The sequence below is a fragment of the Ylistrum balloti genome, unplaced genomic scaffold (assembly GCF_031769215.1).
Source record: "Ylistrum balloti isolate Yb309-2 unplaced genomic scaffold, AGI_CSIRO_Ybal_v1 Utg370948, whole genome shotgun sequence".
NCBI classification, from domain to species: domain Eukaryota; kingdom Metazoa; phylum Mollusca; class Bivalvia; order Pectinida; family Pectinidae; genus Ylistrum; species Ylistrum balloti.
This window is the reverse complement of record NW_026782534.1, coordinates 47,501-161,086: the sequence shown is the minus strand read 5'-3', so window position 1 is coordinate 161,086 and position 113,586 is coordinate 47,501. Positions and strand designations below refer to the sequence as shown.

General features: G+C 36.5%; 5 protein-coding genes across 5 annotated transcripts; 2 read left to right on the top strand and 3 right to left on the bottom strand.

Moving 5' to 3' along the window:
* Positions 1-919: 919 nt before the first annotated feature.
* Positions 920-12,776, top strand: LOC132559683 (uncharacterized). The gene is made up of 10 exons (XM_060224302.1): positions 920-1,625; positions 1,718-1,846; positions 5,053-5,147; positions 5,251-5,318; positions 5,555-5,742; positions 6,044-6,194; positions 8,793-8,890; positions 9,072-9,604; positions 10,350-10,919; positions 11,363-12,776. Exons 1-10 carry the CDS (start codon positions 920-922, stop codon positions 11,738-11,740), a joined length of 2,916 nt encoding a protein of 971 aa, XP_060080285.1. The 3' UTR covers positions 11,741-12,776.
* A 2,263-nt stretch (positions 12,777-15,039) lies between these two features.
* LOC132559682 (E3 ubiquitin-protein ligase MARCHF6-like) lies at positions 15,040-36,687 on the bottom strand. Its single transcript, XM_060224301.1, has 25 exons — positions 36,657-36,687; positions 35,453-35,549; positions 34,913-34,986; positions 34,317-34,460; positions 32,714-32,786; positions 32,120-32,273; positions 30,497-30,692; positions 29,965-30,026; positions 29,569-29,601; positions 29,099-29,150; positions 28,645-28,703; positions 27,944-28,053; positions 27,508-27,622; positions 26,727-26,930; positions 25,450-25,500; positions 25,001-25,101; positions 24,575-24,758; positions 23,683-23,862; positions 23,281-23,350; positions 22,430-22,611; positions 20,848-20,982; positions 20,545-20,634; positions 19,672-19,804; positions 19,309-19,444; positions 15,040-18,630 (listed from the first exon to the last, which is right to left on the bottom strand). Exons 1-25 carry the CDS (start codon positions 36,685-36,687, stop codon positions 18,552-18,554), a joined length of 2,745 nt encoding a protein of 914 aa, XP_060080284.1. The 3' UTR covers positions 15,040-18,551.
* A 252-nt stretch (positions 36,688-36,939) lies between these two features.
* On the top strand, positions 36,940-42,661 carry LOC132559697 (WD repeat-containing protein 88-like). Its single transcript, XM_060224316.1, has 10 exons — positions 36,940-37,047; positions 38,547-38,743; positions 39,220-39,283; positions 39,639-39,777; positions 39,974-40,100; positions 40,407-40,520; positions 40,780-40,933; positions 41,270-41,338; positions 42,144-42,236; positions 42,530-42,661. The coding sequence occupies exons 1-10, from the start codon at positions 36,940-36,942 to the stop codon at positions 42,659-42,661; spliced, it is 1,197 nt and encodes a 398-aa protein (XP_060080299.1).
* A 5,622-nt stretch (positions 42,662-48,283) lies between these two features.
* Positions 48,284-57,306, bottom strand: LOC132559692 (uncharacterized). The gene is made up of 6 exons (XM_060224311.1): positions 57,159-57,306; positions 56,416-56,556; positions 55,312-55,972; positions 53,303-55,233; positions 49,340-49,423; positions 48,284-48,721 (listed from the first exon to the last, which is right to left on the bottom strand). The coding sequence occupies exons 1-6, from the start codon at positions 57,190-57,192 to the stop codon at positions 48,378-48,380; spliced, it is 3,195 nt and encodes a 1,064-aa protein (XP_060080294.1). The 5' UTR covers positions 57,193-57,306; the 3' UTR covers positions 48,284-48,377.
* An 8,402-nt stretch (positions 57,307-65,708) lies between these two features.
* On the bottom strand, positions 65,709-88,439 carry LOC132559691 (adenylate cyclase type 2-like). The gene is made up of 23 exons (XM_060224310.1): positions 88,320-88,439; positions 85,022-85,162; positions 84,182-84,538; positions 83,881-84,030; positions 83,079-83,215; positions 80,759-80,870; positions 78,382-78,668; positions 77,914-78,052; positions 77,603-77,752; positions 77,232-77,240; positions 74,321-74,376; positions 74,049-74,129; positions 72,004-72,168; positions 71,501-71,591; positions 70,442-70,576; positions 70,115-70,207; positions 69,634-69,788; positions 68,851-68,941; positions 67,838-67,996; positions 67,325-67,471; positions 66,913-67,129; positions 66,369-66,493; positions 65,709-65,855 (listed from the first exon to the last, which is right to left on the bottom strand). Exons 1-23 carry the CDS (start codon positions 88,437-88,439, stop codon positions 65,709-65,711), a joined length of 3,264 nt encoding a protein of 1,087 aa, XP_060080293.1.
* Between the last annotated feature and the right edge of the window lie 25,147 nt (positions 88,440-113,586).

Genomic DNA, 113,586 nt, shown 5'->3' with positions numbered 1-113,586 from the left:
GGCAGCCATCTTTAAAAACATAATTTGGTTAAATATTCCACACAATTTTATCATTTGAAAATTGTTACCACTACTACTGTTATATAGATCTTGATAATCAGTTGACCTCTTAACATCATTCTCCCCACTTAGTAAATGGGGGTAGTGTATAGTAATCACTTTTCCTACGTGTCCATCTGTTGTGCATGCATTTGTCCAACATCTTGGTTTCAGATATCAATGAATGTCTATCATCATTCTCCAACAACTGTAGCCTACACAGACAGTGTTCCGACCTGATTGGTGGGTATAAATGTGAGGATTGTAGGTATGGATACCAGGGCAAGCGCTGTGATGAACCAATCAATGAATGTCTATTGGGTGTATGCAAGAATGAAGCTTCGTGTTCAGATGGACCACTTCCTTTTGATTTTCGCTGTGATTGTAGACATGGCTTCACTGGTAAATAAGAACTTTCGTTATTTTTAAAGTTTAAGTTTTACTATAGGGGCAATGTTATGACAACATTTTGCAGCTAATGTTTTGCTTGATTATACTGTTAACTTGTCTGTTAAGGCCAGTCTCAACAAATGAGAAGAGATAAGTGACCTTTATATAAAGGTTCAACTATTGTAAATTGTATTACACAAGATACGGAATAAAAGTGGTCTTTATAGACAGGTATTTATTTTATTGAAGCAGCCCGATTCACCATGTCCAAAATAAACATATCATAATTAATTTATTTCGTTGATTGTTTCCTGGTTAATTAATTAATTAATTGGTCTGAAGCATTCTTGAGTGAAGAGAAATCAATTTTGCCAGATGATTGATACAGGCCCTATGTGCCTCTTGTTATTGAATTATATATTTATAAAAGATTTGTTTCTTTTAATGGTTAGTGTTTTAAGTTCCCATGTCATGACTTATCGGTTTATGAATGTGTACTATAGGGGCCAGCTGTGAGGTGGTGATCAACGTGTGTGACTCTAGTCCATGCCAGGCTAACAGTACCTGTGTCTTAGGATCAGACGGAGGTCACAGTTGTCTCTGTCCCCCTGGGGTCACCAACTGTGATTCCTCCCACCAGTCGTGTTACCTTGGCTACTGTCAGAACAACGGCCTCTGTAATTTAACAAAATCCAACCAGCTACAATGTATATGTCCTCTCGGCTTTCAAGGTGAGTTTTGTGAGGTCAAGGTCAACAACTGCCGTGATGATCCTTGTCAGAATGGTGGCATTTGTACAACCACAGGTGATGGTTATACATGCAAGTGTAAAAATATGTGGAAGGGAGATAACTGTGAGATTTCATTTATACCGAACTGTGACATGTTCCCCTGTCTGAACAATGGTACATGTGTTGTCTCCCCTGACCAGGAGTTGGGTTATTCATGCACGTGTGAGTCCTTACCTGGGGTGACATGGGGACCGAACTGTGAACACAATCCTTGTGAACTTGATCCTTGTCAGAACTCTGGAACCTGTATCCTCCTTACCGACATCAATTACCTCTGTCTGTGTCCAGTCAACATTTCCGGTCAGCTGTGTGAGGGTGATCCCAATCAACTGACCACTCATGAGACAGAGTTCTCTACAACAACTGTAGCTGTAAAATTTGAGGCAACAACACTCAAGTATACAGGTAAATTTCTACCGTTTAAGTTACATTAAAGAAATTATTGAAATGACATTTACACAATAGAAGTTATAACATTGAATAAATCTATATTACAGGGAAAGAGAAGCCATGTAAAACTGTGGTATGTGAGAATGGTGGCACATGTATTACCAGACAGGGACAGGATCACTGTATCTGTACCCTGGACTACACAGGGAGAGAGTGTACCAGGTACAGACAGAGAGGTAGGTCTAGTACTGGTCACTTAGCTGTACCCTACACAGAAAGAGATTGTACCAGGTACAGACAGAGAGGTAGGTCTAGTACTGGTCACTTAGCTGTACCCTACATAGAAAGAGATTGTACCAGGTACAGACAGAGAGGTAGGTCTAGTACTGGTCACTTAGCTGTACCCTACAAAGGGAGGGATTGTACCAGGTACAGACAGAGAGGTAGGTCTAGTACTAGTCAATGAGTCTGCACCCTACAAAGGGAGGGATTGTACCAGGTAGAGACAGAGAAGTAGGTCTGGTACTGGTCACTTAGCTGTACCCTACAAAGGGAGGGATTGTACCAGGTACAGACAGAGAGGTAGGTCTAGCACTGGTCACTTAGCTGTACCCTACAAAGGGAGGGATTGTACCAGGTACAGACAGAGAGGTAGGTCTAGTGCTGGTCACTTAGCTGTACCCTACAAAGGTAGGGATTGTACCAGGTACAGGCAGAGAGGTAGGTCTGGTACTGGTCACTGAATCTGTACTCTACAAAGGGAGAGATTGTACCAGGTACAGACAGAGAGGTAGGTATAGTACTGGTCACTTAGCTGTACCCTACAAAGGGAGGGATTGTACCAGGTACAGGCAGAGAGGTAGGTCTAGTACTGGTCACTTAGCTGTACCCTACGAAGGGAGGGATTGTACCAGTTAGAGACAGAGAGGTAGGTTTAGTAATGGTCACTTAGCTGTACCCTACACAGGGAGAGATTGTACCAGGTAGAGACAGAGAGGTAGGTCTAGTACTGGTCACTGAATCTGTTCCCTACAAAGGGAGAGATTACACCAGGTACAGACAGAGAAGTAGGTCTAGCGCTGGTCACTTAGCTGTACCCTACGAAGGGAGGGATTGTACCAGTTAGAGACAGAGAGGTAGGTTTAGTAATGGTCACTTAGCTGTACCCTCCCTACAAAGGGAGGGATTGTACCAGGTACAGACAGAGAGGTAGGTCTAGCGCTGGTCACTTAGCTGTACCCTACACAGGGAGAGATTGTACCAGGTACAGACAGAGAGGTAGGTTTAGTAATGGTCACTTAGCTGTACCCTACAAAGGGAGGGATTGTACAAGGTACAGACAGAGAGGTAGGTCTAGTACTGGTCACTTAGCTGTACCCTACAAAGGGAGGGATTTTACCAGTTAGAGACAGAGAGGTAGGTTTTGTAATGGTCACTTAGCTGTACCTTACTCAGTGAGAGATTGTACCAGGTAGAGACAGAGAGGTAGGTCTAGTACTGGTCACTGAATCTGTTCCCTACAAAGGGAGAGATTATACCAGGTACAGACAGAGAAGTAGGTCTAGCGCTGGTCACTTAGCTGTACCCTACAAAGGGAGGGATTGTACCAGGTACAGACAGAGAGGTAGGTCTAGTACTGGTCACTTAGCTGTACCTTACAAAGGGAGGGATTGTACCAGGTACAGACAGAGAGGTAGGTTTAGTACTGGTCACTTAGCTGTACCCTACAAAGGGAGGGATTGTACCAGGTACAGACAGAGATGTAGATCTAGTACTGGTCACTAAGCTGTACCCTACAAAGGAAGGGATTGTACCAGGTACAGACAGAGATGTAGATCTAGTACTGGTCACTAAGCTGTACCCTACAAAGGGAGGGATTGTACCAGGTACAGACAGAGAGGTAGGTTTAGTACTGGTCACTTAGCTGTACCCTACAAAGGGAGGGATTGTACCAGGTACAGACAGAGAGGTAGGTCTAGTACTGGTCACTTAGCTGTACCCTACAAAGGGAGGGATTGTACCAGGTACAGACAGAGATGTAGATCTAGTACTGGTCACTAAGCTGTACCCTACAAAGGGAGGGATTGTACCAGGTACAGACAGAGATGTAGATCTAGTACTGGTCACTAAGCTGTACCCTACACAGGGAGAGATTGTACCAGGTACAGACAGAGAGGTAGGTCTAGTACTGGTCACTAAGCTGTACCCTACACAGGGAGAGATTGTACCAGGTACAGATGGAGAGGTAGGTCTAGTACTGGTCACTAAGCTGTACCCTACACAGGGAGGGATTGTACCAGGTACAGACATGGTGTAATTGTGATCAATGTGATTATCATTGGTTGTTGACTAAAGTTAAATTTTTCTATACAACAATTTTGTAACAATTGAGTTGAGCATATGAATGGATTAATTTTTAATTTTTAATTTTTATAGTCATAACAATTTAATTACAAATCCTTCATTTTCCACACATTTTAAGATTTACTTGTCACAAGTATGTAAAACCTCTTTTTCTGCAAAAGTATGTCATCTTTAAGAGTTGACTTGTGTATTTCTTTAATAACAAAATGAAACGATCAAATACATGATTCTTTGAAAAACACACACGAGAAATACTTCTTTAATTTAAAACTCCAGAACAGATTTTTTCCTTGTATCAAATATTTTGTTTCTTCTCTAATAAGGATGCTTGAGTTCTCCAAGGAGTAAGGCTTTATCTTTTCTTGATCCTCTCAGAATATTTTGTGTTGAAACATCAATGATATCCTTATCATAGTTTGCTGACTTTTAAGCCAAAAATTCCACAAATCACTTTCTTAAGAAAATAATATTTGTGTACATTTTAATTGATAATGACAGACAAGTACAGAGAGACCAATAATTTAAAGTCCCAGGGATGGTGATATTATGTCTGTAGCATGCTGGGATACCAAGTTTGTTCAAATAAACGACCTTGATCTGCTGTCAAGGTCACAGGGACCAAATATGTTAAAATATTTGAACAACTTGTTCAAATAAACAACCTTGATCTGCTTTCAAGGTCATAGGGACCAAATATGTTAAAATATTTGAACAACTTCTTCATAATCATGAAAAGGCTTCAAGCACTTATATTCACCACTCTGGAATAAATGAACTTGATCCACTTTCAAGGTCACAGGGGTCAAATGTGTTGAAATCTTCAAACAACCTTTTTCCAGTAACCAAAGATCCCAGGGCACCGATATTCCTTCTTTCCAATGAGCAGTAGATCATTTCCTTACTAGAGGAATGGTCTTTCAAATTAGCTTTATGAATGATGTCTTCTGTAGTGAATGAGACAAGTGATTCACGCCCATAAGGGTTCCTGGTTTTTTTTTTTTTATTGAAATCCAATACCAAAAAAAATTGTAATAATAAATAATATTGTAATAATTATATATTGTATTTGCTGTTGCAGTAACTAAAAAGTACAAAGCCACCATCTTGGTAAAGAAACCATATCACACATTCTACAAACATGGCTGGCTCTTCAGGCACAACTTTACCAAAGAGGTGAGTTTTAAAAACACAAAGAGCAGGTGAATGGTTGTGACAAATCTATCCTTAAACGGAAAGCAAGGTTTGTACAATATCTGATACTAACATTATGTTACAGGTGAGTATGTTATACTCTGGGATGATGAATGCTGAAGACCATGTAAGGACTAACAACATTTACATCAGGTGAGGCAAATACTCAGGAAAATCGGTTTTTATGAATTTCAAATCTTTACAAAATTTTATTACAAATGTGATTTTTTTTAGGTTTCTGACTTCAGCATTTTTCAGAATTTAAGTATAATACAATATTTTTTAAAAACTGAATTCATAGCTTGAAACTTGAAATTGTAAACTTAAAGAAAGATTTTGTGTTGCAATCCATGTACATTTGTTTTCCTGGCTTCTACTGATTCTTACAGACCTGGTCGTAGGCCGCAGAGAATGATGGTGACCTTCACACTAGTGTATACAAAGTTTAAGGACAGTGAAGGGTCTGCCTTGACAATGGCCAGCCTCCGACAGGTTCTTGAGGACAGTCTACTTAGTGGTTACCTTGGTAGCCTTCCGGTGTCCCACAAGAAGTTCTCCTTCATGGCCCTGTCAGACGGTAGGATTCTTAATGGGCAACACTTTTACACTCTGTTTGATTAAATATTTGTAATAAATAGTGAGACAATTATCTTAAATAAGTAAAAAATTAACAATTAGGAAAAAATACTTGTGTTTGAAAAAATTTAAAAACTAATTCATAATTTGATATAACAGCTCATCTTTGCCAAATCATTGGTCTATTATTTCTGTTAACTGGATGTAATGATTTAAACATCAATAAAACAGAAACATAAGAAACATAAAAAATCAATGTCATAATTTTACTTAAAGTATTGTTGTTTACAAATGAATACCAGGAGAAAAACTTGGCAGAACAGGATCTCACCCTGGTAAGGATACAGTCACTTATTTAGTGGCTGGTATCATCTTTCTGCTGCTGAGTCTCTTTGTCCTGGCTGCCTTCGTTGTGGTCCGTTTGAGGAAGGTGGCATACAGTGAGACATCCAAGTAAGTGTTTGAGATGGTCGGTTTGAGGAGGGTGGCATACAGTGAGACATCCAAGTAAGTGTTTGAGATGGTCGGTTTGAGGAAGGTGGCATTCAGTGAGACGTCCAAGTAAGTGTTTGAGATGGTCCGTTCGATGAAGGTGGCATACAGAGAGACGTCCAAGTAAGTGTTTGAGATGGTCCGTTTGAGGAAGGTGGCATACAGCTGGACATCAAAGTAAGTGTTTCAGATGGTCCGTTTGATGAAGGTGGCATACAGTGAGACATCCAAGTAAGTGTTTGAGATGGTCGGTTTGAGGAAGGTGGCATACAGTGAGACGTCCAAGTAAGTGTTTGAGATGGTCCGTTTGAGGAAGGTGGCATACAGTGAGACATCCAAGTAAGTGTTTGAGATGGTCGGTTTGAGGAAGGTGGCATACAGTGAGACGTCCAAGTAAGTGTTTGAGATGGTCGGTTTGAGGAAGGTGGCATACAGTGAGATGTCCAAGTAAGTGTTTGAGATGGTCGGTTTGAGGAGGGTGGCATACAGTGAGACATCCAAGTAAGTGTTTGAGATGGTCGGTTTGAGGAAGGTGGCATACAGTGAGACATCCAAGTAAGTGTTTGAGATGGTCGGTTTGAGGAGGGTGGCATAGTGAGACATCCAAGTAAGTGTTTGAGATGGTCGGTTTGAGGAAGGTGGCATACAGTGAGATGTCCAAGTAAGTGTTTGAGATGGTCGGTTTGAGGAAGGTGGCATACAGTGAGACGGTTTGAGGAGGGTCCATTCAGTAAGTGTTTGAGATGGTCGGTTTGAGGAGGGTGGCATACAGTGAGACATCCAAGTAAGTGTTTGAGATGGTCGGTTTGAGGAAGGTGGCATACAGTGAGACATCAAAGTAAGTGTTTGAGATGGTCGGTTTGAGGAAGGTGGCATACAGTGAGACGTCCAAGTAAGTGTTTGAGATGGTCGGTTTGAGGAGGTTTGAGATGGTCGGTTTGAGGAAGGTGGCATAGTGAGACAAGTGAGACATCATCCAAGTAAGTGTTTGAGATGGTCGGTTTGAGGAAGGTGGCATTCAGTGAGACGTCCAAGTAAGTGTTTGAGATGGTCGGTTTGAGGAGGGTGGCATAGTGAGACATCCAAGTAAGTGTTTGAGATGGTCGGTTTGAGGAAGGTGGCATACAGTGAGACATCCAAGTAAGTGTTTGAGATGGTCGGTTTGAGGAAGGTGGCATACAGTGAGACGTCCAAGTAAGTGTTTGAGATGGTCGGTTTGAGGAAGGTGGCATACAGTGAGACATCCAAGTAAGTGTTTGAGATGGTCGGTTTGAGGAAGGTGGCATACAGTGAGACATCCAAGTAAGTGTTTGAGATGGTCGGTTTGAGGAGGGTGGCATACAGTGAGACATCCAAGTAAGTGTTTGAGATGGTCGGTTTGAGGAAGGTGGCATACAGTGAGACATCAAAGTAAGTGTTTGAGATGGTCGGTTTGAGGAAGGTGGCATACAGTGAGACGTCCAAGTAAGTGTTTGAGATGGTCGGTTTGAGGAAGGTGGCATACAGTGAGACGTCCAAGTAAGTGTTTGAGATGGTCCGTTGGATGAAGATGGCATACAGTGAGACGTCCAAGTAAGTGTTTGAGATGGTCGGTTTGAGGAAGGTGGCATTCACAAGTGAGATGGTCCATAGTAAGTGTTTGAGATGGTCCGTTTGATGAAGGTGGCATACAGCGAGATGTTCAAGTAAGTGTTTGAGATGGTCCGTTTGATGAAGGTGGCATACAGCGAGATATTCAAGTAAGTGTTTGAGATGGTCCGTTTGAGGAAGGTGACATACAGCTGGACATCAAAGTAAGTGTTTCAGATGGTCCGTTTGATGAAGGTGGCATACAGTGAGACATCCAAGTAAGTGTTTGAGATGGTCCGTTTGATGAAGGTGGCATACAGTGAGACGTCCAAGTAAGTGTTTGAGATGGTCGGTTTGAGGAAGGTGGCATTCAGTGAGACGTCCAAGTAAGTGTTTGAGATGGTCCGTTGGATGAAGATGGCATTCAGTGAGACGTCCAAGTAAGTGTTTGAGATGGTCGGTTTGAGGAAGGTGGCATACAGTGAGACATCCAAGTAAGTGTTTGAGATGGTCGGTTTGAGGAAGGTGGCATTCAGTGAGACGTCCAAGTAAGTGTTTGAGATGGTCGGTTTGAGGAAGGTGGCATTCAGTGAGACGTCCAAGTAAGTGTTTGAGATGGTCGGTTTGAGGAAGGTGGCATTCAGTGAGACGTCCAAGTAAGTGTTTGAGATGGTCCGTTTGATGAAGGTGGCATTCAGTGAGACGTCCAAGTAAGTGTTTGAGATGGTCCGTTTGATGAAGGTGGCATACAGCTGGACATCGAAGTAAGTATTTCTTTCACCTAGCCGTCCAGGGTTCCATTTTTGTGGAGGTCAGTTTGAGGAAAATGGTTGTAGTAGTTATTCTCAACTCTGGTTTGTTACATGTTGTAGGTAGATATATGTGCTTGTGATAGCTGTTTGAGTGGAAGAATTATAACTTCTTTTAAAAAACATTGTCTTGTTTTTTTTTGTAAAAAAATCATTGTACTGGAAAGTTTGTCTGTTGTAGATTGATGCAGAGGGTAAGGCTAAACAACAGAAATAACATGTCACTACAGCTCTTGTCCAATCCTATGTTTGAGGACCTGGCTGACCGCCATCCTTCAGGTAAACATCACAGAAAATTTAGTTATTCTTTCTGTCTTATACCTTTGAAAAAAGATTGTCCCGGAAAATTTATAGAAAAAAATCACTCAGTATTAACTTCTACATATTTCCGATTATCAGAACCATCAGTTTAAATACAATACAATATTTTCACACTGATAATGGTCCATCATACTTGTAGATAACATGTATGCAGAGCTAAGTGACTCAGCCATTGATCCCTACTGCGTGAGTACAAAGTCGGAGATACAGCGTGGCTCCTCCAACTACTCCTCTAAACGCAGTAACAAGGAGTGTAATCTGGAGTGGGAAGCTGCTAGGAAAACCTCCGAACTTTCTGACACTGCCAGTGACTGTGCCAAGAAAATAGGTACTCACTATGACTCAGTGTTTTCTGATGGAGACAGCTACATCAGCCCTATACACAACAAAAACCAATTTGAGTACGCAAATGTGAAGGAGAAAAACGAAAACAAAGAGTTACTTCCTCTGTCAGGAAAACATGACAAAGACTGCAGTCTGGTAAGTTTAGATTCCGAACATGACATGGAAAGTGGTGGCTTTGAACCTAGTAGTGAAAACATCGAGAGGAAGGACAGTACCCAACCGAAGGGAAATAACTCTGTAGAAACAGATACTGACTACCTACAGGCCAGTATACCTGGGACAGGATATCCTTCAACACCTTCATACACAAACACAGCTACAGACAAGGTAATGATAAAAATCTTTAAGGATCACTGTATCCTTGTTCTGTATTATGCTTCAATAAGTAATTAGGAAGTCAACACATGATCCTTGAGTATTCTTTCAAAAAATTGAGTATGTTGAAACTTGTGTAACCTGTTTTGTAGTTGTCAAATTCATAACCATTTCCATGTCACCTGTGGGTTCACAAAGTGTATGAAGTGCTTCCTCAATGAGAGTTATTGTTTTTGAATTGCTGTGTCAAGTGAAAGTTAAGGACACTGTAACAATAAATTTGCATCTTTCTGTTCTTTCCATTGTCTCCCTATAATGTGTTAGCCACAGCTTGGTTTTCATTCAGTATTAACTCATACTTATGCCCCCTTCATTTTTTGATACCAAAAATAGCAATAAAAGATAAGTATATTTGAGCTCATTTGTGACTGACACATTCATTATATTTCAATTTTTTTTTTAAATAGTCCGAAAAATACTTCTAAATGGTGAAGTATATTTTAGATAGTGATATACCTTAACATTCTTCTGAATTACTAGGTAATTAATCCTGGTAAAGTTAAACATTAAATGAATATTACACATGTCAAGTAATTAAGTTAAAATATTCTTCATTATGTACCCAGTATCATGTATCTTATCCTTCCAAATCATGGTTAATCAGCCACAGTGTTCAACTGATTCACAGCTAAATGATGTTTTACGAGATTTTAGTCCTATATAATGAAAGTCATGAATAATTCATGTTTATCAACAGATTGAAGAGAATGATGTCAAGTCTCCTAAATACAGCTATGCCAGTTTGCCTGTTGAAAGGACAGACAACTCATCCCTATCTACGACGTGTGAACAGAAAGTCTTTAACACTAGTACATCCTCTGATACTAAATCAGACAGTGTGAAATCTGATACAAACTTCAGCTTTTCATCCAGAGACAAACATACCTATCACAACTCAACAGAAACAGAGGAAGATGCTCCGCCCCTTGAGATTACGTATGACATTCCTCATTCACAACATCCTGAAATGTCTGCCACAAACAAGGATACTAAAACAGCCAAGTCAAAAAAACTTTCCAGATCAAATAAGGAGGATGAGAAAAGGCCAGCCAAGAAAAAGAATAATGCTTCGATCATGAGGACAGAGTCTGCCAGCCAGACTGACTACGTGGATATGTCAAATGGTCTCGTGCTGGACAAAATCATCCGTTGGCGACGCAAGAGATCAGGGGAAACAGCTGCTAAAAAAAAAGATGATGATGATGAAGATTACAACTACATCGAACCAAATGTCCCAGATATAAAGTTCAACAAGTCTGGCTGCAAGGTTATGACAATTTCAGAAAAATATGTTGTATAAGATCATCTTTCAATAATTGAGTGTTAGTAAGACAATGTGAATCAAACTTGAGGTCATTATGAAAGTAATTGGTTCCCTAACCTTTGACCTGTATATGGGACATAACTCAGCCTTTTTTTAGATAATATCACCTGTGTGAAATGAAGATAACAGAGGAAGAACTTAGTTATCTATTTATAGTAACAACTTTTGTAACTTGCTTCTATTTTTATTTTGATCCAGGAATGTTAACCCAGGTAAAGTAAAGTACACTTCAATCACAGGCCTAAATAACTTTTTATTTCCATTTTTGACTTCAATAACCTCTTATCATAAAACCAAGAAAATTTACCTTCTTAATCATGATTGAACCAAAACTAGCATCCAATTATTATCAGTCCTGATCATCAGCTACTCTTCTCATGTTACAGATCATCAGGAAAGACTCAGCTAGTCAGACAGATTACTTAGATATGACTGGTGGCAAGCTGCTGTCCCAGTTCAGGGACAGATCACCAAACATTCGGGAGTCTAATCGGGAGTCTTTCCGAAGAAAATCCATGCATGACTACTTGGAAGTCCTGCCAGGTGAATGTAATGAGGAAAAGAAAGATGGTCTCACGTCAACTCTTCCTCGACCAGTTAAAAGGTCTGCACTACTGGAGTCTGCTGCCACCTCTACACTGCCACGATCAGTCAAGAAAACAGTCTTAAAAGGCTCTGTTTCTGTCTCCTCACTTTTAAAAGTTGGAAGGAAAGATATGTCCAAGAGACAGTTGCCTCCTCTCCCCAAGCATGCAGAAGTATAAACAATGGTCTCCCGTTCCTTTGCATTCAGTAAGGTGTAAACTGTTCCCTTGCAGGGTATGGTGAAACGAGCTGTTCTTTGTATGCTAAGGTTTAGACAGGTGTTTCCCCATTCCACACAGGGTAAAGTTTAGACAGTTGTCTTCCCTTCTGAAGCAGGGCAAACAGAAACCAGTTATCTCCCTTACACATACATCACACCGTGCCATAGACATACATATATACATATCAATATAGATATATCTAATCTATATCATCCTAATGGATCATTTGACCTTTACACTAACCTATTGATACCCCTTCCCCATCAGTCCGTTGTCCTAATGGATCATTTGTCCTTTACACTAACCTATTGATACCCCTTCTCCATCAGTCCGTTGTCCTAATGGATCATTTGACCTTTACACTAACCTATTGATACCCCTTCCCCATCAGTCCGTTGTCCTAATGGATCATTTGTCCTTTACACTAACCTATTGATACCCCTTCCCCATCAGTCCGTTGTCCTAATGGATCATTTGACCTTTACACTAACCTATTGATACCCCTTCCCCATCAGTCCGTTGTCCTGATGGATCATTTGTCCTTTACACTAACCTATTGATACCCCTTCCCCATCAGTCCGTTGTCCTAATGGATCATTTGTCCTTTACACTAACCTATTGATACCCCTTCCCCATCAGTCCGTTGTCCTAATGGATCATTTGTCCTTTACACTAACCTATTGATACCCCTTCCCCATCAGTCCGTTGTCCTAATGGATCATTTGTCCTTTACACTAACCTATTGATACCCCTTCCCCATCAGTCCGTTGTCCTAATGGATCATTTGTCCTTTACACTAACCTATTGATACCCCTTCCCCATCAGTCCGTTGTCCTAATGGATCATTTGACCTTTACACTAACCTATTGATACCCCTTCCCCATCAGTCCGTTGTCCTGATGGATCATTTGTCCTTTACACTAACCTATTGATACCCCTTCCCCATCAGTCCGTTGTCCTGATGGGTCATTTGTCCTTTACACTAACCTATTGATACCCCTTCCCCATCAGTCCGTTGTCCTGATGGGTTATTTGTCCTATTACACTAACCTATTGATACCCCTTCCTGTTTGTCCTGATGGATCATTTGTCCTATACACTAACCTATGTTGATTCCCCTTCCCCATCAGTCCGTTGTCCTGATGGATCATTTGTCCTTTACACTAACCTATTGATACCCCTTACCCATCAGTCCGTTGTCCTAATGGATCATTTGTCCTTTACACTAACCTATTGATACCCCTTCCCCATCAGTCCGTTGTCCTGATGGGTCATTTGTCCTTTACACTAACCCATCAGTCCGTTGTCCTAATGGATCATTTGTCCTTTACACTAACCTATTGATACCCCTTCCTCATCAGGCTGTTGTCCTGATGGATCATTTGTCATATACACTTACCCTGTTGATACCCCTGTCAGCCTGTTGTCCTGATGGATTATTTGACCTATATACTGACCCTGTTGATACTCCTGTTGTCCTGATGGATTATTTGACCTATATACTGACCCTGTTGATACTCCTGTTGTCCTGATGGATTATTTGACCTATATACTGACCTTGTTGATATTCCTGTTGTCCTGATGGATCATTTGTCATATACACTTACCCTGTTGATACTCCTGTCAGCCTGTTGTCCCGATGGATTATTTGACCTATATACTGACCCTGTTGATACTCCTGTTGTCCTGATGGATTATTTGACCTATATACTGACCCTGTTGATACTCCTGTTGTCCTGATGGATTATTTGACCTATATACTGACCCTGTTGATATTCCTGTTGTCCTGATGGATTATTTGTCATATATACTGACCCTGTTGATACTCCTGTCAGCCTGTTGTCCTGATGGATCATTTGTCATATATACTGACCCTGTTGATACTCCTGTCAGCCTATTGTCCTGATGGATCATTTGTCATATACATTTCACTGTTGATACTCTTGTTGTCCTGATGGATCATTTGTCATATACCCTCGTACTATTGCTTCTATCGATCTTTTGTGCCATAAGATTGTTTGATGTAATTTGTGTTGTGTTATAATCTTCATTATAATTACATGTGTATCTTCTCATTTCATAATAAAAACTTGATTTAATCTGCCTTTTCATCCTGTTAATTGTGTTTTTAGAGGTTTATACACAACAATATAGGCTTTTGTTCATTTTGTATACTTTTTAGCACCTGATAATCAACGGACCCACTTTCAAGGTAACAACTTCCTCTCATTAACCAATACTGAGGTTGTTTATATTTGGTCTGTAGCCTGATGGGATGAAGAGCAACCCAGTTTGTTCAATAATTTACCTTGAGCCACTTTGAGAGTAACTGGAGTCAGATTTGTTGGAATAGAGCTTCTGTCAACAGATATGTCAAAATCTTTGTAAGCTGTAGAACAGGCGAAGAATTCTGGACAATTGGGCCTCTATCATAATGAGTTAATTATACTAAACAATACAAACTTTTAAAGTTTGTGTTAAATGATCTTCAGTATAGCTGTTCACAGATCCTGCAGAAGGCATGAATGTAAGTGAAAGCCACAATACAGAATCACATCTTAAAATCTATAAATAGTAACTGAATACTTCGATCATTTATGGGAACCCAGAAACAGTAAATGAATGTTTTGGTCCTTTATCAGAACCCGGAAACAGTAAATTAATGTTTTGGTCCTTTATCAGAACCCGGAAATAGTAAATGAATGTTTTGGTCCCTTATCAGAACCCGGAAACAGTAAATGAATGTTTTGGTCCTTTATCAGAACCCGGAAACAGTAAATTAATGTTTTGGTCCTTTATCAGAACCCGGAAATAGTAAATGAATGTTTTGGTCCCTTATCAGAACCCGGAAACAGTAAATGAATGTTTTGGTCCTTTATCAGAACCCGGAAACAGTAAATGAATGTTTTGGTCCTGTATCAGAACCCGGAAACAGTAAATGAATGTTTTGGTCCTTTATCAGAACCCGGAAACAGTAAATGAATGTTTTGGTCCTTTATCAGAACCCGGAAACAGTAAATGAATGTTTTGGTCCTGTATCAGAACCCGGAAACAGTAAATGAATGTTTTGGTCCTGTATCAGAACCCGGAAACAGTAAATGAATGTTTTGGTCCTGTATCAGAACCCGGAAACAGTAAATGAATGTTCTGGTCCTTTATAAGCATGATTAAAAGCAACAGACAACCATAATCAAAGGGTACCTGCCACATTGAGAAATTTGTACTAATTTACTAAAGAACAAACCACAAGACATGCATACCATTCCTCTGCATTTAATTTTAATTTATTTGCACATAATTAACATTCAATAAAACAATAAGATACTTTCACAAATGTTCATGAATCTGTCGCACACATCTTACACACCTCTCATTCAAGCACATGACACACCTACCTCTGAACACCAGTCACCATTTCACTAAATCATTGCTTCATTATCATAAGCTCTTTGATTCATATTTATCTGTTTATAATAGATACATTACTGAAAGTATCCTTAATATCAATCTTTGGGGTTCTGCTATATAAGTAAGCCGACACTCTTCATACTGTCAGCACTATAGGCCACACCCTGCATTTCAACCCAAACCACCTTCAGCCTTATTTCTTCCTTTCTTACTGTGCACACCCATCATAGGCCACACTTGTCATTTCAACCGAAACAACTCATAACCTTCTTTCAATACTTCGGGTGCAACATAAGCAACACACCTATCATATCAAACTTTGCCTTCCAAAGTCTTGTCACTAAATAACAAATGGATATACTGATTACTACAGCCAACACTATCTATAGCCTAGTCACTCCCAATTCAGCTCGACACTTTCATCACTAAAGGCCACGCCCATCAATACAAGTAATGACATCTCTAGCCTGGTCACTCCCATTTCTTCTAAACAGGCCCATCACCAAAGGCCATACCCATCAATACAAGTAATAACATCTCTAGCCAAGTCACTCCCTTTTCTTCTAAACATGCCCGTCACCGAAGGCCACGCCCATCAATACAAGTAATGACATCTCTAGCCTAGTCACTTCCCTTTCTTCTAAACATGCCCATCACCAAAGGCCGTGCCCATCAATGCAAGTAATGACATCTCTAGCCTAGTCACTTCCTTTTCTTCTAAACATGCCCATCACCAAAGGCCACGCCCATCAATACAAGTAGTGACATCTCTAGCCTGGTCACTCCCTTTTCTTCTAAACAGGCCCGTCACCGAAGGCCACGCCCATCAATGCAAGTAATGACATCTCTAGCCTAGTTACTCCCTTTTCTTTTAAACATGCCCATTTTAGACAGGCCTCTAAACCAATATCATCTCCTGAAGCAATTCCTATAGTGAATCTCTCTCACACAGTCTTCCCTCCCACACATGTACATCTACACATACCAAATGAAAGACAATTCTATTGACTTAAAAATCAAGTGCTTAATATTATCAATATTTTAGAGACACACTAACCTCTCTAAACTTCATCAAAATGAGTGAGTGATTGAAAAGATTCACAATACTGTTTATATGGCTGTTCATACTGAAACAGTTTAAAATTGTTTACAGATCTGGTTCAATGTTCAAAATATGAATTGGGTATTCGGAAGCTTACGATAAAGCTATTTTACTTCTTTAAAATAACAAATAAATTATTCTGTAATATGTAGGTATTATTTTAACAACACATCAAAATACAACAAAAACAAGATAACACTACCAAAGTTTGTGTCACAGCTCAGTGTCTGCAACAGATCAGCTATTCGTCACATGAGCACTTACAACTCCCTATCATAGCTAATGAGCACACACAATTGTGGACTCTCGAGCACCATTTATGCTTTAACATACCATATCACTGTAATTTCACCATGTATGCTGCAATATTATCATTTACACAGTACCCATAGCATATCACATTGACAACCACCAGTGGCTGCTACAAAACCTTACTCCATTGAAGTAAGATTCTTTTTAAGATGATTTTCTGAGCACAGATTTATACACAAGTAAATCTCACATATTGACTTGTTTTTAACAAATGACTTGTGCTGTGTGAACCCCTTACCCGTTTCCATTTGTAATTAATGCAAAAATATTTCCAAGAAGTTGGTGGTAGATCTAGCAGATATGGTACTGAATGAAATGGTTACAATAAAGACAACTGTACTAATTTCCCTTTAATCAACTCTAAGAAACAAAATTGTCTAAGCCAAACAGAAAGGTTAAAGGTCATCTCATATTTCCAGTCTATCCTTGAATAAATAAGTTCTGTTAATATTGAAAACTAATTGGGATGACCCCTATCAGGTTTTGGGAAAACTAGACAGGTTCTTTTCAAGAATTTACTTAAACACTGTGAAACAATCATCTCATATTAGTCAACTGCAAGCAAGGGAAGAGGAGATCCATTTCTAGTGAAAGAAAATGGAAATATTGCCAGTTTCACACATTAAACAAAAATTCACATAAAAAAAAAACATATCTTCAATTATTAATGCTCATAGTAACTCAAAAACAAATTGTTTTTTTACAATACAAAGAAATCAATCAGATTGTTTACACTAGAATAAAACAATAAAGTGTTTCTCCACCGATGTTAATATCTTGAATTACTCTTAAATGTTTCTTTTGATTGATACTTAGCCAATTCAATAATAAAACCAGAATGAAGATCAGACAGATGTAAATTAACCAAAGGTATGTGTTACAACAGAAGCCTTTCATACTGCATCCAGCTTAACGTTGGTGATAACCATAATCCCTGTGTACTGCATCTGACCTTGTGAAAGAGATAATCCAGTGTATTGGACATTATCCCTACTCTTGTGAGAGGTAACAAGAAAGGCCATATGTTCATGCTGTAAACAGTACAGCTATTATTATGTTATCAATTTTGATTGTTTATTTCTCCTTTGGTAATTTATATTTACTTTTTAAATTACAAAACATGATCACCATCCTCTGTAAGCACCACATTATCAGTCCCTTGTGTCCTCCAATCCTCCATCTCAATAACAGTCCCCTGTGTCCTCGATCCCTCCACCTCGTTATCACATGTCCCCTGTGTCCTCTATCCCTCCACCTCATTATCACCTGTCCTCTGTTTCCTCTATCTCTCTACCTTGTTATCACCAGCCCTGGTGTCTCCTATCTCTCTATGTTGTTATCACTGATCCTCTGTCTCCTATCGCTCCACCTCGTTATAAACAGCCCATGTGTCCCCTGTCTCTCCATCTCTTTATTGCCAGCTCATGTGTCCCTAGCTCTCTACCTTGATATCATGAATCTCCTTAGTATTATCAATATATCTACCATTTCATTCTGTGGTTGATAATGATAAAAGTATCAGTCTACCAGAAATGTCCCTGCATTTGGTGCTTCATTCTAAACCCTGCTGACTGATAGTGATCACATCAATTCACTGATGGGGTCACATTCAGTAACCACAATTATACCACACATTTAGTGGTAATTTCTCAATGTCCAGTAACCACAATTATACCACACATTTAGTGGTAATTTCTCAATGTCCAGTGACCACAATTATACCACACATTTAGTGGTAATTTCTCAATGCCCAGTGACCACAAATATACCACACATTTAATGGTTATTTCTCAATGTCCAGTGACCACAAATATACCACACATTTAATGGTTATTTCTCAATGCTTAGTGGCCACAACTAAACCACAAGTTCGGTGGTAACTTCTGTATGTCCAGTCACCACAATTACAAGCATATAACATTATCAGGAATCCTTTGAATTCGCAAGTCATGACATTTGGCGACGGATTTGAGAAAGAAATCTTGGTCTTGGTTCATAATTCACAAGTCTCTGTCCAACAAGATACCTGTAAAGTAATGTTAAATATTATATTATAAATAATATACATTTTAGTAAAGCAGAGTGTATGATTATGTAGCACATCCAAAAACAAAGCAAAACTTCATTACCTGACAACACCATTGTACATATAAATATGCAAAAAGCCTTAAAAGTGTATAATTACTGAACGGTCCGAAATGAGGCATAAACGAAGCACTTAATATTTTCAAAACAGTTGCCTCCCTTACACAAAAGTACCATATAAGTTGAAGTACAACAAACTTCAGTGATAAAAAGAATGTATTTCTTTTTAATTTAAAGAATACTATATGTTTGAACAGAGTATACTTTACTAGATGTATGCCAATATGGATTTTAATGCTTAAATGGTACTGGAGGAGCAATTTACGATGTACTTTTCTCACTCTTGTGAGAATACACAAGATACATTTCTGCATCTTGGTTTGTTACTTAATGCCTTTCCTTAGTACAAAATGTAATTGAAAACTAAAACTTACAAATAAAGGCAACACATATGGGGGAAAAAGGAGGTAATTATGTCAAGTGCCTGCTTTTAATTCCCATACACTAGATTTAAAACAGCAATGCTCAGGCACCACAACTACACTCTTATCAGGGTTATGAGGGTCAGCACCATGCATTTAATGTACATATAACTGATTATTTACTTGGAAGCACTTACTTGTCATTTTTGATGTGCTCATAGAGCCTTTTAAACTGACGAATTTGAAACATCCCAAATAGGACAAACACAATACAAGCTAAAAGGAGGGGGTATATTCTTCTCAGTACCAGGTTCTGGATCTGGAAATTAAAACCTGGAAACAAATGAGAATAGAATCACTTTCAATTTGCAGGCGGTAATAACAAATTACTCCATTTTATCAATCAATCTCCATGAAATCTTAATAACATTTGTATTACCTTCATATTTCGCTGAGAATGTTTATTCATATAATCAACAGGAAAATCAAGATTAACACATTTTTAGTTAATAACATCAATACACAAGATCAAAGAAAATATTCACAAATGTTATACTTACCTAAATAAGGAACAAAACTCTTGGCGACAACATATGGTAGAGATAAAGACATGCCTAGAATACCAATGACTGGAGCACATAGTTTAGTCAGGATAAATCGGAGGTTCATATTGCGAATTCCGTCATTGTAAACCTGGCAACCAACAAAACAAAAGTCTCCAGTTATCAAACCTGATAGACAACAAAGTGTTAGTTATCACAGTCTCCAGTTATCAAACCTGACAGACAACAAACAGTTAATTATCAAAGTATGGTTATCAAACCTGACAGACAACAAAGTGTTAGTTATCAAAGTCTTCAGTTATCAAACATGACAGACAACAAAGTGTTAGTTATCAAAGTCTCCAGTTATCAAACCTGACAGACAACAAACAGTTAATTATCAAAGTCTGGTTATCAAACCTGACAGACAACAAACAGTTAATTATCAAAGTCTGGTTATCAAACCTGACAGACAACAAATTAAAATAAATTAAGAGTTCAGAACAGTGTTTCTCAGTTTCCTATTATAATTATTTAATCAAAATTAGAAGGAAGTATGTGTATTTGTGTAATTTGCGATAAGATGGACACATACATGCAAATTTACTGTTTGAATTTAAGTTAAATATTGTAAACCAACTTTCTTTTAAAGCGTCTAATTTTCGTAGTTTATCATCAAAACAACTGCATTGTGATTCATATTAACTTTTATGAAACAAGCCATATGATAATGTAACTTTTACAAATTTGTTTCATTTATAAAATAAATAGCTCCCTAAGAAAGTTTGGCTTACAGTAACTTGTGGTCAACAAAGTAACGTATCAGTTCAATCAATGACCAGAGATCACTGGACACAATAAACAATGTCTGAAATCAACACTATTACATACCTGTTCTATGACTCGTTTGAGCCACCACTGGGGTCCCATCATGGTCACTGCACACACAATTTTGGCATGGAGCACTCCAAGAGCCCAATCCTTGTTAACATCAATAACATGGTGATTATTGTTTTGTAGTGAGAATAAAGTTTACCATGGAACAGACTCCTGATCAAGGTCATTTTTATATATTGTGGGTTTCAAGGTCACAAAAATCTAAACTAGCTAAAACAGAAAACTGAGGATTTAAGTGATGATGAAGATTAAAGATGAAACAATTGTCATATATTATTAATGATGCCAAATACTTACCTGCCAAGGAAAGAATATAGGTGTCTGTTCTAGAGGCACTCGTAATGGAGCCACTACCACCAGTTCAAACAGTAACCCCAGTAACAAGGGAACAACACCAATCAGTAATGCTGCTACAATGATACACTTCATCGCCTGTAAACAACAACACCAATCAGTAACGCTGCTACAATGATACACTTCATCGCCTGTAAACAACAACACCAATCAGTAACGCTGCTACAATGATACACTTCATCGCCTGTAAACAACAACACCAATCAGTAACGCTGCTACAATGATACACTTCATCGCCTGTAAACAACAACACCAATCAGTAACGCTGCTACAATGACACACTTCATCGCCTGTAAACAACAACACCAATCAGTAACGCTGCTACAATGACACACTTCATCGCCTGTAAACAACAACACCAATCAGTAACGCTGCTACAATGACACACTTCATCGCCTGTAAACAACAACACCAATCAGTAACGCTGCTACAATGATACACTTCATCGCCTGTAAACAACAACACCAATCAGTAACGCTGCTACTATGACACACTTCATCGCCTGTAAACAACAACACCAATCAGTAACGCTGCTACAATGACACACTTCATTGCCTGTAAACAACAACACCAATCAGTAACGCTGCTACAATGACACACTTCATCGCCTGTAAACAACAACACCAATCAGTAACGCTGCTACAATGACACACTTCATCGCCTGTAAACAACAACACCAATCAGTAACGCTGCTACAATGATACACTTCATCGCCTGTAAACAACAACACCAATCAGTAACGCTGCTACGATACACTTCATCGCCTGTAAACAACAACACCAATCAGTAACGCTGCTACAATGATACACTTCATCGCCTGTAAACAACAACACCAATCAGTAACGCTGCTACAATGATACACTTCATCGCCTGTAAACAACAACACCAATCAGTAACGCTGCTACAATGATACACTTCATTATCTGGTGTCATACATAGAAGATCTTACATGAGTGTCCATGTAATACAAACCTTATCTAACAAGTTCATTTATGTGATTTGTCACAAACCTAGAGGCATATCAAAATATTTTACAAGTTTAAAAAATCTAATACAGGACACAAGTATATTATTCTTTTTATTTTAAAAAATTTAATGTTACATGGACACAAGTATTTGATTCTATTCATTGTATCTCATGTTTCTTTTTGAAAAAAAAAGAAGGCTAAGACTCTTTAACTTATTTCCCTGTAAGATTAATTTTGATGTGGACGGCAAGTTTGGTACATTTTTCACTACTGATGCAATCAGGTGATGTTGTAAAGACAAGACTTATTTCTAAATCACCATAGCATTATTACACGTCTTACAGCATTCGTGACATGTCCTTATGACATGATATATGTAAATAGAGCACTGCAAGTTCAGAAGTGAATTACTGGACCATTATTCACATGTCGGCCTTAATTACATTTGTACTGAAGAAACGTGCAGCAGCATTTCACGATATCGGTAATTATAGACTGATAAAGGCAAATATTGGGGCTGTATTGCTTCCTTAGTTGTACGTGTCTGAGATACCTACCAACATTGCCCATTCTTTGATTTTGTTAAGGATAGCTACAGTGCCTTGTGGGATCCAGTTGTACAGTACAGTGCTAATCCTGAGGATCATCCAGCACACATACAGTCCACAGGCTGCTGTGTATAGCTCGTGGATCTTAGCATCACCCATCCACAATGACATCAGTTTACGACCAAAAAATACTGTCAACATAAAACATTCTACTTGTAGTGAAAATAGTGTATAATAATACCTTACTTCACCATGAATATCATTGTCATATTTCAATACTTCAGTTTATTCAGAGAACAAAACAAATGTATTGGCAGAAAACTACAATATTGTGTTCTGAGTTTACATTATTATAAAATTCTAACAAAGGTAAAAAAAAATTATCTATGTTTATGTTTAGAATATCAAAGTATGTAACAAAAGATTTTTCATTTTTTTGTTTTCTTACATTTTACAGTACATGTAAAAAATGTAATCAAATAAACCAAAGAAATACTTTGTGATTTAGTTAAGCATTGAACTACTTTCAGTTGGCATTCACAGGCATATGAATTCCTAAAGGATAAGGACATTTTCAGTTCAGCATGTTAGCTTCAAATTGATCAGTCTATATCCAAATGGCATTCATAATGTCCAGGAATGCCAATTAAGTTTCTAATTTTCATCTTGTTATCAGGGAAGGCAACTTCAATTTTACATCACTTACAACATTCTTTTGCCAATGGTAGTTCATGAGCTGGTAATACACAAATGTCTTTGGTAAGATTACATGGTAGTAATGCCATACAAAGGTAAATATGTAGACATCATATCTGTTGTTTCTAGTTAAGGTATGATCAGTTATCCCTCAGTCTACCTACCTGGCAAGACAAGTGACATTAGACTGGAGGCGAAAAGCGTTACACACATAAACAGCACCAGCAACATAATCTGTAAGGGAGGTGATCAGTGTCAGAGCACGGTAGCACACACTCAAGTAGTACAATGATGAACATTAATGGAGCAGAGATGGACTTTATAATAAACAGATATTTCCTTTTGAAATATCATTTGTGTGTAATCAGAAGAGGATGGCTGCAAATATGCACACAAAATATCACAAATTAAGAGATAAACTTCTCTGATCTTATGTATCTATCACACAATCAGTATTAAAATTAGTCAGAAACTTCGAAAGAATTCATCCTTTAAAAGACAGCAAATTTCACAATACAGATTAAATCATATCAACAACTCATACTCCTCTAACAAATTGTACCCACCCTTAAATAGAACAACTTTGGTCGTTTATAAGCCTGAAAGCCTGTCGGTCCTCCCCCTTGTAACATGGCTTGATGGGCTGCACCCAAACCTCCTCCAAGTCCTCCTCCCACTGCAGGTGCAGCGTTGTTATTTGCTGGGGGCACCAACGGTGCAGGAGGGTCCCCTTGAACAACATTATCCTGCAAATCATCATTGTTAAGATGTAAATTATCAGCAAACCGTTCTAAAGACAGAATGGGTAAGCAGAAATTACAGCTATTAGATAAGTACACATACTAGTGATAAAACACAGTGATATAACTATAGATTTGTATGATGATGTGTAATGCTTTCAGCGAAGATTTTCACAGAATCAAGAAATTTTCAAAATACATGAAGTCCAGCTTTTTTTTATTGCCCTGGGCCAACTGTCCATCAGAGAACACAATCATTTTTATATTTGATAATATGAAGCTATAAAGACACCATACAAACTAGAAAATATCTATAGCACATCCCTTCTCTTGTGCACATAAGAATCAATGCTTGAAAAATTTCTGTAACTAATTGTTATAATAATTTTAGAAATATAAATGATGAACTCATGCAAAGTGTTCGTTAAAATTTGATCTATTATATCCCTGAAGAAACAATGTTGTTGGAGTGGAAATGGATTGAAGACAGGACTGGATAGATAAGGGTAACATTTTGGGTGATGCCATGGACTGGATAGACATCCGTAACAGCCAAAGTGATGACATGGACTGGACAGATATGGGTAACAATCATACTGATGATGTGAATTGGAGACAGGGCTCGACAGACATGGATAACAATATGATGTCCCCAAATAAACTGTTGATGAGATGATAAAAACATCTTTTTAAGAATGAGTGTGATATTTGTACGTACCCCATCCTGTAAAGGTAGGTCCCCCAATAAGTAGGACCGCAGTCCCAACATAGAGGCCATGGCTAATGTCCATCCCCTCACCATACCCTTGAGCCACATACGGGTGTGGCCCTGTTCTAGTAAGGCTGGCAGGACCACCTGGAGTAGTAGTAGTTCTAGGGAGAGCTCACTGACCGGGGCATCACTGAAAGAAGAAAAGTTTATAGATAATGTCAGCAAGTGATAGATATTTAATACACATACTTGTCATAATTACAGGAAAATTATACTTTTTTGGTAAGCAAGCTTGTCTTCAATATGCCTTCAAAGACTGAGTTTTTCCTTCTTTTTTCTTAAACAAAATTGTCTTCATTCATGTATAAACAGCTACTTATAGTACAATAACAAAAGAGCAAGTGTAATTTATCATGATTGATGTTGACGCACCTAGACAGCATGACATGGTAAGGCAGGAAACCTGTAAGAGCCTTCTTTATCACTCGCACTGGCAGCCACAGCATCAGTAGCACTGTGCTTCCAAAGATTATCTAATAAAATATATCCAAAACTTTAATATTGTGATCAGTTCAATGCATACAATTGTAAAAGAAGTCATATTTTTTCCATGCATTCACCAAGACTGAACTATGGACCTCTTACTTAAAACAACTCTCCAATGAATGAACTAAACTGAAATTTTGCCAAGACAACTTGGTAAGAAGGAGAAAGAATTTTACCAGAGTTAAACTATCATAGTTTCAATTAAATGAATAAATATTTAGATTTAATAAAACATATTTTTATGAGTAAACAGCTGTAACTATAGAAATATTGGGTAATTATTCATATCATAAACAGATCTTTGATATTTGAATATATTGTGCTGGTATACCTACCACAGATGCTACGAAGCGGCGTCCATGTCTGTACACTGGCAGATGGATCATCTATATCAGATAAAAGATTTAACATAAACAGAAAAACTAATACAAACATACTGTAATATAACGAAAAATCACTTGAATGAGAGGCCCAAGGTGCCTGCATTTCTCACCTGGTATTCCATGTTCATCAAAAATACAATCAATGTTCATCTTCATACATAAACATGTGCACCAATGGGATTCAAAGTGGACAGTCCAATCAATTTCAACCAATTTCCACAACAAAATTCAGCTTCTAACACTCAGCTCTAAACAGTGGATTTATGATCTTGATTACAGGTAAATATCACTTCTTTTATCAAACTTTGGAAGTTTTTCACCAAGAAACACGTTTCAACCAGATGCTCTGCCTCTCAGACTTTTAGTTTACCAGGAAAAACCTTTTACAGGTTTTGACATTATTTGACCCCTTTGACCTTTAATAAGGTTCAAGGTCCTTTCTTTGTGCAAAATTTGTCAGGTTTCATCCAAGAGACTTACCTGCCAAATAACATACTTTTAGGACTTTTTTTTAATCAGAAGAAATTATTTAATTTTCTATCAAATTCTACCCCTCTGGCCTTAAATACCGGTAAAGGTCATTTCTTTTTGCTAACTTTGTCAGACTTCATCCCAGAGACCTACCAGCCAAATATTGAGATTCTCAAACACTTGGTTTACTAGAAGAATTCTTTTACAGAATTTGACCCTTTACCCTAGTAACATTGGTTCAAGTTCATTTCTTTTGCAAACTTTGTAGTGCTTCATCCTTAAAACTACAAGCCTTTGTTTAATCAGTAGAAATTGTTTAGAGGTTTTAACAAATATGAACTCTGTAACCTTGAATAAGGGTCATGATCATTTTTTTTCTCAGACTTTGGGTTAGGGTTACAGTTAGGGTCAGGTTTCATTCTAGGAACCTACTGGTTAAATACCACGCTTCTACGCCTTTTGGTTATTGAGAAGAAGTCATTCAAACTGGTTTGTTTTGAAAAATAGATAACAGAAAAGAAAAAACCTATTTCTACAATGCTTTGATCAGTTATACATACAAAAATCACAGTATTATCTCACATTTTCCTATGTGAAATAACTCCCTCTTGTAGTAGGTTGTAATATTGTTTTTAAAGAACAAGTTTTCCTTAAGAGTAAACAAGATATTTAACTTAGAACTAAATGATAACAACCTGTATTCCAGCTTATATTTTTGATATCTTCAGAACTACACAGGATAAATAAGTGACACATACCTCCTGTATAGGGTTGAACTCTGGATCGTTGAGGTTCCTTAGGAACCAGAGAACGCCTGGTCTGAGGACCTCACGAAGCAGTAGGATAAAGGAGGCAAAGTAAAACACATATACCATTCCCACCAACCAGTGAATAAACATGGATGTCCCCGGAGCCAGGTGGAAGCTGTTCTTACGGTCTTTCAATGTAGCATCAAACATGGACTGGAGGAGAAATGTATTTATTATGTGACTATTGAACTTAGTCATATAATGTCAGATATTTGGGTTGTTAGGAATTTAGTACAAGAAAGGTATTATGTAGAAGGATGTTTCAGATTTCCATTACAAAATTACAAGTTACCGGTACATATACTATAAACAAAATTAGATTACAACTGCAGATCAAATAACTCTTTGGACAAAATTCATCAATTAAAATAAAAAGAAATTTTCTAAATGTTGAAAATGGACGAGACCTTATCATGGTAAGAAAGTAATAAATAGCATTTGATGTTTGTTCACTCTTTGGAAAAACTAACAGTTGTAAAACCGATAGAAGTATTTTTCATATAACACTTACAGCTACCTAGATAAGATTAACTCTTCAAATGAAATGGTTTTTATCAACCTGTTGTATGAGGGAATTTAAATGTTCAGAAATAGATTCAATCATACAATGAAAGTTCAGTCTAGAAAAGGCAACCATTCACTAAGAAAAGAAACTCTAGCGTTATCACTGATTGTACATCAAGGTAGCAGTTCAGCTAGTTCATTCCTCAGTGTTGTAGTACATACTAACCAAAGAACACACATCCAACCACCAGCCACAGATCAGAGGAAACACTCCGATCTCTATGACGACTAGTAACATAACTTTGACAACCACATAACACAGACCCAGCACTCTTCTAAACCTGAAGGGATGAAAAAATTAATTTCTTTAAACAAAGTTGAAATACAACATTGTAGAAATATAAGGAAGCAATGGTAGAAATGTTTACTTTTAAATTCTTAAATCATTTTCCCTTAATTATCAAAATGTATGGAAAGATATCTTATATTTTCAATCCTATGCAAAAGTTGCAGACATTTATTTAATACTTACACAGAAACATAGAAATTTTGTTTCCTGCAGAAAAAAATACATTAATGATATTTTGTATTTTACCCCTTCATACGGATAGATAAAGAAAATAAGATTACTAAATATATGAGTCGTGACATTGAGGACTTACTTTTTGAGTTTAGCTATGGCACACATCATGTAGAGTATGACGAGTGATACTGCTATCACTACATAACCTATCATAGTGGTCATCAATCCTTCAAAGTGAGTGGACAGAGCCTGTGTCAGGAACACAAATAAATCATTCCTTACTGATGAATTCATGTACATATTTGTAATTTTGGTACAGTATGTCTAAAAATTTAGTAGGACATGGAGGTTTCAGGAACAGTTCACAGCTGATTGATATATACTGTTGTCTGATGATATGTATAATATATGAACATATCAAGGTGGGAAACTCTCTCATATTGTGCTCCTTGTACAGTTATAAATTGAGGAAAACACTTCAAACTTTATGTTGTCCCATGAAATATTTGTTCATGAAATATTAATTAAAATATGATTCATCTTATTTATTTGGGAATATTTTTGTTAGGAAATCAGCCACAATGTATTAACCTCATTCTAATACCTTTAAATGGGTATCTTAGGGCTGGATTCCATGGATAGAAACAAAACAATTTTTACTCTTTAAAGCGAAAAATAAACTCTCAGAAAATTTATCAAAGTACTTCCTAGTCCACAAGAATGTTATTTTTTCACAATATCAGCATGTATGATCATATCTATCTCTTGAGAACCTATATGTATGACATCCAGTGTTGAAGCAGATTACTCTGTTATAAATGTGGCATATATCTTACTTACAAAGTCATCCAAGTGGAGTCCAACCAATGTGAAGTGTCCGATGTGGTAGGGACAAAATGCTGTAAACACAACAGCAATGTCAAGACTTGGTAACATATACATTTTAACTATCATGTTAAGATGTTCCATTTTTATATCACTTCATCAGATCTCTAAAGTTTACAAGTATTTAATCTTGACTGTCAAAATAGGTTACCATTAAAATAAGAATAGTTTCTAAAATTATAGTTAACATTACAGATATTAATGCAGAAAATAACATGTAACTACTGTTGGATGCTATTAATTCGTAAACAAGACATAAGAACTTTTATTCTACTGACATTAGCAACCTAAAGAAATGTTTTGAAATATCTATGTGTATGCATTATTTGATTCTGATAGTGTTTGTAGTAAATTTGATGGCACTGTATGTGCTGTGACAATTGTATCTACTCATGGTGGTATAACTTACCAAACACCAGTATGAAGAGTGTGTTGAGAGACACTACCCAGAACACATGTTCCTGTAATAGAGGGTACAACATGAAATAAAGAAGTAAATATCACTTAGCACCCCTCCCCCCTCATTCGTATAATCAAATATCGTCATGATACATTCTTATTAAGCTTTATTGTGTTGTCACCCATTTGCCAGTTACTTAAGGAGACAGATTTATGTAAGCATTTAATACTTTTTTTTCTGAATATGATAATATATAATAGTTTATATAAAATAAAATATAGGTCATGCATACACCTTTTCTCAGTGATCAGATTCACCAGTAAGAAGTAAAAGAGAAATGTGTTATACTGTTTTTTAAACATCAGTGAATCCTTATTTAATAAACATCTACAGTAACTTTTAATACCAGAAATATTTTTCAGCAAACCCTTTGTAAAATCTTACAAGTAGTACTTGTGCCATTATAGGAAGAGACTTACCAGGAACACCAGAGAACCATCAAGTCCTAGCAGCTGTAGATAGAGGAAAAAGTAATGACAGCAATTTCCTGAGACAATTGTTACTTTCTACCATCATTTCAGCTTATGTCATATAGATTCCTACAAAGCATTACTCTATGTACAATGCATAACCAATTAGAAAACAGGGGAGATATACCTGCATTACATACACTTGTCAGGTTTATAGTTCTGTGCTTTGGAAAATAGCTGACAAAATGCATGTTCATGTTGCTGTCACATTATGGAAAAAGAGAAATAATCCCCCTTCCCCCCATAATAGGAAACAAAAAAATGCATACATATTAAGATTATTCTTCAGTTTGTAAGACAACTCAGCAAAAGTATTAAAACATTTTTCACAAGATAAAATCATACCCTTTCCCAGGTTAACTCCTCCGCTGCTCTGTCCCATTCTATCGGGTTCCAGTTATTGTCATCTGGTGAAAAAAATATATTAATTCAGTAGAAACAATCAGAATAAACTGAAATTATATAATTATTCACATTATACTTGCTTAAAGTTGTTTAAATCCATGTGGGTAATATTTAGGCCACCTTCACTGAATACCATTAGTTTTCAGAATTTCTGCATAAAGCAGAGTTGATGCATGCATATTTTTATGATAGTAATATAGCTTAAAATGAACATTTTATTCTTGGTGATATGAACTGTTTTAATCAGGTTATGTAAAAGTGGCAAATAAGCATTTCCAGTGAAAAAACAGTCCTGGGTAACACTAAATACATGTAAAGTGATAGAACAGACATGAGTATCAATAGATACATGTCCAGTGATTGAACAGACATGAGTATGCATGAGAGTGGTATAATACAGGTGTATTTCTGTTCACACAGACAAGAACTATAAACTAGGTCTTTGTCATGTCACTAGCCTGTGAGGTCTAACCTTGTGCAGCATTGTTGCCATTGTTACCCCCGTCCATGCCTCCATCTTCCTCTCCCTCCTCCTCATTGGCTGGAGGATTAGGGGCTGCCATTGGTGGGTTGTTTATGTCATTTTGATTAGCTGGCTGTGCTCTAGGCACTCCACCTCCTCCTCCTAAATTGACTAAATTGTTGACTACCCCTCCATCTAGGAAATTCTAAAAAAATTAATGGAAAGCACAAGGTGAGACAATGGTAATCTCTGATAATATCTTTGGACTTTTAGTAAGATGAAATTACTCTGTCAATATCTTAAGGCTTTGCTTCAGATGAAAGTCTTTTAAAACAGATGGGTTAAATATAATCTGCTGGTGTAAACATATACATACAGCTTGTATCACCCTATACTATGGCATTATGTCAGAGAAGATAAAAGTGCACGTGGCACTCCTTTGAAAGACTCCAAGCTGATTAACTCCCAATTTGCCCTAACACATACATTTGTAATACATATACTGGGTTGATTACCTTGGTGATTTTCCTCAACACATACATCTATAATACCAACCCAGGATTTTCCTGCTCTAGCCAATCTGGCCCTCCTCCATGAAGAATCTGCTCCCTGAGCCACACCAGACTTATAAATCCCTGACACATACATCTTTAACACCTACTCCTAGTTGATTACACCTATGATTTTCCCTGACACATACAGATGTAATACCAACCCTGGTTTGCTTACCCCCAGGATTTTTGCTGACACATACTTCTGTAACAACGACTCCTGGTTGATTACCCCCAGGATTTTCCCTGACACATACAGATGTAATACCTTCCCTGGGTTGATTACCCCCAGAACTTTCCCTGACACATACAGATGTAATACCTTCCCTGGGTTGATTACCCCCAAGATTTTCCCTGACACATACTTCTGTAACACCTACTCCTGGGTTGATTGCCCCCAGGATTTTCCCTGACACATACATCTGTAATACCTACCCTGGGTTGATTACCCCCAGGATTTTCCCTGACACATACAGCTGTAATACCTACCCTGTGTTGATTATCCCCAGGATTTTCCCTGACACATACATCTGTAACACCTACCCTGGGTTGATTACCCCAGGATTTTCCCTGACATATACATTTGTAATACCTACCCTGGGTTGATTACCCCCAGGATTTTCCCTGACACATACATCTGTAACACATCTCCTGGTTGATTACCCCCAGGATTTTCGCTGACACATACATCTGTAATACCTACCCTGGGTTGATTACCCTCAGGATTTTCCCCGACACATACATCTATAACACCTACTCCTGGTTGATTACCCCCAGGATTTTCCCTGACACATACATCTGTAATACCTACCCTGGGTTGATTACCCCCAGAATTTTCCTCAACGCATACATCTGTAATACCTACCCTGGGTTGATTACCCCCAGAATTTTCCCTGACACATACATCTATAACACCTACCCTGGGTTGATTACCCCCAGGATTTTTCCGGACACATACATCTGTAACACCTACTCCTGGTTGATTACCCCCAGGATTTTTCCGGACACATTCTTCTGTAACACCTATTCCTGGTTGATTACCCCCAGGATTTTCCCTCACACATACAGATGTAATACCTACCCTGGGTTGATTACCCCCTGGATTTTCCTGCTCTAGCCAATCTGGCCCTCCTCCATGAAGAATCTGCTCCCTGAGCCACACCAAACTTATAAATGCACAAAGTGTACATGTCACCACAAAACAGCCATGAAAGCAATCTGATGCCAGGTTATCACTGAAACAAAAATGTTATTTATAACTACATGCTTTCAAAGGATAAGTCAAACCAGAATGACCTGTAGCCTTGACATTTACCTAGAATATTTAATTCCTATGATAACATTCACTTGTGAACTGTTCAGAGTTAAGTGTACAAGTCTAATACAGTGATTAAAGTTTTCCTATGCTACATTATAGAGATAGTGACTCATAATAAAAGGTTAACATGTCATTGTTGTCAGACTAAAGCAGAATGTTCTGATGTGATATACTGTAATTATTCAATCTTTAAAATTCTTGTCAGTTACAACTATTTCATAGCAACATGACTTTGTTCCTCAGATAAACTGAAATTATATATATAATTCTAAACATGATAAACACTCCACTTCTGGAGAGTGATCCCGATACAGCTGATGTCATCAATATCATCTACCTCTACGTAGCAATACTTACGTAGAAAGCATGTCTAGTGGTAATGTGAGGAGAGAACTGACAGAACCCGTGAACAGGCATCGGTAAATACGACCTGTAACAGATATGAAATTACAGTATGACTGTAAAGGTAAAGAGTATCCTTAAGTTTTAAGATTTCTACGTCATTAAACATCCAACATAATTTTACTAGCAAAACTTAATTAAGATTTCAAAATGAAAAAATAAATATATTACATAACAAACCAAACGGTTGTGGGGTAATATCCCCTGAAACAGACCACATCTTCGATGACCCTTAGGGTGTTGTGGTAAAGACATGTTTGCCCTTTACTACCGATGAAGGGAAGGTGTGAACGACACACTTACTATAGTATTGAACAAAGTATTGATACTATTGTATTGAAGTATTCAAATAATCGAGTCAAGTATACAACGACCTCTGTGATTGGTCGTGGGCGGAGTTTAGACAACCTGAATAGTTGATCTGACACCCAATTTGTTCCGGTAGGCGGAGTTAATGTACACTATCAGTTACATAACAATTACTAAGTAATCGCTGGAAAAATGTCCGACGACGGCAACAGTACGCAAAATTTTCTTCGACGAAATTATGTCCGATACGAACGATATGGGGAATCCTGTTTTTGTACAAGGCGATGTGGTTGTGATGGATAATTGTGGATTCCATCACCATAGACAGGGAGAGCGCATTTTAAGAAATATGCTGAAAGAATATGGCGTGTCCCTGGTTTTTCAGCCGCCTTATTCCCCGGAATACAACGTAACTGAATATGTATTCAATGTCATGAGACAGAGGCTTCGGGCAAATACCCGACTTGTGTCAGAATTTCTGGAACTTGCAGTAGTAAATGCTCTAGATATTCCGCCCAACCAACTTCAAAGTTTTTTCACATGTTGCGGATATGTATAATTTTCGATGGAAAGATAAAAAATAAAATAAAAAATATATGGGACCACAGAATTCCTTTATTTTTTAATGCAGTATGAATTATCGGCATATATCAGGAGGTCCCAGGTAAATCGTAATTCTTTGTTACATATAATAGAGCTTGGGCTTAAACCGAAATATTTTGAGCCAACCCTCCCCCCCCCCTCCCTTTCAAATAAATAAATAAATAAAACTAGTACAGAATGACTATATGACTATATTCACTGTTAAGATGTTATGAATTCTCCGGTCCCAGTGATCTAACCTGTTGATATATATTTTGTACGTAAATTAGTTTAGTACTGAGTAACTTTCGTTTTCTCGTTGTACCATCGATGGAAAAGCAAGGTATCATTGGGTGTAGAACGAAACAAATGGGACAACCCAATTAGGTCTGATCTGAAGCCACCTGTGACTTGGACTCTTCCAATTAACCTCTCGCGACAGTCGAGTGTTTGTAAAATGCCGATGTCTGCACAGTATTTTTTCACCTGGCTCCACCCACAATCGATCTAGACTTGGCTCTGCCAATCAGAGAGCTTGTTGCATAAATTTAAGGAATTCGATTGGTGAAGTACTTCAGTACAATACTATCAATACTTTGTTCAGTACTACAGTACTTGAAACGTTCACACCTTCCCTTCATCGGTAGTAACAATTACAAAGACTTACAGGCAGTGAGTGGTACAACCCCCAACCATGCAAAGGCCACTAATGTGTAGTGGAACCAATAGCGTATCGCACGGCCAACACTTGTGAGAAGGCCACTGAAGATATCCTTGATGGGAAGTCGCTTTGGCATGTCCGGGGAATAAACTAAAACAAACAATTAATTGAAAAGATCAGGTAAGCACTCAATGCAATAGAAAATATGAACAAAAAGTGCCAGAGAAAACACCATTTTATCTTTAATCTATGTCCTAGAGTTGATGTATTTGTACATGCGATATATATCATCTGTTAATTCAAATGCAAATTTAGTGATGATACATACATTCCTCGACAGACAGATATTGTATATTGAAAAGTACAAATATTCAAAATAACATACATAACATGAAATATATTCGATGTTTGAATTATAAAACAAATTTTTACATGATGTATCTACCACACACATTTATATTACCTGATGAACAGTAATTCAGGGGTTTTATTTATTTGATAATTAACATTTTCACATTTTGATTTGATGGGCTAATCAACAGGATATGAATTGCAAGAATAGATCTGATATAATATATTTCCCAAAGAGACCTTTGACTTACTTGGAGTGAATGTGAATCTGTGCTTGCATAGTTCACAGTATTCTTTTCGACTATATGTTAACCATTGTAAAAGACTGAAAAAACAAAAATATACAAAGATTTTTTAACATGAAATTTCAAGCTCCTAATAGATTTCTTCAATGTAAAAATAATTAATACTTAAATACAATATAATATATATAATATAATTAAATCTATAAAAGGATGCAAAGGGTCTAAAAAGACAAAGTAGCGACAAATCAATAATTCATGATAATAATTATCTTTGAAAAGCATGATATTTTGAAAGATAATTTCAGCTCACCATTGATTATTTATGTTTAATATCTAAGCTTATGATATAGCCATGTTTCCTTCCAATACATAACTAGACAGAAGACATATATCTGGTGTGAGACAAGAATACATTACTGATGATACCAATTGTCTGCCGAAGGTTTAAAAGTGACAGATGTGGGGCAAGAAGTCACCTGGTCTTATAATTATCACTACATGCCAACACAACTAGTGAAATAAAAATTAAATGGGTTTTGTATTTACCAGTCTTGATGTATGTATCGTATACTTCCTGTGCACACACATGGGTGATACAAGGGCTTATCTGGCGTACTCTCACATCGACATACACGGCATATGTCTGAAAACGAAATTGAACATTTCATCATAAGAGCGAAGCTCTACACCAGGAACATGTGTAAGACCACATTTTCTTCATGTATAGGACAAAGGTTCCAGGACTTGACCACTCTGAGATAAATTGTTTCAGAAGTTAAAAACATGAAGCATCAGGAAGTGAATGGCATAGATCACTAACAGGTGCTTTGCACTTAACCTATAGCTAAATTTACAGTGTTAATGAAAAACACTATGACAGCATTTTCACTTAACTGACTTTCTTTTACTTACTTTTCATTATACTAAACATAAAGATGATTCTACATAAATGAAATAGGCAAGAATCAAAATTTTTTATTCCTTTAAGTACTCAGCATATAAAGCCAATGCAATCTATATCATTATGTCATATACAGAAACACACAAAATGTTGACCACACAATAGTTGCTTGATCTTCGCTTGCTGTAGCAAGTCAAATTTTCCTTATTTCTTGAAGCTCTAACTAGTTAATAAAAATTCATTGATGTCTTATTTCCTTGATACTTTCAACTGAGAATCATTGTGGCATGACAGCTTAGCTCTTTCCAGACACTGCCTGACCTGTATTATAAATCTATAACCCCATGGGTATGCAAAAGGAGTTCACTTTTAGGATAATATAACTGAGAGGTGTCCTTTATTGCTCTTTTTTAAACCTCAATTTGTACAACAAATATAAATACCTAGATGGTAAAGCATACAAAATTGTACTAAAGAGAATCTAGATATGATGTTATGATGTATTGGGCGTAAATCATAGTCGTCTAATTTACCTTTAACTATAAAACCCTTTCTTATCCTCATATGATAAATATTATTATCAAAAGCTTACATTGGTACATACTGATGATATGATCTCGATCGAATGTTTACAGTAGCTAGGTCCAATATTAAAAAAAACTTGTAGGAAATAACAGTGGTTAGTAGTACTGTACCAAAACTGGTGGCAGAATAATCATATAACAATACCAATATAAATGCTGGATATATTTAACTTATTTACGGCTTGTAAATTATTCATAATACACATATAAATATCCTTCATCCGAACACAAATGAGATGAAAACCAACATATTCCATGTGTGTACCTGTTTGTCCGTCTTGTTCTTGTTCCTCCATCTTGTCACATACTCGTGTCGTAAAATGTATGTCGGCTATCGAAATTTCTATGTTATCAATATATAATATACATATACATCCAACGTATACATTGTAAAAATAATGTATTGTTTTTAGAGATAGTTTAATTTTTAAGCAGATCTTTATTTTATTACAATATTACGACATAGGATCACCGGAAGTCACTGCGCATAGACCCGTTGGCGTCATTATTTAGGAAACTAAGGACGCGAAGTAGGAGAAAATGTGAAAATGTCCGACGACGAAAGTTACTCTTTGGCCATCGAAACCACTCCTATAGATTTCGAAGAAGCTGAAAAAGAAACTAGAGCTACTTGGGAACATGAACAATTAGCACAGGTTAGAACAAATATCGAGAACTTGTTTTTTTTAAGTCGAGTCCCAATCCTGGGCCGTGTACGATGCTTTTCTTTGACAGGTTGAGCACAACACCACATGGATGTCTAGATATACGTAGTCCTGCATTTGAGTGATACTTTTTGCTTTTAGTAATAAATTTGTCATTAATATGGAATAGTTTGAAATAGAAACTCATAAGTCCATCTTTTTACACATTTAGAAAAAATGGGCATCGTTTAACAGGAAGGAGTAATGAAAAACGCTATGCCACTGCTGAGGTTCGAACGCTCGACTAAAGGGAAATTTCCACTAGCCGAGTCTAGTAAGGCGACCCGCACTCTTAACTTCTACACTACTCTCTCATTCACAAAGTCTTCGACCCCAAAGACAACAACACAAGTTCCATTTTCCATGGAAGCATCTTAATCTCCTATAGTTTCTACGATTTGAGTGGTCAACAGCACCAAATCTATAATAGAAAGGAGTAATGAAAAAGACCGGTCCCTTATGAGGTTCAAACTAGCGACCTTTTGGTCTCTAGCCGGACACCGTACCACCTGACTAGTGAAAATTTCCACTAGCAAAGACTAGTAAAGCAATCTGTACTTTCTACTTCTGTAATAAATTTTTTGACATTGCTGAATAACCAATGTAACATTATACTTGTCATTTTTACACTAAAAGTTAATAATTTGGCTATCTCTAAAAAAAAATACAAATTTAATCAATTCTTCTGCTTGTACTGTGGTTGATAATAGTACACAGACAAATTCATGCTCACCTATGATATGTGCAACAAAATGCTAAATGTTCCCAGTTGTTATTTTTGCACAGAATAAAATATATATTTCTCATGCAAACATATACAGTGTCACATTGGCTATTGGGTTATGTTAAAAAGATCATGTTTTTCTTTGTTGCAAATGTTTTTAAGAACCTTGCTCACATGTTTCTATTTTAAATTATCCAAATGTATTAACTAACTGTCACTCAAATGCAAGATGTTTTTTTTGAATTAGATGGGGTTTTTTTTATAAAGTTACATTTATGAATATGTATGATATGTACAGAATATAAGAACTTATACATAAATGTACATGTATTTTTTTTCTGCAAATCCAAAACCAAACCTAATATGAAAGTTTTGATGTTTAATCAGCATTTGAGTTCTTTAAAATACATGGATGTTGGAATAATTCAGACTTCCTGACTGGTATGAGGCAAAATGAATGACCATGATGCTTCAATTTTGACGACATCTGAAAAGTTTATTCATCAAAATTTGACATGATATGCTTGCTCACTTTTGTTGATAAATTGATGCAATGTAATAAAAAAAAAAAACCTCGTAACCAAAGATGACATTTAAACAAATAAAGATATGATATGAATATCTTTAAAGTAATAATGACCTACAACTATATAGTTCATAATGTAGTTTCAAGGATTTACACTAAGGGAAATATTTTCAGAGAAATGTATTGATCTTTCATTACCAGGTACGGATAAAAGTGTTTAGGGGACATTTTGGTGATGTGAACTCCTGTCAGTATATCGACAATGATACCAAAATTTTATCTGGATCCTCTGACAAGACAGTAAAGATTTGGAATATTGACACTGGCATAGTGTCCAATACCTACAACTGTCACTCAGACACGGTCAGTGCTGTCAGCATCAATGACAATGGACGCAGGTGAGATACCAGTTTGACAGCAACTCTCTGTGCATTCATTCTGATCTGTCAAAAATTAACATGGGAACCCTTTTTGAAATAGTTGACAGACAATTGTTTTCTTAAAGAGAAAATTAGATTAAATATTTGACTTGCTTAGCTCAAACTATCACACTAGTTAATATAAAATGTTTCATATCCTTCGCATTGGTTCATATATTTTTTTTTATGAAAATTGAATATAACGATTATGTAATTAGATCCATGATAATTTGAACAGTTCAAACAGCAATCATACACTATTGAATTTTGTTGTCAGTGGTGTGTACTCTATATATTATCACAAGACATCATGATGGATTCAATCCCCAATTTTAACTTAACTGTAAAGATGGTTTTGTGGTGTAGTAGGTGTACATGAGGTAATTTAACTGATCTATTGAGATTCATTTTGCATTGCATTGTATAGCTCTAGTGTTTATCCTCGTCTGTTTAAGGTTTGCATCTTGTGGCTGGGATAAGAAGGTTGGTGTTTGTGATGTTGAGTCTGGGAACATGTTGGTAAGTATTAGCACATCATTCCTGTGGTTGCCATATGTTTTGTTCACTTTGTCATGTATTTGCTATATCATTATCATTTAAGTTCCATAAAATGAAACAAAATGTTTTGAAATATACGAGCCCACTTTCAGCAATTAATCCTAAAGTAGTGAAATTTACATGTTTATACATGTGTCAATTTATGTCTGTTTATTGATGATTTTGTGGATATAAAAATTTGCGGAAAAAGCAACCACATATTCTACGAAAAGGAAACCATGATGAAAATAAACAATTTTACGTTACTCTAGGTGTGGGTTTTAGTATATTTGATTTATCAAAGCTTTTGCACAGGTATTTGATTTCTAACTTGTAGTGGTCAGGAAAGCATGCTGGGATAGTGACCAGTTGTAAATTTTCTCATGACGGGAAGATGGTTGTCTCGGGATCTGACTTAGATAACACATTGAAAATCTGGGACGCCAATTCTGGTGAACTTGTCTACAATATAGAAGGTAAATTCATTTAACTTTACTCTGTCCTGTCAGTTTCATATTCTAAACAAAAATGATATCCTTTTTGTTTATTTTTTAATTTACTGGAATGTCTGAGGATGTCATTTTGTTGTAATATATGCAAATTGTTTTGGTTCAAATACTATGATGAAGGTTCAGATGTAAAATCATGGCATTACAATACTTATACTTACAGATATGCATACTAGCACCATTACAAGTTGTCAGTTTGCCCCTCTGGATGACAAGGTCATCACTACCTCCATGGACCAGTCTGCTAAATTCTTTGATCTTCGCTCCAACAAAGTCACCATCACAGTTGAGTAAGTGCAGTTACATCAACACAATAAACTTTCTAATAGTTGGTAGGGATCAAGAAATTCATCATTTTTATTTGATTAAAGGAAATATTTGTATATAAATGGACTGAGAGTTAACACTACTATGACTAAAATAGACCAAATAAATGAACATGAAATAATGATTGAATTGAGAATCAATATGATTAAAACTTTTTCTTTATCTATAATCTCCACTTCATATGTCCATTAACTATACACTGCTCTAATAGGTTGTAGTCATCAAAACAGACACCAGTAAAATTTTCTGTAATTTATTTTTTTAAGCAGTGGCCATATCAATGTCATATCTTCCTGTGATGTAACATTTGATGAGCGAAAGTTTGCCACTGGTTCTTGGGACAAAAGTGTTGGTATCTGGGATATTGCCACTGGAGGCTACAGGTATGCATATATGTATATATACCTCATATACACCCAGTATCCACTTATCAGAGTCTTGGTGTGCCACAAGCGGCTACACTCAGTGTATATATAACCAAGTCCCCACATACCTGAGCGTGTGTTATTATTATTCCTACAAACAGGATATATTGATATATAGCATCTTACTTGCCATGTTTTTATGTTGATATGCCTCTTAACTGTCCAGGTTTAATTCTTAGTTTTAAAGTTTTGACCCTTTAACCTCTGGTGGTTTTAGATCCAAGGGTCCTTTGACTCTTTCTGGTAGCCATGACGGGTCGGTGAGCTCATGCTGCTTCAGTAATGATGGCTTGATGTTGGCCACAGGTTCTTATGATAAAACTGTTGTGGTGTGGGATGTGGAAAACCAAGTTCAGAAACTCAAGTTACAGGTAAGTACAAATGTCACGAAGAAAAATCATTTAAACAGCTAGATTCTTCTTCACAAATATAAAAGTTCTATTTTTCACTGCAATGACATTGCTGTAACTGATCGAAAGTTTGTAAAAGAATAAGATACACATGTATCACCTTATAATAGCCACATTTTTAACCCCACCCACCTTGATAATAACCAATCATTTATTGCATCCCTACCAACTTAAAGTCTCTAAGTTACATGACAATAATTTCAATGCCTAGTGCCTAGTAATGCTGGAGCTAGGTGATGCTGACTCACTGATATAAACCCCTTTTCAATTTCTTCTCATTGACCTTTCCTTTTCCAGGGCCATGACGACTGGGTGTTAGATGTGGCCTTTACTAAAGACATGCAGCATGTAATGTCTGCTTCCAAGGTGTGTATAAGATATTGTAGTTGATGTTTGCCCCCAATGTGTATAAGATAAGTTTCTGTGTTAAAAGTGTGTAAAATATATTGTCCTTAGTTTCTGTGTTAAATGTGTGTAAAAGATATTGTCCTTAGTTTCTGTGTTAAATGTGTGTAAAAGATATTGTCCTTAGTTTCTGTGTTAAATGTGTGTAAAAGATATTGTCCTTAGTTTCTGTGTTAAATGTGTGTATAAGATATCGTCCTTAGTTTCTGTGTTAAAGGTGTGATAAGATATTGTCCTTAGTTTCTGTGTTAAAGGTGTGTATAAGATATTGTCCTTAGTTTCTGTGTTAAATGTGTGTATAAGATATTGTCCTTTGTTTCTGTGTTAAATGTGTGTATAAGATATTGTCCTTAGTTTCTGTGTTAAATGTGTGTATAAGATATTGTCCTTAGTTTCTGTGTTAAATGTGTGTATAAGATATTGTCCTTAGTTTCTGTGTTAAATGTGTGTATAAGATATTGCTAATTGGTTGTCTGCCTCCAGAGCCTGTATACATATAACCTGGCAGTTTATCCCTGGATGTATGTATAATATTACATATTTGTTCATTGTATTTGATATCAGCTTTCCAAGATACTTTTTGTACTCCAGACCGATATTATTGTAACTGCATAAATTCCAAGATGATCTGAATATTTTGGATCTTACTATTGTATTGTTTGTATTTTGTCATTCTTTAAGCCAGTTACACATTAAATCAGTGTGCAATGAAGTAAACTTGGTATCAGTTTCATGCATTAGTTTGACCTAGTATGTATAATTACAGGATAGTACTATACGGATCTGGAATGTAGAGGAGTCTGACAAAATCCCTGTTGTCATGGAGAGGAAGAAGGCTATAGGCCTCAAGATAATCAAGGTAATGTGTTGGGACAATAGTTATGGCTTATTATCCCAAGGGTATAGACATTTACCCAATGTAAATTGAGGAAGAGGAGTATACCAGTACTATTCAAATCACACATTTCAAAAGTAAGACAACTAACTTTACTGTGTCTACTGAATGCATATTTCCTATAGATCTAAATCTAAAATTGAATTTTTTTATGAGTTTTAAGAAAATAATTTATAACTTGCCCAAGGAAGGGAACTTTAATTATCATATTATTGTAACTAGCTAAATGTAATAAGGTAAATCAATGATTGTTTCAGTGTGGCAAATGTGGAAAGCCATTTTCCATGACACAGTTGGAGAGCTTCCGTGATGTGTCTGTCTGTGTGTTCTGTCGCCTGAAGAACAGAGAGAAAACAATGCTGGATATCATGAATATGGTGGATTCCTGATCCCTTCTAATCCTCTTTGTATTCATTAATGTCACCGTCCATCACTCAGGTACCATAATATCCTGTTACTTGATCATTGGAGTGCCTTCCTGTGACAAAGTTAGTGCAACTATAGTATCCAGTTCCTGAGTTGGAATGACTTCCTGTGGCAAGATAGGAGGCACTTCGTCTGACAGGGTTTGGAACAACTTCCAATAACAGTATTGGAGTTACTCCTCGTGACAAGGTTGGAATGACTTCTAGTCACAGGATTGGACACACGTCCTGTGACAGGGTTAACAGGAATCTGTGAAGTGTTTGTATGACTTCTGTGACTGTTAACAGAATTTCTGATACCAGAATTGAAGTGACTTCCTGTGGGCTTGTGACATTGTTCTCTACTATTGTGTTACACCTGGCACCAAGCATGTCTGTGATAAAGAATTTGTTGTGTCAGGTTGTGTTGCAGTATAAAGCATTTATCAGTGAAAAGATACTACATGCATCATTATATATCAGCATATCATGACCCAATTTTCTTAAACCCTGGGAGCCAGGGTCAGTGGCTGACTTTAGCAAATAGTATTAATAGTAATTCTACTAAACAACAATAGATGTTGACAGACTTGTCACAAGTATTTATTTAAACATTTTGTTTAACAGACCACTGTGAAGAAGGCAGTCTATTGTAATTTTTTTTATCAATCACATAATTTATTTAACTTTCAGAGTCACAAGGTTAACCTTGTGTACATTTTGTATAACATGTAATAATGTGTATTGGTTTTATGTCATTCTTCTGAATATCTATTGAATTATTTTGTTAAATATTGATAACCATTGCTGTAAAAAAGAAACATATTTATTGACAAAATAAAGTACTGGTCTAAAATCTGTTAGTGTGCTTTGTATTTGTTTGTTACTTCTCTAGGCTTTAGAAGTATCTGTATTATAGTCAGCAGACATTTTAACTGTGAACTCAATGAAGCTTTCATCTACACAAACACATGTATCAGATACAAACATTTCTGGCAATCCTACAGTCATAAATATAATTAATTGTCATGTGAAAAAAACAAAACAAACTAATAACAATGATTTCGTATGAATAATTTATTTTGACCCTGACATAAATGTACATGTATATTGATTTTGCTAGCTCAATAGTGCATCAGGGTGGTATGCATGGTGTAAGTGTGATATGTACTTTATTTTCTCAGTGGTAAGTTAGTGTGATGTAAGTGGAATATGTGTTGTGTAAGAGTTGTGTAAATGTGGTATTTGTTGTATAACTGTGGTATGTTTTTATTAGTGTGTTTTATTGTGTAAGTGTGTTGTTTATTGTAGTGCATATGTGATATTTGATATTTGAGGTTATGCATGTGTTGTGTGAGTGTTATGTGTTTTGTGGATGTGTGGTATGTGTTGTGTTTTGTGGATATGTGGTATGTGTTGTGTGTGTGTTATTTTTTGTGGAAGTGTGGTATGTGTTGTGTGAGTGTTATTTTTTGTGGAAGTGTGGTATGTGCTGTGTTTTGTGGATATGTGGTATGTGTTGTGTGAGTGTTATGTTTTGTGGAAGTGTGGTATGTGTTTAACACATGGTGTTAAGTGTGATACATGCATCCTATATATTATAAGTTTTTCTAGGAGTTCAGCTATTTACAGATCAATATTCCTACAGGCTTTAATGCCATTTGAGTATAAATTTCCACTTCAATTAATGCTTTTATTATACATAAATATCAGTAAAAGCAGGAAATTTTCCACAAAATTCTACACAAAGAACTACTCTCCCTGAAAATATATATTGCTATTATCTCATCATGGTGGCCATCTTAAATTCAGACTGACCAATCCAAATGCAGCATTGGTCATATCAGGAAACTAATACAGGATTTCAGAAGAAAAATAGTAATAGCACTTTGGTCGACATCATCTAAGGATCATTGTAATCCAAAACAATAGTAGCACTGGCAGCATAAATCATTGTACATTTCCACCAAGTTCTGGATTTCACAACCACATTTTTCATTGCACTTCAAAGACAAATAAATGTGTGTTTTGGACATGATGATTATCACTTACTCTAAAAAACCAAAACATTGGCAATTTTTTTTTATTGAACTTGAAATTTTTTTTTTCAAATGGTTTTGATTTGAAAAACAGTTGATTGAGAAATAATGTCTCAAAAAGGCTACTCTAGTGGAATATTGTGAACTTAGGATGATGCCAAAATTATCACTTTACTGTTTGGACCACTATGGCATTTCCAATAATTTTCAGTTCAAATCACACTCTTAGATCCTGGGAAGATGCTTAAAATCTCTCAAGTTAGTGGCCATATTGAATTTCTGAACCTAAAATTAACATCATTTGGTCAGAATATTAGGATTATTGCTAGCAAGTAGTACTTCATTCCACTGCTACAATTCATGAAAAAGTTCAAAAAGTGAAAAGTTTATGCATTGTGGCAGAGGATAGATAAAACATGATGACAAGAAATCACTCTGATTCTTCAAGTCAGTTGACATACCAAATTTAATCAATATAGCCAATCTTATGAGTTGACATACCAAATTTAATCAATATAGCCAATCTTATGAGTTGACATACCAAATTTAATCAATATAGCCAATCTTATGAGTTGACATACCAAATTTAATCAATATAGCCAATCTTATGAGCTGACATACCAAATTTAATCAACACAGTGAATTTAATGAGTTAACATACCAAATTTAGTAGTGAATCTGATGAGTTGACATACAAAATTTAATCAATATTAATAGTGACTCTTACGAGGCTAATTTGTGATTTTAGAAGAACAAGAGGTACCAAATAAAGTTTCAGATATTCAAAATAGAATTGATCAAAGGGAATATAGAAATTAAACAGTAGAAATATCCTTATCAGTGTTAAATACTGAGGAAACAGTCTTTTGCCATATCCTCTAAGTAAATATATGAAAGCATTAATGAGATTCACGACAAATTGGGCTACCATGATTATTTTCATTCACTCTTAATCTCAACAATGATACACTTAAAAATAGTCGTGAAAATTCCAACTATGCTCAATCAATAAAATACAATGTTAACTAAATGAGGAAATGTAATTACTTCATGCAAATTGGATACAGATGTTCTCCCTTACCCATGTATCCTGTACTTACAATAAATATAAATATATATATAAGTAATGTGTTATCAGTGATGTCCACACACCACTCATAACTAATAGTGATAACAAATTGAAGACATGGCACAACAAAGAACAATTATTTTCAAACATGAAACGTTTTCAGCAGCACTTATTCTAGTATGTAATTACCACACCCCGTTCTGTGAACAAGTACCTCATCACTAACAATACCATATTCACATTTGGCACAATATACAAATACAAATAATTATAATTATTATTATCGTTATTATTATTACATTCTTAACGGCCTGTCAACACATAAAAGGTAATTAGGGCCATCAAACAGTAAAACACACAGCGATCCAAGAAGAAATAACATTAAATAAACCAAAAGGTAAATGACAAACGTTAAAAATCTTAAATGGACACGTCAACACAAAAGATTAAAATGGTATGTCATAGTCTATTATATAGACCAACATCTTCCAATCTTCCAGGTAATGTAGAATTTTACAAATCTCAACAGTTTCAAAAAGGGATTTTAGACATATAATGTTACGATAAAAACATTCTCGAGTAGACAGAAGGTCACTGCTGTCCAATAAAAAATGTTTAATGGTGAATGGCTCATCACCTTCTATGCACCAAGGATTATCTTCGCCTTTCAATATATATAAAAGTGTAAGGTATGTATGACCTATCTGAAGAACAAGGACAACTTCGTCTCGGTGGTTATCTCTATAGCCTGGAGACCATTCACCGATAACAGGTTTAATGGAGTGCAATTTGTTATTGGTATAGGTATTCCAATCCTCCTGCCACTGAGCTTTTAAAATTTGTTTAATGAATGGTTTAAAATTGGGAAAATTAAGTTTAAAAACAACAGGTGGTAGCGATAAAGCTTCCTTTGTGGCACAATCTGCTATTTCATTGCCTGGCATTCCCATGTGGCCAGGAACCAAGCAAAAAGCAATACCAAAGTTAAAGACAACTTCATGATACAGAGTTAATGTATTATGAATGAAAATATATTCGATATTTCTATTGCTTAGACTTTGTAGAATAGTAAGAAAGTCTGAATGGATAACAGCTCTCATTACTTTGTTTCTTTGAATATATTCAAGGGTGAGGTAGATAGCTCGCGCTTCTGCCGAGAATATTGAGGCGTTGTTCGGTAGCTGGCATCCATAGGTTTCATCTTGTGTAACCATGGCCACAGCAACCTTATCATTATCTTTTGAACCATCAGTATATACATGTAGAAATGTTTCATATTTTAACTGCAATTTCGAGAAGGATGAACGAAAGGTATAACTGTCTGTGTCTGATTTAACCACTTCATGAAGTGAAAAGTCAACTTCAGGTGAATTCATGAGCCAGGGTGGAATTTCTATCGTTCCAAATGACTGAATTTGGTTAACATCAATATTTGTGTTTTGTAAAAGAGCAGAAATTTGAATACCAATGGAATGGTTTTTGGTTTGCCTTGGAACAAGGTTTTATATTTTGGGTCAAATACAGGGGAAAAAGCAGAATTTGAAGGATTTGACCTTATCTGAATGGTGTATTGCAAAGCTAATTTATTTCGATGGCTATATAGTGATGGTTCATTAGCCTCTACATAGAGGCTTGCTGTAGGTGTGGTCTTAAAAGCTCCGAGTGCGAGCCTGAGACCTTGGTGATAAAAAGTGTCTAATAATCTTAATATGAAGGTCTAGCAGATCCATACACGATGGAACCGTAGTCCAATTTGACCTAATAAGAGCTCATTAGAGTCTTAGCAAAACTTTTCTCTCTGCTCCCCAATCAGTGTGGGACACAACCTTTAGACTATTCAGTGCCTTAAGGCATTTGTCTTTAAGGTATTTTATGTGTGGAAGGAACAACAATTTCCTGTGGAATATTACACCTAAGAATTTTGGTTGCTCAACAACCAGAATGGGAAAACGTGAAACATTACATGTTGATTTAGACAGTTTGGTACATAAATAATTCAAATTTGCTAAACATTTAAGTTTATTAGTTAAAAGTTATGTAAGTATACAACAGATCACTCTAGCACACAATTATCGTGAAGGAGATAAAATCACAGAAATAAATAAATAGTAACAGGTATTATGCAAAATCTGTACTGAGAATTATGAAATTAATTTGAGTACAAACTTACAATGATGACAATAAAACAGCTAAAAAAATACAAATGCACCAGTTTAAATAAATACCATCACCAAACATAATAGCACAACCCATGAGTGAGTGGTAGGTCTGCATAGATACCTTGTTTGTGGTCCCACAATTGGTATATAGGGAGCAAATCCTAATTTTTGGGGCTGCAGTGGCCTAGTGGGTAAGGTGTCTGACCAAGTTTATAACCAGCCTTCCACCTCTTGGTCACAGGTCCAAGGCCTATGCGGAGTAGTTGCCAGGTACTGACCACAGGTCAGTGATTTTTGGGAAAACTCTAGCTTCCTTCCACTATCCTTTAATGACCATGGCTGTTAATAGGACATAAAGCAAGACAGTATAAGTCTTATGTAGTGTTAAATGCAATTTCTGTTGCAAATCAACACCTTTTCCACTGTCCTACCACTCACTCTTTAGATACAATACTTAATGTTTCAGAGTCTGATGGGTCAAGTTCTTCCTGTTTAGGAATGCCCATTATAAAGCCTGAATTAAGATTAATAGGACTGCTTCCTTCATCCTGTCTGTCCTCACCACTGGAACCTTGACCGTTTCCCTGACATGGGTCAGTAACACTGTCCCCCTGGTGTTCCTGCTGATGGACTTGGTATGTGTCATATTGAGTAAAGGATTTGGCACAGGTCGGACATTCCAACAACTGGCCACCATGGTGACGTTTCAGATGGATCTTGAGGGTGCTGTTCTGGGCAGTGGCATACTCACAGTATGTACACTTAAACGGCTTCTCACCTTAAAAATGTAAAATATTCTTCTAAAACTGTATACAAGGACACTTTAATTAGTAACATACACAATTAACACACATTTTACTGGAAATGAAAAGAGGATGTTACTTGTTTTTTGATGAATAATAGTTACACACACATTTCATCAAGTAGGGTTACAACTTATATATTTCTCATGAATCTACAGCACAAGTCAAAATTTAAATGTTTCTGCAAGTAAAAGCACATTTTCAGCATTTTCCACTCCAAAAAGAACCTGCACACATTACACATGTATTAGGACATTTTGTAGCTGTACTTGTTTGTGTATTAGATGTTACATACTTGTAATTACTGACATGTATGTAATCAGACTTTGTGTACCTGTAATTACCTAATACCTGAATGATTTTAGATACATTTCAGATATAATCACTTACCTGTGTGTATAGATATTCTGTACCTATAATTACTTACCTATGTGTATAAAGTTAGTCTGTACCTGTGATTACTTACCTGTGTGTATAGATACTCTGTACCTATAATTATTTACCTATGTGTATAAAGATAGTCTGTACCCGTGATTACTTACCTGTGTACTTACTTGTACATATATAGATATTTCATACCTGAAATTACTTACCTGTATGTATGCGGATGTGCACCTTTAGATGACTCCTCTCCACAGTAGAGTAATCACATTGCTGGCATTTGTATGGCTTGATACCTGTTTTTAGGAAAGTCAACTGGTTATTTCAAAGAGCACTGAAAACATCCATCATAGACTGCCAATCAGACTGATTCACTAATTATTGAACAAATGCAGAGTAGAAAGAGCTTGTCTCAAACTTAATGGCTAATAATCTCTAGTTAAATAATTTTCTACAGATACACAGATTTTCAAGTAAACGTCATTCACAATTCTGTCAGTATCCCAGAACAAGATGCCCAATGGGCCTGTACCTTTCACGATGTATTGAATGTTTTACACAAATACATTAACATTTTGCTTTATTTACATTAAAAGCCTCGGTTAATGAGAATAAGTTGTTTGAAGGTATTAAAATGTGACATTGAAACTCTGCCTTGTCCATGATATTATTATGCTTAATGAGAATCTATTTGTTGAGAATCCCTCAAGGAATGACACTGCCAGAGTGCGAATAAACTTTCACAGAGGCAGACAAACTTTAAAAGATGCTTGGAAGATGGATGGACCTTACAACCAATTACATGTATTATGATTCTAGGCCTCTTCAGGTAAATGAAGGTATTTGGAGGTTTTCACAAAACTGTCCCATGTGACCCTGAATACAGGTCAAGGCCACTTTTGGCAAATTCTGTTGGGCTTCAACAAAGGAGGTATCAGCCAAATATCATGATTCTAGGCTTTTTGGTTTTCTAGGAGAAGTCATTTAAATGATTCAACAAATTTGACAGGTCAAGCTAATTTTTTTCTTTTTTTGTAACCTTATTGGGCTTCATCCAAGGAATGTTCTGATGAAATATCAGTATTTGGTTATTGAGAAGAAGTTGTTTGAAGTTTTTTAACAAATTTGACCCTGTGACCTTGAATACAATAATAAGCCAATGTCATTTCTTTCAGAAAAGTTAAAAGGACATAAAGGTGTTGAAGACAAATGTGGCCTTAAACTGCACAATGAATCAAAAGACAGACGTTATCTTAAAAACTGGAGGCCTCTAACATTGCTTAATATTGATTATAAAATTGCTTCTGCTTCAATTGCAAATAGAATAAAACAGGTGCTTCCAAACATAATTTATGAAAGGAAGGTTTATTGGGGAAAATATGTGATTAGTTTTTGACTCGATGCATTACTTAGAGGAAAATAACAGGTCTGGGATATTATTATTAGTAGATTTCGAGAAAGCATTTGACTCAGTTGAATGGAAATTTATATATACAGCATTGCAGTCTTTTAATTTTGGCGAGTCTCTTATTCAATAGATCAAAACATTTTATCATAATACTAAAAGTAGGATGATTAATAATGGGCATTTTTCAGATTTTTTTAATATACAGAGGGGTTGTCGTCCCTGTTTCACCATACTTGTTTATAATTGGAGTCGAAATATTAGGTTTAGCTCTTAAGAAAAACAATGGAATCAAGGGTATAAAAATAGAAGACAAAGAATATTTACTAGGGCAATATGCGGATGATGCTTTTCTGTTTCTGGATGGTTCTGAAAACTCACTTTCAAATACAATTAAAACTTTTCAATATTTCACCTTGGTGTCTGGCCTTAGACTTAATATACACAAATGTAAGGTAATGTGGATTGGAAGGAATAAATATTCAGATAGGATCTTATGCCCCGAGCTTAACCTTCACTGGTCAACTGATAAATTTAAACTTTTGGGAATAAACTTTTCATTAGAATTGTCTGAAATTATTGAAATCAATTTTAAGGATAAGCTAACTAACATTAAAAAACTATTAGGTATGTGGTCGAGACGTAAACTTTCACTTATTGGAAAAATCACAATAGTCAAAACACTTGCATTACCCATATTAACACATTTATTTTATTCTTTACCAAACCCAGGAAAAAAATGGCTTCAAAAATTTAATTCTGTTTTTTATAAATTTATATGGGGGTACAAACCTGATAGGATTAAAAGAAACACTTTGATACTTGATTATGATGAAGGTGGCTTGAAAATGATACACATAGAAAGCTTTATTAAATACTTAATGGTAAAATGGTTAAAAAGATTATACATAGGTGATGGCCAATGGCAAACTTTGACTAAAACCTTACTTAATCAATTTGGTAACGAGAGAATTTGGAATTTTAACAATGTAACTTTAAACGAAATAAGTAAAAAAATATCAAATCCTTTTTGGAAAGATACACTTTTAGCATGGATAGATTTTAAAAAATCCCAAGATAAACCTATTTACTTATTACATGAAGATATATTAAACTATGTTCCATTTCAAGATTTCAAACAATTTATAGCATTCCAACAATCTGGGGTTGAAAAGATTAAAGACCTGTTAGATAATAGATTTTATTTTCTAAATTTTGAAAATATTAAAGTTAAATGTCCTACTATGAATTTTATTCAATACTTTGCTCTGATAAGTAAAATTTCCAAAAATAAATTACATGAGTTACGACAACATAGAGATATAATTACTCCTAATGATGAAGCAAATTTATCTGATTTTCAGAAAATTATGGTTCAAAATGACTTGAAATTGGTATATAAATCCTTACTGAACAAACATAAAATAGATCCTGTAGGAAAACAAGCCAAATGGAATAGAGATTTAAATGTGAACATAAAAACTAAGATAGGTTGGAGTAAAATATATACATTAACAAAATACTGTACAATAGAAACAAAAATGCAAAATTTTCAATTTAAACTACTACACAGAATTTTGACTACTAAGGAGTTTTTATATAAAATCAAAATTACTGGTGATGATAAATGCACATTTTGTAAAAAAGAAACTGAAACACTAATACATTTGTTTTTCAATTGTGTAATTGTTAAAAGAATTTGGAATGAATTTAAGGTATGGATAAATTCAGTAAGTGATAATTTTGAAATTGATTTTTTCGATGCTTATGACATACTCTTCATTTGTGAAAAGGGCCCAAAAGTTATAAATCATCTGATCCTAACCATGAAATATTACATTTATATCTGCCGATACAAAGAAATTCAACCAACATTTACAGAATGTAAAACTCTCATTTATCAACAAAATGAAACTGAAAAATTTATTTCAAAAATTAATAATTCATTTGAAAAATATCAAGCAAAATGGTCTCCCCTGAACATTTAAAGGGACAAAACTACATCCTACACAGCATAGTGACAGCCTTACTTACTCAATCAGGTAGTGATTTATATATATGTATGTTATCGTATTAATGTCAAGATTATTGGTATATCAATGTTAAAATTTGTTTTGTATTGTTACTGTATATGTAAAGTATGTCCATGTTTTGTATGTATTGTATATGTCATTGTCTTTTGTTAATAAAAGTTTGGAAAAAAAAAAAAAAGGACATAACTAGAGACCAAAGGGAATCTTCATAATGAAATCTGAAAAAGACTCATCAAGTATTTCTCAAGAAATAGTGCTAAACTTTCAGCATAAGAAAAATCCAAGATGACTGCCTGTCAGCCATTTTGATTTTCTGACTAAAATCAAAAGGGCACAACTATGGACAAAGGGGAACCTACACATGATATCTGAGAAAGATCGGTTCACCTGTTCTCAATAAACTTTGTCATAATTCAGTAAGCAGACCCTCTGCCATTTCCTTTCTCCATTCTGTGCCAAAACCAAAAAATCGTGATTAGGAACCAAGGGAAACCTACATATGAAATTTAACAAAGATCTATTCATTTAAGAATGGACAATGGACACTGACCACGGTTAACATAAACCCACCATCTCTTTTGGTTTTGTCATTTAGAAGACAGAATACTCCAAAACTGAATTTCTGAAGTATGCGCTGAACCATTCTGCGCCATCTGAGCTCTTTGAGCAAGAGCAGAATACAGCACAATGATTCAAAGTACAGTTTGTATCTCCTACAATTAATATAGTACACTTACCTGTGTGCTTACTCATGTGTTTTTTGAGATGGATCCTCTGGTTAAAGGCATTATCACACTGGTCACACTTGAAGGGTCGAGAGGTTGGGTATCGCCTTTTCCTTCCCTGATAATAAGCACAGTTTGGATCAAGATTAACATCAGATTCTGCATTTTGATTTGTCATCTCTGCAAACGTCACTGAGTTACCAACTTCCTCAGAAATGTCTGATGATGATTTCTGGTCAGTTGTTTGGGTAAGACTCTGGGATGGGCTGCTTGTGGGATGAGTGGGTTCAGAGGAGTGCCTTGTCTCAGTTCCTGAAATTGGGATAATGCTTGTCCTTGGGGCATTTCCTGACGATAGAGTGCTGTAGGGCAGAGGGATTGAAAATGTTGCCCCAGGCTGAAGGATAACAGAGCCATGACTTGTTGTACTTAATTTATGACTTTCATCCTCACCAGATAATCGCAACTTTAAATCCCCTTGGTCATATGTCCTTGTCTGTGACCTTGGAGGTTCGTCTCGAACATCTTCAACATCAATGTAGATAGTACCTCCACTGCGTGATTTGTCTAGACCACTATACAAACGGCGTCTATTGTATCGTGACCAGGAGTATGACATATGTTTTGTCTCTATGTGGCGTTTTCGCTTCTTTGGTATAACAGAGCTGCAGCACTTGCGTGTATTTTCATGTGTACCTGGAATAACAGTCACTCCACAGTACTGCCGCCCACAGCTGTCCTCATCACTGGGTTTCTGAACCTCTTCTGGCTCATTTTTCAGTGACTTCTCTGTCTGGCTACAACTGTCTATCACGGTTCTGTTGTTAGGAGAGGTAGTAGTCAACACATTAGACTTCTGAGGTATATTCCTAAAATCATCTCTGGGAACTTGTTCTACTGTGCAATCACTAGATAATGGATTCTTATTAGCAGATGGATCTGTCATTCTTAAATCACTGTTCATGTTCGGTGTAGTATTCCTCATCAAGACTGATCCTCCGGAGGAGTTATCTTCTACACACTCTTGTCCATCATCAGACACACTTTGGTTCTCTAGATCAGACATTTCTATTTCCATCCTCTCAGCAGCATTGTCAGAGAAGAGTGATCTAACTGATTGGGGTTTGGGATTTGGTTTACTGCTACTGGACACTGGTGTGCGAGGAGTGTCTGCTTGTGTATGAATGCTTGGGACTTGTGGGTTGATGCTGGGTATGTGTGTGCTAACTTTAGAATGTGAGGTAGTACTGGATACAACTGTACTGCTAGTTGTTGACTTTGAGGTAACATTAGAAACTTGTGTGCATTGAGCTGGTGTAAAGCCTTTAGATGCCATATCCACAATTTGACCAGACAAAAGAACAATGGGGACAACCATGCCTGCACCCACATCTTGACCCACCAACACTGATTTATCAGAAGGAGTGCTGCCATCTGTATTCAGAAGTTGCACAGGAATGTTGATTTTTGGAAGTGTGGTCGATGACTGTGATGTAACTGGGTACAGAATTGGTTGTTTTGTGGCACTGTGTCTGACGTCTATTTTCTCTGAGGTTATAGGCATAAAGGAACTGGAATGTGGAGAAGGGCTCTGTGACTGGTTCATGCTTGAAGACTGCAATTGTGGAGGCATTGATTTCTTTGACAGGTTCACTCCAGACGACTGCAGTTGTGGTGAGGTTGATTTCTGTGACTGGTTCACTCCAGGCGACTGCAGTTGTGGTGAGATTGATTTCTGTGACTGGTTCACTCCAGGCGACTGCAGTTGTGGTGAGGTTGATTTCTGTGACTGGTTCACTCCAGATGACTGCAGTTGTGGTGGGATTGATATCTGTGACTGGTTCATGCCAGTTGATTGCATCTGTGGCAGAACTGATTTCTGTGAGTGGTTCAAGCCAGTTGACTGAATCTGTGGCAAAGCTGATTTCTGTGACTGGTTCATGCTAGTGGGTTGTGCCAGTGGCGGTGTAGATCTCTGAGACTGGATCATACCAGTTGAGTGCAATGGTGATGCAGCTGACTTCTGTAAATGGCGCACACCAGACGACTGCATCTTTGTAGGGGTTAATTTCTGTGATTGGTTTGAACCTGTGGTTTGTATCTGTGTAATGATTGATTTCTGTACCTGGTTCTGAACAGTTGACTGCATCTGTTGCATGGTTGATTTCTGTGACTGGTTAAAAACAGTGTTGACAGAATGTGTAAAATCAGGATGTAAAGATCTGTTAGTAGAAAGATTTAAAGAAGGATTTTTTGGCTTGTTTGGGGAATGAAACACAGATTTACTAGATGAAGTGCTCCATGAATTTGTCCCTCTTTGATTACCTGGAGTTTCATTTGAAACTGATAACTTTATTTGGTTTGACCTGTCAAGGTCATGTGTGTTAACTGCTGGAGGAAATCTAGATGCCTTATCCTGAGGACTGCTGGATGAATTGGTAGTTGTCTGTGAATTCTCAACAACATCAATTCTGTCTGGGATGGTTCTCTTTTCTGGTTGAGCTTCATAACCTGAGGTAGAAGTTGACAAAGGTGATAGGCTGTTAGGAAAGTTGGTACTTTGTATACCTTTAGCAAAGGCACCTTTTTCCAGGAAAAGACGTAAATTGTGTGAGAATTGGACATGTTTCAACATGCCCATTGCAGTCATGAAGGCCTTGGGACAAGAAACACACTGCAAACCTGAAAATACAATAGTATGGACAAAAATGTCTAGCAATGAACTGCAACTTAAGTCGGCTTACAAAATAATTACATTCATGCTAGTCAATAATCACAATTGCTTCAGTTCAAATAGCATGTACTCACTAAGTATAGTATTAGTATGATATAGCCTGTTCTAAATTAGAATGTTTCTTGCAATTTGAAAAATAATATGCATAAAAAGGAGTTATCAAACTGTCAAAAAATCGTACAATGAACATGAATCAAATTCAAGGTGTAAATCCTTTTCCTATAAGTGAATCTTTATAATACGGTTTTTTGCAAATTTTAAATTACATATTGTCAATGAATATTGAAATAGCACATATGTACATATATGCTAACTAGGTCTTCATACACATTTTCATGAATCCTGATGTAACCATTCTGTCAATATTTTGACATTTTGAATATTAACATACCATTTTCTTTGCTTTTGTTTTCTACCTCAGTCAGTGGTCCATCACACTCTTGTTTTTTATGCTCAATGAAGGCTGTGATCCTTTGGAGGGGGAATTCACTAAGACACCTACCACAAGTTAGGTAATCTTCTTCCCCGTCACCTGTTAATGATAATTAATCTGAACTTACTAAGCATCACCTAAGTTAATCACTGAGTATGTAATGTATCACCAGAGACATATATAACACATATATATGTGATATATACGTCTCTGGTAAAACTAATTTTACAGTATGCTGAATTCATACAGCATTGTAACAGTGACCTACTTTCAGTATAGTGTAACAGACTCTTTACAGGCATCATTTTTGGGGTTTCTTAATGCATCTAAACTGACCTGCTCCATAAGATTATAAATCCCTTTTACATTAGCTGAGAATTAAAACAAAAATACACAGATATCAGTACAGCAATCTGTCTCTAATAATACGGACATTACTAATGTCATTAGTTTATTCAATTATCGTTCTTCAATGTAATATTAAAATTTGTTTTCGTTTAGAGTATATAATCAAATATACTACTATTCTGCATTACCAACATATGGCATGACGCTTATAGAACCAAAAGCTGACTCGCAAGTTGTTAGTCTTATCAGTTAAGTAGTTCAGTATTAATAATGACACTAATGTCACTATATAAAGTCTGTTATACGCAGTCAGCTGATCGCCACTGCATTGAAATAGATCAATATGAACATACTTAGATTTCGTTGTGTTTTAAGTTCGGTTGTCATATTGGAGAAAGAATGGGTTGTGTATCATAGTCGAACAGTTCACAATCTCCGTGTGATGCTCTACCGTAGACTATCGTCAGCTGTGTTGTAGTTTGGCACACGGCACCTTGATCAGTGACGTGAGCCCGGTGTATATTTTTAGATTAAATATCCATTACTTCAAGATAATACACACAATCTCATCGACAGTTCCATGTGGAATGTAATGATAGTGAAGATGGTATAGATTCCCTTTCGAATAGCGGTAGATTTAAACATTTTTTGAAAAACTCAGCATAAATTCAAAACACACAAAAAAACACCAGGAAATCCTTTAATAGTGTGTAATTTATTATCGGCATCGGTACATATTTCCGGAATAGGCAGAAAAAAACCACGATGCTGACATAAAATACCTGTTGAAATGTGTTCAAAGTGCAAATCATATTTATTGCAAGTAAATGAGCTAGATGAGAGATTTGCTAATAATTTATCATTTTTTTTTATTTCAATATCTATTTATTATTTTTCTGCTTATGCCTAGTAATGACCACCATCAACATGGGTCGCGTGTTCTGCTATGATTTTTATGATAAAAACTGGATAAAAACGTCTTAATATTGGAACTTTGTCACATGGGATTTGTAGGCCTCAAATGACGGGACAAATACTACTGGCCTGGCTACATGGGAAATAAACGAATGAATGGAGTGAAATCACAGGAAGCACTCAAAATCTCGCACGCTACAGACCCCTTGTGATTTTTCGAAAAAAAGAGTAGACATGATAACGTCGATCCAGGGGTCTAGGGATGGTGTGCGACTGTACAATTATTTTAATATATTTATTTCACATATACCTACGAATGTAACTTTATTTTTGCGATGGTTTGGTGTTGGGTAGTGATTGGTGTTCAGGTATCTAGAGACTACCAGTGGGGTCGCCATAGTCACATTGATGCCAAGGCGACAAAACATCTGGTAGAGAGAACCAAGATTATTGTGTTCGAAATCAGATCAGTCTGCCTACATGTACATCATATACACGTCTTATCGCGGAAATTCAACCAAGCAGACATTTCTTGATACTCTGAGTGAACTATAAAGACAATCAACATTAGATTCGGAACCACTAATGTAATCTAACGTTACAGGTGTGTCGACTTCAATGCGCGATATCCAAAAATGACAAAAGCTAACTGCGAACAGAATTCTTAAATAACAAAGAGCTGTCATAAGGATATTCCAATAGGCTTCCATATTAATCAGAGGGGTGATACTGAAATGGATTAAATGCTGTGCAGCAGTAAGACCTGGCAAAGTGTGGAAGTTGTAAAATTATACTGAATAATCTCCACTGATACCATCGTTAGGTAACCTCTCTATGTCTACGGAGATACAAATACATGTTGGAAAGACCAAACAATCAGAAACGCTGCAATCCAGCAAACCTATATGGACCAACTGTGAAAAAGACCATCTACAAGGAAGTTAGTCAAGTTGCTCTCCGCGGAACCAAAACCGAACCGCAGACGGAAATTTTTATCACTCAACGTATGCCAAATGTCCTAGAAAATCAGTAAGCATTCCTAACTAAATAAAAGTCAGAGTTGTTGAGCGCCATAAAGGAAAAGTATGGAGTAAGGCAATCCATAACGCTGCATGAAAGAAACAAAGAGCACATTGGTGGTGAATAATCCTGTAAATCGGTACTGTAAAGAGAAGAGCTGAACTAAAATGGAACTAAGGACATTAGGAGAAACAAGGGGACAGTAGAACCTTCTCCAGCCTGATAAACAACGGTAACAGAATAGTACAAATCGCTCTAACTGTAACAGTTACCTCGGCACATCTCAAGATTATTGAATATATACTTAACAACAGACATGTTAATATTTCCTAACTCTGCATGTCTCGTTACTATTCCACGGTAATGGAAGAATGACACAGGGAATTCTGACATGTGTTCATTCATTATACTCTGCAGAGGGGACAGCTCAGAATTACTAGTTGTTCGCCAATGGAGGCGCTTCTAAATTATCATTTACTTACAGATTGTGCAGAATTATACACACTTTTAAAAGAGGTAGTGCACCAATGGCTGTTACGGCTTGAAGCAATTAAAGGTTGTAGTTTGTGATTCTTATTGTAGAGGAGTATTTCAGCAATCTCCTACTCTCCTGACAAATGCTCATTATGGAATTTCCTCCAATAACAAATGTTCAAAATATTTATGTTACTCATAATTTGATGTTCCGACCTTATCATTCCTAAGTCTCGTGTGCTCGAAAGTGTGAATTTGAATATGTGTAACCGCTGTGGATATTTTTAATCCTATAACTATTGGTTGTACTTCGTTGAGCATATACGACTGCAATTTGTTAAGAATGGTCTTACAAGACTTCTGTAAAGACAGGAACTTATCTATATCCTTATTTACAAGTAAAGCTGGAGCCCAAATATTTATTGACCTTTCCACATATTCACTGTTTTGAGTTCAATATTAAAGACAAACTGCACCTAAATCTGTTTCATTTTCTCCATTGTCTGATTTCTTCCTTGTCATTCCCTCCTCTATTTTGTGATCAAGATGTCTTTGAAGTTTGACCTCCTTTTTAAAGAGATTCGAGTCATCAGCAAATAGTTTTACTGTACTAATAATACTACCACAGGTATGCTATTTATATAGATTAGAAACAGAAAACACACTTCCTGTGGAATCACGCTTGTGAAACTTACATAACCTTTCTCCGTATACTACATGTATGAGTCAACAAAGGAAATTTTAATCCAGTTAAGGACACTCCCTCCACTCCTCTCAGGTTTGCTTATAAACGAGAATCCTTTTCAAAAAGATTACCGGAAATCAGATACCGTGTTGAAGTTTTCGCCATTATCAGTCGTTGTTGCCCAATATCTTAGTACCTCTGTCTGATAGATTGGTTGTTCAGGTCTTACCAACACGGAATCCATGTTGATGTTCCGCAAATAAATTGTTATCAATATGTTAAACCAAGGTGTCTTGGACGATCCTCTTCATATTTTCCCTTGAAACAGATGTTAAACTAATGAGGCGATTTTCTCCACTTCCTATGCTTGTGACTTTTGTATATCGGCGTGACACGGACCCGTCTCCGGTTGTCCGACAATATCCATTCCTCCAGTGATAGATTAGATATAACTGCTAATGGAGCTGCTGTTTTTTTCAGGTTTTGTGAGTTTGTTTTTGTTTGTTTTTGTTTTGTTTTTTTATTTAGTTTTTGTCCTTTTTTGTATTTTTTCAAGCAGTAGTCTCGGGTAGAATATGGCAGGTACTGGAATTTTGTTAATGTCTAATTCTTTAGTAGCTTTTCTGATACATTGCCCATTTATCAAAATGCTGCATTATCTTCTTGGAAAATCTGGATTTGGCTGTCGTCATCCCAGTTAAAGATAGAACAAAGGACTGGTTTAGTTCCTCAGCTGTTTTCGAAATGGTATTGCTACATGTAACGAGTCATCTTTCTCCAATATTGTTGTTTTCTGTTTTTTAACGGACACACTTCAAGAAAGGTTTGTTGTTTTGTTGTCATTTTGATGTGCCGGCCAGGACCTATCATACAATCATACATGGCTTTTTACAACCTTAGCACACTTGTGTTTTTCCTAAAATCGGTATCGGTTTCACAGTGGAGATATTTTATCCATACGCTTTTTACTACGGATTGGTCCTATTTAAACATCGAATGATAAAACTTCAGACCTAAATAAGGATCGATGTGGTGGAGAAGACCTTTACATATCGCTGTTGAGGAGAAGACCTTTACATATCGCTGTTGAGGAGAAGACCTTTACATTTCGCTGTTGAGGAGAAGACCTTTACATATCGCTGTTGAGGAGAAGACCTTTACATATCGCTGTTGAGGAGAAGACCTTTACATTTCGCTGTTGAGGAGAAGACCTTTACATTTCGCTGTTGAGGAGAAAACCTTTACATATCGCTGTTGAGGAGAAGACCTTTACATATCGCTGTTGAGGAGAAGACCTTTACATTTCGCTGTTGATTCTGTAGATTCGATATTCTTGGCTTGTTCCGAGTATCAGGACAAACTCTCAGCACGGGGGTTGGAGGGATGCAGCTTGATAAATATTACGGGGAAGTTTTAGGGTCACTATAACGATCTCATAGAGAAATATTCTATTTCTTTGTGCATATAGACGTGTTTGATGCTCGTTGATGCTCCCTTACCTTGTTACTATTTGTGAACATAATACAACTTGTTTACATTGACCAAGAGTTTCATGATCGACGCTTTCCCTTTCGAAACACCAGGACCTCGTTGTTGATATTTCTTTTGTTAAAAATTGCCATTATCTTATTAATTTGAGCTCGAATTCATTTGTCCAATACGTAAGTAAAATCTATTTACATAATATCCCAAGCAGCAATGTATCCCTTTACAACAGCATGATTTTGCAATATTGTGTTAAGAAAAGACCAGATATCACAATTAGAAGTAAATGTCTTATAGTGTTTGTAGACATTAAAACGATCATTTTAGACACCTTGCTAACTTTTATTATATTTTTCAAAACCATCATTATGAATGTGTCGAAAGAAAGGCAATAGAGACTTTCCCTATTTCTATGGTATTTGAAAATTTGAAAGTCTCCAGATCGATTATGAACAAAAATCGAATATGTGAAGATGTCAACAACACTTTATTTTCTTAAAAGTAAACCAACATTGCATGTATAAACATATTAACAATTGCGTCCCCACACAACCCCATTGGTATTTATAAACATGTCAATGTACCACCTTACATGGTATGTATATGTATTACACATATGTCAGACAGTAACCCCTAAGAACATGTTAGACGGTAAATATAAACCTCTAAGGACATGTTAGACGGTAAATATAAACCTCTAAGGACATGTTAGACGGTAAATATAAACCTCTAAGGACATGTTAGACGGTAAATATAAACCTCTAAGGACATGTTAGACGGTAAATATAAACCTCTAAGGACATGTTAGACGGTAAATATAAACTTCTAAGGACATGTTAGACGGTAAATATAAACCTCTAAGGACATGTTAGACGGTAAATATAAACCTCTAAGGACATGTTAGATGGTAAATATAAACCTCTAAGGACATGTTAGACGGTAAATATAAACCTCTAAGGACATGTTAGACGGTAAATATAAACCTCTAAGGACATGTTAGACGGTAAATATAAACCTCTAAGATCCGAATCAATGAAGCTGGTAACTCTCATTATTCATGATATATATTCTCTATTAATCAATTGTAAAATGAATCAATGTATTTCAACCATTTTTATTTCCATAAATGCAAAAAACACCATATCTGACAAGTAACGTTCTGAAATTGATTTGGACATCATATACAACACCAGTATATTAGCTTAGACGTATCTAAGTATCACAGAAAGAGATCAACATTTACGCTTTAATACACGATAAAACTTGTTGTGTTTAGTGTTCAACGTCTTCCGCGAAACAAGTGTCGATAACTCACTTGCATTTTCTCCCCAACAGGTGATTCCGATGAAAATATAGATATTTCTTTCGTGATTTTTAAAATCAAGAATGCAAAATGAGATAATGATACTCACACTTATGACAACGAAATTAATATTAAAATTCAACAATATGTCTTAAGGTTATTCCTTTCAGCACATGGAATATATTATTTGACATTTCACTAACGAATCTCATATGTTTTCTGTAATTGCGTGAAAACAAAAATGGGGAATGAAATAAAAACATATATTTCTTAGTCCAAACATCAAGAAGGGCATCATTCTATGCACTACTTCAATCTAGCTATATTTCATGAGTAAATATACAATTAATATTTTATTTTCAAATGCAGCTGCATAATTTCTGGACAAAACGTGAAAAGAAGTGATATGACTTGATAAATGGTTCATAATAAATAAGATATTAAGTATCTCTAGTAAACAAAATAATCCAAACCAGAGTTACTTAAAATATGATACTGTATATCACTATCTAAATATCGTCATTGGCACTCAGTCAAAAACATGAAAAAATGAAAACGCACGATATTAACATCAATATTTGTTGTTTTGTATTTCTGGACGAAATGTCCATTTTGTATGACAAATGATGGAACTAGATACGCTAACTGCATCATAAAACTATTCATCAAAGCTCACATGAAAACAATAAAAATTAATTAAAAACATCACCAAATTATTACAATGTGCAAAATCGCACAACCTTTAAATAATATGACAGAAACCCTGATTTTCTCTTCATTAAGCTGTCCTGGTGTCCGTATGTCCATTACAACGCTTTATGTTGGAAACACTAGCCTGAATGACACCTATTTATGTGAAAATAAATAATGGTTTTGCGTAAATCCCAACTAAAGTAGCGTGTTTTTGATACTGTCTCTAAACCCTCGGGTTTCTTTGTGCTGTTCTATGTAGGCGGAATTAAACGTAATCAGAATTAAAATTTAAATTGATTTGCTATAATAGTCAAGTGAAAAATGTTAATTAAACATGTTAACTTTATCTCTACAAGTATATTAATTATGTTTATCGATCTTAATTAGCTAGCCAGTAAAATACTTTATCCTGGAATATGTTTAACGATTCCAACACACAACAACGACATGTTTATTTACTGATCTGAGATCGAACCGAAAGCAATCCATATGAATCCAATTAAAGGTCACCATTCTAAGTACACCAAACTTCTGTTAATGTCCCAACTTCGGCACAGATATAAAAAAAGGCTATGCAATCGGACTCACCGACCGCTTAGTGATACTTTCCATTACATTAACCAGCAATATATTTGATAAACAATAAACAAATCAACAAAGAACTAGGTAACACAATACATAACACAATTTTAAATATTTTGAATTTAGTGGCGTTGTCATTGACACTATTTGTTGTTATGTATCGATGTAAACATGGAATATTTGATATGACTAACGGTATTTGTTTTTACATTTCACACAATTTATTGATATATGGTACTACCCGTAACGTCAACTGTATACATTTCATTGTCATCACAGTTATATATACAGACACACGCCATGTTTGACAAGTTGTTAATAACATCCTACTGGACCCTTACTGATAATGAATATTATCTCGACAGTATAAGGTAAACAAACCTGAAAAGTGTGAGGATTCTTTATTGAAGTCAAAGGTCATATGCAGCTTTACTAATTTCATGTCAAAACAGGAAATAATTCATTTGTCGTTATGAAGTCATCATGCTGGTGGTTATCATTTGTCAAATGGTGTTTTATTTATTTACATACTTATCTGAGCGTATGACAATATCAAGTATTTTAAGTATCTAGGATTTAAACTTTTTCGAATCATCGTGTCGGTTCATCTAGTGTAACATTTACGTTCACCATTAAACTGCCTTAAAATGTAAAACCTCGTGTCATTACTTAATACAAGTAGATTTGATATAATTTTTCAGTTTTTCGTTCTTGAAATATACAATATCCCCCTTGTGGGGTATGGTTCATCGCTACGTCTTCCCTAGTGAAGTATTCTTTAGCGCTTTATATTTCTCAGTGAAGTATAGTGTAACCCGATGCTTTCCTTACTGAAGAATAGTGAAGCATGAATCTCTACATCTTTCCTCCTTCAGCCTTGTTTAGCCGTACTTGTTCTGTGGTGAAGTATTCTGTAGCTCTGTCGTGCCTTGTGAACAGAAGTTTATCCCATCATCTCCCTTGTAAAGTATAGCTTTATCTTACACTTTCCTTGTTAAAGAATATCTAAGTTTTACAACTTCCTATTAGATATATAGATGTGCTGATGTTAAACTTGAGTTATTACATAACTTATAGGTATCCTTATGAAGACAATGGTATTAATTCAGTATGATTATAATTTGTTGTTACAGCCGATGTATATCTAATTTCATGAAAGTGCCTGTTGTTATCAGACAATGTATATATAAATATCGATGATGATATCTATACAAGTTACTTATCGATGTATGTTTATACCCGGGTGATAGAATGTTGTTCCAAATATCTCCCAAGTTATCAAGTGGTAAACAACCACTTCATTTAACGTATCATCATTTATAAAGATAACGTTGCAATGAATATTTCCGTCTAATTGTCTCAGTTGGTGTCAGTTATCAGTGAGACAATTCATCCTTAATAAGAACCAGTGATGTCTGTGTTTCTACCACAAATAAGAATGGTCATTCCGGTATGAAACAGACCGGCAACACTTAGCTGCACACAGTTCTAGTCTTTCATCACACAGTAGTAAGCATGGTTCTGTCCCGTGCATGTCATACAGTAGCAGCTTGTATGTCAGTTCATACCATGACAACTGTAGTACGTGTGTCAGATCCTACTTGACAGGTAAAGCACGTGTATTCTGTAATGCCAGTGGCGGGCTAAGTACGTGCATCCTGAATGGTTGGTCATTACGACAGGCCAGCACCGCATCACATAGAGCACCGAAGGGCAGACTCGACCTTGAAATGACCTTTATAAAGGTCATAGAGGTGTCACCGAGTCTGGTGAGTCAACCTTTGGTAACACAAAGAAAGTCGTCATTGGTTCTTTTCCTTTGACTTTTGTGAGACCTTTTTTCTGAATGTTGAATCCGTTATCAAAAAGGAACTGAGCTGTCGTCTCGGGTACCTAAACACGACATTGTAAAGAAGACATAATGACATTGAAAAAATAACCATACATACAGATAACGTTTACGAATAATGAAATGTAAGAAAATATAAGAAATTAATACACGGCGATGTAGAAATTGTTCATTACTGTATTATTACGGTATTCGGACAATGTTCTACATCTAATAGTTCTGCGTTTTTTCTTCTAAAATCCAAATGACAATAAAAGTTTTCTCATTGCTTGCTATTTTTACCAACACCATTTAAAACGAGTGATAAAGGAGAAAAGAATGTGATTCTCTATATCAATTGAATTTTAAATCTATTTCTACTGATTTATTCCATAGAAACTGGCGAAAAAGGAAAGAAATTATTTTTGCTGTGTTGTCTGCCTTTCACAATTCATTTTATTTATGACATAACATTTTCCTTCACTTCAGTAACAGTTGCACTTGATATAACAATTATATAACCTTTTGACCCTTAGTTATGAAATAGACTGATAGTATTAGTAGTGTTTGGTACGTACTTGTATTTTTCCCATCTCTCCTGAGCTGTCCATACGACTGGCGACATTAACTGTGTCACCCCAAATGTCATACTGAGGTTTCCTGGCACCTATTACACCCGCTATCACTGCTCCGTGGTTCACGCCTGCGCGTCAAACAAAAATCAATTAGGAGAAAAATCATGGAGTATTTGTAATTTATCCAAACATGATCTTGTAGTAAACGAAAAATGTTGTTTCGAAAACGTAAAGGTATAAGTGTACAATGAATAAGCTTTACATAATACAATATATTAATGAACAAATTACATATCAATGAATTATTAAAAAAGAGTTCAATTTTAAAGTTTGAGACTGACGAATTTAAACCTAATAATAGCAAGGGACCTTGACCTTTGATCATCAAAACAAAACATTATTGATGTCCAGTATAAATATTTATTTCATTAACGGCATGTGATAATGTGGAAAATGTTTCTGATCTAATTTAACTAAAGCTTTAAGTTGATCATCAACAAATCGTACTTTAAGTTTGAGAAATCATATCATAATCATATTGCATTACCTATCCTGAGTTTAAATTGGTTTAGTGTGTGAGTGTTGATTTCGTCCAGTTTCTTCATCATGCTTAAAGCAAATGTTGTCATGGTAACTATGTTGTTTCGCCTCTCCGTAGGATCCATGATGTTCTCCCGCCCTGGTTGTAGACCCGTGGCTGCCATATATGTACTCCCTATCGTTTTTATCTTCTCAACAGTGGAAAATTCTGACATGGACAGCAACTGCAGAAACAACATATAGTATAGTATCATATGATAATAGAAGTCACAAAATACAGACTCTACACATACAAACTGACGCAATATGATACAGACCGAGGTAAGATATAAGGCATTACAAGAGTATCCCATATACAAACTTAACGATGTTAAATCAATTACAAATCGACAAAAAATAAGTTGTGGGATTCCATTTACCTGGTCGAATTCCGCAATTATCTCGTTGAGAACGCGGATACACTCAAGACCATTGCGATTGGCAGCACTTTGTTGGTAAAAATCCTGGAAATTTGGTATGGATGCAAACATGACAGAAACACACCCATACGTCTCACTGTACATGTCCTGTGAATTAAAAATATATAAATGCAATAGTTCATTTTCATTAACTTAACAACAACACAAGGGTACCATCTAATGAGCCGGATTTTCTCCAAAACCTTATCATCTTTCTTCAACAATGTAACACCAGTATTGTTGAAAGACAGAGAGAAATAAAAGGTTAACCTCGACATGCAGTACATTGATATTCAATCTGGTTTCCATACAAGGTAATCAAAATTTCAAATACCGGTTAATTCTTGAGGAGATTTATATACCAATATATATTGAGTCCTTGCTGATAAACTGATGGATGAGTGTTATAATCGTAATAACATTGTTTATATAATTTACACATCATTTGTCTACCAGTACACAACTCCTACTTACATCGTCCTTCCGATTGCCCCTGATGAAGTAATCGGCTACATGCTGAGGCAGTATGTTCTGTAGTAATTGCTTGTTCACCTCTGCTGTAACCTTCACATTTTCAGTGTCCTCATTAAACTGTCGTCTCCAGAGGAAATCTAATCTGTTAGTATATTCTACCTGAAAAAAGAAAGAAAGAAAATTAAGAAGTAATCTAGAATTATACACACTGTCTGGGTTTACAATGAGTAATACACAATGTCATATTAAGTATGTAACAGGTTATACGATTGTGGAAAAGACACGAAAGTGACTATCATCTTTCAATACATTTATATAGGCGTGGTCTGTTATTTTGTCCATATTGACTGCAAGATCTTGCCAATTGAAATGTGTTTTCCATACAAAAGAATAAGATAAAGTGTAGACAAACACCGAATTAAACATATCAAATATCTGTCTTAAGACTCTCCCGTGATGCCAGGGACCAAAAGTGTTAGGAGACAATGGAGACAGCTGGTCGAAATAAAAGTCAAAATATAGACACTTCTATCCTAAGAAGGCGATAAACACACCCGAGTCATATATCTACTTAGGATTATGTAGTCAACTACACGACTGTCATCGTCTTCCCTATATTTCCTTTTGATTATACTATAATTTGAGATACCATTTTTCTTTGTTACCTTTAGTATGAACGTTTGCTGTAGCTTGATAACAATATATATGTTTAAATAAGTATTCCCAAGAAATGATTACTATATCATTCCAATCATTGTCTGTATCAAATCTATGAATGAATATGTTGACCAGTTCCAGAAAATAAAATAAAATGTCATTGTTTTTATACGTCGTAAGTGTACCTCAGAAACGGCTATAACATTGATCTGAGTTATCATATCTACATTACATTGGTCGTTTCCTTGTAAAGGAAATTCTATTAATCAACATACTATAAGACTGTTATTAACCTCACATCTGTGCATAGACTAACTGACTTACTTAAGCGTGGATTGATGTCAAGATACACTTACCTGCCTATCTAGAAAGAACAAGGTCAAATAAAGGATAGCCAGCAGGAGAGAGGCTGTGATGGTCATATCTAGGGGAGGCACACTGCTGGATCTGTAACAAACAGGTACAGGTACACAAATATTACAAATATAGAAAATTATATACTAAAACTAACATTAACTGTTGGATGGAAATATTAGATATACGTAGATATGAATTACCAATATGACATATATGAATGAGTTATCAATTAACAGGAAAACTGCAAACATCACCATAGAGATTTAATACTTTACGTTACTATATATAATTGAAGATTATTTTCTAATTTCATTAAATAGTATCTTTTTTGTATCAGCTAACATCAAACGTGAGATTCTCCTCCCTCGATTTTTTTGCAAGTGTATTAATGTCTGTGTCTTCTCGCAAAAGCCAATTCTTTTCTTGTGCCCACATGTGATGGACCTACTAAAGTGCATTTTATTATTGAAGATCTAAGAAATCTGGACGCAGAAGCAGAACCATTTATCTGATCACAGTAAAAGAAGTTTACAAGACTTGTCGAGGGAGACAATACTGCCATGAAGTGAGTAGCGAAGTGCAGAAGCTACATTTTGTTTCTCTAACGTCCTCTAACTCTTAATCTAGAGATCTCTAAATCAATCAACTCATATCATCATGTAGCCTGATATAGCAGGTCGATACTTTTAAATTTGCGGAGCGGATAACAACGAACAAACATCACAAATAACATTTTGCCAATTAAATGTCTTGACTATGACAGATAACATCATATAACTTACTGCATATGGAGATCTGCTCTAAACACTGGCAGTAGATGAAACACCAAATTGTATGTCACCATGATAACAAGCATGATAGCCATTTTTATGAGGTAGCCAATCTGCAGGAAGACGCAAGTTGACGCAAGACCAAGGAGGCTGATGTGTGTCCAATACTGTAACATTAGATTAACAACTGACACTAGATATTAATGTAACACTTATTCAGCGACAGTTTAATATATTTATAGACGAGTGTTTGCAATGATAAGCTACATGATTAAAATATTGAAGACAGCATGTCTCTTTAATTTTGATTGCCGTTGTAAACTGGACAAAACAATCAGTTTCGCCTCTTTTGAAGAAAAACTATAATTCTAAATCAAAATCTACATACCGCGGTTAATATTTTCAAGGACATTAATTGAAAAATATAATGAGAAAATATGACCATCGTGTTTAGAAAGTTTATTTCAGCAAGGCATGCAATATCAACACTCACCACAGGTGCCCCATAAAACGTCACTTCCTCTGTGGTATTGGCTAGACTGTTATTGTCTAAGGGTACACAGTTATCACAGCTCTTATAGTCCACCTGAAATACATCAACAAAGTCTAAAATGAATGTTGGAAGTGCATGGTAGCGAGAAAACTCTTCTAAAGATGAACTCAAATATCCATTTCAGTAGTTTTTACAAAATGACACACGTTTTTTAATATCAAGAAATATCACGGAATTAAAAAGATTGATTATGATAGTTAAATGTGAAGGAAATTGACAGAAAAGTAATGAATTAGAAATAACATAACTTGTATGATTGACACTAACCACGCCGATGATGGTAGAAAGACAGACTACAGCCACACACAGAGCGGCCAGCATGACCCGTACTAGTGCACTTCCCTTTGTCTGGCCTGATAAGTGGGCAAGAATTCCAATAATCACGCCTTTATCTTCCGAGATCTGGAATAGAAATATCATCCAATCTGTAATGTTTCGTTGTGAATTTATCCACAATTAGATAATATATAGTACAGAACGCCATATACAGTCGGATATGTAATTACTTGTAAAGATACTTCGCTATAATCTGAAACAACATAGTGTCAGATTATCATTAACCAATTGATACATTTGATACCACTGAAACAGCAATACTTTTTAATCACGCTTTGACAGGAGGAAGTTAAAAGAATCATAAGTGAAATTGTTCATAACTAATATCTTCTCTACCACATTCAATTCATACCATCGCAATCTAATGTCATTTCATCAAATAATTGGAAAATCGACATTGCTATGGTTATGGTTACTCCATGTGAATATGGTTACTAACCATCTACTCCACGTGAATATGGTTACTAACCAGCTACCCGGTGACTACGGTTAATAACCAGCTACTTCCTGTGACTATGGCTACTGACCAGCCACTTCCTTGACTGTGGTTTTTAACCAGTTACTCCCTTGATTATGGGTACTAACCAGCTACTCCCTTGACTATGGTTTTTAACCAGCTACTCCCTTGACTATGGTTACTAACCAGCTACTCCCTTGATTATGGTTACTAACCAGCTACTCCCTTAATTATGGTTACTAACCAGCTACTCCCTTGATTATGGTTACTAACCAGCTACTTCCTTGACTAAGGTTACTAACCAGCCACTCCCTTGACTATGGTTACTAACCAGCTACTCCCTGTGACTAAGGTTACTAACCTTCTACTACCTGTGACTATGGTTACTAATCAGTTACTTCCTTTGACTTTTGTTACCAACCAGCTACTTATTCCCTATGACTATGGTGACACCAGCTACTCCCTCTGACTATTGTTACTAACCTTTCCCTATGACTGGTTACTGTTCAGCGCATAGTACTTAAATTACTTACCAGGTAGTCTCCAATAAAGCAGATGAATATCACAGATAAAAAGAATGCTAAGCCAACACTAGCACAGCCATACCAGGAAGTACGCAGGATCCTGCAATACAAACCCATTATAATGGTATGAGGAAACATTTAGATATGAGTTTCAGTTTTCATAGACAATTTGTTCCCAAAGCTAATCATCATGCTATGTAGATTTAGATGTAGCTACAATGCCAATCAGGTAGTATTGATAGACATTCTGACATTAACTTACCACATTGACATAGACATTTTGTATGATATTTGACTTACGGTAGTGATAGTCTGACATTTGACTTACCCTTATGACCGACAACCACATGATATTTAACTTACACCTGTGATAAACAACCAGTTTATTTGATCTACCTTATCGATTGACTTATGTTTTACATATTAAAGTTGTGATGGTTAAACTACATAACATTTTCAACCCAAATGGCACCACTGTGAATAGTAAAAATACTACATAGCATTTCACCTACCCCAATGACAAGATGGCCTGTATAACCTGTACAGCTACAAAGATACCGGCGATACACAACACCCCGATCCTGAAGGAGGGATTCGGTCTTCTGGAGTACTCGTTTTCCATCCCGTTCTTAAAGGTCAGCAGTAGCCAGTTAAAGTCTCCCCCAGATGTCCATGAACTATAAAATAATGCATTGACATTATAACTGAAATTCAATTTCGATATACATAGATGTAAACATACAAGTTTGAAGTCTGAAGTATAAACTAGATGTCAAGGGTGTTATTATAAGTAAAAGAAAAGAAAAAAAACCCGATTATGATTAAAAACATACAGAAGCTTTACACTTTGTAAAAATATAAGTTGGATAACATCATTTGTTCCGTCTTTTGTTTCATCTGTACAAGAAATCTGAAGTTGTTCAGATGACTCAGGTGAGTTGCTGTAGCTGATCATTCATATATATTATAATTTGTTGTTTATCAATGTCATTCCTTCTACAAACGTTAACCATTCTACGTATTTTTACTGGATTTTTAGTACGCCAGAGCTGTTTACATATTGTAATTTAAGAAAAATTTCTTGTGAAAATCTGTTATTTCTAAAGTTGTCGCATTCTTCTTACTATTTTACTGTTGTCAGATTATGTCCTCTTAGAACGATCATGTCCATTTAAACAAAATACCTTTAACTTACTTAGCTTTCGTGACGATATCAACTAATCTGACCAGGTATGACACTGTCTTCAGTCTCAGACAAACGGCAGGCTTATTGCACTACCTGTATTTGGTACTAAGTCCAGTCATGTTGATTATGGTAATAGAATAGAAGTTCTTATAGCTCACCAAGTAGAGGATCTGGGTGTGATTTTTGATGATTTAAACGGTCACCTTCATCAGACAAATGACCAGTGTGGAGCGTACTAGCACAGATGTATATAGTGTACGAGATGGTAAGGAATCGACCAACTTTGTACTATAATCTTTTGTACACGAAAACCACACATGCATTTGTAAATGTATACTGTGAATTTTTTTAATCAGTTAAGTACTAAAACTAGGTTGTGTTTGTGGTTTAAACATGATACAACTCTCCCACCTAAAAAATTGTTGATGAATTCATATTTCGATATTATACCATTCTTAGAGTTAATAACAACACATACACAGAAATAAACAACAAAAATCTAATAAAAAATTGTGATTAATTAACAAGCATCAAAAAGGTCAAAATTTGCTATCACAAGAAAAAGACAAAAACGTAATATTTCCAAGGCGTACAGTGAAAAGTCTTAATTAACGACCGACAGTCGCAACTGCTCGCTATGATTATTGTTGGCGGTCAAATATCTAGTAACACGTGATATAGTGAAAACGTCTTCAATTATAAAATCAATTTGATCTAAATCATCAAAATATTGAATCATAGACTCGATCATCAAGAAAAATGAAAACTCACAAAGGGAACTAAAATATTTCTCATGATGTCAAGCTCATCAGTTTGTAGTTTCATTGTTATACAACTGCTTCTCATTTTATAAACGAGTATTTTCTCCGAATGACTTACATTTACATAGTGTTTACGAGTGTCGTTGATGAAATAAAAGATATTGATCCTTGTGGAACTCCTAGTCTTTTTCAAGGCTCATTTTCGCCGCAGTTTTTATCGATTCTCTGTTTGAATTGTGATTTTTTTCAATTATCTTGGTGTTTTTTGGACATTTAAAGATTATTGATGTGAATGAGTTTTAACAACTTTATCATTGATCTTGCAAGGAACTAAAACAACAAAACAAAATCGATTTCAAATTTCAAATGAGATCAACAAAAGAAAAGGAACAAGGAAAGCGTGAAAACGGAGAATAAAATATTCTAGAAAGGTAAGCGACTCTCCTTCAACGGAGTAGGTCGCCATCCATTCGATCCTCGAAATTCTGCCTGTGGTGACCTGACAGATCACGCGAACTACGATGCTATCTATCTTTAATAGTCCGTCTGTCTGTAGATTTTCTGTAGAGCCGAGTGTTTAGAACATTGTGTTAAATCCTGACAATCGTACCTTTTCTTCCCTAGATCCTTGGACTTTCTTGCTAACTCTGCATTGACCTCTCCTTGAAATTGCTGGCTCATTGCGACCACACTGAGAATAAATTGATGTATATGAATGGTATATTCCAGCTTGAATAAACACATCTTATCTGTTGTCAGATGTGCCAAAAATAGATATCTTAGATACTCTTGATCTTTAGATAGAGAATGCTCATACATCTTAACAAGTTCAAGGGGAATGTTTTTTTATTAGTTTTGTTGTCAAACAACCTTTTTACCTACCTTTGGTCGTCGACAATGGAATTCAGCACCAAATTAGAGTCGAGAAATGCCAGGCTCTACAACACATTGATCAGTATGACAATATTCCATACACACAACCAATTAATAGAGCATCAAACATGTATTTTACTCAGGTGGGAACAACGTCATTATACACTTTGAATATATTCTAGCCCAATGACAACAATTTTTTTGATATTCAATTTATTTTCGACAGGAGAAATATTTTAATGCATTTCAATGAATCGATTATGAATCTGACCTGTCAAATGGTATTGTCCTTGGGCAATATTTCAGAAACACAATCTTTATTAAAATTTCAATCAATACTGAATGACAAGACTTAAATATGGTGATGTCAGTTAAACAGTGATATTTAAGATAAATGGATTAAGATGGTTGTTATGAAAACACGGGATGTTAATTACTACATCGCAGAGTTAATCATATCATTCGTGATAAATTACAGTGATGTTTAACAGAATGATGCTCATTGTGCGTTACTTCTTCTGCTGCTTTAGTTATATAACTGTAGCCTGGCTGAAGAAATTGCGGTATTACTATATTGCGCGGCATTACAACAACTATGGCATTATAACAATAACTATGATATGTTGTAATATATTACTTTATATTAAGTGCAGCGTTACTATGCTATTGCTGTGATTGAGCTATAAACCACCACAAGCATCTGATCAGCCCTTTTAAAGCTCTATACTCTAGGTCAAGTCATCCAGTCATTTTGTGCAATATTTCTCGGTTTCGTGAAAGGTGCGTGCGAACGGCGTCAAGCAATCATGCGCTTACATAGAGGTACTTAACGCTTAGGCAAATGTATCTTGCGTATCTTGTGTTCAAGTTTATGGTTGTGAACCAACATGAAGTGTGCTTAGTAAAAAACGCAACTAGAACCAGATGAAATATACCGAGGATGGGATGAAATCATAAAAACGACAGACTACTGCCATACTCATGGGAACAAACATATTTTCCTATGAGACCGATATGATCCGAACAGCTTATCGAAATAGGCAATACAAAAAAATCTAAATAAATCAAGTGTTGTTTCAATAAGCAAGAAAATGATTTATCATACCGACAGAAACCTGAAAGCAAAGAAACCACATTCTCAGTAAGATAATTTACCTCTCAGTTTTTCGGTCGTTACTTACAGTCTAGTTTAAACTACTTAGGTAACTTGCTATTAATAAGGTTCTGACATATGGATGATGATGAAGGAATAAGGAATTAAAATAGCTGTCACAACGATCTCAATAGGAAATAATCCATTTCCTTTTCCGTTTGCTGCTCGTTAGTTCGACTGTTGGTTCAATGATTCTGTACAGCGTTCTCATTTTTGAACGTGTCGATGAAGCAGAAGACGCTTATCCTTTCAAACACAAGGTCTTATATCTTGAGATTTTTCAGTGGTATCCGCACAAAATCCAAAAACAAATTAGGAAACTTAATATACACCGATTCGAGAAGTGTTGGTTTGTACGATGTAAATTATTTTGAGAGATGTGAAATTTCACAGGTCTTTATTGCGCGTTTGATTTATTTTTTAACCATTTGCCTGTTTGTTCATTTATTAAATACATCGCTTTTCGATTTAAGAGAGTGATATTGTTTGAAGTCGACCTAAATAGAGTGCAATGTTATGCAGTGATGAAGATGGAAAGTGCGACAATTCGTTAGTAAATGGGTTAAAAGAGCTACTGGCCTTGATATTCAGCTGAACGTTCTGTGACTTTTCACAACTGATATGCTCGCTACGTGATTTTATCGACTTCTACCCTCATTATGAGGTATCAAAACCAATGTTGCTGGAACTGTTTTCAGTTAAACAGGACAAACAGACACTGTGATACATAGAGGAGCACTTCGCAGTAACGCCGTACACTTTACACTTGGAGAACATATGCGCCGTTGTTGATTTGCAGAGAGAATGTGCTGATCATAGAAACATCACAGAACATTTTGTCACTAGCAATCTTCTTATCGACCCATATAACTCATAACAGCAGCCTTTTAGCGTCTCTAACATTTAAACTCCAAAACAACTTCATTTTCGAATTAGATATCAATTCATGTTCTTTCTAACGTCATACTTATAGAAGATACTTTCCAAACAACCCTTAATGTTACGGTGGCATAGGTAGACGGCATTGTTATTCATTATGTTCGCCATTGAGTATAAAATGTGTTGTTTCTCGGCAGTTCTTTCTCAAGGTTTCATTCCAAGTTCACATGTGATGTTTGTATATAAATTAATTACATCCAATGACAGTTGAATGATTTTCGACAGATCGCTCCAAAAGTCCAAATCTTCTCACGGTCAACATTGGCTTTAACATTACATCCAATAGCTTAATTTTTAATGGTGGAGAATTAAGGCCTCCTATGACAACTCTGAATGTGATATAATCTTGATTATAGCACCAAATACATTCTCTATTTTGAGGTTGTACGGTTTCTTGATTTGTGTCCTTTGGAAGGCCATAAAACTCTCTCTTTATAATACCAATTTGTGAGACAATCCTTTACACTAACAAACAAACTGAGCGCCACTATTGTGACAGCATCAAAGGCTTTTTACAGCACCTATATGTGCTATAATTGCTTAAATTAAAATGTTCAAAGCCAAAAAAGCTAATGGAAAACTGAGGACTCACATCACATTATAATGTAAGCTCTCAAGTGTATTGTGCAACGTTGGCAAAATAAATGCAGCAAAGCCATTAATTAAATATTAAAGTACAAAGCATTCTCCGTCACCAAACTATATTGTTAAATTACTAAACAGATGCACTGCTACAAAATTGTGAGTTGTCTCCCCTTTACGTGTGATAGGGGGTGCTGTGATGTTAGTATTGTTAATCGATAACAAGAACCTATTACCTGTACTTACAGGAATGAGCTGTGTAAAACAAACATACACTATTAATTACTACAACTCACCATCCTGATGGTGAATCTGACAGACACCGTAATTGTTTCAGATTTTCATGTCTATAGTTCACTGTATACATTCATTCATTTCGTTAATTTCATTCTATAAAATCATTGCCTTAATTTGTCACTTGCAATAAAATTATTCAATTTAAACACCAAAAGGTGTTTCATTGTGTCTCAAATATTCCAGATAGTTCATAACAACATTCGTTCTTTTCTATAGTGTAATCCAAGTTATGACATTGTGCTAGCCGGTACAAGATACGTCAATGAGTAAAATCATTTTTTAACTGCTGTACCGCCCTTGTGGTTCAGGCCTTGACTTACTGTAACACTGAGGAGTTTGGTTGCCATGGTGCTGACACGTAAGTTGGCGAATGGTTTGTCCACGTTCCAGCCCTCCAGATATTTTGTCACCCGTAGAGAGGCACGTAAGGAACTCTCATACCTTGAACGTATTTTTCTTCCCTCGTCAAACTGAAAACAAGAAGCAAGAATGTAAGTTTGAAGTTCAACCTTTAATTATCACAAACTTAAATATTCTGATCGTTTTTTATGATTATAGAAAGTTATCATGTATGTTACAGCACAGTTATGTCAGCCCTGTTATATTATATCGATAAACAGTATTTACAAACCTCTCTAGTTTTCGGAACAATGAAGAAAGTTTCCACGTTATGGTAGGAAAGGTAAGAATTTCTACGGGCTCCATTTCCTGGTTCAACCTTAAATTCTCCAGCAAGAAACTGAAGAGTGTTCTTTGTGATATGGACCTTTCTGTAAAAAAACATGGGATGTATAAAACGAGTGTTGCAAACTATTTAGAAAGTTGGTTAAACAATATATAATTTTATGATATTTAAGATATTTTGTGGCAATTAACAACCTGTCATCTCAACTCCTCCTCGAGTTTATAGTCCAACAAATAAAGAAGGGAGAACGCTAATCACGCTTTAGCAAAGATATATTTAGGATCTACTGTTAATATATCTGGAAAAGCAGAAAAACATCAGTATCTGAAAGAGTGTAAGAGGATCAAGAACATTGAACTATCTTGTTGAAAGTCTTTGAGAGCTTAAAAGGAACAAATAACTCTATATAATTACCCAGGCAAGCCTCCAGACTCCATGTGATTGGCCAGGGTGACGTCATCAGACCAAACGTCATATTGCCATTTTGACAAACCAAGCACCCCACTCAGCACCATGCCACTGTGAATGCCAATCCTCATATCCACGTTGACCCCCGTGGCCTCTCGCACTTCCCGTATGGCCTCGATCATCTTTAGACCCATGTTAACACAGTTAATAGCATGGTTTGGGTCTGGTATAGGTAGGCCACATACACAGTAGTAACAATCTCCCAGGATCTTTATCCGCATACACTGGTTCTTCTGCAATCGCAAGGTCAGTTCAACTTAAGTTCATGGCCAAAGCAGGAGATAAAATCTTCAACATTATACAAATTACCACAAAGTGTAATATCACATGGTCACCAAGATTAGGTCAAGGTCACACGAAGTTAGAAAAATAAAACAATTCGAAGTCGTCTCAGTGTCGGTTTATATCACAACAAGGTCACCAAGATTAGGTCAAGGTCACCTCAGAGTAAGTCAATATCATAAAAAGGTCAATAATATCGGGTCAAGGCCACATCAGTGCCACTCAATATCACAACACAACCACCAGTATCATGTAAATGTAAAAACAAACGCTGGTGCAGGTTATCAAAGATTATTGTCATTATTACATACGCTGTCGACCAGGCGACCATATTAACCAGGTACGTCTTGATAAAGCCGTACCTAAAATGATACAGACCTACTTGTTTAGATCTTCTCAAGTTTAACCGGAGTCGGACGGTCATCCACTAAGCAATTTATATGTATCTAAGCAGAAATGACTGACGCCATGCTTCCTAGCTGGCACTGCCAGCTCAAATCTAAACTAATAAAACTATCTAGATTATGGGCATAATGAAGTTTCGATGTCACCTCATATTACAAAGTTTATACAAAGGACATTGAAGTCAGTAATATGCTAGTGATTTATAACATGGAATTAATCATTTCTTGTATTACACAAATCTGAAGGGAAATTGAGCACACGTTTTATACCATCATAGAGCTCTTGCTAATGACTTTTAAAACTATCATCAGCATCAACATGTCTTTCAAAAAGTCACTTCGGACAGGCGACATCGGTGGAATTACACATTGCCAATCTAAAAATCAGATTGTCTAAATATAGCACATTGGGACATCGGGAACACAGTCATAAACTTGACAATAGATTTTATGTTAATTATTGGGTAAATATACAAGACTATCTGTTCACTTATAATTTATATAGGTATATTCTTTTTGGATATATTTCTTTAAAAAATTATATGAAATTCAAACCTGTTTTGAATATCCCTTTAAAGCTGTCATGTACTGTATTTCAAACATTTGTATGAACAACAATACATAAAATATGTTAAGGGAAGCCCCAAAAACAGATACAGGTCTTTGACATCACAGCTGGAAAACAATCTCTATCACGATTGTTTAGCTATGTAATTAAAGCACCGCAATGGATGTGGTCAAGGACTGCGTGGTAGCTAACGTCTTATGTCTAGAAGTAGTTAATAATCTAACACATAAATTTATGTCCAACAAGACAGGAATATGTTGCATCTCATTACTACGGAATAGTATTACCTTGTCACGGGAAGGTCAGCATTCTATAGGGAGACCTTGGATAGGAATAGCATTGAGGCTATACATACTTTAAATATAAACATCGTCTCCTCGACAGAAAAGACATCGCCTAAATGTGACAGATAGAAAGGGTCGCAAACCACTAGTATTCAATTAACAGGATTGCGAGAACTACACACATATCTATGGCAGCGAAATGAAAGTATGCGGGTACGACATCACCACAATCCCGGTTTGATTTTGGCTGTTTACACTCTGCGAGATGACTGGTGATACAAGCACAATCCCGGTTTGATTTTGGCTGTTTACACTCTGCGAGATGACTGGTGATACAAGCACAATCCCGGTTTGATTTTGGCTGTTTACAATCTGCGAGATGACTGGTGATACAAGCACAATCCTGTTTTATTTTTGTTGTTTACACTCCGCGAGGTGAATGATGACACTGGCACAATCCTGTTTTATGTTTGCTGTTTACACTGCTTGAGGTGCTATGTTTTTGCTGTTTACACTCCGCAGGGTGAATGATGACACCAGCATACACCTCTTATTTTGTTATATGTATACTTAATATCCTCATTCATGTTTAATGCCATGTTTGAAACAGCAATGTCAGCGTCCATCAGGTGTTTTTCTCTGGTTTGTTTAAATACTTATAACCTCCCTGTATCCCAAGATATAATGAGATGAAATGTGTGACCAAAGCTTACAATCTTACCTACATGCTTATACAGGAGTTACACAAAAACAGAAGGAAGAAGTGTAGATTAACGTAAACTAACCTCTGCTAACTGGTCAAATCTCCCAAACAATTCATTTAACATCTTCACTAATTCTGAGGCTGTGCATTCTGCAGCTAGAGGTGTGAAGTTTACTATATCAGCATACAGGATACTGAAAAAGAAATAACTTATTACTGGAGAGGACAAAAGGTATGTTTTATTTTCTTTATCAAATAAACATTTACATAATTTGTGTGACTTAAGAATAGTGTTAGTTATTTGTTGTGTGTTTTGACGTTACAATTATGGTTTCATTTTTAATGAAGAAGTCGTTTAACCCGTAACGTCTTTTTCTCTTTTTCCGTATCAATTTGTTTATATTTCGTTTAATGGAGTCAGTAGAGAATTACGATTTTGTTTACTTATCAATATGATTTCACCACTCGAAACAAATATATCACAACCGGTTATTATACTGGTAAGCACGGAATGGCACCAATCAGATATCAGGTCCTTCAACAGTTTCACACTAAAGAACGTCCTTCAGTTTCTCATTCTTCCTCCAAGATTTCCTACCATAATCATCAATAAAATGTTCCTACTAATCATCTAACCCCTTTAAAGAATTTTCTCCAATCACCATTTCTTCATTAGGTCCCAATATTCCAATCCGACAGAGAGGAAAGCATGGACAGAAATTGATGGACGTTGCTAGATTGTACGGAGCAAGTTACTTTATCTGTGCATAATAGATCTGACAGAGGTTATCTTATTTGTCAGGTAAATATTCTGAAATCATTCATCAGAAGAGATGTGTCACTGGACTTCTGATGTAAGTGACTGGTGCTATTCACTGGTCATCTGAACCCTACCCAAAACCCAGCTTTCGGTAGAAGCCCTATAGTTTAAACCTGACATCTTCGACAATGCAAATAAAACATGACGTGCAGAATGTAACCTAGATTAATTAACACGTGTCGAATCAAACAGGATCGAATGGAGATTAGATATTCAGCTTCTGTATCTACTAACACCCGTATCATTCAGCTAGTCCCACTCATTAAGGAGGTAAGAGGGTCAAAAGGCAAAATTTCACTTTTGTTCTGATGATCAGATACAAAATAATTTACAAGAAAAAAAACGTTACGTTGCTTGTCCTCTGTTATGGTTACGGGTGTCAGAATGTGTTATAGAAATCACTCTTTTTCGATTATTTCTAATTTCCCCCCGGGAATAACAGGCATTATTTTAACATGTACATTCGAGTTTCGAATGGTATTTGTTGAGATGTTTGGTGAAAAAAATAAAATATGCTACAAGAAAAAAGATAAACAATAGGCAATTTTCTATGTAAAAAAGGACCCAAAGGACTACTGAACTATTTTGTCGTAGTATATAGAGCTATGTGAAACAATTAACTTTTACAGGTATGCATTTATTCAAATGGTACACGTAGAGAGCTATGTGAAACAATTAATTTTTACAGGTATGCATTTATTCAAATGGTACACGTAGAGACAATTTTGAAATATGCATGTGTATACGTATATTGAATGTATATATAATCTCTGCTGATGGCTTAACCAATCAAGAGCATTGAAAATTAATTTGACCAAAACGTAACCGTTCCTGATACAGACATGTACACTCGCTTGTTTAGATCTGTTGGCCATCAGTGATATTTTTATTATTATGTTAGGGATATATAAGAGTATGCAAGTGTGAATGAAGGTTGTTTTTGTAATTGTCATAAGAAAGAATGAGTGTTTAAGGAATCATTGAGTTTGGAAGTAAATGTATGTTGTTATGCGGGCGGATCTTCCTCTACAATCTCTTATGTATAAATTCAAAAGGCCGTTATTTTCAATGTTGAAATACCTAAATTGAAATTACAATAAATGTATTCAAATATACATGTAGAAACAAGAATATTTATACCGTATATTGCACATGTTGAACGAAAATATTGATTTCACTTTACATTGTAGCATATAACAAGGGAAAGATAAATCAAGAAATCAATACAAATTATTGCCTTTAAAAGTATGATGTTATGATAATACCAATGTGTGATTCCTCATTGTGAAACAAAATAGCATGGAGCTATAAACACACACAACCAATGCTAATTGTTCATAACAGAATTACACATTAAGTGATAATTTGTACAGCTAGAGCTTCAACAACAAAGTACATGGACAGATTCTATAATTATCAACATTTAATCAACTTGCACTTTAAGTCAAAAATTATATATGTCATTATTTTACGCTGATTGAAAATTATGCATTATTTTATGCAGATTTAATCGATAGAACAGTAAAAGTGTTGTTCAAAAGTGTTGTAAGTAAACGACATGCCATTAAAAAGAGTGATTTACCTGATATTGGTGTATTGCTGTACATACAAGTCGTGAAATGGCGAGGGCTTGGGTCGTTTACTGAGGACTGTTTTGGTAATGCCTTCCTTCATCTTCTCAACAAGGTCAGGGGGCATACAACTGTTCAGTAGTTCCTCCTGTCACAGAGGTCAAAAGGTCACAACCTCATCAATATCAAATACTGGGAAATAGACTTCACCAGTGTCTATCATCAAAATTTACATAAACCTAGACTAATATACACGTGAAGGTGGCTGATGTCACTACATATAAACTGTCGTTTGAATCTTTTGAGGTTCACTTACTCGACGTTTGTAACTACAAAGTAATAACAAAAAAAAAATGATTTTATTTTTTTTTATTTGTAATTTATCAAATTTAGTAATATATACCCTGGAGAATTTTTCTGATTGGCTGCGCCGGTCAGAAATATATTGTGATGTCGTTATAGGAATGAATTAAAAATGGCGTTACAAAATGACTGCCTCCGTTTGATTTTCTCCTCCAGAATTTGATTTTAAAACTTGCCAAAATGTAACTTTTCTGAGCTTTACTTAATAAAAAAGCAACATTTAAGACGTGTTTCATAAAATCTCATATGAAATGAAAACTCATTTAAGATGCTATAACTTTGCACGAACTATATCAGTACGGATTCCGGTGTCTCGAAATATCAAGGGAAGTAACTGTGTTTAATCTCTGCGTTAAGAGCTTTCTCGTGCCTCTGCGGTGCCCCAGAGTCATATTCATTTGATTTTCTCAACGTGATAATCAGGAAAATGTGGGTTTTACTGACACTCACCTGTTGATGTTTCTCACGTTCTAACTTGACCATGGATTGGATCGAATTGCGTGCCTCCAGGAAGGTGTTCCTGTGAGTGATGTCGGTTAGGTACTTGTGGTAGAGCCCAACCATGTTACCACACAACAGAATCACAAGATTGCAGGCGATCTGTGGGTACAATATGACCTTATTAGCAAAACTGTGCATTAGTTGTTTAACGTGCATGTTTCGGTCAAGTAAAGACCTTGATGTTCTTTTTAGTATGGTAATATTATCACAATCAAGTGATACTAGGGTTATCTTTACAAAAATACTTTACCTGAAGAAATAGGAAGTCTTTCTCTTTAGTGAGGAAGCCTACAGTGGTGGTCTCTAACAGTGTAGTAAGGATACCCAGACACAGGGACCAGCGTTTAGAAAGTGGTAGCATCATATGGCACACAAGAGTGGTGTAAAATACCACAGCAATGTCGTCTGAGGGTTCACGATGATCGCCAGGGACGTTGTAGTAGACGTTAATGACCGCTAGGAGGAGTAGCCAGGTGATGACCGAGATGACCGACGAACACTTGAGGTAGAGTTTCTCCGTGACTACCACCAACATGATTGCCAGCATTGCCACGACGCCACAGCCGAGCGTGGCTATGTGAACCTGGGTGGTAGGGTCTGTGAATGTCTGCCATGTGGAATAAAGTAACAGAATAAAATTATTTACCAATCTACTTATTTCCAACAATTTTCTATATACGACAGTAACGGATATCTTATATCGTCTAACAAGAACTGACCGCAACTTCAGCTACGACTTTAATTTGTGACCTTTACCTTGAAGTGACAAAGTCCGATATGACCTGCCGTTTGGACAAAGTATAGAAACATTATGATTGCCAGTCAACATAGAGGTATTACGTATTCTCACTGTTAAAACTAACCCCAACTTCTGACCTAAACTGAAACTCAAGAGAAGGTTCTAAAAATAAGAAATATCACGCAGCAAACAACTAAATTGATTATTATCAATTTAACCGCTGAATTCATATAGAAATGAGAGTAAGGGAAGTGTATTCTGGACCATAAAATATAAGGACGCTGCACTCAAGACTGGTCTGTAAAACAAATATATCAACCAATCAAATCGCTCATACACTATCATAATTACCTCACAAACAACAACGTGGTACGTGATGGCGCAGATACAGACACAGATGGTTAATGTAAGGAGTGCGACAACGAGAGTCCTCTTCATCATCGCGCAGTAACATTGGTACATCTCCTCTATCTGTAGACTGCGGAATGTCTCCTGGTCAAATATGTAATCGTATGTATTATTAGAATAGTCCTGTATAGGTAATCGGTCATGGCAAATATAGGTAATCTGTCACAGTATATATATAGGTCATCTGTTACAGTATATATAGGTAATCTGTCACAACATATAGATAATCTGTCACAGTATATATAGGTCATATGTTACAGTATATATTGTAATATGTTACAGTATATATGGTAATCTGTCACATTATATATATAGGTAATCTGTCACAGTATATATAGGTAATCTGTAACAGTATATATAGGTAATCTGTCACAGTATATATAGGTAATCTGTCACAGTATATATAGGTAATCTGTCACAACATATAGGTAATCTGTCACAGTATATATAGGTAATCTGTAACAGTATATATAGGTAATCTGTCACAGTATATATAGGTAATCTGTCACAACATATAGGTAATCTGTCACAGTATATATAGGTAATCTGTCACAGTATGTATAAGTAATCTGTCACAGTATATATAGGTAATCTGTCATAGTATGTATAAGTAATCTGTCACAGTATATATAGGTAATCTGTCACAGTATATATAGGTAATCTGTCACAATCTGTATATATATATAGGTAATCTGTCACAGGTAATCTGTATAATATATAGTAATCTGTCACAGTTTATATAGGTAATCTGTCATAGTATATATAGGTAATCTGTCACAATATATAGGTAATCTGTCATAGTATATATAGGTAATCTGTCACAACATACAGGTAATCTGTCACAGTATATATAGGTAATCTGTCACAGTATATATAGGTAATCTGTCACAACATACAGGTAATCTGTCATAGTATATATAGGTAATCTGTCACAACATACAGGTAATCTGTCACAGTATATATAGGTAATCTGTCATAGTATATATAGGTAATCTGTCACAACATACAGGTAATCTGTCATAGTATATATAGGTAATCTGTCACAACATACAGGTAATCTGTCACAGTATATATAGGTAATCTGTCACAGTATATATAGGTAATCTGTCACAGTATATATAGGTAATCTGTCACAGTATATATAGGTAATCTGTCACAACATACAGGTAATCTGTCACAGTATATATAGGTAATCTGTCACAACATACAGGTAATCTGTCACAGTATATATAGGTAATCTGTCACAGTATATATAGGTAATCTGTCACAACATACAGGTAATCTGTCACAGTATATATAGGTATTCTGTCACAACATACAGGTAATCTGTCACAGTATATATATACATCCGTGTAGGAGAACCGGTCAACTGATACAACAAAACACTGAACAAATTATTTTTTTATTGCTTGTCCGATATTCACATAAAATACATTAGTTTACAGACATGTTTGTAGCTCATGGCGTCAAACCGTGTTGAATAGGTAAGCGAGTGTATGGTACACAAATGAATGTAAAACTTCTAGCAACCAATCTATATATATATATATAGTTTACATTCAGACTCCCTTATTTTGCACCCATTTTTAGCAGCGGTGATTTTTTTCTTAAGAATGATTTTATCGCAAGGAAATGGGCAACAATTCGGCAATGGTGAAATCGATGGAATATGTCTTTCTCGAGAAAAATAATCACTTCCATGTACATTGCGGTACCTAAAAAACGACAATTCTGGTAGATATTGCGGAAATACTTTACCTCGATTACGTCACCGTCAAAAGACAATACAGACGGTTCAAAAACAAAACGGTTCCCCAGATATACTCAAATCGTTTATGTCTCCATTTTGTTACAAAAACACCCAATAGATATTTCGAAATATATCATACAACAGATTTTCTGACAAAGAAAATACACCAATCAACTTTAGTTAGACACAGAATATTATGTCTCTCATTTATACAGTATTTACAAATACTGCGCCAGTCATATCATATCATTGGACGTCGTAGATTCATCTCCATGCAGAACGAAGGTAATCCATCAAATCTAAAGTGTCATTTTCTTTAGTAAACCTGTTCTAAGCGGGAAGGATAAGGGTGTATGTCCTCAGTCATCTTCCGTCCTTTGTGGTTTGACAATGATAACCAGCTCTCCTTTATGGGTTGTTTAAGTGTCCAGCATGTTATATAGATTTTGCATTATCATAAAATCACAGTACATCACTAATTATGCGAAACCCAAATGGCATGCTTAACACTTTATTACACAGTAAATTATAACATATAACATGTAAACACTTTCAATAAGTACTGGATTCATAAAACCTTACAATAATTTGAATTGGATTCATGGATATCTCGCACCGATGTTTGCCTACGTCATGTTTTGTGTGTAGTAGATGGTTTAGATGTCTACGTTTCAGTTTGTGTGTAGTAGATGGTTTACCTGTCTACGTTCTAGTTTGTGTGTATTAGATGGTTTACCTGTCTACGTTCTAGTTTGTGTGTAGTAGATGGTTTACCTGTCTATGTTCCAGTTTGTGTGTAGTAGATGGTTTAGCTGTCTACGTTATAGTTTGTGTGTAGTAGATGGTTTACCTGTCTACGTTATAGTTTGTGTGTAGTAGATGGTTTAGCTGTCTACGTTTCAGTTTGTGTGTAGTAGATGGTTTAGCTGTCTACGTTTCAGTTTGTGTGTAGTAGATGGTTTACCTGTCTACGTTTCAGTTTGTGTGTAGTAGATGGTTTAGTTAGGTTACGGTTTGTGGGTGGTAGCTGGCTTGCCTGTCTACGTTGGGTTTTGTGTCTGGTAGATGGTGGTTTTTTTTTACGTTACGTTTGATTGTTGTAGCTGGCTTGCCTGTTTACGTTGGGTTTTGTGTCTGGTACATGGTGGGTTTTTTACGTTACGGTTTGATGGTTGTAGCTGGCTTGCCTGTCTACGTTGGGTTTTGTGTCTGGTAGATGGTGGGTTTTTTACGTTACGGTTTGATGGTTGTAGCTGGCTTGCCTGTCTACGTTGGGTTTTGTGTCTGATAGATGGTGGTTTTTTACGTTACGGTTTGTGGGTGGTAGCTGGCTCGCATATGGTAAGAGGTCGTTTCTGCTTTACAGAATGTATGTGATTACCTCGTCAGGTCGCGACTGATGTGATGGAACCAAGCTTTGTTTCTCTAATATTAAAAATGAAAAAAATGAAATTATTTGGTTTGATGGGAGAGAAAATAATGTATACATACCTTGATGTGTGCTAGAGATATTTCCTCCCATGATGACTTTACATTCGGGTTGTATGGGATTCCATACTGCCCCGGGGGTGGGCCTTGCCCAAACAGATACGAGGTCGCACGGCCAGACATTGCTATTTCCCTTTAATCCATAGATTCCTGCCAAACAATACAACCACCATAATAACAGTCCTCCTACACAGCACACAGATTAAATTAATTATAACGTTAGTGCAGTTCCTGAGAGTTTAGTGGTTAATATTCCAACTTCATTCGTGTAAAGTACAGAGCATATTTTCCATTCAGTGTTACGTTACGATCAATGGTAGAAATCAATGGAGAAGCTAGTTGTGTCCCCTAGACTCATTGCCTTAAGGGGAAGTACGTATATAGGCAAAGCCCGTCTTAAAAGGCTGGTAATCAAAATAGCATCACTACACAAGTCAAACATGTAATTATGGTGAAGAAGACGTGGAATGATATGTAGACATATTGATTGTTATGTAATAATGGTTCCACAGATGTCAGCCAAGATGATAAAAAAACAACAATCATCCCACATCAATCATTTGGTCTGTTCTGATAACCAATATGGAGTGATGTGTTCTGTACCGGTTACCGGACCAAGTCACGCGGAATGTACCAGTTACAAAGAGGTGACGCGGCATGTACCGGCTATCGAATCGAGTCACGCGGTATGTACCAGTTACAAAGAGGTGACGCGGTCTGTACCGGCTATCGAATCAAGTCACGCGGTATGTACCAGTTACCAAGAGGTGACGCGGTCTGTACCGGCTATCGAATCAAGTCACGCGGTATGTACCGGTTACCAACAGGAGACGCGGTCTGTACCGGCTATCGAACCAAGTCACGCGGTATGTACCAGTTACCAAGAGATGACGCGTTCTGTACCGGTTACCGGACCAAGTCACGCGGTATGTACCAGTTACCAAGAGGTGACGCGGCATGTACCGGCTATCGAATCAAGTCACGCGGTATGTACCAGTTATCAAGAGGTGACGCGGTCTGTACCGGCTATCGAACCAAGTCACGCAGTATGTACCAGTTACCAAGAGGTGACGCGTTCTGTACCGGTTACCGGACCAAGTCACGCGGTATGTACCAGCTACCAAGAGGTGACGCGGTCTGTACCGGCTATCGAATCAAGTCACGCGGTATGTACCAGTTACCAAGAGGTGACGCGGCATGTACCGGCTATCGAACCAAGTCACGCAGTATGTACCAGTTACCAAGAGGTGACGCGTTCTGTACCGGTTACCGGACCAAGTCACGCGGTATGTACCAGCTACCAAGAAGTGACGCGGTTTGTATCGGCTATCAAATCAAGCCACGCTGTATGTTTGTGTCGGCTATCAAATCAAGCCACGCTGTATGTACTGGTTACTCCCACGAATCAGGTTGACACTGATCATGAGAATAAGGAAGCTTCAAAACAGCATAGCTAATGTAAGAAACCTAATTTGAACATTAAAATCGGCAAGAACGTTTATCTGGTAAATATGTAACAAGATTGAACAAGACTTCAAAATTAGGCTAAAGTCATGACGCTATCACGTGCTCAGTAAACAGCAGAGAACCAATATGTCGTTACGTGTTAAAATGGTCTAAGGTATTTTTCCATGTGTTGAAGATACTCAACAGTCTCGTATGAAATCGACACCCCTTTAACACTATATAAACGGTACACTAAAGGTATAAAAATACATACCTCCATCTACAAAAGTGTATCATTTCTCCTTTAAACATGAAGTAAGTACGACATGCATTAACTGAATAAATCTAGAGTTCCAATTCAAAGGGATAAAATGTTTCAACCAAAGAAACGCTCCCCAATTCCGTGAAATGTGTCTTTTAAACATGATTGATATTGAAGGGGGAAAGCGTAAGCAGACCGCACATCAATCTTGATCCCGTCCCCTGGTCAACTTTAGTCAAGTGACACACGCGTCACTTTATTGTATCCGTATGTGCTGTGTAGTTTACTTTATAGTAGCTTGTCATCAAGTCTTACTAAAGTCACGACTTACACTTTACATACCGCTCCCTCCGCGGGCCTCTCCTCTAAATAGAACTATCAGCCTCAGGACCTGTCTATAATAAAGAGGAATGATGTAAAAAGATACCAACCCTGTCCTACCTCATTAACTCCCCAGCCACAATTACGTCGTTTAAATAAGTTACGTTCACCTACATTATAAATGTATAGCTATTTAGAATTGAAACTGAAGTATTTGTAATTGAGGTATTTAAGTTTTGTGTTTTCCGCGACAATGGTATATTCCGTACACGTCTAAAATTATCTTTGTTCATAACTCCACAAATTAAATTAGTTCTAATTAACTTACAAGTAAAACATATAGGTGCAGTATTCATAATTATCCACGTGACATTCGTAATTTTAAAAAATGTATAATGCGTAACACCTTGTTCTACACTCAAGTGTAACTTCAGGGAATGAAATTTTTTTTTCGAAACTTTCACATCCGTACAAATGAATAATGTTAGAGATTTATAAGCTTTGTTCAATGTGTCCGGAATATGTGTTACGTCAATGATTTGATCTAATTACATAGGACTTTGTCGGCACTGATTGAAGAAACTCTTCTACGAACAGAATACTTGCTGTAGTGACAGCCACCCCCGGGCACCCTGACTGACCCACAACAAAAAGTGAGTTACGACCCCCATAAATTGGCGAGTGTCTCATAAAGCCAGGCTCCACGAGACAAGATAGATTACATTATAAATACGAATATCAAAACGTCTCCAGTTATTTATCTGTCGTTAACAGCATCACTTTCAATGTATTTTAGTCGACCTAGGGCAATAGCAAACTTGTGTTTATCATCAGTACATAATTATAAATATGGAATGAAATCTGTTAAAATAGAAATTTTATAAAGCTTAAAACTAACTGAAATGATAGAATTCACTTTTAACCATGAACACATTGTAATAGATATAACTGAAAAAAATTAATTGTCCAAAAAATCATAATTAATTGGATGAAATCTGGAGAAGGATTTAAAAAAAAGCTTGTTTCCGAATACAAAACGACTTGTAATATGTAATATGTAATATGTAATATATATCTATATATATATTTAATTGTAAATCGATAAGACGAAGTCTATCGATTTATTAACGAATGAAATTTACCAATATAATCATGAATATGTGGATTAAAGCTGAAATAATAAAATAGGTCTAAAATAATCCTAAATGTGGGTTTAAATCGACTTTTCGTTTACTAGAAAACGAATACTGGCGGACTTACCTTTCCTGGGAATTAAAATGACTTTATTGACGAACTAACTTCGAGGTATACACGAATGCCGGAAGAAAAACGTAACCGGAAAATAATGCATTCTAAGTTCACTGTAAAATGAACAAAAGAATATTAGATTCAAGTTGTTTTCGCTATATCCTGAAGCCATAGATAAGGAAGCTCACAACAATATCCTCACATTTCTGTTAAGATAGGGTGTAACTTCTCAGAAGTCCCGAGATAGGGAAGTACGTGTTTTAATGGTTTTTAAGTCAGAAGTAGTAACTTGAGAGCTGCTTGATATATATGAATATGTGATCTTGTTACACAGGCGTTCAGTCTCACTGCCCTAAGTTATAGCACCACCATTATCGTTGACAGATTTACAATATTGTAATTAGTGATCAAATTAACATGTATCAGTGGAGACTTGTGGATATTTAAAGTGTGCGTTTTTTTTCAACTGATTAACAGTTTCGCTGACAATGTCAGGTTTCTATCAGACATAACATAACACGTTGAGACAAGAGAGGTCACAAACCTATAAATCGTGATTATCTGCCCACTGTTCTGACTCGCCTTATGACGTAAAACACGAGGCGACGTCAAAAATTGTGATGGTTGTGCCTAATCCTAGTCATTGTTATAACCATATAACATGTTTAAATCCGGACTAACCAGGCTCTTAATTCATTAGTGTTATTATACATGTTCGCATTAAAGAATTTAGCATCAGAATGGATATATGTTTTTATACAAACATCATAAACATCCAAACATGCTCAGAATCCCCACTGTTGGTCATTAATCATTATCATTCACCAGACATTGTCAACAAAAAACTGGAATGCACATCCCGTCATCGATTGAAATGTGAAATATCTAGAACAAATAATGTGTTATTTCCGTAGAAAATAAAAGATCTGATTGTTTAAAGCAAGTTTATCTATAATCAACATAATATACACAGGTACTCAATGTCTATACCGGTACTCAGATTATATACCGGTACTCAGTGTATATATAGGTACTCAGTGTATATACCGGTACTCAGTGTATATACCGGTACTCAGTGTATATATAGGTACTCAGTGTATATATAGGTACTCAGTGTATATACCGGTACTCAGTGTATATACCGGTACTCAGTGTATATACCGGTACTCAGTGTATATACCGGTACTCAGTGTATATACCGGTACTACTCGGTGTATATACCGGTACTCAGTGTATATATAGGTACTCAGTGTATATACCGGTACTCAGTGTATATACCGGTACTCAGTGTATATACCGGTACTCAGTGTATATACCGGTACCCAGTATATATACCGGTACTCAGTGTATATACCGGTACTCAGTGTATATACCGGTACTACTCGGTGTATATACCGGTACTCAGTGTATATACCGGTACTCAGTGTATATACCGGTACTCAGTGTCTATACCGGTACTCAGTGTATATACCGGTACTACTCGGTGTATATACCGGTACTCAGTTTATATACCGGTACTCAGTGTCTATATCGGTACTCAGTGTATATACCGGTACTACTCGGTGTATATACCGGTACTCAGTGTATATACCGGTACTCAGAGTATATACCGGTACTCAATGTATACACCGGTACTCAGTGTATATACCGGTAATCAGTGTATATACCGGTACTCAGTGTATATACCGGTATTCAGTGTATATACCGGTACTCAGTGTATATACCGATACTCAGTGTATATACCGGTACTCAATGTATATACCGGTACTCAGTGTATATACCGGTACTCAGTGTATATACCGGTACTAAGTGTATATACCGGTACTCAGTGTATATACCGGTACTCAGTGTATATACCGGTATTCAGTGTATATACCGGTCCTCAGTGTATATACATGTACAGTGTATATACCGGTACTCAGTGTATATACCGGTACTCAGTTTATATACCGGTACTCAGTGTATATACCGGTACTCAGTGTATATATAGGTACTCAGTGTATATACCGGTACTCAGTGTATATACCGGTACTCAGTGTATATATAGGTACTCAGTGTATATACCGGTACTCAGTGTATATATAGGTACTCAGTGTATATACCGGTACTCAGTGTATATACCGGTACTCAGTGTATATACCGGTACTCAGTGTCTATATCGGTACTCAGTGTATATACCGGTACTCAGTGTATATACCGGTACTCAATGTATATACCGGTACTCAGTGTCTATATCGGTACTCAGTGTACTCAGTTTATATACCGGTACTCAGTGTATATATTGGTACTCAGTGTATATATCGGTACTCAGTGTACTCAGTTTATATACCGGTACTCAGTGTCTATATCGGTACTCAGTGTATATACCGGTACTCAGTGTATATACGGGTACTCAGTCTATATACCGGTACTCAGTGTCTATATTGGTACTCAATGTATATACCGGTACTCAGTGTATATACGGGTACTCAGTCTATATACCGGTATTCAGTGTATATAGTTATTTGTAAATTAAATCACGTATCGCTAATTACTGTATTTAAATTACACGGGATGTATTAAAATACAATATTTATTGATTACACATATACAACATCAGTAAGAATTGTCTATTATGTTGATAGGCGGTGGCAGGTCTAGCGCCAGAAATCGTAAGGTGGCGTCATTTTTAGACAAGCATGAAAAGAATATCCGAATCAAGGCTCCTTCCACGTTTAACAATCAACAGCTTGAAATATCATAACAAATGATGCTGGGAAATGACATATTTAGAGAACCTATTGAATGGCAAACAATATGGATGTGGAAAGCTGAAAAATAAATTGCTTTGAGGAGTTTTTTTAGTCAAAATGACAGATATTCTCATTCACATACAATATTTCTGGTCCAGTTATATCTTGCCGAAGAACATGTATTTCGTAATGTTAGTTCAATCTACTTTGATTCATATAAAAACAGGGCTGAAATAATCTTACCTTCGTTGAATAATGTCCTTGTCTGGATTAAATCATTAACAAGTATATATCCACCTGGTAGATTGTACTATTGTACCTGCAGTGTGTACCTAATATACCTGCCCCTTGAAGGACACTCTAGCCTAGTGACCAGGACCCGGTGACGAACAACTACAGTCCCTATCATTAACAACAGATTGTCATCTCTGTTAATAATGCTATGCCTCGCGACCTCCAGTACATGCTTTGTAGTGCAGTTGTATTTTTTTTAGGAAGTCCACGACCTTTAGGTACGAGTTTATACATAACTGTATGATAATTTACAACTATTATAGTCATATACCTGTTCAAAACAATTGGCGTGCTTTTAATGAGACCTTTGTGATCGCGGATTAGTATTTTTACAATGGAGTTATTAAATGTACCTATATATACGTTCGCCGCGTAATTGATACAAGACAATTCTCACGTGGACTTTTAGACTTGTAAATTACATGTAATAAGTGGAGATACAGGCATCCCCAATTGTGAATACTACCGCTGGTAAATTACATATACAAGTAAACACATAGACACAGGTATGTCTACAGGGGCCTGGAACAATGTTCCTGGGGGTGAGAGTTTGTATGATATATTAAAACTAGTTATACACACAAGCTTTCATCCCCTAGAAACACATGCCCCTGTTGGTTGGACAATCTCGGACTTAATCATTGATCAATACTTTCTTAGGTTGTCATATCCATGTAGCGCCATCACTGGAATGCTTTATTTATCAAAATATAAAGGCTAACAACCTTTACTGTATTATATTTCGTGTTTAAATATAATTTTAGTTTTATGGAATGACTTATCTTAAAAGATATATTTTTGATTTTAGTTTATTGTTGAAAAATATAAAATGATAATGAAGTCATACGTTACTTTCTGTTACAAACAAATTGATATTCAAACTATACATGTATGTGTCACTATTGCTGTGGCGCAGTGTTAATGTCAACAAAATACCACCAAAAACTCGATATTTTTAAAGTCGTTATTTGTTCATAATATTATGCAAATGTGTTTTGTGTCCATTTTTCAGATTATTCTAAAATGTAGTTAAGTAAATGCTATCGTAATTGATAGAAATAATTGGCTAACAATTTAAGAGGCTTCCCACAGAAGGGTCTTATGTATCATGTAGTTAAAATAGGATTAATTAATCCACTATTTCAGAGTAGTTCCCTTCTATTTACATAATGTAATAAATTACCTATAGTGGCTATGACGTAAGCCGAGGTAATTTATTGAAGCACATATATAATGTCCGTGTAAACCCATGGTCTTGCGGACAGAACCAATTCACACTTCTGTTTGTTTAAACGGAGTGTTTCACAGTGCACATATAGCGTAGATGTGACAATGCCATGATATTTTGGAGTGAATATATAGCGTCGATTAGACAATGCCAGGATATCTTGAATGCGACATTGTCAGGATGTTTTATTTATGTATAAAAACTGGCCGATATTATTTTATAGAAATTTTCATGTATTTCTAACTGTTTTTTTTGTGAGTGACTCCAAACTTCGGTGTGAACTCCTACAGACTGAGGCGCAGGATTCTACTGGCTGAGACGCGGGTCCATAGATACCGAGGCGTGAGTACCTACAGGCTGGGGCGTGGGTACCCACGGACGAAGGCTTCGACACATATAGGCTTGGGCGTGAGTATCTACAGGCTGAGGCGTGGGCTTTTACAGGCGAAGAAGTGGTTCTCTACAGACTGAAGTTTGGGCCCCTACATACTGAGACGTGGGTACCTACAGGCTGACGCGTGGGCACCTACAGGCTGAGGTGTGGACACTCACGGACGAAGGCTTCGGCACATACCGGCTGAGCCGTGGGCTCCTACAGCTTGAGACGAGGGTACGTACAGTTTGAGACGTAAGCCCCTACAGGCTGAGACGTGGACCCCTACACACTTAGACGTGGGTACCTACAGGCCGAGGCGTGGGCTCTTATCGGCCGAGGCATTGGCCCTGACATGTCTTCAGGCTGAGGTGTGGGCTCTTTTCGGCCGAGGCATTGGCCCTGACATGTCTTCAGGCTGAGGTGTGGGCTCTTTTCGGCCGAGGCATTGGCCCTGACATGTCTTCAGGCCGAGGCGTGGGCTCTTATCGGCCGAGGCATTGGCCCTGACATGTCTTCAGGCCGAGGCGTGGGCTCTTATCGGCCGAGGCATTGGCCCTGACTTGTCTTCAGGCTGAGGCGTGGGCTCTTAAATGCTAAGGCTTGGCCACCTATCGGCTAAGCCTTGGTCCCCTACAAGTCTACCATTAATGAGTTTCTCTTCACGTTATACATCCCTATCGTTAATTAGGACCTAATTGATTGAATATGATCGGTTGTCTAGGACCATATCAATATGTACCAGATGTTAACAACTAAGCCTGTAACAGTCCATTGTCTCTAACTTCCCGATGTCTGTGTTTATATACAAATATATGTGTCGTGTTGAGTAGCGAAGGACTTTAATACAAATTTACGATAAGGCGGATCTTTGTAAGTTGCTATCTGTTAAAAGATATAGGATACACTTTTTCACACTTTTTATTTACCGCTTATATGACGCAAAGACAGCTGTTATACACAGTACGTCACCCTTTGTATGAATTAATGTCTAAATCCCTCAAGTATTACTATTCAACACCTACGCATGACTTGGGTTCAACACCACTATCATATCAAGTCACTGCTCAGCACCACTCTCATATAAAATCTATGTTCAGGTGTTCAGCACCACTTTCATGTCCAGTCATTGTTCAGCACCGCTTTCATATAAAATCTATGTTCAGCAGCACACTCATGTCAAGTCACTGCTAAGCACAACTCTCATATAAAATCTATGTTCAGCTGTTCAGCACCACTCTCATGTCCTGTCACTGTTCAGCACCGCTTTCATATAAAATTTATGTTCAGCACCACTCTCATGTCAAGTCACTGCTCAACACCACTGCCATGTTGAGTAACTGTTCACAAACACTCTCATGTCGAGTCATTGTTAAACATCATTCTTATGTCGAGTCATAGTTCAGCACCATTCTCATGTCGAGTCACTGTTCAGCACCATCCTCATGTCGAGTCATAGTTCAGCACCATTCTCATGTCGAGTCATTGTTCAACATCATTCTCATGTCGAGTCATTGTTCAGCACCATTCTCATGTCGAGTCATTGTTCAGCACCATTCTCATGTCGAGTCATTGTTCAACATCATTCTCATGTCGAGTCATTGTTCAACATCATTCTCATGTCGAATCATTGTTCAGCACCATTCTCATGTCGAATCATTGTTCAGCACCATTCTCATGTCACTCTCATATCACGAGTAAGTGTTCATTACAACTTTCATGTCGAGTCACTGGTCAACATCACTATCATATTGAGTCACTGTACAGCACTACTCGCATACTTTTCATGCATCGTCAATTTAACTCTGAAATGTTTTTATCGAAGCAATTGCTAATAATACATTTGACAAGTTTGACATTTACATCACTGTTCAGCACCATTTTCATATCGAGTCACTGTTTAGCACCATTTTCATATCGAGTCACTGTTCAGCACCATTTTCATATCAAGTCATTGTTCAGCACCATTCTTACGTCAAGTCACCTTTTAGTATCATTCGTTATCATGTCACCTCTGACGCATCGTGGTGACGTCATATTTAATTCCCAAATGTTTATTTGACAAGTTTGACATGTACGTCTCGTTTGTATCGATTAATTAATGGCAATCTGATCATACTAGTCCCGTCAACTTTTAATCATTTCAGAGGTCTGTGCAATAAGGAAAGAAATGCTTGTCATAAGTTTCCGTGATTTTGAAGTTATGCACTGGTTGTCATCCAAAACTGCATTGTCAGAGTGTGACACAGGGCAACTGTTTGCTCACGTTTCGAATACATCATATCCCACGCCTGTAACAATAGACATACTTAGACCTACTCTAAGTTTTTATAATATGTATATTATAGTAGGTATATAGGTACATGTTATGTAGGTATATTGGTACATGTTATATAGATATATTGATACATGTTATGCAGGTATATCGGTACATGTTATGTAGGTATATCGGTACATGTTATGCAGGTATATAGGTACATGTTATGTAGGTATATCGGTACATGTTGTGTAGGTATATTGGTACATGTTATGTAGGTATATTGGTACATGTTATGTAGGTATATCGGTACATGTTATGTAGGTATATCGGTACATGTTATGTAGGTATATAGGTAAGATATGAAATTTGACTGTGAAAATTGCTACAGAGGTCATATCTACCTGAATATTGCTACAGTAGACATACATATGTACGAGATGAATATTGCTACAGTAACTTTCTATGACAGGTTCATCGCTTGCTATCCAGAACATTGCTACAGTAGAACTGGACGTATGTACGACGATGAATATTGCTACAGTAGAACTGGACATATGTACGACGATGAATATTGCTACAGTAGAACTGGACATATGTACGACGATGAATATTGCTACAGTAGACCTGGACGTATGTACGACGATGAATATTGCTACAGTAGACATGGACATATCTACGACGATGACTATTGCTACAGTAGACATGGACATATCTACGTTGATGAATATTGCTACAGTAGAACTGGACATATCTACGACGATGAATATTGCTACAGTAGAACTGGACATATGTACGACGATGAATATTGCTACAGTAGAAATGGACATATCTACGACGATGAATATTGCTACAGTAGAAATGGACATATGTACGAATTTGGACTTATCCTAAGGGAAATTGCCACACTAAACAGTCATATTTTACGGGTATTTAACCAACACGGAAGATCGACATATTAACTTGCTCGCCACAAAAATCACATTTGTGATTGGTACATTAACTACATGTATCACAATTTCTCTTTCATTAACCTCCTCTATTCAGATGGACTCCGCTTACTCTAAATACTACTCACCATTTCGGTGTTCTTCATTTCTTTCCAGCAAAGTGAGTTACACCGTAGTAAAGTTGAAAACATCGAAATAAACTGAAACTCCGACTATGTGCACGCGATATAATTATTTCCATGGTGTAAGTTCTCCTCTGTGTCTCTTAAAATCTTACAAACTATGAAACACGATGCCACTGTTTTCTACTGCTGGGCATATCACAAAAGGCTATCGATAACACAATAGCTTGTCAGCGATTAAACGCTGCACACTTACAATTAAACAGATTTCTATTTCGATAGAAAAAATACGGTCTTATTAATACGTAATTGAAAAACAACTTACGTAAGTGAAAGGTTTATATAGATCATATTCCACGTAAAATGTGAATTTCTAAAAACGCTTCATTGTTCTACGGTAAACCGGGGGCAGTTGAATTATGCTCTTTGTTCTATATACGGTAAACCGTGGGCAGTTCAATCAAACTCCTTGTTCTATATACGGTAAACCGTGGGCAGTTCAATCATACTCCTTGTTCTATATACGGTAAACCGTGGGCAGTTCAATCATACTCCTTGTTCTATATACGGTAAACCGGGTTCAGTTAAGTTAAATTCCTTGTTCTACGGTTAACAGGCTTCAGATAAACTATGTTCTTTGTTTTACAGTTAACCGGGTTCGGTTGAACTATACTCATTGTTCTACGGTAAACCAGGTTCAGTTAAACTATACTCATTGTTCTACGGTAAACCGGGTTCAGTTTAACTATACTCTTTGTTCTACGGTAAACGAGGTTCAGTTAAACTATACTCATTGTTCTACGGTAAACCAGAATAATCTACGTTGATATAAACAATATTTCTTGATCTACGTTAACTAAGTTCATATACTCAGTACACATGAAATATATATACATTTTGTAAAATACCATCGACATGGTGACGATCTAAAACGTTGTTATCTTCAACTATTTTTTGTAAAACATAAAACATTTATGCTACAATGCTAACAACATGGTGTTTAAAAGTGACGAAAATAAGTCCTAGTAAATTTATCATGTGTTGTAATGAGTTCTGACGACCACATAACTGTGACTTGTTACAGGATTTCAGTGTAAGTAGGCCCACAAAAATAGTATTATATGATATATCGAGTACTGGTTATCAAACAACAAAAACGAAAGTTTGGTATCATACAATACACAGAGAACACTGGGGTTTGGTATACAATACACAGAGAACACTGGGGTTTGGTATCATACAATACACAGAGAACACTGGGGTTTGGTATCATACAATACACAGAGAACACTGGGGTTTGGTACCATACAATACACAGAGAACACTGGGGTTTGGTATCATACAATACACAGAGAACACTGGGGTTTGGTATCATACAATACACAGAGAACACTGGGGTTTGGTAGAGAACACTGGGGTTTGGTATACAACACACAGAGAACACTACAATACACAGAGAACACTGGGGTTTGGTACCATACAATACACAGAGAACACTGGGGTTTGGTATCATACAATACACAGAGAACACTGGTGTTTGGTATACAATACACAGAGAACACTGGGGTTTGGTACCATACAATACACAGAGAACACTGGGGTTTGGTATCATACAATACACAGAGAACACTGGGGTTTGGTACCATACAATACACAGAGAACACTGGGGTTTGGTATCATACATACACATACACAGAGAACCCTGGAACACTGGTTTGGTATCATACAATACACAGAGAACACTGGGGTTTGGTACTGGAACACTGGTTTGGTATCATACAATACACAGAGAACACTGGGGTTTGGTATCATACAATACACAGAGAACACTGGGGTTTGGTATCATACAATACACAGAGAACACTGGGGTTTGGTATCATACAATACACAGAGAACACTGGGGTTTGGTATACAATACACAGAGAACACTGGGGTTTGGTATACAAGAGAACACTGGGGTTTGGTACCATACAATACACAGAGAACCCTGGGGTTTGGTATCATACAATACACAGAGAACCCTGGGGTTTGGTATCATACAATACACAGAGAACCCTGGGGTTTGGTATCATACAATACACAGAGAACACTGGGGTTTGGTATCATACAATACACAGAGAACACTGGGGTTTGGTACCATACAATACACAGAGAACCCTGGGGTTTGGTATCATACAATACACAGAGAACCCTGGGGTTTGGTATCATACAATACACAGAGAACACTGGGGTTTGGTATCATACAATACACAGAGAACACTGGGGTTTGGTACCATACAATACACAGAGAACACTGGGGTTTGGTATCATACAATACACAGAGAACACTGGGGTTTGGTATCATACAATACACAGAGAACACTGGGGTTTGGTACCATACAATACACAGAGAACCCTGGGGTTTGGTATCATACAATACACAGAGAACACTGGGGTTATTATTAGGTTTGATATCATAGAAGTACCCCAACGCTTAATGGGGTTCGGTGTTATTGAAGACCAATGGTTCGTAGGGTGATATGATAACTCCGTTTCTGCCCCGTGTTACCTTCGTCATAGTCTTGGTTACATTCCAGTATCAATATTTGAAAATATCGTTGTTTTCGTGGGTGCGTGTTGGTGTGTGTGCGTGCTGATGAGGGAATGGGTGATGGATTGTCATGACATCTACGGCAGTTTGTCATCCAGTCTGGAAAATAAATATGTTAATTAACAGATACCTACTAGTACAGTGCTGTCAACTTCCGTGTATGCACTCGTCCACGTGTCCACTGTCCCATAAACACATATTTGTTGACATCGGTTTCGCTATCATCATGGCCTCATTGCATCTATTGCATTTCGGATATAAATTCTGTTTTCGAGCGAATAAGTCGTCTTAATAAGCACAATTACAACTTCCATTCTTGAACATGCGTGTCTGTGTGTGTGCCTGCGGGGTATGTGCGTGTCTGTGTGTGAATGCTTACTAGCAGACAGGTTTCAGGTATAAAGATGTAAAAGGTGTTGACAACAACGTTGTGGAAAGGTGTTTAATTCCGCTTCATAATAAGGACAAATGAACTAGTTACACGACCAAACCGTACATAATCAGGTTTCATGTTTAATAGAACTGTCAAATGTTGCTTAATTCTTCAATCTATTGAAGTTGTTGATTAACTAGACTAACTAGCAACAAAACTGGAAACTCCATCATCTTAATAACACAGGTTTAAACAACGATACAACGATAAATAAAATTAAGCGGTATCACTGATCACTGTAGAACGCACTGAACACGTGCTACAATGACGTTATCTGCAACTGTGAAAAATAAACTGCAAAAGAACAACGCACGCACACACACACCCTCACCCACCCTCACACAAACACACCCTCACCCACCCTCACATACACACACCCTCACACACACACACCCTCACCCACCCTCACACAAACACACCCTCACCCACCCTCACACACACACACCCTCACCCACCCTCACACAAACACACACCCACACATAATCACACACACACACCCTCACACACACACACACCCTCACCCACCCTCACACAAACACACCCCCACACATAATCACACACACACACCCTCACCCACCCTCACACAAACACACCCCACACATAATCACACACACCCATACACGATTTATGGATAATTTACATACAGCACATCCTACTAAAAGATTATATTACCTGCACATAAAGAAAATATGTACATATATACAGCCAACAATCTTTAAGGCTTGTTAACTCATCACACACGTATGTATCCCTGTAGGTTTTTGCTTGCAACCTTAATCGCTAATGTATGCATCAACAGGTAAAAAAAGTGTTTTACACACATCTGACTAAAACTTACCTACCACAAACCATGAATATATATCCCAAATCACGGCACTTCTTTCATTAAAACAGGAAGGATCTCACTGCACTTTACACACGTTTGTGCATCACATGTAAATATTCAACATTTCTGTAAATGTCACACCTTTCGAAGTTTACACCTGTCAGCTAGGCAGTTTACCTGTCACATAGGTCTCGTACACACTAAACCTCGAGTCGGAATGCGAGTAGTAAGTTTCGCAACGTTAGATGTGAGGGAGCAGTATTGACGACCCGTCCATCACTGACCGACAGCAATGTGCATCATCGATGATACATATGAAATGGTGTAATATCCTATAACATAATTGGGTGTCCTTCGAGACATGGTGTCGGAATCCTCCAAATCAACTTTAAATACCGGCGTTCATTTCAAAACCCGACACGCCTCCACAAACTGTCGAGTGTCACTTAACCACAGCCGCAGGCTCGAGTGATTTCCATGTAACATGTCGTGTTCGGATTTCTTAATTTTTATTTATGTCATTTCAACATCTAGTCATAACGAAGGGTTGACGAACAGAAGCTGACACATAGCGATGTAACAGAAGCACAGGGGTTCCATGTCCCACCAAAATCACATAGCGATGTAGCAGTCGCACAGGGGTTTTATGTCCCACCAAAGTCACATAGCGATGTAGCAGTAGCACAGGGGTTCCATGTCCCACCAAAATCACATAGCGATGTAGCAGTAGCACAGGGGTTCCATGTCCCACCAAAGTCACATAGCGATGTAGCAGTAGCACAGGGGTTTTATGTCCCACCAAAGTCACATAGCGATGTAACAGTAGCACAGGGGTTTTATGTCCCACCAAAGTCACATAGCGATGTAGCAGTAGCACAGGGGTTTTATGTCCCACCAAAGTCACATAGCGATGTAGCAGTAGCACAGGGGTTTTATGTCCCACCAAAGTCACATAGCGATGTAACAAAAGCACAGGGGTTTTATGTCCCACCAAAGTCACATAGCGATGTAACAAAAGCACAGGGGTTTTATGTCCCAAAACGAGAAGTAGCTCCCCCAGCCCTTCCGTGTCACTTACACATTTGCTTTCATTTATATTTTTAAAAAGAGAGAAAAAAGAATAATTGTCAACGCATGAAAAGAAATATCGCCTCGTGGAGAACAGAAATATTTGTCATTACGGACGTGTAATATGACCTAGCGGAGCTGTGATTAGCTGGAGGTTCATATTGATTCATTAAACTTTATTTATTTTAGAACCACACTTTTTCACGTCCGCTCGGGTGATCTAACCGCAGACGCCTTTGGTGAAAAACAAGTGCGTTACCCATGCGCCACTCGATCACCATGTGATTACCTTAAGATATTTCATTGTGACGTCATAACTTCATTGCATCAAATGTATCTAAATGTCACCAAAGAGAAAGAGATCTAGAGTGAGAATATCGAATATCGCTTTCACGAGTGTTTGCCGCAAATAGATTCTACGTTATATGATGATCAGAATCTTAAATTCGTTTACATTTCATAAGAGGTAAATGAAATTCGTAACAAATTTTCTTTTTAACTCTCCTAAACTTCTAGCATTCGTTTCATAATTCTCATGTGAATGGAAATTCACGGAAGGTACTCAGTATTAACAGTATAACATTACATATCTACACGGAACAAATCAAAGTTATATGTTGAAAAGAAACAGATGATGGCATCACAATTATTTTTGTTTCCCTATTTGAAAACGTGATTGCTCTTGCATTGTCTTTGTAAAAAGAAGAGAAGAAAAAGAAAAAAGCTGTAACAAACTAAAAATCTAAATAATGCAATCAGCATTAAATACCAAAACTTAAAAAATAAAAAAAACACGGCAGTTGTTAATGTCTGTTAATATGAGTCATTCTAACCTGCTCTGATATTGACGTCATGAATTACGTCACTCGTTACGTCTCTCGATATGGAGTTAAAATTTTCTGTTTCATTGGAATACCAAATGTTTGCTAATATCGTAACTTCCAGTATTTGTGATAAATAGAATATCACATTATTATCGATGTATTCATTGAATAAGATGAAATCATGTAGTAATGAGACATGTGACTCGCCTAACGTCTCGTGGAACTTGACCCCATATAACATTGAAACTACAACATTCGTTTTGGTTTTAGGAGAGAGTGATGTAAAATGGTGATTGTGGCGGGTAGGAGAAATTCTCTCCCTTCTGTCTGTAATTAACACGATTTGAGAGTATTTCTACCTGTAAGTATAAAGGTATCTGTACATAAATACCTACTCCGGTATAGACAAGGTACATACAAATCAGTATTAACCGAGATCTACTGCTCGTTTGTTGAAAATGACATCGTAAATAGCTCGTGCTGAATGAAATGCTCCGTTGAGTTTTAACAAGAGTTTTCTGTATAAAATGGATCATGTTAATGCACAGATTCGATCAGCTGTGGACAACACCATGCCCTTACCGGGTAGAAGGATATGACTACAGCTCACCTTCCTTATCCAGATCGATACAGACAGATATTAAAAACCAGTCAACAAAATTTCGAAAGTTAAAGCTAACACACACTTTCAGCTCTTGGATTGAACATATGGTTTATGAAAAAAATGGCAGAAACGTGTTATTTGTGAAAGGGGACAGCTTGAGTACACACAAAGATTTTGACAGGGTAGAGTAAATGTGGTGTCTAAGATTTATGACAGAGGGCAGTTAGTGTCCACGCTGAAATTGATGACAGGGGGCAGTCAGTGTACGTTTTGTGACGGATGTTAGCTGTTGGACTAAATGTAAAGAAAATGTGTTTTTAAAAAGAGTTTTTAAAGTCTCAGCTACAATTGAGTACAACAGTTAAACTAAACTGACATTGTATTTTTGGCAATCAATAAATTGTCAGAATAAATCTTCGCTGGTAACAGACTCATTCTCGACAGAAGAATTTTCAAAATGTTGTAATAACACATTAACGCACGCATCACGGTATATAGGGATCGTGACGAATCAATGACTTACCCACAAAACCTTACGTCACTCCACGGATCTAGTCATCAATGATTTATCAATTAGATCATGTCGATGTACATCGATACTACAAGTGTGCCTTGGGGCGGTTATTAAAGACCGCCAGTCACTTCCGGGACAACATCGGTATATTTACCACGCTTGCACAGTAATATTCTAAAATATCAAGTAAAAAAAATACTACCACTGTTGTTGTATCTCTTAATTACCGCGATATTTTATTATAGCACGTGACCACTATTCTTTCGTAACGAGGTTGTTTTTACTTTCAAGTTAATGAAGCAGACTTTCACGCGTTCGTGGTCGAATCGACGAATATAACGAAGAATTGTATTATCCAGTCTAATGACCTCTTTCTGTGCTAGTAGTTGATCGCTCTTTTAATTGTGTTCAAACCCAATTAGTACAGTAAACTTCATTGGTATTCTGTTTAAGCACAGATTGTGTTAAGGACATCGACAAGTCTTGGTCACAACTAGGTATGCATTGGGTTGTCACAACACATACCATTGAATTAAACAAAATACCAACAAACGTAAATACGACCTGTGTTGTTGACAGACACGCTTTTTGTTGTGTTATCTATATCACAAAGTAGTGGAAGTTATTTTTTTTTCTGTAAATACCTTCAACCAATGTTTCCGGCTTGTTTTAATTTAGTATTTGTATATGATAACAGAGTTGTTTTTCGTCAACAGCTGGATTGTGTTTCCCACAGAAACGTCTTGATATTCTGATTACCATATGAACGCTGTGTTATCTGACAAGTAAACGTTATTCTTCTTCAAATAAGTAATAAAAAATCCGGACAAAGTACACAATGAATTCATTAAAAATCTTTTGTTTCTAGATTTTGTGACAGTCGCCAATGTGATGATGGTTGGCCTGAACTTTTGATTCCTTGCTTAACCTTAATGGCGGTCGCTGACTCCATGTCCTATTCAAAAGTTTTGACCCCTTGCTCGGATGAAATGATATTCGTTAATTCGCTAACTCAACCTAAACCAACGTCACCGATTCGATAAAAGACTGACGGCTTCCGTTCTTATTTCGAGTTAAATGACCGCCGCCAATCCGATAATGGATTTGAAGTTTTTGATTCTGTCCGTATTTGATGATTGAATTGCAGGTTTAAATTCTCATTGGTCCCGTGACCAGCTTGAATGCCAGACCTTGATACGACGGTCGGCTTCACGAACGGAAGTGATGCTAGACCATACCATGTTAAATGACTATGATGTTTTAATATTCATCCATTTCATTGTTAGAATTTCATGTTCCTCCCTCGCCTCTTCAATGATACAGTCAGCACTTTGTGGAAAATATTTAATCACATCTAACTTATTAACCTATTAATTATTAAGCGAAAATAACTCATAAAAATACAACATTTAATCCAATAACAAGTTTGTAAAAAAAGAACATCGATATTTAAATGCCTCCACCCCAATACATACATAGATCCCCAATTTTTAATGAACCCAAACAATATTTGACGTTTGACTAGCATCCTATATGCTGCTAACCTTCAAGCACTGAATTGCCACAGGAGGGACAAAGGTGGCACCACGCCTTTCATTTTCAATTTACATGCCATCATGTTTGAACTATTACCTAGCGAGATTCGTCACCTATTACCACTTGAACTGTCCATGTTCTGGTCATCTCACAGTTCTTTCGGTGCGGATTACCACATTTGTCATAGCCTGTAGTGATACGACTATACATGGAGATACAAGGCTCATATAATTATGGACTGAATACGTAATTCGTCTGCCATATCAATATCAATTTAATGCAGTCACCGTCTATTATCGATACACCGGATATAGCCATACGCTAAGCATGAAACCAAAAACAGCGATGCCGGGGGGTAAGCTGTTTTTACTATCTGACGTAACATTACTGACCAAATCCCAATCTCATTGTTTCAGGAAGCTCGCCAGTTTCATCAGAAATAACAAATGAGAAATTTGAATGTGTCATTATACATGTAAAATTGTTTTATAGACCGTGTGGGGTGTACCTGTCGTGAAGTTGGAAGGCACTAGATGTGTTTATTTATGTTGAATAAGTTCATAAGATTATAATTTAAATCACCTGTTGTGCAGGAAGTAATGCATAGAATGATCTATGCATATAGCAAATATTCCGCTTAATGTAATGACATGTAAATATTAGTTTTATTTGTACATCTTACAGTTTGCGAAGTGGGAGAGTTCTAGCAGTATTCAAATTTACAACTTGTTACGTTTTCTTTTTTCTTTTTCAGGTGTGTATTCCTATGTATTCTATATACGCTGGCACGGATTCCAAAGCCTTGGTCCATACTGACACAGGGACTTGGCAAGAATTCCCAACACACGCTTATCACTTCCCAGAAGGGAGAGCTGAACATATTTTTGAAATAATTTGTGTGTGTTTTTTTCAAATGGCCGTACCTCCTAGAAACACATAATTGCCTTTCAGAGAAATGATTCACTTACCAATGAGTGTTTGATGAACGAGATTAGCCAAGTATTGACCAAGTTATGACCTGACGAATTCGGAAATGCATGTAGAAATATATGACTTAGTAGATATTTTCCTTTCAGATTCAAACGCCCACTCGTCTCTAAAAAAACCTGACGGTTTGAATGAATTCATTTCAATTTCACGGATGAGAGCTAAAATGCAAATACCTGATATAAACAATTAAAGAAAATGTAACTAATTCATCAAAATACTTAAAATACTATAATCCGTACACATGGAATTTTCAAACTACTTTAAATCGTATACATTAAGGATTAGTGATTGGCACGACATGAAATCAATGTCGATTTTGTCATCTCTCTGAAGGTACACCCCCATGTACATCCAACAATTTTTTTAAAAGTTATCTTATGACACATTCAAATTTCTCAATATTTCTAATGTAAATTAAGGGCCATCTGAAACAGTTTGGGCAGCAATGTTAAGCCAGTTTAGTAAAAACTATTTTCGTAACTCCTGTCATCAACGTGTTTTTGGTTTTATGCTTCGCGTGTAGCTATATCCGGTGTACGATGATAGACGGTTTTCGTTCGTCGCCTCGATAGGGTACCGACTTCGGTAATGTAACACTATAGACGACAAAATGACCACCGCTCCGCTACGAGATTCTAAACAGCTGTAGATGGCATTATCTAATGAAATCGCATCATAATTGGAGAATATTTTCAATTATCTACCTCAAAAGTATTTCTTTTCAATAACAGATGTAGACAAATCTTTAAATCTTGTCCCTTTGAAGGGAGTGTAAAACACTAATTTCTGTTTCCTGGAGTCTCGACTTTATCTCGTACCCTTAAAATCTGACCGAACTCTACAAGAACAAAGTGCCTAGGAGACGGTTGATAGGCTTCATAAATAACATTTTCCTGATAAATCTATATTTTAAGGTGCTGTTCCGGTTTAATGAGTTAACCATGCTATTTTGTAGTTCTCCGCATACATCGATACATGTAACTCACACGATTCTGGTAACATGAAGTGGCTGCTAGTTACCAACATAAAACTAGTCAGGTCATCTTGCAATTGCGAACAGCAAGCCGTTACTTGGTGTTGTTCAGAAACCAGATCGTTGCTAAACCCAACAGTTTCTAGACTGGTCTCTGATATGATATACACGTATATATGTACATGTGAAAAAGTGACCTTTTCATTTATGTAGCAATGGAGACCTGGCCCCAGCTGTTTAAAGCTTGATAAAAGTTAACTAGTGGTTAGCGGAAACAACAAAATCGTTGAAGCAGAAAACGCTTATTCTTCCGGAAGATCTGGTCTTATTTGCATCATGTCTTTATGAGTCTCTGTGTAAATAATTATTTTATTCACATTTGGCATTCATTTCATCGACTTTAAGTTTGAAATAAGATTATTTTTCAAAGATTTCAGTATTTGTTCCATATATGTATGTGTAGACCTTCTATGTTATCTAGTTTATGGAAAGAGTAAGTAAACATGAAAGTGTATGTACACCTTTGTTTACACATTTGCTAGAGACTTAGTGGTGTCTACATTTGCATCGTTTATCACATTTTCTGTACCACTATTTGTACCATTAGTCTTGTTATCTATTAAATGACTTATGTGACATATGTATGTTGACCTTTAGGGAACATCGAAAGTAGGTCATCAGCGACCATCAAACACACGATTGGCAACGTGTAGCTTTTTAAGAAGCCTAAGGAGATGGATGAACTGTAAAGTGTTTGACTATCACTATGCCTAAGATCTTTAAAACAGCAAAATAAAAGGTTGACAGCTGTTTATGTCATTATGCACTCTTTCCAACAACATATTTAGGTGGGGTTTAAATCTAACCTCAAAACACTTTAAAATTAATTATTCAAAATGAAGCAAATATATTTTCTATTTGATAAAGACTGTACAAAGTTCCTTCCAAAACAAACCATCATAAGTTTCGTGAGTTGTCAGTTAAATGCAAATAACTGGTCACATCTTTTATCTTACGAATTAAGTAAATAACACCTCCAGGTGTACAGTTACTGTCTACAGGGTAAGTACACCTTACAATCGAGACATTGGGACATTTTGTTTTTGCAATTTTGTTTTTCCTTTGTTGCCTCCAAGATTTCAAATCGGAGGCCCTTAGCATACTATATGAATCCTAGACTGTATGGTACTGTTTAATTCAACCTTTGGCTCTACCGTATCTAACTCCAGTTGAAATGTGCTATTGGCTTGTGTACCTTTCGTACAATCTTTAGATATGTTTTATAAGATACGCGTATTGTTTCAGTAACGATTGAGGGGCTCACATGTCACACTCCATATTACAGGGAGACTGGCTTACAGAATTGCCCACCTTCCGTATTAGTCACCAGTGAAATGTACAATTAAGGTTTACGGCTGGCAAATAGAAATTTATAGAAGTCGACATATGGAGAGTATTCTAAGTGTTTACTTTAAAAAAGATACCTAAATAAAAGGAAGGCGTCAGTAATTATCGGTTCCGCTTTCCGATTTTCATACCACACAACAAAACCACCAGACATACTAACGAACATCAAACACATCTAACTTCCTATCACACAACGGAACCACCAGACATATTAACGAGCATCGAACACATCTAACTTCATATAACACAACAAAACCACCAGACATAATAACGAGCATCAAACACATCTAACTTCCTATAACACAACAAAACCACCAGACATAATAACGAGCATCAAACACATCTAACTTCCTATCACACAACGGAACCACAAGACATATTAACGAGCATCGAACACATCTAACTTCTTATCACACAACGGAAGTACCAGACATACTAACGAACATCGAACACATCTAACTTCATATCACACAACGGAACCACCAGACATACTAACGAGCATCAAACACATCTAACTTCCTATCACACAACCGAACCACCAGATATAATAACGAACATCGAACACGTCTAACTTCATATCACACAACGGAACCACCAGACATACTAACGAGCATCAAACACATATAACTTCATATCACACAACGGAACCACCAGACATAATAATGAACATCGAACACATCTAATTTCATATCACACATTGGAACCACCAGACATACTAACGAGCATCAAACACATCTGACTTCTTATCACACAACGGAACCACCAGACATACTAACGAGCATCAAACACATCTAACTTCATATCACACAACAAAACCACCAGACATATTAACGAGCATCGAACATCATATTACACGAGGAAAAAGAATACATCTTTATATTATATCAACTATTTGATCAGTTGGGATTAGGCTGAACTTATTTCCTCTGTGATAGGCGTCGCCACTGGTTGGAGTGATGATCTGAGATTAGCACGTGCAAATTCATGCCGTGTATTATTGTTTGTGTGTTTCAGGCGACACAGATAGCAGCAGACAGACGTAGAAAAGATATTTTTTTACTAAACTGCGTGGACTCATTGTTAATATCCTCGTCAAAAGATATACGGGAAATAATAAGGAAATGATATTCAATTTTTGATCAGTTAATTTATACTTATGTATAGTTTATCTTGCAGGGACACATTTACATATATGCTTTGTTGTCCATGAAGCGTATTCTTGTTTTAAAATGAGTTGTTTACTTTAATCAGTCGCAATGCCTCTGTCGCAGCGAAATGCTTTTTTTGCATTTGTTGTTGTTTATCCTATTGTATAATAGAATAGAAAATTCCAGATGAGATTATGGTGGGAATGACATGCATCACCCTACACCTCACAACACCTTGTGTTGTAGGATTAGTTGTCATCTTCCAAGAAAATTGTGAATTTGAGAACAAGTCATTAAGTTGTTTTCGGGTCATTCATCATCGTTTTCGGTACCAAAACTAATAGTTTCAAAATAATTTTCATCTCGTGACAAGTTACAACTGTCGCTCTATCGACATTAACACAATTTTCAACATTATAATGTTGCGTCTTTGGATTCGTTTGAATTTTTTGATATCTAAAGTGTAAATGTAAATCGTTCGCGAGAAAAAAAACAACAAATGTTGATATATTTAAAAAATCACGTGTTTATAAATTTCATAACAATATTATATATTTCAATACAAAAATGAAACTTTTACATTGCTTTGAAATATCTATCTATTCTTCTGTCCGTTTATCTGAAACTGAAACGGTTTAGTTCCCAGTTCCGTTTATCTAAACGGAAACGGTTTAGTTCCCAGTTCCGTTTATCTGAAACTGAAACGGTTTAGTTCCCAGTTCCGTTTTTCTGAAACTGAAACAGTTTATTCCCCGGTTCCGTTTATCTTAAACGGGAAGGGTTTAATCTCCAGTTCAGTTTATTTTCAACGAGGAGGGTTTAGTTCCCAGTTCAGCTTATCTGAAACGGAAACGGTTTAGTTCCCAGTTCCGTTTATCTGAAACTGAAACGGTTTATTCCCCGGTTCCGTTTATCTTAAACGAGAAGGGTTTAGTTCCCAGTTCCGTTTATCATAAACGGAAACGGTTCTTGCGAATTACCGCTTCTGGGAAACTGACCTAGTAGGTCGAAAACGTGTACAGAAACAATTAATAGACACCAAACTGACGTGCGACAACAGTTTGACTATGCTCATCAAACGACATCGCAATTGCCTTACCCCTTATTTAATGGCGAAATCAAAA

Excerpts from the sequence above, each read along its gene's own strand:
- LOC132559683 (XM_060224302.1), top strand. The coding sequence starts at position 920 with ATGTGTACTATAGGGGCCAGCTGTGAGGTGGTGATCAACGTGTGTGAC. Across the intron at positions 5,319-5,554 it reads ACTAACAACATTTACATCAG|ACCTGGTCGTAGGCCGCAGA; the intron begins GTGAGGCAAATA and ends TGATTCTTACAG. Across the intron at positions 5,743-6,043 it reads CTTCATGGCCCTGTCAGACG|GAGAAAAACTTGGCAGAACA; the intron begins GTAGGATTCTTA and ends AATGAATACCAG.
- LOC132559682 (XM_060224301.1), bottom strand. The coding sequence starts at position 36,687 with ATGGAGGAACAAGAACAAGACGGACAAACAG. Across the intron at positions 29,151-29,568 it reads ATGGTTCTCTGGTGTTCCTG|GAACATGTGTTCTGGGTAGT; the intron begins GTAAGTCTCTTC and ends CCTCTATTACAG. Across the intron at positions 27,623-27,943 it reads GCCATAGCTAAACTCAAAAA|GTTTAGAAGAGTGCTGGGTC; the intron begins GTAAGTCCTCAA and ends TCATCCCTTCAG.
- LOC132559697 (XM_060224316.1), top strand. The coding sequence starts at position 36,940 with ATGTCCGACGACGAAAGTTACTCTTTGGCCATCGAAACCACTCCTATA. Across the intron at positions 38,744-39,219 it reads ATCAATGACAATGGACGCAG|GTTTGCATCTTGTGGCTGGG; the intron begins GTGAGATACCAG and ends CGTCTGTTTAAG. Across the intron at positions 40,934-41,269 it reads TTCAGAAACTCAAGTTACAG|GGCCATGACGACTGGGTGTT; the intron begins GTAAGTACAAAT and ends TTCCTTTTCCAG.
- LOC132559692 (XM_060224311.1), bottom strand. The coding sequence starts at position 57,192 with ATGACAACCGAACTTAAAACACAACGAAATCTAA. Across the intron at positions 55,973-56,415 it reads AAACAAAAGCAAAGAAAATG|GTTTGCAGTGTGTTTCTTGT; the intron begins GTATGTTAATAT and ends TTGTATTTTCAG. Across the intron at positions 55,234-55,311 it reads GGTGTGCGCCATTTACAGAA|CATGAACCAGTCACAGAAAT; the intron begins GTCAGCTGCATC and ends ACAACCCACTAG.
- LOC132559691 (XM_060224310.1), bottom strand. The coding sequence starts at position 88,439 with ATGTCTGGCCGTGCGACCTCGTATCTGTTTGGGCAAGGCCCACCCCCG. Across the intron at positions 83,216-83,880 it reads AACGTGAGAAACATCAACAG|GAGGAACTACTGAACAGTTG; the intron begins GTGAGTGTCAGT and ends CCTCTGTGACAG. Across the intron at positions 69,789-70,114 it reads CGTTTTATGGGGCACCTGTG|TATTGGACACACATCAGCCT; the intron begins GTGAGTGTTGAT and ends CTAATGTTACAG.